Source organism: Trichosurus vulpecula, chromosome 3 (assembly GCF_011100635.1).
Source record: "Trichosurus vulpecula isolate mTriVul1 chromosome 3, mTriVul1.pri, whole genome shotgun sequence".
Taxonomy (NCBI): Eukaryota; Metazoa; Chordata; class Mammalia; order Diprotodontia; family Phalangeridae; genus Trichosurus; species Trichosurus vulpecula.
The window spans coordinates 315,825,350-315,969,528 of record NC_050575.1 but is presented as its reverse complement, the minus strand read 5'-3'; the positions used below and the strand labels follow the sequence as shown (position 1 = coordinate 315,969,528).

At 40.0% G+C, this 144,179-nt stretch overlaps 4 protein-coding genes across 6 annotated transcripts in view; 2 read left to right on the top strand and 2 right to left on the bottom strand.

Moving 5' to 3' along the window:
* The window catches only part of ARHGAP25 (Rho GTPase activating protein 25), a 97,477-nt gene extending 95,583 nt beyond the window's left edge, over positions 1-1,894 (bottom strand). The window contains exon 1 of the mRNA XM_036753055.1: positions 1,563-1,894. Coding sequence (XP_036608950.1) covers positions 1,563-1,623 — 61 coding nt within the window. The 5' untranslated portion in view covers positions 1,624-1,894. The remainder of the gene's footprint in view (positions 1-1,562) is intronic.
* A 25,947-nt stretch (positions 1,895-27,841) lies between these two features.
* CDS2 (CDP-diacylglycerol synthase 2) lies at positions 27,842-101,197 on the bottom strand. Of its 3 annotated transcripts, none has more exons than XM_036750354.1 (15): positions 101,115-101,197; positions 100,732-100,853; positions 72,536-72,589; positions 58,044-58,177; positions 55,554-55,650; positions 54,818-54,915; positions 52,083-52,222; positions 50,712-50,770; positions 49,351-49,433; positions 38,192-38,279; positions 36,130-36,198; positions 30,979-31,131; positions 30,257-30,376; positions 29,779-29,882; positions 27,842-29,464 (listed from the first exon to the last, which is right to left on the bottom strand). In XM_036750354.1, exons 2-15 carry the CDS (start codon positions 100,792-100,794, stop codon positions 29,323-29,325), a joined length of 1,404 nt encoding a protein of 467 aa, XP_036606249.1. In that variant the 5' UTR covers positions 100,795-100,853; positions 101,115-101,197; the 3' UTR covers positions 27,842-29,322. The 3 variants fall into 3 exon arrangements, with proteins under 3 accessions (XP_036606249.1, XP_036606251.1, XP_036606252.1); XM_036750356.1 differs by lacking the exon at positions 101,115-101,197 and having other exon boundaries at positions 27,842-28,021; positions 29,289-29,464; positions 100,732-100,973; XM_036750357.1 differs by lacking the exons at positions 72,536-72,589; positions 101,115-101,197 and having other exon boundaries at positions 100,732-100,973.
* Positions 101,198-109,151: 7,954 nt separating this feature from the next.
* PCNA (proliferating cell nuclear antigen) lies at positions 109,152-114,880 on the top strand. The gene is made up of 6 exons (XM_036748015.1): positions 109,152-109,585; positions 110,278-110,375; positions 110,465-110,532; positions 111,631-111,825; positions 114,061-114,184; positions 114,285-114,880. The coding sequence occupies exons 1-6, from the start codon at positions 109,365-109,367 to the stop codon at positions 114,362-114,364; spliced, it is 786 nt and encodes a 261-aa protein (XP_036603910.1). The 5' UTR covers positions 109,152-109,364; the 3' UTR covers positions 114,365-114,880.
* An 8,000-nt stretch (positions 114,881-122,880) lies between these two features.
* TMEM230 (transmembrane protein 230) lies at positions 122,881-140,449 on the top strand. The gene is made up of 4 exons (XM_036752585.1): positions 122,881-123,046; positions 131,469-131,596; positions 135,655-135,777; positions 138,631-140,449. Exons 2-4 carry the CDS (start codon positions 131,498-131,500, stop codon positions 138,769-138,771), a joined length of 363 nt encoding a protein of 120 aa, XP_036608480.1. The 5' UTR covers positions 122,881-123,046; positions 131,469-131,497; the 3' UTR covers positions 138,772-140,449.
* The last annotated feature ends 3,730 nt before the right edge of the window (positions 140,450-144,179 follow it).

Genomic DNA, 144,179 nt, shown 5'->3' with positions numbered 1-144,179 from the left:
TTTGGGGAAGAAGGCAGGATCAAAGATGACCCTAAGTTTTTAAGCCTGGGTAGCTGGAAAGATGCTGGTACCATCAACAAAAATAAAAAATAATTCAGAGGAAGAGCAAAAGGTGTTTTTGTTTTGTTTCATTTTGTTTTGGTGGGAGAGGATGAGTTTGATTTTGGACATTTGGGGCATGATATGCTTGTAGGACATCTAGGTGGAATTCTCCATCAGGCATTTGGAAATATGTGACTGGAGTATTGGGATGAATTCTGGGCTATAGGCCACCCTCATTTCTGTTAATTAGAAACCTTCAATTAAAGGCTTTCTGACATGGATTGGTAGACTCAGTATCCATTCCATCGAGCCTTCCTTAATCCTCCTAGCTAAAGGTTATCTGAGAAATCTGAGGAGGAAGAGTATGATTGCATTTCCACACATCACCTAAATAATAGCTAGCATTTACATGAAAGTTAATAACTTACAAAGTAAACATCTCACTTTTGTTTCACTAAACAAACCACAGCCTCCTTATTGGAGTATAGAATATATCTTATTTCATCATTTAATTTTTACAGTGCCTTGCACACAGTAGGCACTTAATAAATGGTTTGGCGAATTAAATTGAAAAAAGTAAAAAACTTTGAGGTCTAAAAAGTCATGAGACAAGACTATTAAGCAATCCTCTCTCTATATCAGCAGCTCTCTGTATATTTATTCAGTAGCCTTGAATCAAAACACAGGGTCCATGTGTGCTAGTAATGGGGTGAACATTTCTACTTATGAGATGACTAGATTTATTGCTGATCTACCTGAATTCAGGTTTGAGGAACCTTAGAACAGAGCATAGAGAATATCAGAGCTGGAAAAGAATACAGAACATGGGATATAAAATGTCTGAGTTGAAAATTACTTTACAACAGATTTTAGAATATCTACTGTGCAAAAGGATTTAGAATGTAAAACATAGAATGTCCGAGCTTAGAAGGAACCTTAGAATATAGAATAGCAGAGCTGAAAGGAATGTTAGCAATTATCCATCTTGTCTAAATGTTCTTAATTGGGGGTTTGTGAACTTTTTTTTAATACTTAGATAACTGCTTTTCAACATTATTGATTTCTTTTGTAATCCTGTATTATTTTATGTATTTAAAAATGCTATCCTGAGAAAGGGTCCATAGGTTTCACCAGATTGCCAAGGGGGTTCTTGCCACACACACACAAAAAAAATTAAGAACTCTCTTGTTTTAAAGTAAGGACTAGAGATGGTGATGGTCTCATGTGTTGTGTGAATGTATTTATTCAGTAACCCTTGCCTTACAAGGGCACTTCACTGACAATCAATTCCACTTTAGTCTTGGAAGTCCATATTACTTACTCTTTATTCAACCAGAGGCCTACAAGAAACAAGAAGCCTCAGTCCCATATCTGGATTTAATGCAAATTTCCTCCTAAGCCCAGCCTGACTCAATTTTTTTTTTTAAGGAAGCCACTCTCTCTCTGCTGACCCACATGCAAATGGTTGGGCGGCAAGTCATAACTTAAGCACATACAAGACACAGGAAGACCCACCATACCTATTTTCCCAGACTCGGCTCTCAGGTTGAACTCCCAATTCCTCGGTAACTTCAGAGACATTTTTCGTGCCTGGTCTGGGGTGGAAGCAGTTGGGTATATCTGAGGGGCTGTTGTTGTTCTCAGTCTTTTATCCAAGCTTTCTCTGGGCCTTGCCTTCCCTTCAGATTGCTTGAAGAAAGCCACCAGCCTTGGACCTGTGGAAGACTTGCCAGAAGGCTTCCTCCTTTTCAAGCATTTGGTAAGCACCTTATAAAAAGTACCTTTCTTTCGCTCTGGCCTGGCAGGAAGTCAGCTAGGCCCCAGCCTGGGTTCTAAAAATCCCTGCCCAAGGTGCTAGATTCTCTTTTAGATCTCACTGGCAGGTGCCCCACTGAGGACTTCACTGAAGCCTTGTGAGGCCGAGAGACTGGTGCTGAATCTCAGACCTCATTGAGAGGCGGTGATAAGCAACGTGTGACCTTGTTCTCTCTCTTTATTTTTTTTTCTTGAAGCCTCTGTTTCCGTGCATTTGAGGAAGTAGGAAGTCACTCTGGGTGGATGATGCATTATGAGAATACTTTTTTTTTTCTTCTTGAGAAAATGGCTTCTGGATATGCTTGAGAAAGCAAAACACCCACTCTTGTGACATACTGCTATGGTTCTGATTAAAAAAAAAAACTCTTGCGTTATTTCTTACTCCCACCTTACTCCCAAATCTGTCAGGTGGAAAAGCCTGTGTTGATAGGCATGCTCTTAACTAGAGCTACAGGTTCCCAAAGGAGCTACAAAAGCAGCCCAAGTCACTAAATCAATTTAGAAATCTCACCTCCCTGTTAGTATCCTGGTTTTCTAAAGCTCCTGTGGCTTGCAAAGGCCTATTAAATCAGGCCGATTTCTCCAGAAAACAAGGAGTTCTAGTGGAAAGAGCACTGGATTCTACAGTTTTAACTAAGGTGAGATGAATGGGGCTCTGATCCAGGGATTCAGAATCTAGAAAGCATTGACAGCACCTGCACTCCTCTTGTAGGCAGCAACAATTGAGCTTGACTTCTGGTTAGCAAGAATAAGTAGCTTAAATAGAAATCTACCAGCTGGCTGCTTCCTCCCCCGGGGAAGTTTTTCTCATGCCCAGCCTAGCTGTGCTCTCATCCCTAGTGACTCCCCGGTACTTGCCTCAGACTGTCCTATGCATCTTCCCCATAGGGCCTTGTCCCCTGATGTCCAAGGCCTTAGAACCTATCACCCTGACTCAGCTGAATTTGTCTTAAATGTTGATTCAGAGGCACCATTTGTTTTGATTGCTTGGGCTACATTTTGTGGTGTTTGCCTAGATAGGAAAACAGTGCTAGTTGTGACTTCAATTTAGAATCACAGAAAGTGAGTTCAAATCCTAATCCTACTGCCTGTGTAAGCTTTGTCAAGTCACTTCATTTCACTAGGTCTCCCTTTCCTTATCTATAAAATGCGGGGTTAGGCTCGGTCACTGTTGTTGTTCAGTGGTGTCTATCTCTTCTTGACCCCATGTACCATAGCACACCAGGCCCTTCAGTCCTCCACTGTTCTTCAAAGTCTGTTCGAGTTTATGTTCATTGTTTCTATGACCCTGTCTATTCATCTCATCCTGGGCCATCCCCTTTTCCTTTTACCTGAAATCTTTCCCAACATCAGAGGTTTTTTTCCGAGTCCTGTCTTTTCATTATGTGGCTAAAGTATTTAAACTTCAGCTTCATTATTTAAGCTTCTGGTGAATAGTCTGGATTAATTTCTTTAAGTATTGACTAACTTTATCTCCTTACTGTCCAAGAGACTCTCAAAAGACTCGATCAGAAGTTCTTAAACTTTTTTATGTGATTGCTTCCTTTGGCAGTCTGGTAGACCATGGACCTCTTTCAGAATACTGTTTTTAAATGCATACAGCAAAATACATGAGATTACAAAGGAAACCAATTATGTGAAATACGGTGATCAAACTTTTAAAAAGAAAAAACAAACTCAAGGATCTCAGGTTAAAAATACTTGACTTAGGGGCAGCTAGGTGGCACAGTGAGTAGAGCACTGACCCTGGAGTCAGGGGGATCCGAGTTCAAATGTGGCCTCAGACGCTTGACACACTTACTAGCTGTGTGACCTTGGGCAAGTCACTTAACCCCAATTGCCCTGCCTACCCCCCTCCAAAAAAAAGACCACCTGATTTATACAATCTCTAAGATTCTTTCCACCTCAAGGTCCTATGATCCACCTCTGTTCATTCTTTTTTTCCAACAATGTTTTTAAAATTCAGTTTTATTTTATTTTCAGTTCTGAATTCTCATCCTCTACTCTCCTTCTCCCCCATACATTGAAAAAGCAAAAAAAAAAAAAACACATATAATCAAGCAAACTAAATTCCTACATTAGCCATATCTACCAAAAAAGCAAAACAAAACTTTGATCTAGCCTGAATCCATAACTGCTCTATTTGGAAATAGATAGCATGTCTCATCAGAAGTCTTCTGGACTCCTGGTTGTTCACTGAAATTCCTAAGTCCTGTTTGTATTTATATTGTCATTATATAAATTGTGCTCCTGTTCTATGCCCTTCACTTTGCATCAGCGCATAAGTCTCCCCAGATTTCTCTGAAACCATTTCCCTCATCATTTCTTACAACACAATAGCATTTCATCACATTCATAATGTAATTTGTTCAGCCATTCCCCAGTTGACCAGCACTCCTTCAGTTTCCAATCCTTTGTCACCACCAAGAGCTGCTTTAATATTTTTATACTTATGGGTCCTTTTCTTCTCTCATTGATCTCTTTAGGGTATAGACACAGTAGCAGTATCATGGGTCAAAATACATGCTTAATATTATAAATATAAATAAATATAAAACATGCTTAATATAAAAAGTTTAATAACTTTTTGGGCAAATTGATTTCCAGAATGGTTGGATTAATTCACAGATCCAACAACAGTGCATTAATGTACTTGTTTACCCATAAAGCATTTGTCATTTTCATTTCTTTTGGTCCACTTTCAGCAAACATTTTTTAATCATCTCCTGTGAGCAAAGTGCTAGATATTAGGTATACAAAGGTGGGTACAACACATCTTGTCCTTCAAAGAGTTCAAAATCTAATAAGGAGGATTAGACATGAACACAAATAACTGAGACCCAAGAGAATGGCATGTGTACAAAAGAGACATATAGGTAAGTTACTTTGAGGAATGTGAGATGGGAGAGATCACTTTAGGCTAGGAGGACTCCCACAGGTTCACAGATGGCTCCATGGAGGAGGTAGCACCTGAATTTGGGCTTGAGGGAAAGGAGGGCCTTCATCAAATGGAAACATTCATAAAGAAAAGACCATTTCAGGAAGGGCAGACAGCATGATCAAGGGCACAGAGACAATAGCAGGCCAGAGGAAAGCCATGAACAGATTGGAATATAGTGTATGGAAAGGGGCCTAACGGGAGGAAGCATGGAAAGATAATTGGGACCAAGCTATAGAGGCCTTTGGATACTAGGAGCCAAGGTTTATACTTAATTTGGTGGGCAATGGGTAGCAACTTCAGGCTTTTGAATAGAAGGACAAGATCTGAGCAGTATATTAGAAAGATTTCTTGAGCAGTGATGTGAAAGAGGGACTGGAGAAGGGGTAAACTAAGGAAGGAAAAACAAATTAGGAGGCTATTTTTGCATGAATCTTCATTGCTCTGCATTTATCTGCATGTCAGTATTCTACTGTAGCAAGTCTGTTGTCTGTTTTTATGGATTTGTTGATGTTTTCTATTATGGTCTTCATATTGGTCATTTTAAAAATTATGTCCTGTTGATCTTTTCATTCTAGCTTACTTCTTCCTATGATTTTTTTTTTGGCCACAACTATCAGCATCTTCAAAAGGGCATGAGACAGCACTCACTGTGGCTTTGCTGGGTTCTCACCTGCAGATGCAGCAAGATGACTTCTTTGCTACAGGCTTTTGGTGAGAGAACTATGCTGTAGGGAAGGACCACAGGGCCTCTCCCTCCCCAATTGGACCATATGGTCCCCAAGAAAGAGGCTTGAGTCTTTCACTTTTGCATTCATTCTTTTTTTAGGTGCAGTAAGAAGGGTCTCTATTCTGGGTTGGGAGAAAGATCCATGGGGATCCAGGAATCTAGGAGTCTAGGAATTCAAGCTGGGTGTTACAGCCAGCCCAGCAAGCATCAGGTACCTTGAGGAACAAGGATCCAGGACTCCAGCCCAACAGAATCTAGCAGTGATAGAAGTACAGCATTAGTCACTGGTCCCCCAACAAATGGGACAACATGACCAGTGGGGACTTAAGCTGATGGCAGAGAAAAGAGACACCATAAACCCCTCAGGGCACTCCAGATCCCCAAGGAAGAGATGTAACATCCTTGGCCCTGAAAGGGAATGATGCCAGAATCAACCATATTACACCAATGTTTTTGGTTTGCTTTGAGGCTCTGAACTTAGCTTGGCTGCTCCTCAGTAAACATACAGTTTATATGGGTGGTTTGAGCCCCACCCTTACATAGGTGAGATCAAAACCACACTGACACAGTTCATCCTAATTATACAGTATTTGAAACCTTTCCAGTAGGACAGAACCTCCCAGAGCTTTTGCTCTGCTAGCAAAGCCTTTGAAAACCCAGGATCACCTCCACATAGTGTTAAGGACCTTAGTGGGGAAAAAACTGTTAATTCTGTTACCAAAAAAAATTAACCAAAATAGTCTGAATAATCTTATTAAATTTGGTTTATCTTGCCTTATTGCTCAGTCCAAAAAGCATTTATTAAGTGTAATTGTAATTGCAAGGCCATATCCTAATTACTGAGGATACAAAGATAAAGTGAAGTCCAGGCTCTGCCTTCAAGGAGCTCTTTTGAGCAGAGGTTCTCAACTGGGATCTATAAACTCGTTTTAATTTTTTTCTCATCTTTTTTTTCTATCTTTCGATAACTGTATTTCAATAAAACTTATTTTCTTTGTAGCCTTATGTGTTTTGTTTCATGCATTTAATAACATTATCTTGACAAGGGACCCATAGGCTTCAACATACTACCACAGGGGTCCATGAACAAAAATGGTTAAGAACTCTTGTCCTAGAAGGATGCAAAAGTATATGCGAAATAAGTTGAGGACAGCAAGGGCTAATAACTATTAAGGGCATATGGAAAGTTTTTCTGAGCAGATCCAACTCTCCTGCTGAGAGAGTTTTTGCTGTCCTTTGCACTTTATAAAATAGAGGCTGAGGTTCTCAGAATCTCAGAAATGGCCACAATCATTTTCCTATCCTATCTATCCAGAGAGCTGGCTAGAAGGGAAAAGTGGAAAAAAATGGAGAGAGATGGAGCAAAGAGTTGAGACATAAACTTTGAATGGTGAATAGAACCCCAAAGCTACAGGAATGTGTGAAAAAAAATGTAGAACCCAATGTGTACTTTGATGCCCAGCATCTTCATCAGGTTAAATCAGTGGAACTGGATTGCACCTTACTCTCAGATCACAGAGCTCCCTAACTCTTGTGTAGAGGAGAGGTCCTCTAAACTAATCTCTGCAGCTTCCCCAATTACTGTCTTGCTTGCTTTGACAAGTTAGTTTGCTCTCTATCCTTGATTGTCTGTTGTGTAAAAAGTATATAGTAGAGAGGGGAAGATAGCCAAGATTAAGCCAACTGTTACCCTCCAGGTTTAGTATGACTACTTCCCTCCCCTCACCAAAAAGTGAATTTTATCTTGAACCCCAAAAGAATCAAAGCCTTATATTTCAAATATCTGAGGTGTAATAAATATAATACTAAGCCTAAAACTCTTCTTGGATATAAGAGGAGGATGTGGTTACCCAGCAATGGCCATCTTCCTCATCCCCACAATGGTTGATCTCTCATCTTCTAAGATTGTAATCCTATTGTAATCTTTGTCATCCTAAGTATTTTATTCCATGTACTTAAAACATTATTTTGACAAGGGATCCATAGGATTCAACATACTGTCAAATGGATCCATTGCATGAAAAAGGTTAAGAACCCCCACCCTAGAAGAATACAAGAGTATACAAGACATGGGGTGAGGCATTCTATGTCTATCAATAATTCCCTGTTACAAGTGGTCCATGGGTCTGTGCTGCATGATACACATGGTTACATAAAGAGTCAATACAAGTATATAAGAAAAAAGAGCTATTCCTCAATAGATAAGGGTTCAGAGGAGAGGAATCAGTAGTTCTCAAGAGAATAAATACAGCTTATCAACCCCTGTATTGAAAAAAAAATTTGCAATTAACTGATAAAAGTAAAGGACCTTAAAAACTTAATTCTGGGGGCAGCTAGGTGGCACAGTGAGTAGAGCACCGGCCCTGGAGTCAGGAGGACCTGAGTTCAAATCCAGCCTTGACACTCTTACTAGCTGTGTGATCTTGGGCAAGTCACTTAACTCCAATTATCCTGCCTCCCTCACTCCAAAAAAAAATTAAAAATGCAAGCTTAAGGAGCCACCATATACCCATAAATTGGCAAAAATGGCGAAAGAAGAAAAAAGACATTGTCAAAAGGTTTGTCAAAGACCAGGCAAACTAGTTCATAATTGGTGGAGCTCTGAATTGGTTCAAACTATTTTGGAAAAGAGTTTGGAATTTTACCCCAAAAGTCATTGAAGTTCAAAGCTGTAAGAAGACTTTTAGAAACACCCTGTATTTCTGTTTAAATGACTGTACATGGTAGAAATTTATATATGGTCCCTTGTACATTTCTCTTCCCTGTTTCTTTCTGTGTTTTGGAATGTTTATTAATCTTGATGACTGTTGAATACAAATTTTTGAAAGAAAAACAGGAAATGAAAAGAAAATACTATTACACCAAAATGGCAAATAAGTGAGCTCTTGGAGTGATTATCAAGGGATATCCTCTCTGAAAAGAAACGTCTCCTTGCAGTAGTTAGGGAAACACTAGAAAAAGGAAAAGCAATTCCCTCTTAGGGAAAGGAGTGGAACCCTAAAATGAAATCTAAATTATCATGAACCAACAGGCCAAGCCAGGTCACTACTAGGGTTTCTTTGTAGAGTGGAGATCTCAAGAAACCTGGTTGTAGGAATGAAAATTCAAACCTCAATATTAGTACTAAATACCATTTGCAAGATAAGGATCTATCAGAAGAGCTGAACTTAATCTGTGTCTTCAAAGAATGTGTTTTATAAATGGTAGCTGCTCTCCTTCCCTGCTCTTGTCCCTGCACTGGGCTGGCCAAGTACACCAACATTCCCCTTCTTATTCAGCCAGGCTATTTTTAGTGTATGAGCTCATGCGAAACTGGGTGCAGGATTTCTTGAGGATTCCATACCGCTGGAGACTTAAAATGACACAATTTTGTCCCAGATTTTTTTTAAGGTCTCAATGCAACAGAAAGAGACTCGAAGCTATTAGGAACAAGTCTAGGTTTTGACATTTCCTAGCAGTGTGACCTTGGGTAAGTCACAGTGTGAGACTCAGTTCCCTTATCTGTAAAATGGGTAATAATAATATACTGCCTACCACACAGAGCTATGACTAAAACATTTTGTAAGCTTCTACGAGTGCAGTATTTGTTATATAGGTTTTCTAGAAATGGAAATTTATTGCTCTATATTGAATCCTCTCATGTTCTGCTGTGTACATGGTGACTTTTTTCTTTTCTTATTTTGTATTTAAGTTTAAAATAAATTTAAAAGAAATTTTTAAAAGAGCTTCAATGAACTAGAATTGTTAATTATTGTAATTGTCTGGATTAAAATTTATAGTCAAGGTTTGTATGGACCGTGGATGCATAGTGAGGGACATGGATCAGATCGTGTCAATGATATCAGGGGGCTGTGTCCAGGGCCTGAGACTAGTCCCAAGAAAATGGCAGCGGAGACATAAAGGAAGCAAGGGACAGGGGTGTTTGGATTTCTCTCGGGCACCCCCTGGTCTGTCCAGAAGAACCCCTGCCTCCAGACATTGAGTGAGCCTTGTCTTAGGCCCTGACGGTGTCCTGTAGACTTCCCAAATACTACCTCAACCCCTCAAACTACGGACCGAGCCTTTTTGCCCCTCGCTTCCCAGTGACCGCCCCAGTATGACCCACCAAGCTACTGCTTTCTATTTAGTTGGGGGAGGAGGGGTTCCAGTTCAGTGATGATAACGCTAGCAGTTACATAGCACTTGAAGTTCGTGAGGCACTTTATTGATGTCATCTCGTTCAGCCCTGACAATCTTGTGAGGCAGATTCTCTTATTATCCCAACTTTTATAGATAAGGCTAAAAAAGATTAAGTGACTAGACTGATGTCACACAGTTAGTGTCTGAGACAGGATTCGAACAGTCCAGCGCTATGCACTGTAATACCTAGCGGCCTCAAATTCAATCAGTCAATAAGCATTTAAGCGCTCGGTGGTGCAATGGTTAGAATGCTAGGCCCAGAGTCAGGAAGACCTGAGTTCAAATATGACCTCAGATACTTACTAGCTGTGTGAACCTGGACAAGTCACTCAATGCTCTGTTTGCCTCAGTTTCCTCATCTGTAAAATGACCTGGAGAAGGAAATGGCAAACCGCTCCAGTATCTCTGCTAAGAAAACCCTAAATGAGATCATGAAGAGTCAGACACAAAGGAACAACACATGTGCTAGGCACTTGTGCTAAGTGCTAGGGATACAAAAAAAAAAAGGTCCCTGCCCTCAAGGAGCTCCCAGTTTAATGTGAGAGACAACTTGCAAATAATTATGTACAATCTAAATAAATCTGAAATAATCAACAGAGAGAAGGAATAATTCAGCAGATGCTTATTAAGCATATACTGTGTACAAGACACTCACTGCCTTGCAGGAATCCCTAATCTATACCCCCAGGCCTGATCTCTCCTCTGAGCAGAAGGCTGTATCTGCAGCTGCCTATGAGACACTTCTACCTAAATGTCCCATCTCTAGACCTCAAACTCAACATATCAAGAATTGAATTTATTTTATTTCCACTAAGGGCCTCCTTCTCCTTCTAATTTCATGGAAGCTAAGCATGAGAGGACATACAAAGTTTAGTTTAAGGAGATAATAGAAAAGGCCACGGATTTGATGTCAGAGGCCCCGGCTTGGATTTCCAGCTGGGTCATTTACTACCTGTATGACCTTGGGCTAGTGACAGGTGGAGAACCTGCGGCCTTGAGATCGCATGTGGTCCTCTAGGTCCTCAAATGTGACCTTTGACTAAATCCAAACTTCACAGAACAAAATCTCTTAATAAAAGCATTTATTCTGTAAAACTTGGACTCAGTCAAAAGACCTCACTTGAGGACCTAGAGAGCCACATGTGGCCTTGAGTCCGCAGGTTCCCCACCTCTGATACTTAACTTCTGTAAGCCTCAGTTTCCTCATCTGTCAACAGAGAATCAGACTACATAATCTCTAAAGTCTTCCAACTCTTAATCTGGGATCCTTCAAAACTAGAAAAGATAGTCTCTGCCCTTATGGACCTTTAATCTAGTAGACAGTTATAACACATACAGAGATAATTATAATATAAAACAGAATGCCCTGTGAGGCCACAGGGAGAAAGAATCAGAAATGGAAGGTTCAGGCAAAGCCTCTTGAAGAAGGCAGTGGGAAGTCAACAGGTGTAAAGAAGATGCTGCGGACACAGATAATGACACTGGCAAGGGCACGAAATCACAAGGAGGAGTAGACAGCAATGAGGGCACTTGTGTTAAAACGCAGAGTTGGGCAGGGAGGAGTAGGAGATGAGACTAGAAAGGTAGGGTGACACCAGATTGTGAGGGGCCTTGAATATCAAGGTAAGTCTACTTGGTAGGCAACAGGCACACGTCATGACCAGGTCTGCACTTATGGAAGATGAAGGAGGGACCTTGGGGGACAAAGGGTAGAAATGAGGAGCATTTATTAGGAGGTTATTCCAACAGCACCGGAAGGAGGCAAGGAGAGTCTGTGTAGATGCAGCCTTCTGCTCAGAGGAGACAACAGGCCTGGAAATATTGATTAGGGATTCCTGCAAGGCAGTGACCACTGAAGCCACTATCGTGAAGAAGACTGGCAGATGAGGGAGCAGAGAGAAAAGAGGACTCAGAGAGAAACCTTGAGGGGCTGGAAAATGAAGGTGATAGAATGGGAGTAGTTAGAGAACTAGGAGGGCAGCCAGGAGCTTGTTCTGGCTCTGAAGCCAAGGGAGGAGGGAGTCATCCCAAGGAGAGTCGCCAACAATACCAATGCTACGGAAAGGTCAAGGAGGATGAGGCCTGAAGAAAAGGTCATAGAATGTGGAAATTAGAAGGTGACTGGTGACTTTGAGAATGCAGCCATAACAGTTTAGTCTGATGCTGGCCGTGGCTTTGAATGCCATCTCAGCTTGAGAGCCATGGAAACAGGGTAGTGAATTCCCCCTCCTTCCCTCACAACTTATCTTGGGGGCTTCTAATTCAATTACACTGGAACTATTTTTAAAGTAATATGTGGAAGCTTTTTTTTTCCCTTTTTAGAGTTGTTTCCTTTTAGTCCTGGAAAACCCCATGACTGGATGGGGAAGTAAGAAGAGAATGCAAGGATGATCTATAAGGAAATAGCATGCCTGAAAAGGGATGTAGTCTTAAATTACTGTGTCAGATGAACTTTGATTCATTTGACTGGACTGTACATCTAGGCAGCTAGGTGGCGCCATTGTGGATAGAGTGACAGGCCTGCAGTCAGGAAGACTCATCTTCCTGAGTTCAAATCTGGCCTCAGTCATTTATTAGCTGTCTGACCCCAGGCAAGTCACTTAACCCTGTTTGCCTCATCTATAAAATGACCTGTAAAAAGAAGAAAATGGCAAACACAATGGCGGTATCTTTGACAAGAAGAGTCCACAGGATCACCAAGAGTTGGGCATGACTGAACAATGGAACAAGAACCACCACCACTGAAAGATAAAGTCCACGTGGTGAGGGGTCACCACACGGCTAGAAGCAGCCAAGGATTTCATCGGCTCCAATAACCTCATGCTCCCAAATGCTCAGCTGGAAACAAGAGCAACTCAGATTGCGGCCTTCATTGTACCGTGGTGCATGATGGGAGAAAGAGATGAATGCAAAGGAGAAGTCTGGGGAGAAAAGAAAATTTGAGGGAAACATGACTTTCCTGGCTGGGGTGAGGGTGGAAGGGAATGGAAGCTGTGGTCAGAGAAGCCTTCGTGGAGAAGGGAGAAATTGCGCTGGGCCTTAAAGGAAGTGAGAAGCTCACAAGTAAAATGAGAGGAGCTAATTACAGCTTATCCCTTTGTGAGGGTGAGCTCAAAGCCAGGACGGACTTTGTAGGCATACTGACGTAAAAAAAGCCAGGGCTGTGGCTGGACACATAGAAGACATGATTTAAATCTACTAGATAAGATGATCAGTAGGAATCACCTATCTATCTAGACCAACGGACGAGCATTTATTAAGCTCCTACTGCCAGGAATTGTGCTAGGCCTTGGGGACATAAAAAAAAAATAGTCGGGTTATAGAGAGAAATATGGAAGATACAGGTATACACACATATGTATGCACATATATGATACATGCATATATAATATATAGTATATATAACGTTTTACATATATTTCTGTTAGTTTTGTGTGTATGTGAAGATGAAATTAGCATTTTTTAGTATCTTTTTTTTTTTTTTGCAGGGGGAAGGCAGGGCAATCAGGGTTTAAGTGACTTGCCCAAGGTCTCACAGCTAATAAGTGTGTCAAGTATCTGAGACTGGATTTGAACTCAGGTCCTCCTGACCCCATGAAATTAGCATTTTTAAAGATCCTATAGTGCATATTATTCATTAATACAGACTAGTCAAGCCTTCCTTAGTCTGGGTCTCCACCAAACTAGTCCAATGTCTGGATGGAAAGTGCAGTGTTGCTGTCTAGGCTTGTGGCTGAAAAGCTGTGGCGGTGGATGATGATCTGTGGCCCACAAACTGTTGGTGTGATTTGAAATATCCCTCCCACCAGCAAAGAGCAATGACACATTCACAGCTTTGAATTTGAAAGCCAAATTACAAACTGGGAGTGCAATACTTTGGGGAGAGGGCAATAGATTCCCATGCCCTGGGGGTTTCAGTTTGCTGTCAAGCTCGTCCTTCCCTGGAGTTTTGGCTGACAGGAAGCTTGGCCCCACAGACACATGGGAAGGAGAACCCAAGAACCCTCAGGGAAGGAAGCCAGGCCCCGCCCTGTGGAATGGGCCTGCTCCCACAGCTACTTAACACAAGTTTCTCAGTGTTACAGGAAATGTCAAAGGCAGCTGATTTCTGCCTGTGATATGAAAGGCCTCCGAGGCTCTTGTAGCTTTACACGTGAGACAGGGAGGGGTCAGGTGAGGAAGTGCCTCTCTATTAGTCATTTCAATAAAATAATAAACAGTACCAGGCATCCGTATATCACTTTTCACTGATCAAAGCAATTTCACGTAAATTTTTACATCTTCATAACAATCTTGTGAGAGAGGACAGAAATTTTTTTTTTACTGTGTAAAGTATTATTATACACTTTAATTTTTTTATTTATGGAATAAAACAAGTATTTCCATAACATAGTACAATAAAAAGATGATTGCACATAAAGCTGCAAATGTACTATTTACAAGTTGCTATTCCTTTTAAATATACAACAGAGTTATCATGTAAATTTCTTTTTTTCTCCCCCCCCACCCCCCCATAGCCACCATTAGACAAAAATTGGTGTGTGTGTGTGTGGGTGTGTGTGTGTGTGTGTGTGTGTGTGTAAAATTATTATACATACTTCTATTTGTTAGTTATCTGGATGCAGATAGTATCTTTCTTCATGTGTCCTTCATAGTTAATTTGGGTATTTATAATAGTCAAAATAACTTATCTGCTCAAAGTAGGTTAGGAATAATTACCCCATTTTATGGCTGAAGAAACTGAGGTACAGATGAGGGACGTGACCCGTTCCAAGTCAAAAAGGTCTGAAGGGTCCAATAGACAGTATGGATAAAGAGATTAGGGCTTTATCGGTTATCATGTCCTAGTCTGTGGCAGAGCTAAGCTCAAGGAGAGCAGACATGGCTTCAGGGGTTGCCCTTGTAACCCCAGCATTTGGCGCCGTGCTTGGTACAAGGTAGGCACTTAATAAATGCTAGTCGCTTGACTAGAACTCAGGCTTCCAACTTCATAATCCAATATTTCCCCCATGATCTGCTGACACCACTGCCGTTCAGGGCCCTGAATGGTCTTTGCTTGCCTCCCATTTTCTGTCTCCTATGAGCAGACAATAGAGGGGCATGGTAGCTAACAACCCGGCCTCAAAATGCATTGAACCTGGGTTCAAATCCTACCGCTGACACATGCTGGCTATGGAACCTTGAACAAATCACTTCATCCTTCAGTGCTCTAGACTACCCCCTAATACTGTAAGCCTCAGGGAAAGTGCCAATCCGTAAAGGTATAAAGTGTTTCTTTTTGCCTGGGAGTTCCCTATACCACTGAAATCAGAGGTTCAGTCTCTCTACATATGAGCAGGCAGTGACTGCTTTAGTGACCTTCCTTGGACTTAAATGAGTTGTTCACTTTATCAAGAGACCACAGTAAGATGGAAGCTTGAAGTTCTGCAACCTGGGCCATTCATTCATTCACTTACCCATCTATCCAGTCACTTAATCATTCTACAAATATTGATACCTACCATGTGCATTGCACTGTCTTCATTGCTTGGAAGAAGTACACAATTTAGACAAAAATATGGTTCCGGCCCTCTTTCTTGACTCCAAGTCCAGTGTGTTTTCTATTATGCCACAGGGAGCTCTGCAAAGTGTACAATTATGGGCAAAACTTGGAACATCTCAAATTCCTTTTTCCATTCAGCACAGTGAACTCAAGGGATGACTATAATATACTAGAACTTAAAGACGTTCAAATGGGTGTTGTCCTCCACCAAAGCAGTCCCCTTGGATGTCTGTACACTTATCCCAACAACGGTTTCCCCTGCTCAGAAGTATTTATGAATGAGCTTTTCTTTGGGAACTGTCTTCACGGCCTGTATGTCACACTTTATTTTGACTGTCCTCAATTGTGACAAATATTTATCCTTTCAAATTGGATGTGTCTTTTGCAAACAGCCAGAAGTTATTCAGAGTAAAATCTTAAGAGTAGAGTGAGTGCCCAAGTTGGAGAATACCTTTTGGTTAAAAAAAAAAAAAGTTACGATTATTAAACGAGATGGGTTTTCTTATCTCTCTCATGGATCTGTTCTAAAGGCAAGTCTAAAAAAAATGTTTTGAGTAGCATTAGAATAAATAGGCTCCCTCACTGACTACTTCCAAGGAAAATACTCAAGCAGATATACAAGTTCAAGGACTATGATAATAGTGGTTATTTATATATCACTATAAGGTGTTGTCATGTGCTTTACACACATTATCTTATTTGATATGCCTGCCTTTCCCTTCTTTTTCCTTCCCCCCTTCCCTTTCCTTCCTTTCTCCTCTCCTCTCTTTCCTTCCCCTCCTCTGCCTTCCTCTTTTTTCCCCTTCCCCTCCTCTCTTTCCCCTCCCTTCCCCTTCTCTCTATTTTCCCTTCCCCTCCTTTCCATTCCTTTCTCCTTCCTCCCTCTGTTTCTCTCCCTTCCCCTCCTCTCTTTCCCCTCCCTTCCCTTCTATTTTCCCTTCCCCCCCTTTCCATTCCTTTCTCCTTCCTCCCTCTGTTTCGCTCCCTTCCCTTCTCTCTATTTTCCCTTTCCCTCCTTTCCATTCCTTGTGAGAGGAAGGCTCTATAGGACATTATCTCCATTTAACAGATGAGGACACCAAGCTCAGGGCATTACTCTTGCCCAGAATCACTAGACACCAGAGTCAAATCTAGATCATCCTGACTACGGTTCCAGTTCTCTACTCACTGCACCTCACAATATACATCACTTTCAGTTTCCTTCACCTGTAAAAAGACAGGGAGGGGGCAGGGTTGTGCTAGTTAGGCTGCTAAGGGGCACAGTGGATAGAATACTGGACTTGAGTTGGGAAATCCTGAGTTCAAATCCTGCCTCAGATACTTACCAGCTGTGTGACTCTGGGTAAGTCACTTATATTCCTTATGCCTCAGTTTCCTCATCCGTAAAGTGAGGATAACAACAGCTCTACTTCCCAGGATTGTTGTGGGTATAAAAGGAGATAATATTTGTAAAATGCTTCGCAAATGTTAGAGCACTATAAAAATGCTAGCAATTATTATGGGATCTCTAAGGGCCTCTCCCTTCTCTAAATCCTATAAACCTATCTCCAGCAAGTAGTCTTATGCCTCTTTGTAATCTGAAGCCTGACTATATTGCACTTCAAGTAATTAATCAATAAACATTTATTAAGCACTTGCTTATTAGTAAGCATCATGCCAGGTGGGCAGCCAGGTGGCTCAGTGGATAGGGTGCCAGGAGTCAAGAAGGCTCATGTTCTTGAGTTCAAATCCAGCCTCAGACACACTTATTAGCTGTGCAACCCTGGGCAAGTCATTTAACCCTGTTTGCCTCAGTTTCCTCATCTGTAAAATGACCTGGAGAAGGAAATGGCAAAGCACTCCAGTTCTCTGCCAAGAAAACCCCAAGTGTGGTCATGGAGAGCTGAACTGGACTAAAATGAATGAACAAGAACAATCAAAAAAAGTGCTAGAGAAACGTGAGTTATTAACATCTTCAAATGGGATTGGACCACATCTCCTGATTCCCTGCCCAAGGCTCTTCTCCACCCACACCAGGCTGTCTCCATCTCAACTTCCTTCCCTCTCCACCCCCATCCCCATCCCTTCCCTGTGAAGAGGCAGAGAATATTTTCATTACCTTATAATCAATCCATAACCATTCTTAGGTGCCTACTATGTGCCTGTAATAGAGGGGCAGATTGAGGTCTGGAGAGAATGGATTAATTGAAATCATTTATTAGGTGCCTACCACATGCCAGGAGCTATGCTAGACACTGGGGATACAAAGATAGTCCTTGACTTTAAGAAGCCAACATTCCCATAGGAGGATACAACACATTAGGGAGTGGGGCCCAGGGAAGGGAGTTCTGATCTACAAGGCAAGGGGACCCTTTCCAAGAGTAATTTATAATACTGATTCCCATTTCCAGAGCAAGGGCGAAGTGGGAAGTCCAAGTAGGGAAGAGGGGAGGATATGAGATGTTTCATGAATGGCAGTAGGACAGATAGCAACATGCCCACAATCATCAGGTTTCCCAATAAACAGCCGGATGGGATGAGAAGCTTGCCTAAAATGACACTTCTAATGGATCCCTCAAAAGAATCAATAACAGAACAGAATTCAGTATGTCTGGCCTAGCATATATTGTCCTTTGCCCTGCTCCTCACTCCTACCACATAAAGGACAGAACCCAAAATGTAATAGATAGAGATATTTATTTATATAATAGTAACATACAGGTACATAAATAGGGTAAGTACTTTAAAATATACAATATATCACATTCTGACACTGTTAAAAAAAAATTACAAGTGACTCTTTACAGGGCTTGTTAAACATTGATCAAACAGTGCACAGAGAAAGATAAGCTGGGGTACCAAACGCATCAGTCTGGAGGAATGACAAGTTAGATAACCAAATAGCAGCATCTACAAGGGATGGCTCCAAAGCCATTTGGTCTTCACGGGAACACAAGAGCCGCTGCAGAGTTATACAAGGGGCAGGCCTAGATGAAACCTAACATTTTCATGCAGAGGAAAGTATAATTCAGGAGACTACTAAATTAAATCTCACACCACCATGCTGAGGAAGGACAGGCCCCCACATGAAAAAGGCAGAAACGGCAGTCTTCAGATTGGAGGTCATCTGCCCACACCAGGAAGAGAGAGGCAAGAGCAGAAGAGCTAAAGCATGGACCCCAGAGGCCCCACAGAGTGCCTTTTGTTCCCCATGGCCAAATTTAATGACTGTGAGATCATTCATGATTTCAGGGTCCTACTTTTCACAAAACCTCTTTCACTGAAAAGCTGTCATCCCAGGGAAGCAAAATGATATCCACAGCACTGGGTGGCACCTTCCAGTTACGCTCTTGTTACCAAGGCTGAAAGTAGGTTATACCAGGGATTGTCTGCCCAGTTTAAGTATGTTTCAAAATAGTATAGGTTCATTTCTTGTTCCATACTTGCTTTAGAATGGGCTAGGAGATAATCAGCATTAAACAAAGGTTTAGTATCTGCCTTGATTCTTGGAAGAGATAATCTATAGCGTTTCAATCCATCTCTCTGAAATAAGGCCAGTTAATCAGGAGCCTATTTTCAGCTACAGCTCCCAACATTCTCTTACTGACAAATGGTATCCACTTTCCACACACTTGCTGGCCTGGTCCCTGAGACAACTTCCTACCCCAACAGGAAGGCCCTTCAAACAATGAGTAAACAGCCTGGAATCAGAGCCAGCAAGGTCATGTTCTTTCTACCACACTCGACTGCCTGGCTTCCTCATTATTCTGGTCCCATTTGGGATTTACCTCTACCCATTCCCAGCTATGACAAATCAGCATTACATAAAGTTTACCAAAGCAATCTGGTTCTTTTTCATATGATGTTTGAGAACCATCCCACAAAACACATAACATCAAAGGAATAAGTGTAAACCAGATTTGGGATATTTACCCGTCTGCTAGCCCTCTAATTTGCCCTCTCTGCAAAAACCAAAGGGGCCTGGCTTAAACTACTCTTTTTGAAAGGTGCCAGAGAAAGGAAAGCGGGGGGGGGGGGGGGGGGGGGGGGGGGGGGAGGAAGCGCACGACTAAAGTACAAAACTGCCCCAAGGTCCATCTCAAAAAAACAAAAATTTTAAGTCTGGCAAATGACCTGCTGAGTGAGCGTAGCTTATTGTTTGGAGCAGGGAAGCTGACCTCAATCCTCTGGATGTTGTTAAGGTGATAATATTTCCCATTTAGAGTATCTTCTTGGGAAGATGAAGGCTAAGGAGTTTCAGTATAATCTCCCTTCAAGGCCACTGTAGAAACATTTCCCAGGCACAGGGCTCAGAACCACCCGGATCAGGGGTCTTTAAATTAAGATATTTCTAAAACAAGACTTCTAAAGTGTTTTTCCTCTAATCAGATGGAATACACAAAGAATTTGTGCAATCTTGGCAAAAGTCCTTGGCATTCAGCTCCAACTCCCCAAATCCTAGTCTTACTAACCACTTCTTTGAAAAGAGATCCTCATTCACATTTTCTTCTCCTCATTCACTCTAAAATCATCACACTCTTCTATGTAATAATGAAGATGAAGTCTGGTTGGGTTCCTACCTAGCAATCGCCACTGATTGCCAGATTACCATTCATTCCTGGAGGGTGATTTGGATACTTTGGCTTGCTTGGGGACTTGATAGAGCCTCTTGTCCAACAGCTGCTCCAAAATCCAGGACTTTTATCAGGTGCTGTTCAGAGGGCTGCTGAGAACACCAAGTGAAAAGCCATCTTCCTCACTAATCTCCCCATGCACTCTTCTCCCACCCCTCATTGAGGAGTCACCCAGCTGCTTCGTTTTGTCCTCTAAAGTCAAAGAGCAACCTCTTCTCTGCCCCAGGATTAACCATCTGCTCCTCTTGACAAGAATCAAATCAAAGGGTACAAAGTCAAAATCCCCATAATGTTTTTCTTAGGCAAGATATCTACTGGAAAAAGAAACCTACTTCCCTCACCCCTATTGATGGGAAGAAAGCACTTCATAAAATCAAACAGTGCTACAGAAATGAGAGTTACTCTCTTAAAGATAAGGTTTCAAGAAGCTGAAATACTTAGTTTTTATTTTTAAAAATACATACATGTATACTTCACAGGGCCAGATCCCCTACAGAAGATTGAGCCATCTCCGCCCCCCCCTTCTCCCCACCACACCCGTTAAAAACGGACAAAAATATCTTATACTGGATCCTAAGTTTAGAATTGGAAGGGATATTAGAGGTCATGAATCCAATCCCCTCATTTTATAAATGAGGAAACTAAGGCTATAGAGGTTGCTCATGGTCACCGAGCTAGTGAATGTCTAAGGTGGGATTTGAACCCGTCTTTCTGACTCTTTAAGTCCAACATTATACATTACACTATACTGGCAAAGACAGTCCCAATACTGAAAGGGTTGTGGCTCCATTGAAGTACTGAAGGAAAGAAATGGTTGGGGGAGGAGGTTCTTGCTGGAGGGGGGTTTGGTGGAGATAAGGAAAGAAGGCCTTTTTGGGGGACAAAGGAGCTTTTTCCTTTTGGTTCAAAGCCCATTATTCAGATCAAGTCCTGCTGCCTCTACCCCACGATGCTCCAAAATGCCAAAATGCAATTAAAAGACCAAAAAACAGGAATTGCCGGTGCTATATTGCTGGAACATCTTAGAACAGCATGGAGAGGGTATTTTTGGCCAGAGCCTGAATAAAATATACTACCTTGCTAGAGTCTATCTGGTCAGAATTTTATGTTCCCAATTTGATCTAGTTTATACAAGGGTCTGTTGGGGCAAGCATTCCTTGGGCCCTTCTTGCACTAAGCTACTGAAATTTAATATTAAAACTCAAGGTAAAGCCCAACTTTGTCAGCTCCCTCTTCTGTCTTCAAAGAAAAAGGTTTGCCCAATTGTGCATTCAGACCCCACCCTCTTGTAAAAACTAAAGCTGTCTCCTTAGAACAGGGTGATTTGGTATAAGTCGAATGAAAAGAAAGGTTGGGTTAAACACAGAGAACACTACTTCAGCAAAGCTAAGTCTAAATCTGATCAGAGGATAGAAACAGAAAATGGTTAAGCTTCTGTCCAAACTTTACACCAAGATTAACCTGGAGGAGTTAATTGCTGAAGAAAGTCTTCTTCCTTTCCACTTTACTGAGCTGGCATTTCAGCCGAGACACAAAGCATCAGACTTGACACTAAAGAGCACAGGGCACTGTAATGATAAGAAGACTGGAATGCAAGTCAGACTTGGCTCTGACACTCATGTCTTGGGCAATCTTAATCGAATCATTCCCCTGCTTGGGTTCTCAACTTCCTCTTCTACCAAATGAAGAGGTTGGACTAAATGACCAAGTTCCCTTCCCCTTCTCTGAATCTGTGAGGAGGTCAATGACTCGACTCTTCACCCTTAAAGAGACTGTTGGATAGAGTAGGCTAGTAAAAAACATGGTATTCAATAAATAAGTGTCCATAAAAGTACTATTGGCTTCATATCTTCTTGGGAATCAAAGGAAAAGGGGAAGTCAAACAGGATGGAGAGGGGCAAAGGGCTGATCTCATTCATCTGTCGAGGCCTCAAAACTCCAAGGAATGAAGGTCTTGTAGCACCAAGCTCCATTTTAAGAATGGGGTGATTAAGAATGGATGAACAGCTCAGGCACCATCTCCACCTCCCCTCAACTCTCCATCTGAAAGGGTTCTTCCCATAGCCAGATTTCCTCAAAGTACTTTGTCTAGAGTTCAGCACTTCTTAAACTGTTGGTTGCAACCCTGGAGTTTAAGCACTGAAGGGGTAGCGAATGGAGAAAGTTTAAGAAGTCCTGGTCTAGACCTCTCACCCTGGCAGCATTTGTTTTATGCTTGTTTGCTAACTTGTCATATCCCTTTTTCTCTGGTAGAATATAAGCTCTTTGAAGGCAAGAACCATTTTCTGTCCTTGTGTCATCTCCAGATCCTAGCACTTAGTAGATACTTAATGTCCATTGCATTGAACTGAGATAAGACTGTACCATTCCTGGTAGTGGACAAAGTGGCAACTAAAGACTAGTGAGTTAACCAGTGCATTCATTGGTGGTTGGTGAGTTCCAAGTACTAAGGGTGGGGAAAAGGTGAAAGAACCCTTAATTAGGAAATATGGAAATGGCCATAGGAAACTCATCAATTATATTGGAGATATACAATTGTGTCTCAAACCCTGTAGTTGAAAATGTATGTCTGCCCGGGGTTCCCTATTAGCAGGTGAAACCTGGATATTTCTGGGAGTTGACGATGTTAGATCATAAGAATGGATCACCACCATGTCTTATTTGCATAAGAGAAGGTTTGCTTGCCCCAAGAAAAGTTCCCCAAAACAAAGACAAATCCAAACATCAGACCTCTTGCCTAATGGCAACCAAGAACACATTTCCCAGCCTTTTCTCACTAATTAATCTGATAAGATTAATTCATCTGATAAGAAATCCAGTGAAATTCTGCCCTGTTATTTTGCCACGTAGCTCTTCAAGCTTCTACACTAACTACCGACATTTCCCTCCCCCCCCAATTTTTTTTTTTGGTCTTGACTCCTTTTGCCTGGTGGTAAAAATGAAAATAATTCTGAAGACTTGTCAGTAGCTCAAGAGGGAAGCTGACGAATGGCTGTGACTAAAAAGATGTTAATAACTCTGGCCAAGCGTTCAGAAGTATCACTACAGGAGGGAATTACAGCAAGAGCTTCAGAACAGTGGCCTGGCTTCATACTGTCAGAAGCTGTTCCCAGGGTCAATTTCCTAACCAACACAGGCAGCAACGGTGTAGTGACAAAAGCCCTATTCTTTGAGTCAGGAAGACCCGGGCTCAAATTCTGCCTCAAACACTTCCTAGCTGAACTTCTCAGCCTGTTATCCCATCCGGAGATAATAACAATAAAAAGCACCTGCCTCACAAGGTTGTAGTGAGGATCAAATAAGATAATTATGTCGAGGGCTCTGCTAACTTTAAAGCACAATATAAATGTTTGTTACAGATTTCCTTTCCCTGCCAACTATCTAAATTGTAGAAGGTGGGAATAAGAGGAAGGTGATTTAGAACCCCTAACAGAGTGGGGCACAAGGATTATTTTTTACTGCCAGAGAACAATGTTTCCTCAAAGACATTTTGTAATGGTCCCAAGATGCACGTGTGACTGTGAAAGCTCAGGGTTTCTAGTGGATGACGCAAGAGCGGCAAAATTTTCAAACAGACAGCAAGTACACTCCACTGAAGTCCTCCTCACTACAGTGTAGAAGTGGCTCTGGGTACCTTGAGACCATGTCAGCACAGTACAAGCTTTGCTCGGCAGGTCTGGCTAAGTCGGATGGTCTCAGCAATGGATCAGATGCCTGTTGTCTGAACGCCAGTCTGTCTGGGCCCCACAATGCTTATCACCAGAAGCTTGGCCCTAGGACAATGACCTGGTCACAGCAGTTGATGACGAGTACTCTGCTAAGGTGCAGAAGGGGCATGACCGGAATTGGGGGAGAAACTCTCTATGCTGAGGATAATATATATCTTTTACAGCTCAAAAAATGTCACAACAGGTCAGACCAATATCATGGTCCTAATTCTGAGAAAATGCTAAGGAATAGGATGAATACAAATCTAACCACTGGCAGATTTGTAAAGTGCCTGGCACCTCTAGTCACTTTACAAATGTTTTTTTTTTTAAAATGGCTCAGATTCAAGTTTTAGGCTAATAAGGGAATTGACTAAGGATCTCTAAAGGCACAAATATTCTGTTTGCGTGTGACAACACTTTAATTCTTCTGTAAATGAATCCTTTTAATTAAAATTGTCAAATAATTTCTTTCCTTCATAGAACCCTGTAGTTTTCAAATCAGCTTTTTCATCTTTTAGATTACTAAAACCTATGAAATATATAGGGCAGGTATTACCACTTTACAAAGGAAGAAGCTATATCAAGTTAAGTGCCTTACCCAAGGCCACAGCGTCTACAGCAGAGCCTGGACAAGAATGTCTCTTGCCTACCAGGCTGGGACTTTTCTCCATCCGATTGCACATGTATATGTCTAAGTGTGCTGTAACAGCAGGTAGGGATGGGAGCAGTGAACTCCATGGTATAGGAAACGCCAGGGTAAGAAAACTCCCTCTACCAATAGGAATTGATACTTTGCCTGCAATTTACAGAGCTGTCCAGGGCAATGAGAGGTGACATGAACGGTCTAGGGCTCACACAACTAGATGTGAATGCAGGGCATCCTATCTTGAAGTCCACTCTATCCACTCCCAGCTTGACCACCCTGATGTTTGAAATTGATTTTGCTGAGCAGAGAGAATCAGTTAAGCATTCCCCTCATTTCTCACACAATGAGGAACTTCAGCTTCCAAAGAGGATCGCTGAGTACACTACCCTTGATGTGGAACCAACAGGCTACGGAACTGCTGCTGTATTCCTACAAGTGACCAAGTTATTTGTATCTGCAGTTAACAGTATCTCAAAAGTATATATATATATATATATATATATATATATATATATATATATATATATATATATAAAATCAAGCTGTTTGAGGAACAAAATCAGCATGCTATTTATGCAAATTTCAATGCGCAAAGCTCTTTACTAACACCTAGAAGCCTCCCCCCTTTCTTTTTCTGCCTGCCCGAGCCAGACCAACTCGTCTCTTCTTTCCAAACCTCCATTTGTAGTCCTTTCTGCTTTGATTAGGTATGAACTCTACTTCTGTTTTTATCTAACCAAAAACAAGTCACTTCACCCCTGAGCATCAGTCTCTTTATATATAAAATGAGGGTAATAATACTGGTACTACTCACCCCGTGGGGTTAACATGAGGAAAGCATTCTGTAAACCTGAAAGTGTTGTAGAAATGTGGTCTTGTCATCATTATAAGATAATATTGTCTGTATGCCCTCGATAGAGCAAATACATGTGGATTAGTTTTAAAGTAGTGACGATGGGTTTGGACAGGTTCCTCTACAACTTCTTGCCTGCTGTAAACAAAAGCTATGATTAGGCAGGGTGTGTGGCCTTGATCCAATGGTACTCTAGCCAACAAAGCTAGAACAACCTCAGAATTGTAACCCCACCTCACAGTTTCACAAACTTTTATCTTAACACATTTTAGATGCTTTCAGTTGGTGGGTTTTTTTTTCTCTTGCTCAACTAAAGTCAATTACAGAATGAAGGACAGAAAGGTGAAAAAAAAAAAGTAGGTGGATACCAATGAGAAGGGTACAATAAATATACTTCTTTGGTGTGGAAACTCCCTCCACTGATGCAAATTACCACCTCTCTTCACACCATAGTAAATGGTCCTCCTAAGACACTGTGATTGAAAAGTTCATCATTCTGTGGCCAACCTTAGACTTAAGTTTGTTCTAAGGTGAACAGACAAGTCTGTCACAAAGCTAAAAATGCTCTTTAAAAGTATCTATGAATCAAGATGCAGTATGAGACATACACTTCTTAGATACAGACAACGTGGGGGTTTGTTTCGTTTGACTACACATATCTGCGGCAAGAGTTTTGTTTTTCATCTTTGCAATGAGGGAGGAGGGAGAACAAGAGAAAATAAATGCTTATTCAAAATAAATTTTTAAAAATAAAAGATCCACTTTTTATTTTAAGAAAACCTGTAAGATATACTGTATTAATACCAGAAATAGACACATTTAAATATGGCCACACTATTAATAATAGATAGCAATTTTATAGCACTTTAAGGTTTGCAAAGCACTTTACAAATATCATCTCATTTGATTTTCACAACAACCCTGTGAGGTAGGTACTATTATTATCCCCATGTTACAGATGGAAGCTGAGACTCAGAGATGTGAAGTGACTTGGCCAGAGTCACACAGCTAGGAAGTGTCGGAGGCAGGGTTTAAACTCGGGTCTTCCTGGCTCGTTCAACCTCCACCCACAGTCCCCCTCAGTAGCCTCTGAAAATGCCTGAAATCTGTAGACAAGCAAAAAATAACTCCTATAAATATGCCTTGGTATTATTTTTCTTAAAGCAATATTTACTGTCTTGAAATGGAAATGTGCCTTTCCCAGACCTTTTAGATATCTGCAGTCAGGAAGAAGGAATGGAAATGGCAGAGTTATGTACACAGAATGTGATATTAGGTTAGAAAGTCACACTTAGCGAGAGAAATTTATAGATGTTAATATGCTGTCAAACATTACTTATGGCTTCAGGAGGGATGTGCCCAGCCCATGTTTTTAATGCTAAGCTCCTTGGTTTGTAATAACCCATTCATAGGGCTCTCCAGCACTATGCCAGTGCATTGTAAACTCCGGTAGGTCCTACATAAGGCTGAAAAATCTTTGAATAAAGATCTAGCCATGCAATACACATCAATCATCCCAAGACCAATTAAGTTCAAGACTACCTAAATTCAGTGAGACTCCACCCAAGGTTGGCCAAGAAGGGAGGTGCTTTATGAGTTGCCTTGGCTGAAAATATTCACCTTCTAAGATGAAGATTGTCCAGGGCAATGAGAGAATCTCAAACCAAGCTGCTTGCTAGTAACTCTGATAGAAGGGGTGAGAACAGAAGGAAAAACCAAAATGTCTGTACAGAAAATCTATAAGTTTCATTTTGGTCAGAAGTTTATTACCTATGCTTTTGCAATCCTCAAAAGCTATGCCATGACCTTAATTTTCATCCAAGAGGTGGCACTTCCCATACCAAACCCTATGATGATTCCTAAGAACAGTCAAAATGGCCTCCTCGTTCAAGCTAGACTGTGATTTTACTGACAAAGGAAAAACTCACTTAACTGTGCCAGCATCACTTAGGTTGTTGATTCCCTTCTCTTATTCCAGTTTCCTTCTCTGAATTGTAAATGAGTCTCCATCAGGGAAGGAAAGCCAGCCAATACACCAAATCTGGAATGACTTAAATCTTAATCTCTGACTAGACATATAGTTCTATCATTTTAATGTGAAAGCCAAACATTCATTGTTGATTTTCCCTTAGGGTTTTAGGCTCCGAATCAGTTTATTTGGGGTTGCCAGGAAATAACTCAATAACAAAAGTGACCTTTGGTATTTTATCCCTGCCCAGCCCAAATCAGAGCATTTTAGAGCTAGAAGGAACCTTAGAAATCACCTCCTCCAGGCCTCTCATTTTACAGGTAAAGAAACTGAATCACAGGCAAGCTAAATTATTTTCTACAAATTAGACCACTAGTAAGTGGTAAAGTTAGGACTAGAACACAGATCTTCAGACTCCAAAACCCCCCTTCCACTCCACTAGGCTACCCTCACAAGGAGGTCTTGGTCCTAAAGAAAAAAGAAAAGAGGCAAATGGAACCACCACCAAAATGTACTGATGCGTGTTCTCTCTCTCTCTCTCTCTCTCTCTCTCTCTCTCTCTCTCTCTCTCTCTCACACACACACACACACACACACACACACACACACACACACACACACCCCCAACAAATTTGCTTCTATTCACATACATGAAGGGGTTAAGGCTGTAACTAAGCTCTACTTTCCCCCAGCCAACTTGTCCTTCAGTAAGAGGTTTGGCCTGTACCAAGGCCCAGAGGTTTTGGCCTATTAAGTACAGAAAAGTAACAAAGCTAGTAAAAGAAACAGCTAAACAGAGCAAGGTGCTGAGGAAATTACATCATATTAGATTACACATTTCCATTTTCAACAGAGAAAGCAGATTGCACTGGCACAGTGTGATCTAAACAATCTCCATCAGGCTACCAAGTTCTCTCTCTTCAGAATCACCCCTGGATGTATCTCCAGAGAGGTGGAGAGTTTGTCTCCTCTGTCAATTTCATCCTATACTCGGGGAGAAAAAAAAATGTCACAACTTTTTTTTCCTTTTTTTCCAAAGACCCCTGGGAAAAGACAAAGTAGGTTGACATTAGCAATGTCAGAGACTGATTATGCATTTAACCATCAAGGTATTTAGAACTATACAAAGGTTCTGAAGGACTCAGACTGGGTTTGCAGCAGGATTGCATTTAGATGAGAAACGTAGTAGTTAACAAATAGGTGAATATTCATAGACACCACCAGTGCAACAAGTACAATTTAAGTTAACCAAGTAAAAGATAGAGCAAAGAGCCCATAGGCTAGAAGCCAATCTCCCTACTCTTTGCTCAAAAAAAAAAATTAACAGAAATGATTCAGCAGCATCAAGTCTCCAGCTTAAATACAGCAGACAGACATGAGTGACATGATCCCTGAAGAGTGATAGAACCAGCTATGCTATTCCAGCAAGGGCTTGTGACTAATAATGTGAGAACTCTGTCTAACAGGCCAGGGATGCTCTCCTGTAGACAGGTGAAATACTACTGTGGGGGCATTGCCCCCTACCCCTGGCCTTTTTTTTAAATCACTTTTCATGCTTCATGGTTTCTTGTTTGCTTTTAATTAAAACCAAAAGACATCTTCTAAGGTGAAAATCAAATTATGGTAATGCTCACTCAAAACGGAATTTCTTACATGAAACGTCATCTCGTTAAGATGCTTTTTCAATAAATAAGTATTTGTCAGACACCATGTTTTCCTTCCATAGTAAAAAACAGCTTTGCTTTCCTTCCAGAGTTGGATGCTGGAAATTGTTTGTGGTAAAAAGCTTTCTGTGACTACGAAGTAATTTGGGTTGTGCACAACTTTTAGGCTAGCTAAAAAGGCTGTAGGCAGTGTGCAAAGTTTACTCTCTGGCCTGGCCACCAGCCCATACTTGGCAGCTCTGCTCTCCAAATAGACAGCACAGAGGGCCTGTTAAATTTTAAGGGCTTGGATCCACCAGAATAGCCCTTGGAACAGATGCCCCCGGTGTTATGAGTGTTGTGTTTTATTTTGTTTAAACCCACATAGGTTTAATTCCTGTGATTTCTTTCCAACTCAAAGCTCTGATTTATGCACTTGGTCACATCATATAAGTACACATATACAGTATATGTGTACATATAGATAGATATTTGTTCTTTAAAACCCACAGCACAAGAAAAAAATCTACAAAAAAAGGAAAACAGTGAAATGAGGTCTTATAATGGTCTTAAAAATCACACAAGCTGGGATTGACTTGAAGACTTGCCCTAGAGCTCAGTTCTGATCCCACTGTCCTCTTTCTAGGTTGCCCCTTGGTCTTCAGCGCTGGCGGTCAACATCCCCTTGTCAATAAGGTGAGCCTTTAATGTGTTGAAGATGTGAAGCTGCTGGTCTGGACGCAAAGTCAAAAACTGCTGAATCAGCTTGCTTGGGTTAGGCCCCCTGAAAGAAAAATAGAAAAAAAAGAAATTAAATCAGGGTCAAAGGTACTTTTGTAAGCTGATTATGCCCAATAGCTTATTGTTTCTTGCACCAAATATGCCTTGCAATAAATTCAATACTCATCACACAAATAGCATGGGAGCACAATAGCATGGTGAATCCCAAAATTCATTATATTTGGCTACAGGACATGTTTTTGTGTTTACAGTTGAATGAGGAAATATCTGACCTCCTAAAAACTCAATGCTGCAAGAGCAGACGAGACAACCAAATTCAAAGAACTTTGATTGGATGCAGGAGGAAAGCTGTGTTACCTGATAAAACTGGCAATGTAGACATTAACAAAAGTAGCCATCAGGTACTGGCAGTCGAAGCGGTCCATAATACCTCCATGGCCAGGGATGGTGTTGGCAAAATCCTACCAGAGTTAAGGAGAGAATCTGTCAATCTAAACTCAACACAGTAATCACAGACCCATCTAAAAGTCCTAATCATATGCCCAACTAGTCCCCAATACGGAAAAAACTAAGCATTTGTCCTCATCCCTAGCAGACAGCAAATATAAACGACAGATGGACAGAATGTGGCTTGTGGAAAAGGAACTTTTAAAAATACAGAGAAATTAGGTGGCCAGCCACAAAACTCTATTTTCTGAACAATGGTAAGCTTACTTTGAATGATCTCAGTTAAATTCAACATACGTAATATGAGGGCCAAATGAATTCAGAAAGCCTGACTGGCCTCATCTTTGGGGAGAGGAAAGATGGAAAAAGTAAGGGGAGATTTTCCTACCTTGATTTTAAAGGCCCGTTTGAATCCACTTGCAAAAAAACCTCCAAAGGGGCCAATGAGGGAGGCAAAGGTGGAGAGAGCAATGCTGTGGATCTGGAAAGGATACATCCGGACTGTTTTCTGCAAAGGACAGAGCAAAAAATAAAAGTTGAGGTTGCCTTCCATTTTATTTCTTTGATAACATTCCTAAAAGAAATTAACTTTGTCAGGTCTGCAGTTTCTCTCAATGTGTAAAGTTCACAAACAAACAAAAAACACACAATACAACAAAAATAAAATCCTGAAACTGTTTCTTGGAATTTTTTTCTTTTGTAAGAGAAATAAACATACTTGGCCTAGTTTTGCTTCAAACATTAAAGACCTAGAGCAAGGAGTAACCATTAATTGGGAATTACTAAAAGATTATTTCTTGACATAAACTGACAAATAGTCCCAAGGTGACTTTTTATTCCTCAGCTACCGGACTTCCAAAATTTGATTCAAAAACTATCTTAAGTGCCTACTGCATGTAAGACACTTCCATATCACTTTAAATAATTAGAGTGGGAATAGTAGAGAGAGAAATTTACCCTCACTTTGAACCTGCCCTGACTCTATAGCTAGTTTGGTTTGGCATCTTCATACCTTTTGGAAAATTTTTGTGGAGAAGACCCTTACTTTTAGTCTGAACAAATACATGACCTTAGCTGGGCCTGATTCATGCCAAGTTACAAGGTACACACCCAGCCAATGATGGACTGAATCACCAAAGGGATGTTGTATTCCTGAAGTCTGAAGAGATCTGAGGGCTCACAATCCACAGTGAAGCTGTTGGTGTCACTGTTGAACTCCACAGGGCAGATGAAGCATCTGTATCCAGACATTAAATAGGAGAGCTATTTGGAGAGAAAAAGAACACCAGGTTAATGACAGATATAACAATTTTTCTTTCCTCTAGGCTTCCAAAGTCACTCCCCAAAATACGCACACACCTCCACACTCTCCTCGTAGCACAGCTGTTCTCACTCATCCATCTAGTCAAGTCTGTGTACAAGAAGGGCCTCCCCGCCTCCTCTCCACATCCAACCAGTCCTTTAGGGACTACCTCAAGTTTTTCCTCCTCTGGAAAACATCCCTGGTGACTTCAGTTTATACTGACCTTGTAAGACACTCACTACCCACGACACACATCTTGTCATCTCAAACAGACAGAAGCTACGTCCTCATCTTCGGTAACCTCCCTAACACTGCCGCTGCTGGGTATAGCACAGGGGTGGCACTAAGTGCTTGTTGAAAAGGGCATCCAGCCCCCAAATGAAAACAAAAGGTCACAGAGTTAGAGCTCAAAGGAAGCTCAGAGACCCTCTAGTCTAAAAATCTCACTTCGCAAATAGGAAACTGAGGCACAGAAAAGTTAAGTGATGTCCTGAGTTCCCACAGAGAGTAAAGGGCAGAGGTGGAATCTAAACTAGTTCCTCCAATTTCCAATCCGTTAATCTGTCCACCAGACCAGGACACCTCTCATGACCAGGACCTAAAAGAATTCAACAACAGTGGCAACAACAGGTCTTGTTTTCACACAGAATCCTTCATCCCAATAAACATGGTGTTCACACACGCTGAACAAAGGGAAGGGGGGAAGGAGAGAGAAGAAGGAAGGAAGGAGAGTAGGAAAAAGGAAGGAGATGGGTAAGGAAAAGGAGAAGGGAGGGAAAGAAAGGGGAAGAGAAAGGAGCAAAGGTAGGTTCTGTTATTATCCCTGTTTTACAGTTGAGGAAACTGAGGCAGACAGAGGTTAAATGATCTGCCCAGAGTTACACAGCTAAAAGTGTCTGAGGTTGAATAAGAATTTAGGTCAAGTCGTCCTGCCCCAGGCCAGCGCTCTATCACTGTGCCACCCCATGCTTTAGGATCAAAGCTTCCCTTCTGTATCTCTCAGAGGATACTCTCAGATTATATACAACAGAATGTTTCTTGATCTTAAGGGCTGCTTTAAGACTCTATAACGTCATCAGTATAGATACTCCCTCCAGGAATGCAGATGGTCACTCTGCTTTGTCTTGAGAGATGGCCTTCCTGAATTGCTTCAGCAAAAAGAATTCATCACCTGGAGGCCAACCATTTGGGATAACCTCGTTATACTTTGTGAAGTTGATTCTTTAAGCTAGTGGTCTCCAAACTTTTTTCAACTGAACACCTTTACAAACAAAAATTGTTTTGAGTACACATCCCATATACGTGCATTTTTACTTATTATAAGATATATGTACTACTTTACTCATAATTATGGCCATAAACACACATAAAACAGACATTAAACAGATGAAATCATCATGAAGCAAATAGGGAACCAATGGAGTTTTAACAGGGGAGTGACAGTCAGACTTGCACTTTAGGAAAATAACTTTGGCATCTGTGTGGATGATGAACTGAGAAGGAGAAGAGACCTGAGGCAGGAAGACCAATTAGGAGACCACTGCAATAATCCATGTGAGAAATAACAGGGGCCTGAACTAAGGTGGTAACTGTGTGAGTAGCGAGGAGACAGATGCAAGGGATACTGGCTATAGGTAGAAATGACAAGACCTGCTTGGATAGATGTGAAAGTCAGAAGTCCAGGATGACAGGCTGTGAACCTGGGTGACTAGAAGGACTTTGGTGTCCTTAACAGAAATAAGGAAGTCTGGAGGAAAGACAGGTTTGGAGGGAAAGCTAATGTAATGAAATCTGTAGATCATAACCTAAGCATCCCTGTTCATCCCACACAAAATGGAAGGGGTAAGGAGAATGATCTTATTCTCTAACATGCAAGGTCACCTCCACAACATGATAAAGTACTGAAGGAGGCTTTAATAGAGGGGCAGGCCACTTAAGTTCCCTCCAAAACACTTACTATCTGGACAAGAAAGCTACCTGCTAAGCCTATGTTCTGAGAAATGCTGTCTGTAGACAGTGATCCAGTGAACCTGATTAACCCCTGGTCTACCTGAAGGAGTGTCATGAGGCAGGTAATACTTCGCTGCCCATAAGGACATGATCTCAGAAACTTGAAAAAATTCTTCTCTCTCTAAAAAAATCAGGAGAAAAACCAGTTCTAAAAATCAAACGTGTTAGTCAGTCAGTAAACGTTCATCAAGCACATACTATGTGCTAGGCATGGTGCTAGAGATACAATGCAAAGCAAAAGATAGTGACAGTTCTCATTCTCAAGGAGCTCACATTCTAATGGGGAATATAACATGTAAACAAATAAGTATAAACTAGCTATATAAATTGGGAATAATCAACAGAGAGAAGGTACTAAAATTAAGTAGGATCAGGAAAGGTTTCCTGTATAAGGTGAGACTTTAGCAGGGACTTGAAGGCAGCCATGGGAGCACGAGAAGGGAGAGCATTCCAGGCATGTGGAAGAACCAGTGAGAATGTCCACGGTAGGAGAAAGAAGATCTTTTTTAAAGAACAGCAAGGATGCCAGCCTCACTGGATAGCAGGACACAGAACGGCAAGGAAGGTGGAAAAGAAAGGTAGGATGGGGCTAAGTTGTAAAGAGTTCTGAATGCCAAACAGATGATTTTACATCTGATCTTAGAAAATGATGCAGAACCACTGGTGCTTACTGAATTGTGTATGTGTGTGTGTGTTGTGTGTATGTGTGTATATGTGTGTTGATATGTTGTGTGTATGTGTGTTGTATGTGTCTTGTATGTGTGTTGTGCGTGGTGTAACATGATCAGACCTGTACTTTAGGAAGATTACTTTAACAGCTGAGGATGGACTGGAATGGGGAGAGTACTTGTGGCAAGCACATAAGGGGATGAGTCAGCACCAGAGTGGTGGCAATGTCAGAGGAGAGAAGAGGGCATATTTGAGAGATGTTGCTTAGATAAAACTGACAGGCCTTAATAACAGATTGGACATGGTGAGTAAGAGAGAGGAGTTAAGGATGATACCTAGGCTGTGAGCCTGGGGGACTGAGAGCATAGTGTAACCCTCTGAAATAACAGGAAAATCAAGAAGGGAGAGCTTGGGGGTGGGAGGGAATAACGAATTCTGTTTTGGACACGTCAAGTTTAAGATGTATAGGGGATATCCAGTTCAAGATGTCCAATAGGAAGTTGGAGATATAAGACTAGAGGTCAGGGCTGGATAAGTAGATTTGACATTCATTAGCACCAAGATGAGAACTGCATCCATGGGAGCTGATGAGATCTAAGGTCTAGGCAACAAGATGAACTAGAAGTCTTAACACAAAGTGGCAAATTGAACCTCACAGTTGCCACTGAGATCGGGATGCTATCCATACCCTGAATGTGGCTTTTAAGGGGACATGGTGGATAAAGCAATGGGCAAGCAGTCAAGCAGACCAGAGTTCAGATCTTGCCTCACATACTGACTAGTTTTATGGCCCCGGGCAGATCAGCTCGCCTCCCTCTGCTTCGGTTTCCTCTTATTTAAATGGGAATAATAATAGTTATTATCTGTTTCTTTCCCTGCCTTGAAATGTGTCAGTGCCCCTAGGAGTTCACAGGCTGACAGGCTGGTGGGCTTAAACCGAGCAGGGAGGAGCGGGGGCTTCTCGGTAACAAAGCACCAGGTGCTGCTTCACGCTTGACTTTGTCTCAGTTACTGAAATGTCTACTAAGGTCCTCATCTAATACCACATGAACTCACATACAACTTCTGGTCTGAAAGAGTAGATGACCTACAGCTCTGGATAGAACGTCTATACCAGGAGTTCCCTACACTGATGAAATTTCTCTCTCTCTCTCTGACACACACACACACACACACACACACACACACACACACACGCTCGTGTATGCACACAAACAAGGTAATACTATTGTGTGTGTGGGTTCATCATAATTACTGACTTAAGAGGGGGATTTAGAGTTGCCCCTAACAGATGGAATCTTCCCTACTTGGGGACATTTTGGGGGTACACTCCTCCCAACCGTGGGAGTTTGGTCAAGGTATTTCTGAGAAGTGGAACCTTGCTCATTAAGAGGTTAAATACAGAAATACAGGCTATGGAATGCATTTTTACATAGGGCCAGCAGAGGGCAACATTGGGATACTCCCACCTACCTATGCCACAATCTCCCCATCCACTCCTTTTTAATAACTCAGCACACCCACATATTCCTCCCCCAAATCCTCCTCCCTTTCAAAAAGCTGACTACCTAAGGATGTAGATTGCTTTGCCTGGTCACAAGAAGGTTGGGGCAAAGAATTTAAGGAGGTAAGGAAATATGCCACACTCAGGAGCAGGAAAGTAGAACACAAAAGAAAATGCTCAGTGCCTACGCTATGAGTCATTAGGAGTTGGTGACTGTAGGAGCTCTTTCAATGTCTTAAAGTACTGACATTGTGGCAATGGGATGTGACAACTGTCACCTTAAAAGAAAACTCGAATGGATCCCCAGGTCCTCTCGTTCTTTAGCCAACTGCTTCCCAGCTGGTCCCTGCTAATTCAATGACACAGACTCAGGCAGCTACAAAGTTGAGAAATGTTTCATAAATCGATTTGCCTGCAAAATGTAAAATTGAAAGACAGACAAAGGATTCATATTTATACAATGTCTTAGGGTTTGCAAATTACTTTGAATACTTTATCTCATTTGATCTTTACAACAACCCTATCAAATGAATGCTGTAATTATCTCCATTTTAGAGATGGATAGGTAAGCAAACATCAGAGGGAAGAATCAAACATTTTGGCCTTCCTGACTCTCAGTCCATCTCTCTCTCCGCCACACACCTCTGAACCTGGAGGTGAACACTCACTACCTCTCCCACTTCACTGACACTCACACGCTCATGGATCACCAACCACGTAACTGGCAATAATTTAACAACAAACATTTTCACACTTGGGATTGTCAACAACCTACCAGAAGCCCAAACACCACAGTGGCAAAGAATCCTCCAATGAAGCCTTCCCATGTCTTCTTTGGAGAAAGCTGTGGGAAGGAAAAAAAAAAAAACAAGAGTGTAGAATTTGATTGACATCATTATTTGTTATCCTGCATGTATCCTACCATAAGCTTGATTTCTTCTACACCTTTAATTAATCCTTTTCCAAAGGCTGCTTCCTCTTCATTTAAACATGTGCTCAGAAATCCCTTGTTCCTACTAGCCTCTTAACCTACCATCTGGTTTCTTTACTCCCTCCCGTCCTCCCCCCCTCGCCCCCACTTTAATGTCAAATTTCTACAAAGAAAAGTGCTTACATTTTGTTATTGCCCACTCAAACTGCCGTAATCTGGCTTCTGTCCCCCTCACACTAGAGAAACTGCTTCGAGGGCACTAACTCCTAATTAACCAACCCAATGGTCTTTTCTCAGTCCCATATCACCTAACGCTGTGGGCTTCCCTTGGCACATTCTCTTTTCCCTTGGTTTCTATAACACTGTTTTCATAGCTCCCCCACCTCTGTGACCATCCAGCTCTTCACTAGCTCCTTAACCCTTGCTATTTTTAAATGGAAATGTGTTCAACTAGGGCTCTGTCCTCGGCCCTCCTCTCCTTTCTCTATATACCACCTCCCTGGACAATTTCATCCACTGAAGGATGAAAGCACCTCTGCAGATAACTCAGAAAGCTTTCTCTAGTTCTCATGAAATCTCTTCTGAGCTCCAAACAGATACATAACATAGATTAAAAATGTCACATCATGAATTAGAGTGACAAGGAAATACCTTTCACAACTACGAACAGAGGAAGAATTCATGACCAAAAAAAGGATAAAGAAGATATCAAAAGATAAAATGGACAATTTTGATTACACAAAATTAAAACATTTTTACACAAACACAACTAATGCAGTTTAAATTAGAAAAGAAACAGTTAACTAGGAAAAATTCTTTATATAACTTCTGTAATAAAAGTCTGATACTAATACATGTGTGTATATGTGTATACATTTAATATTCACGGCAGTATTTTAATTTAAGAATGAGAGCTGTTCCCCTTTAGATAAACGGCCAAATGGTATGAGTTCTCAAAGGAGGAAATCTAAGCTATTGACCACCATATGAAAAAATGCTCCTAAACCATTAATAATTAGAGAGACATGAAATGAAAACAATTCTAAGGTTCTACCTCATGCCTGTAAAATTGGCAAAGATGACAAAAAAGGAAAGAGAGGCGAGAGAGCTGCCTGAAAAAAATATACACTAATGCACAATGGAGAAGCTATGGATTGGTCCAACTACTCTGGAAAACAATTTGGAACTATGCCCCTAAAGCTATCCTTCAGCACCAATCCTAGATCTATACCCTAAAGGGATCAAAGAAGACAAGGACTCATATGTACAAAAACATTCATATAAGCATTTTTCATGGTAAAAAAAACCCCTGCAAACTAAGGCCATACCCATCAACTGGGGAATAGATTAAAAAAATCTATGGTATGTGAATGGAAGAGAATATTGTAATGTCGTAGAAAAAAAATTATAAAAGGGAAGATTTCCAAGAAGCTTGGGAAAATTTGTATGAGTGAAACAAACAGAACCAAAAGAACAATTTATACAATAACAGCAATTTTTTAAATTAAAGGATTGGAATAAATGTGATTTTATAATGCCCCTTTCAGCTTAGGAAAAAAAGTGAAAGAGGATCACACTGAAATATTTTTTTAAACACAAAGGAGAGAACAGAAGGAAACAAAGACAAGCAAGTAACATGCAAAAGTTACATGTTAAATTTATTATATTTTTAACAGGAAAAAGGAGGTTGTATATAATATAGATTCACAGTTTCATGCACAATTCTCTTTTTCCATTCTACTTTGTACTTTATATGGAAATGCTAATGTTATTTAGTCTTTGCTAAGTTCAGAATAAAAAAACAGATTTTAAAAAATCAATTAGGTTTCTCTCTGTCTCCCAACACAACTTTTTCCCACTGAAAGAACTGCCCTGTGATATTTCATGTCAAGGAAAATTCTCTCACCTTGATGAGTGGGGTCCGACCAAAGAAAAAGCCAAACATATAGGCCATGATGTCATTACAGATCACACATGAAATGGGGACAATAAACCTAGGAGGAATTAAAAAAGGAGGGAAGCCAGAAGCATTATTAACAAGCTGTCAAGACTATTTAAGTATATACAACTCTAACATTTGTTTTTAAAGAATATCTTTAAAGGTGGCCCTGGCCATCTCAGTTCTGATGCTCTCTCCTCCCATCTGTCCCACCCAGCAACAAGTGTCATCTCTGATGTCTGCAGCATCCCCTCATGAGCATCACCAGTGTGACCATAATGGAACAACACTAACCTGAGACACCTTCACACTGTAAGAATCTATAAATTCACAGCTATGTATACTCTTTCCATTAACACAGATCAAAACTATTCTGTAACTTATCAAACAGTCTGTGAGGTCTGCTGTGATTAGAAAAAAATCCGTCATCTTGGGCCAGGAATAAGCCTCTCCAAACTAACCTGGGTCTCAGATGAAAAGCCATGATGGCACTTGAACTCTGAGCCTCTCTGACTTGAAAGGAACTCCTTCAGTTTGTGTTGCTAACATGAACAAGGTCCTCCTCCATGACATGAGGCGGCCTTTTGGGGACTGAAACATACACACCTTTTAAAAGCTCAATTGCCAAGGCACTAGCTCAGAAGTGGGACAAACGTTCAGAAAAGTATTCTTGTTCCTTATTCTAAAACTCTCATTAATTTTTCCAAACCTTGGTGATCATGCCTTGTCAAGCCCAACTCTGGATTATTCCTACCATCTGCCTCTTCCATTAATATCGACATGATGCTGAACTGAGCTAGAAGAAATCATGAAACTGTGCTGACTGGTCTGATTACAAATTATGGCAGCTAATCTCCACTGGACCCTCAGTGCAGCAGGGCAAACATTCTATTCCTCTCTAATTGATTCTTTACCTCACTCTTCTCAGCAGATGTCTCAAACCTTCTGTTCTCCCCTTAAGCCTGTCCCTACCCAACTTCTCAGCTGAGAACCTCGACTCACACTTTGAGCCCATTCCCCAAGAGCTCCCCTTCTCCCCTCCTTACCTCACATCCTTCAGATGCTTTTCTCCACCAAAGTACACTTCTCCACACATAGCCTTGAACCCATTCCCTCTCCTCACTTCTTCAGCAAATTGCAACTACCATCATCCCAAAGCTCTAAACTTATCTTTAATCTCTCCCTAGCTACTGTCTCCTCTGCTGCCTAAAAATATGCTTCTATCCTTTAAAAATGTCTCCTCGGTCCCTTAAAAACCCTCATTGATCCCACCATCCTTGCTAGCTACTGTCTTCTACTTTTCCTCACCTCTACAGCTAAACTACTTGGGAAAGCTATCTACAACTGCTACCTCACCTTCCTCTCCCCTCACTCTGGCTTCAAACTTCATTATTCAACTGAAACTGCCATCTCCACAACTGCCAATGATCTCTTAATTGCCAAATTTGTTAGCCTTTCTTCAGTCCTCATTCTTTTTGACCTCTCTGCAGTCTTTGACACTATTTACCATCCTCTGCTCCTGGACACCCTCTCCTCTCTGGGTTTTTAATGATACTATTCTCTCTTGTTTCTCCTCTTAACGCAAGGCCTCCTTCTCTTTTCACTCCATCCTAACTCATTTGGGGATCTCATCAGCTCCCCATGAGCTCAATTAGCATCTCTAAATCGATAATTCCCAGCTTCTGCTGATCTACAGTCACACATTTCCAACCACCTCTTGGACATCTCAAACTTAACATGTCCAAAAGGAAACTTACTATCTTTCCCCCAAAACCCTCCCTCCTTCTCAACTTCCCTATTATTGTTAAGAACATCATCATCATCCACCCAGTCTATCAGGCCTGCAATCTTCATGTCATCCACGTCTCCTTACCCTCACCCCACATATCCATTGCAAAATTTTGTTTCTATCTTTATACCATCTCTCATATGTCTTCTTCTCTCTAATCATACAACCATAATCCATCACTTTTCAACTGGCCTAACGCAATAAACTTCTTTTAAAACAAGTTTTTATTGATATCTTTTGTTTCTTACATCATCATAGTTATCCCAAGTATCTCTATCCCCACCCCCGTCCAGCGTCATCTCATATGACAAAGAGTATTTTTTAGAAAGGAAAACAAATCAGCACAACTAATCAATACATTGAAAAAGTCAAAAAACATGTGAGATGTATAACACCTATGGACCTCTCACCTTCACCACGTGGCAAACTGGTGGTGTCCTCTCACATCTCTTTATTTAAGTCCCATTTGATGTTTGTAATTTTGTTACATTTGCTTTTGATTTTTTGGTGTACAATTGTTCTTTCCGTTTACATTGCGGTAGTTGCTTTGTATATTGTTTTTATTTCAGTCTTCACCCAGATCTGCCCATGTTTCTCTGCAGTCATCACACATCATTTCTTAGAACATAATATTATATTACACTTATATACCATAATTTGTCCCCAGTTGATGGGCACCTACTCTGTTTACAATTCTTGTTGCTGTTCAGTCATCTCAGTCATGTCCAACTCTCCATGACCCCATTTAGGGTCTTCTTGGCAAATATACTTAAATGGTTTGCCATTCCCTTCTCCAGCTCATTTTACAGATGAGGAAACTGAGGCAAACAGGTTAAGTGACTTGCCCAGGGTCACACAGCTAGTAAGTGTCTGAGGCCAGATTTGAACTCAGGAAGATAAGTCTTCCTGACTTCAGGGTCAGCACTCTATCCACTATACCACCTAGTTGCCCTTACAATTTTCAGCTATTACAAAAAGTGCTGCTGTAAATACTTTGGAGTATATGAGGATTTTTTTTTTTAAATTAGATTTATTTTTAGTTTACAACACTTAGTTTTACATGTTCTTCAGTTTCAAATTTTTTTCCCTTCCCTCTCCTCCCCTCCCCAAGACGGCATGCAGTCTGATATAGATTCTACATAAACCTTCACATTAAACTTATTTACACAACAGTCAAGTTGCAAAGAAGAATTATGACCAATGGAATGAATCATGAGAGAGAAGAAACAAAACCAAAAATAAGAGGAAAGGAAAAAAAAAGAGAGAGCAAATAGTTTGCCTCAATCTGCATTCAGACTCCACAGTTCTCTCTCTGGATGTGGACAGCTTTTTCCATCATGAGTCCTTTGGAGCTGTCTTTGAGTCTCGTATTGCTGAGGAGAGCCAAGTCTATCAAAGTTAGTCATCACAGAATCAGTATGTCTGTGGTTGTGTATAATGTTTTCCTGGTTCTGCTCCTCTCATTCAGCATCAGATCATACAGGTCTTTCCAGGTTATTATGAAGTCCATATCTTCCCCATTTCTTATAGCACAATAGTATTCCATTACCTTCATATACCACAACTTGTTCAGCCATTCCCCAATTGATGGGCATCCCCTTGATTTCCAATTCTTTGCCACCACAAAAAGAGCTGCTATAAATGTTTTTGTTCATACAGGTCCCTTTCCCACTTGTGTGATCTCTTTGGGATATAGCCCTAGGAGTAGTATTGCTGGGTCAAAGGGTATGCACATTTTTATAGCCCTTTGGACATAGATCCAAATTGCTCTACAAAATGGCTGGATCTGTTCACACCTCCACCAACAATGTATTAATGCTCCAATTTTCCCAGGGGACTTTTTATTGAGGGCTGCCTTGGAATATAAGCCCAGTAATGAAGTCTCTGGTTCAAAGAGTATGGATATTTTAGTTACTTTATTTGCTTTACAGATCCAACAAGTTATTTGGTGTCTATTATTCCACAACCCCTCCAATATTGACTGCTGTCATTTTTGCCAATTTGCAGGGTGAAAGGTGGAAGTTCAAGAGAGTTCTGATTTGCATCTCTTACTATTAGTGATTTAGAGCAGGGCTTCTTAAACTTTTCCCACTCAGGACCCCTTCAGCACTTCTTAAACTATGGGTCATGATCCCATAAGGGTCTAAGTAAGAAGTGCTGAATTTTAGAGCATTCTTTCATGTGGCTGTATATACTTTGCAATTCTTCTTTTAAGAATTGTTTTCATTTCCAATGACCACTTATCTATTGGGGAATGGCTATGAGAGAGAACACAGATGTTGTATATATGTGCATATATATATATACATATATACATGCATATGTTGTTTATATATCTTAGATACCAAACCTTTATCAAAGAAATTTGATACAAACATTTTTTCCCATTTGATCACTACATTTCTTATCCTTGGCACATTAATTTTGTCTGTGAAGAAGCTTTTTTAATTTCAAGTAATCAAAGCCATCTATTTTATCTTTTATTTGGTTAAGAATACATCTACTCATAGCTGTGAAGATGTATGATCTGTTTCTCTTCCAATTTTTTATAGTATAATCTTTAATATTAAGGACACATATCTAATTATAATGTATTGTAGACTTTGGTATAAGGTATTGGTCTAAGTCTAATTTCTGCCAGATTATTTTCCAGTTTTTCTAGTAGTTTTTTTTAATCAAATAATGAGTTTTGTCCTAGGTCATTTATGTTTTCCACTTTATCAAACAAAAGGTTATTGAGTTCTGTTGTTTCTAAATCTCCTTTTTCAAGTCCATATCACTAATCTATTTTTTAACCAATACCAAATGGTTTGGTGAGTACTGCTTTATAATATAGTCTGAGGTCTGGAAATGCTATTTTCCCTTCCTTTTTACTTCTTTTCATCATTTCCCTTGATGTTCTAGCTATTTGTTTCTCCAAACGAATTTTATTATTGTTTTGTCAAGTTCTATAAAGTATCCCCTTGGTAATTTGATTAGTATAACATTAAAAAGTTTAAATTAATTTGGTAGTATTGTCATTTTTATTGCACTGGCACAGTCTAGCCATGAGCACCGAATATTCCTCTTGCCATTTAAGTTGTTCTTTATTTAAGGAGCACTTTTTCAGTGAATCTATACAAGTTTTTTGTTTGCTTTGGGAGGTTGATCCTCAGATATTTTACACATTTTGTAGTTATTTAGAAGGGTATTTCCCTTTCTGTTGCTGTTCTTTTTGTGTTTTGTTATCATTATATAGAAATACTGTGGGTTTTTGAGGATTTATTTTACAGCCTGAAACTTTGCTGAAGCTATTAACTGTCCTAATTAGTATTTTTGCTGATTCCCTGGGACTTTCCAAATCAACAACCATATCATCAGCCAAAAGGAATTGTTTTATCACCTCTTTACCGATCTACATTGCCTTTAATTTCTTTCTTTTGTCCTACTTCTTGGCCAACATTTCCACTATATTAAATAGTGGAAAGAGACGGCATCCTTGCTTCACTTCCATATTTACTGCAAAAGGTTCTAGTGTATCTCTATTACATATGATGCTTGCTTTTGGCTCTAAATCTTTTTTTGTGATATTTTTAAAAAGCCTCTCTATATCTATACTTTGTCAGGTTTTTAGCATAAAGGAATGTTGTACTTTGTCAAAGGCCTTTTCTGTATCTACTGAGATGACCATTTGTTTTTGGGTATTTTGACTTTTAATACGATAATATTGTTTTCTCAATGCTGAACCATCCTTGAATCCCTTATATAAATCCTACTTGGTCATAATGAATGATTTTTTTATTATTATAGTCTATTTGACAGGATTTTGTTTAAAACTTTGAGTCAACATTTACAAACGATACTAGCCTATAGTTTTTTTCTGTGTTTTATATTTCCCTGGTTTACATATTAGAATTACAATTTTCTCATAAAATTAATTTGGTAAGGTGCTTTCTCAATTTTTAAATTTGTTTAGTATGGGTACTAAGTGATCTTTAGAAAGTTTGACAGAATTCTATGAACCCATAAGGATAGTTATTTTTTTTTCTTTGCTAGTTCCTTTACAGCTAGATCTATTTCGTTTTCTAAGACTGGGTTATTTCAGAGCTCTATCTGGTCTTCTGATAGTTTGGGTATTTTATATTTTTGAAGAAATTCCCCTGTTTCTTTTGTATTCTGTTTTGTTAGCATGTTTCTATAACGTGTTCTGATTATTCTTTTTATTTCTTCTGGTTTTGCTGTCATTTCATCTTGCTTATTTGCTATCTTATTAAATTGATTTTCTGCTCTCTTGTTTTTAATCAGATTAATTCACAGTATCTTTGTGACCTAGTACACAGACAATTTCTGCAAAAATTCCACACGTTGCTAAGAAATATGCATGCTCTTTTTGTGTCCCATTTAGGAGAATCAAATAGATTTTTTACCTTAAGTTACTCAGTTCACTTTCTTAACTTAAACTTAACCAAAACTGAAAAGCGGATATTGAAATCTCCTGTCACTATTATGTTACTCTCTATATCGTCTTGTAGCTCAGATGCTTCCTTTTTGAATTTGGATGCTAAGACATTTGGAACACAAAGATTTAATATTGATATTGGTTTGTTGTCTGTGGTTCTATAGCTTCCTTGTTTATCCCTTCTTATTTTTTGAATACTTGGTTTTTGCTTTGTCAGATAGCATAATTGCAATTCCTACTTTTTTGGATTCACTTGATGCATGATAAAAAAAAATCCGTCCTCTCAGCTTCGCTTTGTGTATGTTTTTGTATTTTAAATGTGTTTCTTATAAGAAACTGTAGGGTTTTCTTTTCTAATTTGTCACTTTTTCATTTAATTGGCTTAATCCATTCACATTTAAGATTATGAGAGGTTTTTTTCCTTCCCTCTGTCTCTAATACTGTTGTTGTTTTTCCCCAAGTTAGGATATTTTCCCCTCTTCCGCCGCAAACACAGTACTATGTTCTTTCAGTTACCCTTAATATCTTCCAAGGTGACTCTGTTCTCACTGGCTCTCTTCTCCTCGACCCTGATCCCTTTATTTCTTATCCCTTTCCCTTTGCAGTTTTATTAGTTCCTTTTTCTCTTCTGCTTTTATCTAATTATGTAATTCTTTCCCCTTATATTTCCTCTCCATCAATAGATTCCTCCTTTCTCTCCCTCTCTTCAACTAGTCCTAGTCATTAGTTTCTTTAAATTTCATTTTTGCCCCCTTTTCCAAAAAGGATTCCTTTCACTTGTTCCATCTTCTCTGTCTACTCTAGACCCTCATTCTCTGATTTGCCCTTGTAATTATCTGTCTCACTCTTTTCTCTGTATTCCTCATACAACCAAGGTTTCTAAGACATTCATTCTAGGCTGTCTCTTCTAAGCACTTTCCTCCACTGCCTTTAGATTCTAGCCTATCAATTCCATTGTGCCCCACTCCCAGTATAATGCCAATTATTTCAGGGGTCAACCTTTCATGTACCCTCCCATGTTGTAATGTAGTCCCACAGAAAAAACTGATTCAACTGCAGGCAAGGAGTGGTCAGATTCTGTCCATAATGCCCCAGACCCACTTATTTACTATTACCTCCAACAAACTTCTACCTTTACTCCTGTCTCCTTATGTACATTTAGAGATAAGTTTCTTACTGGTCTCTTTGCTGTCACTCTGTTGCAGTTACTTTCCTTGCCTGCTGCATTTGTTCACTTCCCCAACATTTTTGTTATTTGAAGTAGTCAAGAAACAATCTCTTCCTTTCTGGTTTTCTTTCTAAAAATGTTTCAAATACCTCTTTATTGCTGAATGTTCATCTTTTGTTCATGAATGGTTAAACTTAGATTTGTAGGATAAGTCACTCTGGGCTGTATTCCAAATTCCATTGCTCTTCAACATACATTATTCCATCCTCTCCTATGTTTCCTGGTGGGTGTAGAATAGACTTGCATTGCTGAAATTTCCTTTACTTTGTAATTGAAGGTTATTCTCCTGACTGCTTGTAGAACTTGTTTCTGAATTGGATTGCTAAATTAGCCACTACATGTCTTAGAGTTTGCAGTCATGGATTTTTTCTGAAGGTGTTCTATGAATTCTTTCAATTGATATTTCATTTTCTATGTTCAAAAATTATGAGCAGTTCTCTTCTATTATTTCCTACATTAGGATGTTAAGGTTTTTTGTCCTGTCCTGTTCTTCTGAGAGACCTATGACCTTTAGGTTGTCTTTATACATCCTGTCTTCAAGATCAGTGTGTTTTGGAGGTACCACATCACACCTATCAGATTGGCTAACATGACAAAAAAGGAAAACGATAAATGTTGGAGATATGGGAAAATTGTAACACTAATGCATTGTTGGTGGAGTTGTGAAGAGATCCAACTATTCTAGAGAGCAATTTGGAACTATACCCAAAGGGCTATAAAAATGTGCAAGCCCTTTGATCCAGCAATACCATCACTAGGTCTGTAGCCTACAAAGATCATAAAAAAGGGAAAAGGACCCACATATACAAAAATATTTATAACAGCTCTTTTTGTGGTGGCAAAGAATTGAAAGTTGAGGGGATGCCCATCAATTGGGGAATGGCTGAACAAGTTATGGCATATGAATGGAATGTAACACTATTGTTCCATAATAAATGAGGAGCAGGCAGATTTCAGAAAAACGTGCAGACTTGCATGAACTGATATTGAGTGAAGTGAGCAGAACTAGGAGAACCTGATACACAGTAGCAGCAACATTGTGTGATGACTGACTTTGTTAGACTTAGCTCTTCTCAGCAATGCAATGATCTAACACAACTGAAAAAAACTCATGATAGAAAATATTACCCATATCCAGACAAAGAATTATGGAGTCTGAATGCAGATCAAAGCATACTATTTTCTTTTTTTTGTTTTTTCTTTCTCATGGTTTTTCCCTTTTGTTCCGATTCTTTCACAATAGCCTATATCAGACTGCGTGCTGTCTTGGGGAGCAGGGAAAAGTGGGAGAAGGGAAAAGTTTAGAACTCAAAATCTTATAAAAGTGAATGATGTAAACTAAAAATTAATTTTTAAAAGATCAGTGTGTTTTGCTTGCAAAGTGAGCACATTTTCTTTTAATATTATTTTTTCTTCCCTCTTCTGGATTGTCCTTCACTTCTATATATATACATTCCCAATCTATTGTCCTTTCTTTTGTTTCTTTGGTGAGACTTGCCATTGCAGATTCTAATTTTTCTATTCTGCTCATCATTTTTGCTGTGCAGGTCATAAATTTTGCTCTCATAATTCTTATTTCTCTTTTGAACCACTCAGGAACAGCATGTTGTGGTTTCATGTTCTCACATTCCACAAGGTCCTTCCTCTGGCTCATCAAGGGTTGGATCATTTTCCTTTATTTTGCAGTATTTATTCATAGATGCCTGAACTCATTTACTAGATCTGAAGGCCATATTTCCTTCTGTTTTTATTGTTTTCTTTGTTGATTTATCTGCTTATGCTCAAGGTCTTTGGGTTTTCTTCTTCCTGAAATCTTCAGTAATTTCAGTCATCTTCTCACTCTATGAATTCCTCCCCCATGATGATGGTGACTTCCTTGTGGGCTGAATCTCAAAGCATCTCAGACTTCTCCAATGCTGGGCAATCCATGTTCACCAGCCTATGTCTCTGCCCCAAGTAAATTTTGGGCAGTCAGAACTGGCCCCAGCTGACTGCTGTGCTTTCTCCCTTAAGCTGGGTGTAGTGCTGCACCCCCACCATGCCCTGCCTCCTGGCTGCCCCACACAGTTTACACATAGTGTCATGTCCTGGTGACCTGTCTCTGTTCCCGAATTCTCTGGCCCAGAACAAGCAGTTCAGAGATTTGCTGTGCTGCTCACCCCAGCACCAGCAATTCAGAGCTACAGGGTTGTGGTTCCCAGTAGTCTTTTTGCTCCTGAAGGGCTATGGCAAGCATGGCTCTTGTTGCCCAAGCAAATTTCCATAGCCTGGAGCTGGAGGGTCTCTACAGCCCTGGAAATATGGAGCAGAGATCAGAGTTTTGTGGTCAGCCTGTTCTGGGTCCTTGAATCTGCTACTGTAGTCTCACTACTGGTAGCATGGGAGGTGGAGGTGGAAGAGGTAGTGTTGAGTGAGCTCGGGGTCAGTGAACAACAATTCTTGGGTTTCAGGGTTTTTTTTTAACCTTCTTTTGGATCCTGGGTGTCTTAGACAAGCATTGCTTTAACTGTGGGTCTTGATCCCACATGGGGTCACAAAAAATTTGACAACAGTAAAAGGTTTCTGAACATGCAATGGCTAAAAACTAATTAAAAATCAAACACCTAATGAATTCCAGTTGTTTCTGGGCTTGCTGGTATTGCATTGCACAACTTCACTGCAGCCTTGGTTGTGAAAACAAAGTAATCACACTTTGCACTGAGCATGCCCTCAGGCCACGCAGTGCCAACTATCAGGTGGCAAGTGGAAAAAGTTTAAGACGACCTGTCCTAGACTATGGAGACAGTTGAAGATTCTTTATCTTTGGCTCATAATTTCGGTGTTGGAGAAGTGTGAGACGTCACAGGAGTCAGAGAAAATGTCTAGTCCTCTAACTTGTTGCTCATGTGACCCTGAAACCTTCTGCAATGAACTTTTGTATCCTGCCCTCAATTTTCTCCCTTAGCTGAGGAAGTGATTTCTAAGCCCAGTCACGTCCACCTCATCCTCCTATCCCAATGCACTTTAATGGCTCCTTGTTAACTCCAGGATCAAACATAAAGTCCTGTGTTTGTTATTTACAGATCTGTTTTTCCAGTCTATGATCCAGCTACACTGGCTTATATGCAGCTCCCCACACACAACTCTTCATCTCTCATCCTCTGGGCCTTTGCACTGGCTGTCTCCCACACCCAGGATGCTCTGTCTACTCCCCTCCATCTCTTAGCTTCCTTGGCTTCATTCATATCAAATCCCACCTTCCACAGGTCTTTCCCAGTTCCCCAGCTACTAGTGCCCTGCCCTCTTAAATTACTTTCCATCTGCTCTGTATATATTTGTGTATGTACCTAGTTATTCACATGTTGTCTCCCCCATCAGAATGTGAACTCCCTGACAGGCAGGGCTATCTGGGGGAAAGGGAGGATTCTTTTTGTAACTAAAGTGTTTAGCAGAGTACCTGGTGATTGACTTTGAATCTGGATTCCTGCAGGGAGATAAAATGATCTGAAACCTAATCCAAATATTCAAGACATCCCACATAAGCTATCTTTCTTCAGTTGAGGTCTCATATCACATGGTAAAGAGTAAGGCTTGTCCCTCCCTCCACTCCCATGACCAACCAACTGACCCACCTACACACACACACACACACACACACACACACACACACAATCTACCTTGCTCCAACTCACCAGATCATTCCTTCAAACAAGTTGTGGATAATAAGATGGGATTGGGTCACAACAATAAGCAGAGTCACATGTGTCCAACCAAACTGTAGGAAAGAGGAAAAAAAAAGCATCCTAGGCTCTAGTCCATCTCTAAATCAAAGAACAGCGTTTCGTACAAAGCTGTGGTGAATTACAAATAGGAGAAATGCCTCGTCCTGCCCCTTTCTATGCCCTTTGGGAGACAGGTTACATAATCTGTACCTCTGAGCTCTTATGCATGACGCTGCTCCCCTTCCACACTTCTCTCATCTTAATTTCGTTTCAAGACAACTGAGATTAGCAACATGGCCAAACAAGGGAACACCTGTGCTCTGTGGGCTCCCTAAAAGAGGGATTTATTTTTGTTTTTCTTTGTATCAGCAGCACTTAGCACAGTGCCTGGCACATAGGATGTGCTTTAAAAAATTCTTGTCCGCTGATGGCTGATTTTATACACCTCGCCTCATCAGAAAATTTACAGCTAGATTTGAGTTCCCTAGGTTTTAGCCAGGGAACAAAAGCTCAGTTTCTTAGTGGCAGGGCCAAAACTAGAGCACAGGTTTCCTGCTTTCCAGTCCAGTGTTCTTTCAACCATATTATGCCAGCATACTAATACTAAGAGTTCACAAATCATTATCCTACAATTATAGGATCCAAAAGCAGAAAGGGACTTCAAAATCACCTAATCCAGCTCCTTAACCTAAGGTCCTGTGACGGACTGTTTTAAAAAAAGCATAAGACATTGTCCCTGGTCTTTAGGGACTAAAAGTCTGGGTAGAGATTAATCATAATAATTCATACTTGAATTGTGCTTTATTCAAAATTTACAAAAATATTTTCCTAAAAAAAAACCACAATTGAAAAAAAGTACAAGGATTACAATAGGGAAACAATTTCCCCAATGTCACACAATTATTAAGTAGCAGAACCAGAATCCACAAAAAAGTTGTATTTCCAAAAAAAGGCCTAACACTTCCTGAATTTACCAAGTTGTCAATCTACAAGAATAGGAGGGGAAAGATTCTTGTAATGAAATGACTTGCTCAAATCACTCAGAAAGGCATCAAGAGATATGCCCTATTTACTATACTAAGTAATGGCATCTGATTGAAGAGACTAAGTGGCTCTAAATATTCTAGATTTATAAGATACTGTCCCATCATGCATCTGCTCCAAATACCCTGGGAATGAAGAAGTCCATATGGGTACTATGTTACAGCCTACAGTGAAAGACAAGAAAAACTGGCTGAATTTCCAAACTGGAATCTCATTTAAGCTAAGAGCACTAAAGCTGCCTCTTCCCACTTGCCCCCTCCCCCCTGCAATCCACCATTTCCTCTTACCATATAGAACTGGAGTCGATAATGCTTCTTAACAAGACTCAGTACAAACATGCAGAACCCTAGATGGAAAGAAGGAAAACAGACAAAGATAGGAATGAGTCACTTCCTAGACTCATCTCTTTTTTTAATTATTTCCATTATCTGTGCTTAGTGGCTCTTTGGCTAAACTGCTGGCAACATTTCAAGGCCTTAGTTACAAAGACCAGAGAAACAAACAAAAAAAAATAGCATTACCACTAATGTTTCTAGCAGGCTCAGTCACATGACTGCTCTTTTCAGCAGCTTTCCCCTTAGAAAGATGTTTATGAGAACCAGGAAATCATTATACACGATTACAGACACACAGTCTCTGTAAGGACTAACTGATAGACTTGACTCCTCTCATCAATGCAAGGTTCAAAGACAGCTCCAAAGGCTCATGACGGGACAAGCTATGCACATGCAGAGAAAGAACTGCAGAGTTTGAATGCAGATCGAGCAAACTATTTGCTCCTTTTTTTTTCCTTCTTTTTTGATTTTGCTTCTCCTCTCTCAAGATTCATTCCATTGGTTATAATTCTTCTTTACAACTGCACTATTATGTAAATAAGCTCAATGTGAAGGTAAATGTAGAACCCACACTAGATTACATGCCATCTTGGGGGGAAGAGGGGAGGAGAGGGAGAAAAAATTTGGAACTCAAAAACCTGTGGAACTGAATGTTGTAAACTAAAAATTAAAAAAAAATTTAAAAAAAAAGATGTTTATGCTGCAACATAAGACTAAGCTGTTGTTACTAGTGTTATAGAAGCAGGCCTGATTCTCTCTTCTGGACAAGTAGCTGAGGTAAGATTCCATGGTCAAGCTTCATCAAATATGTGCATGCTCACATATATGTACATACTCTCTCTATATATGTAGAAATGTATCTATCCACTTATTGGGTATTTATACACTCACTCACACCTTTATAGTTAGAAGGAAATTTTGAGTTCAACCACTTTAGTTGATGCATGAAGAAACAGGTCCAAACTTTCAAAAAAATTATATTATATGAAATAATTCCTGTTAATAATTTTAAAATAACTCATTTGTAAAGCACTATTAAGGTTTACAAAGTACTTCCTCACAATGAATCTTTCAGAAAAATAGTATAAATATAATCCTATTTTAGACATAGGGAAACTGAAATTAAGAAAGGTTATATGATTTGTTCATGGTCACTAAACTACTGAATTTCAAAAGTCAAATCAAAACCCAGATTTCCTGAATTCTAATACCAAACTTTTTCTACTCACTATGCTGCCTCTGACCAGACTGCCTCATTTCTATTCAACAGGCCCTGCAAATGACAAAACACAACAACTAGTGAAGTGACTAATAGTTAATTACCTGTTAGGTAAAGAGCAAAGGAAATGAAGCGATGATATTTACTGAGAATCCTCAAAGGCTCCTCTCTCTGGACCAGAGTGAAGAAGTAATCAGTCACTGTTTCACCATAGAAAAAATAATTCACACACAGTAGAAAGTACCTGAAACAAAGAAAATTTGCTTTCCATGAAAAAGAAGGACCCACAACATGCTCCTTGCACTTAAGCAATCAGATAATGCTGCAAGAAGGTGTTCACAGATGTCCCATCCTTCCTGTTCTCTGGCTTCCTGCACATGGGGGACAGGGAAAACTGTGCCTTCCAGCTTCCTAGACTCATCCTAGGCTTCTCAGTTGGGAACATTCCTTAGCAATTCTATTCACTCCAGAATCTTCAATGATAACCTCTATGCAAATAAATACTAATTATTATGACTTCCAAATCTAGCTCTTCAGTCCTGCCTGACCTCCCTTCTAAACTCTAGAACTACAGCTCCAATTGCCTCCAAGAAATCACCAACCACTCAAACTCAACAGACCCCAAATTTTAATTACTTTTCCTTCAAAAACTTCTCTTAAGATTTCAGTATTTCTGATTATGACACCACTATTCATCCAGTTGCTTATATCCAGAACTCCTTCCTTTCCCTCATCTTTCTTATCCATCAAATATCCTGTCAACCCTTCCCCAAATCCATACATTTCCTCCTTTCTCTTTTCACTACTATCACTGTGGTATAGGCCCTCATCACCACTCACCTAGATTATTGCAATAAATCTCCTCATGAGTCTTCTTGTCCCTATCCTTTCCTCCAATCCATCCTTCATATCACTGTTAAACTAATCTTCTTTAAGAATATGTCTAGTCATCTAACTCTGCCCAAAATTCTTCAGTGGACATTTCCTGCCGGCTGAGCATTATTTAAACTCCTGCCTGGCATTCAATGCCCTTCAAAATCTGGTGTCTCCCTACTTTTTCAGCCTTCTATATTCTAATTCACTTCACATACTTTGTGGTCCAACCAAAAGAGACTTACTGTCTTGTCCCCAAAACACTCACATGTTCTTTTACCCATTTTGGCCAACCCTGTGACTGTGCTCTTCTCCCTTCTCTTGTACCTATTCTTGGCCCAATGAATTCCTTTCCATTTTTTAAAGCCCTACTCAAATGCCACTTCCTGTATGAAATATTCCCTAGTCCTGATAATAATATACAATTCTGACAGACCAACTTTTTCCCTTAGTACTCACACAGCGCTGTTTTATACCTAACTATAATACATGATAAATATTACTTCTGTGTGATAAGTTACATCATAGTTTGTGTGACATATGTGTGACAATCCCTGTATCAAACCACAAGGCCCAAGACTGCAAGGACCTTATCATAGCTAAACTTTATCCCCTGGCACTTCACACAGGACTCTGCATATATTAAGTACTTAATATTCACTTCATTAGGATTCATTTAATATTCAAATAAAATTCAGTGAACTGAAGTCAGATCCCACAAATTACATTTGCAGCTCTTAATCTTTTTTTGTGAAGCTTCCAATCTTAACCAGAAATGCAAAAATCAGAACACTAATATAAACCACTGAGGCTAGCATTCCAGACTCTCCACATTCTGGCTCCAACCTACCTTGCAAGCCTTATCTCCCACTGCCTCTCTATGGGGAACTTCTACCTTAACTGGTCAACTCACTATCCAACTGCCCAAGCTTTCTGGCTGCCTCTATACTTTGAGTCACTGCACTACACCATGTATGTATGTATGTATGTATGCATGCGTATGTGTATGTGTATACACCTGCACACAGCTAGAAGAAATCATCTAATATTAATTTTACAAATGACAAAACTGAGACCTTTGTCCATACAACTAATCCCAGTCCTTCAAGGCACTACCCCCTCTCCTGTTGGCCACTCTTCTGTCATAGGCCCCCTGAGCTTATTGACCAGATCCAGGGAATGGCCCTAGTGAGTCAGTCACAAAGGAGATGCTAGTTCTCTGTAGGAAGAACTTTTGGAATCCTCCCAGTGGTCTACCACTGCCCACTATGCCTTGTATAGATTTTCTTCCTTAGTCCTATTATCTTATTGTATACAGTTCAGTAACTTTGTGAAAAGATAAATTCTGGCTCAATGGAAGGAGCCAGACCAGTGTCTAAAGAAAATCGATAGCAAACTCAACATTAAAAGGAATCAAAAAACAGAATAGCACTTAAAATGGCTTAGCTAAAAATCTCAGAGTCTTGAACTGGAAATGACTTCAGTCTAGTTATATCAATGACTTCATTTTACAAAAGAGAAAACTGAGACTGGCAGGAAGGGGAAAAGTAGGAATGGAGAAACAGCACCCAGGAGGAAGTCATTTGCTCCTATTCACAAATCTGGTTAGTAGCTGAGCTGGAAATAGAACTCAGATTTCCTGACTCCCAGTTCAATATGAGTCTTCTAAACTTTGGTGGACAAATTATGGTAGAACAGAAAATATAGGCTTTTTAAGCAGAAGCCATAAAGCCCAAACATACTCCATGGCATAGATATGACCAGTTAGGTTCCTTCCAAGTTAAAATGGAAGTTTTTAGTAGCTGCTTAATGGCTCCTTGGTTCCCATAGGACAGAAGCACACCTCCCTACCAAGAGATGGGTCCTGTACAACTTTGTAGCTGTTGGTGAAACATCTGGAAATGAACAAAGCTGATGATTTATCATTCAGGTTTCTTACAGGCCCTGAGGGGCCCAGGGTGCTTACCAACTAAGGGTCCTGAACCAAGGTAGGTCATACGAGTGGTAGACATTATAGCCAATAGTGATGATCTCATGGAAACACTTAATCTGAACACACATCACCTGCAAAACAAGAATTGAGCCATTTACTAGAGTTGTTTATATTTTGAGCTACTCCCTCCCCTCCACCTTATCCTTATAATTTGAGAGAGCAAGATGTATCGGGGTGGGGGGACCAGTGGGGGGATCAAGACTTGAAATCAGTGGCCTTGTCACACAAACTATTGGTCAAACAGCAAGCAAGACATAACGACGATGTAGCCAGCTTGGACCTACAGATGATACCCCATCAACATTATCCTGATTTCCATTAACATTTCATTTTCCTTCCCCTATAAATCCTGGAAAAGCATCGTCTTTTTTTAAAACTTGCTTCAAAGACTTGGGATTTCCTTGATGTAGGTGCTCTTTTTACTCGAGATGGCAACTTTATAATTCAAACCTAAACCTCTTTCCAGGAGCCCTGGAGCCCTTATTTAGATGTGAAACAAGGGCCCTGGGAAGTCAAAAAAGGCTCCAGCTGTGCTAATCTTATGCTTACCAACTGCACACAGGAAGCGCTTAATAAATGTTTATTGAATGTCTGTGACTGCATTCTGATAGCATGCTTACCTCCAGATCAAATCAGCCCCATAATTAATAAGATGACAGGCCCTATGGAATTTGAGGTCAGACTACGTTAACATGCAAATGCGACTTACAATCATCATTAAAACCATGGGTCCCAAATAGATGATGATGAAGAAAAAGGCAATCATAGCCAAAGTCAGGATACCTCTCACCCACCAGTTTTTCCACCTAGTTGGGAGAAAATGCAGTTAGAAAGTGCACTGAAAGAGATCTAAATGTGCGTAAGTAGAACCTAGAACCAAAACCTTCTTGCATCACTCATCTTTGATGAACACCTATGATTAGGGGAAATTAAGCACTTTTTTAATAAGAAAATCTCTTTCCCCCATGCCAGGACCTCTGGCACACCTTCAGAGAAGTTAGGAACAAAGGACCGCAGCCAAATCAACATTTTGTCCCAAGCATTGAAGGAAACTAAGAATTGAGTTTATGGAGACATTCAGAGCCTCTTTGCCAGTGTTCAACTCCAGACACACTATATGGTACCAGACTCAAGCCCTCTGACCCAAAATCCTTGTCTCACTTGGCTTTTTTCCCACCATCTTTTTGTTTTGTTTTGTTTTTTAGTATCTCTCTCTCCCTCAGATCTTCCTTAGGAAAGGGAATTTAGATTTCTGCTTCTCCCCTAATCTTACAGGACTGGACCAATTAAAAAAAAAACCTGAGGGTTTTATTGGTGATAAACATGTGGAAACAGAAGTTTAAACTAACAAAAGGGTAAAGTTACAGAATTACAATAATTCTCAAAAATGTATTAATGACATGTTGGTTTTGGTAAAATATAAATGGAAATAAAATTGATCTTCTGGGGTATCTTTCAACTGATCCCCTGCTTAGTTTTTGTCCACCAGAGTCAGTATTAACCAAAACTCTTTTAAAGAGCTGGTACACCCAGATTTTCCCTGCCTCTTTGATAATGGAGCAGAAGTTCCAACACTGGTCACCACTCCTTCGATCTTACCAGAGGAAGGAAAGAGATATTAAGAACTAGCCTAATGGAACACAAGGTCCCCAGGAGAATTACTGTCCATCTCAGTATAAATTCCAGTCTCAGTGTCAGTGCCCACCCCCCACCCTGCAATGAAGTAAATTCTGAAGGGCTTACAAGAAGTGGGAAATACTCTATTTCTGTTCCCCTCTGGATATTTCAGGCATGAAAGTGATTTTTAAAACTAAGAAGTATTCAACAAGATAAATGAGGAGATGGTTAAAAAAAAATAAAAAACTTCTAGCAGTTCTCAACGAGTTCTAGTGACCAGACCCAAATATGCTATCTACCTCTTAGTTACTGAAATAACAAGAGACTATGACTGTTGAGCTGCTGCTAGGGATCTGAAAAATCTTGGAGAATGGGAAAGGTGATGTAGGATGAAAAAGAGACAAATGTACCAATTTTTAAAAATGAGAAGGTCAAGTCTTCAAACTATACACTTGAGAACTTGAATTTAATGCCTGGCAAAATTCTATAACAGGTTAGTAAATGGCTGGTTATGAGTACTTAGAAAAGGAAATAAATCATGATCAACAAGAGCCAGCATAAGTTCATTTAAAATAAGTCAAGTCAGACTAAGCTCCTTTTTTTTTTGACAGGGTTATTAGATTGGTGGATAAGGGGAAAACCAAACAAACGATACCTGAATTTCAAAATGGCATTTTATAGAGTGTTTCACAATAACTTAGAGTCAAGATTGAATAAATGTGCAGCAGAGGATAATATAATTAGGAAAATTTGGAATTTGTTGACCAACCATAACCAAAAAGAAAGTCATGATTCACAGATCCATGTCAACCTGGATCTCTCTAGTGGTGTGTGGCAGGGCCATAAATCCTATTCATAATTTGATCACCACAAAGCTTCTAAATTCAACTATAACAAATTACAATCCTTATTTGACTCAACTTAGTTTGTGCTGAAATTTCCAATTGGAAAGGAGAAACATTCTAAGTATAGGGCTATGGACAAGGAATAGCCAAACATCAGAACCTGATCGGGGCATGCTGGAGTGGTGGGAGGACACCCACCTGAGAACAAGGCAGAACAGTGTGCTTACCAGCTCTTTCTCATCACTGTTTTCTCAATAACAATAAACAAATGAATTCAAAAGGCACGTGCGAGTGCGTGTGTGTGTGTGTGTGTGTGTGTGTGTGTGTGTGTGTGTGTGCACGAGCACACACACACACACTCCCTACACTCATTCCTGCCCCTGTGCCTTTCCTCATGCTGTTCATCCCCACCCCCATACCTCCCTCCACACCCCAGCCATTTTCTTCACAAATCTCTTCCTAATGATACTGACCAACAATAATCTTTTCCATTATCTTTAGACCAAGTATAGCACTTATCATCCATTCCACACACTTTGGCAACTGAATGCCTACAAACATAATCCTTGATCACAAACTGTCCAGGATTATTCTTTAATTATCTTCTGTATGACTCTCCAAAAAGATAATCATCAACTTGAACAAATGGACCATTTCATATCTGTATCTCCTACAGGGGACAGTAAATTAGGTAGATAATAAATGATTCTCAAATACTTGATGATCTGAGTCGTCACCTTGAGGACAGTTTTGACAGCGCCCGGTTGAAGACCTCAGGAGTATCATCAGAGGTGGGTATCGGTGCAGGTTCAGCTCGGCTCTCACTGTCTGACGCAGTTTCTCCATCTGTCTTTGTTTCTACCTCAGACTCCTAAACACGGTGAAAATCCAGAATGTTAAAAGAAAGACTGTTGACCTAAGTAACTATAACCTAGATAGAGAGATAGATAGATAGATAGATAGATAAAATAAATAGATAGATAGATAAAATAGATAGATAGATAGATAAAATAGATAGATAGATAGATAGATAAAATAGATAAAATAGATAAATAGATAGATAGATAAAATAGATAGATAGATTAGATAGATAAAATAGATAGATAGATAGATAAAATAGATAGATAGATAGACAGATAAAATAGATAGATAGATAGACAGATAAAATAGATAGATAAAATAGATAGATAGATAAAATAGATAGATAAAATAGATAGATAGATAGATAAAATAGATAGACAGATAGATAGATAGATAGACAGATGCCCAACTCAGTGAGTAGCTGTGGACCTTGAACAAATCACTTCAACCATGCTGGGCCCCCCTCAGATTCCACATCAGAAAAACGAAGGATCATCTCTCCAACACACTGAGATCTTTTCCACTCAGTATATTTAATTACACAATTCTAAGCATAGCTAAAGAACACAAATAAAAAGGGGCAAATGACTACTTTGTTGGCAAGGTTGCCTATCCATCCCCGGATGCTGATCTGTGTCTACCCTGCCATACAAAGAGTTTGGTAAGACTAAGGGCACAGACAATCTGTGGGCTTTCTATAAAGCAGAGTGGGGGTTGGAAAGGTAAAGCACACCACTTCCTAATCTCATCCCCCTTTGACTGTCATACTTATCATAATCCAGGAAGGAACAGAGGAAACTAAAGCCAAAAGGAAGTCTACTCACAGCACAGTGAGTTCAGGAGGCATGAGATGCACAAAATGAAGCCGGCAGACAGGTGAGGAGAATGAGAGGGAGAGAGGTATCATAAGCTTAAAATGAAATCTGCCAGCTACTTAATTCCAGGTCTGAATTCTTATCATGGCTGAGTCACCCTGACTTTGGAAGGAATCCAAAGTTCTTTTTATAAAAGTTTTTTTTAATATCAGCATAGTTTAGGCTCCTCAATGAAATGCAGAGGAGACTAGTAAAAGGAAGCAAGAATGAGTAGAGTACAGCCCTGGAGTCAGGAGGACCTGAGTTCAAATCTGGCCGCAGACATGTGACACATTTACTAGCTGTGTGACCTTGGGCAAGTCACTTAACCCAATTGCCCTGCCTTCCCCCCTACAAAAAAGAAAAAAAAAGGAACAAGAGCAACAGATAACAGGTGTGAGAAAGGCTCCCTTCAATTGAAAGGAGACATTTTGGCCACTGGCTCCATCTCTACCAATACTGTTCACTTTGTAAACCTCGGAGTACTACGGAAACATGATCTATTATTAGTATTATCACCCAAAATAAAGTGCTCTCCTATAACCTATAGAAAAGAAGCATGGTATCGTAGAAAAGGCACTGGATTTAGAATCAAGAGACCTGGGTCTGAATCCTCATTCTGACAGTTTAGCTGCGCGAATTTTAACAATTCCCTTAAACACTCAGTTTCCACATCTGAGAATTGAGGATAATAACATTTTCACTAACTACCTTACAGGGTTATTTCGAGGAAGGTCCTCTGTAAACCTTAAAGCATGACTGAAATTGGAATTATTTCATCATTAAAACGCTTAATGCAAACAACTCAGAAAACTTAGCGTGTTTACTATGAGCACACAAGGAGTCAAACCTTCAAAAAGTTAAAAGACTATGCTACGCACAGTGTTCCAGCTGGGACTGGCTTCACTCTTTCTCCATTCTGCCAGAACATCTTCCCACAGTGAAGAAGCCAAGAAACCAAATAATTCTTGAGTAGTCTGAAGAAGGTTAGAAGGAAGCCAAAAAGGAAATGGAGAAGGAACAGATAACCGATGTAGTCCCTCCAAGATACAGAAACATAAAAAACAGCTTAGATGTAGAAAGAGAATGAAGAGACACCCAGAAGTTAATGAGACAATATCACAGAAAGGAACCATTAATAAAACCCATGGCCGCAGAGAAGTTATAGATAATAAACAAAATGAACTCTTCTTAAACTGTGGGTCATGATCCCATACAGGGTACTAGGAATATTTAAGAAGCGCTGAAGAGGTCGTGAGTGGAAGAAGTTTAAGAAGCCCCGAACTAGAGGGCCTAACACAAGAAGGCAAACTAGACTTCATAGACACCACAGAAACTTAGCAACGTGACTAGAATATGACTAGACTGATATAATTTATTCAAAAGAAACAGGGTAACTTTTTTGTTTTAAAGAGGGGTATAGAAGCCAAACTGAAAAACAATCTAGAATTATATCAATGATAAATTATTATTATATATTATGTATATTGTATATAAATGATACATATTATTATATATTGTATATTATATATAATATATAATAATTATATGATAAATATATTAATAATAATTTTTTAAAGTTACTAAACTTTTCATCTACTTGGTCTTCACAACTCCAAGGAGGTCAAAAAAAAGATAGGAAAGTGCCATATACACTAAAATATTGATAGTAGTTTCTGTAGTAGCAAAAAACTAGAAACAAAGAGGATATCCATCAACAGGGGAATAGCTAAACAACTTATGGTTAATGAATGCAATGGGATACTATTGTGCCATAAGAAAAGATGAAGGGGAAGGTTTCAGGGAAACCTAGGAAGACTTATATGAACTGATGCAAAGTGAGTAAGGAGAACAATTTATATAATAACAATAATGTGAAAACAAACAACATTGAAAGTTGTGAGAATTTTCTTTTAAATTTTCTTTTTCCCCAGTTACACGTAAAAACTATTTTTAACATTCATTTTTAAAACTTTGAGATCCAAATTCTCTCCCTTCCTCCATTCACACCCCACCCCCCATCACTGAGAAGGCAAGCATTTCAATAAAGGTTATACATGTGTAATCATGCAAAACAAATTTCCATTATTAGTCCTGTTGTGAAAGAAAACACAGACCAAAAAAAAAATGAAGAAAAATAAGGTAAGAGAAGTTTGCTTCAATATGTATTCAGATACCACCAGTTCTTTTTCTGGGGATAGAGACCATTTCTCATCCTAAGCCTTTCAGAGCTGTCTTGGATCATTGTACTGCTGGAATAGCTAAGTCATTCACAGCAATCATCGCACAATATTACTGTTATTTTGTACACAGTGCATTTCACTTTGCATCAACTCATGACAGTCTTTCAAGGTTTTTCTGAGAGCATGCTACTCATCATTTCTCATAATACAATGTATTCCATTATAATCGCATACCACAATTTGTTTAGCCACTCCCCAATTGATGGGCATCCCCCTCAATTTCCAATTCTTTACCACCAGAAAAAAGCTGCTGTACATATTTTTGTACATTAGGTCCTTTTCCTTTTTCTTAAACATCTTTGGGATACAGACCTAGAAGTGGTATTGTCGAGTCAAAGGATAGGCAAGGTTTTATAGCCCTTTGGACATAGTTCCAAATTGCTCTATAGAATGGTTGAATCAGTTTACAACTCCACTAACAGCATTAATGTCTCATTTTCCCCACATCCCCTCCAACATTTGTCATTTTCCTTTTATGTTCTATTAGCCAATCTGATAGGTATTACCTCAGAACTGTTTTAATTTGCTTTTCTCCAATCAATAGAGTTAGAGCACGTTTTTTCATATGGCTATAGATAAATTTGATTACTTCATCTGAAAAGTGTTCATATCTTTTAATCATTTATCAGTTGAGGAATGGCTGTTATTTTTTGACTCAGTTCTCTACATGTTTGAGAAATGAGGCCTCTATCAGAGAAATATGCTTCAAAATTTTTTCAGTTACGATTGCTAATGTATTTCCCTCCAACCTATTTTCTCCGGTTTGTTCAATTCTCTCTCTCCTTTCACCCTGTCCCTCCTCGAAAATGTTTTTCTTCTGACTACCCCCTTCCCTAATCTGCCCTCCCTTCTATCACCCCCTGCCTTCTCTTATCCCTTTCCCCTCCTACTTTCCTGTAGGGTAAGGCAGATTTCTATACCCAAATGAGTATGTATGTTATTCCCTCTTTGAGCCAATTCTGATAAGAGTAAGGCTGACTAACTCCCTCTCACCTTCCCCATCTTATCTTCCACTGGAAAATCTTTTTCTTGCCTCTTTTATGTGAGATAATTTATCTCATCCTACACCTCCCTTTCCCTTTCTTCCAGTACATTACTCTATCACCCCTTAATTTTATTTTTTAGATATCATCCCTTCATATTCAACTCCCATCTGCGCCCTCTAACTCATCTCTGTGTTCTTCTAACTGCCCTAATAATGAGAAAGTTCTGAGGAGCTACAAGTATCATCTTTCCATGTAGGAATGTAAACAGTTTTACCTTGTTAAGTCCCCTATGAGTTCCTTTTTCTGTTTACCTTTTTATGCTTCTCTAGAGTCTTGTATTTGAAAGTCAAATTTTCCATTCAGCTCTGGTCTTTTCATCAAGAATGCTTGAAAGTCCTCTATTTCATTGAATATACATTTTTCCCCTGAAGGATTATTCTCAGTTTTGGTGGGTAGGTGATTCTTGGTTGTAACTCTAGCTTCTTTGCTCTCTGGAATATCATATTCCAAGCCCTCTGAACCTTTAATGTAGAAGCTGCTAAATCTTGTGTTACCTGACAGTGGCTCCATGATACTTGAATTGTTTCTTCCGGGATGCTTGCAATATTTTTCTCCTTGACCTGAGAGCTCTAATATGGCTGTAATATTCCTGGGAGTTTTCATTCTGGGATCTCTTTTAGGAGGTGATCTGTGGATTCTTTCAATTTCTATTTTACTGTCTGGTTCTAGAATATTAGGACAGTTTTGCTTGATAATTTCTTGAAAGATGATATCTAGGATCTTTTTTTGATCATGGCTTTCAGGAAGTCCAATAATTTATCTCTCCTGGATCTATTTTCCAGATTGCTTGTTTTTCCAATGAGATGTTTCACGTTGTCTCCTATTTTTTTCATTCTCTTGTTTTCATTTTATTGTTTCTTGATTTCTCATAAAGTCATTAAGTTTCCATTTGCGCCATTCTAATGTTTAAGGAATTATTTTCTTCAGTGAGCTTTCGGACTTCCTTTAGCAGCCAATTCTGCTTTTTAAGGCATTCTTTTTCTCATTGGCTTTTTGTACCTCTTTTACTGTTTGGCCTGGTCTGGGGTTTTTTTTTGTCTGTTTTTAAGGTGTTATTTTCTTCAATTTTTTTGTGTCTCCTTTACCAAGCTATTGAAACATTTTTCATAATTTTCTTGCATTACTCTCATTTCTCTTCCCAATTTTTCCTCTACTTCTCTTACTTGATTTTTCAGAAGCCATTTTTAAGCTCTTCCATGACCTGAGAACAATTCATGTTTTTCTTGGAGGCCTGGATGTAGGAGCTTTGACTTTGTTATATTCTTCTGAGTGCTTTTTGATCTCCTTTGTCACCATAGTAACCTTCCATGGTCAGAATTTGTTTTTCTGTTGTTTGCTCATGTCCCCAGCCTATTACTTTACTTTTAACTCTTTATTAAAGTAGGACTTTGCTTCTCAAGTAGAGGGCACACTGTCCCAAGCTTCAGGGGTTTTGTATAGGTGTTTTCAAAGATATTTCTAGGGACATATAAGTTTTCAATTCTTTCAAGGTGCTATGATCTAAAGAGAGGTGTTTACTACACTCCTGGACTATGGTCTGGTCTGTAAGTGACCACAAGTACTCTTTTCTGCCCTGAAAGTGTGATGACAGTCCCTGCTCCACTGTGGCTACAAGCTCTGGTGTGCTAGTGCTCTTCCTTGCCCTGGGATTGCCACTCAGGACTGCAATCTAGGTCTGAATATGCACAAAGCAACAGAGTCCTGCTTCAGTGGTAGCAAAGAGAACCCTGCAATCTCCTTCTGACTAGCTGCTTGATCACACCCCTCCCCCCCCCCCCGCCCCCTGCCACCTACCCCTTACCATCTCTAGGCTGAGAGCTCCGGAAGCAGCCTCTGCCACTGCTGATTCAGTTGTTCCCAATGCCTGCTCCTGGTTTGCTAGGGCCAGGGCTGTGCTGGCGCATATTGTGCTCTTCTTTCACCCAGGTACAACAGACTTTCCTGTTGACCTTCTAAGTTGTCATTGACATCTGTGGGCTGAGAGGTTTGGAAACTGCCACTGCTGCCACTGATTCAGTTCCCCCAAGGCCTGTTCCTGGTTTGCTGAGGCCCAGTCTGTACTGACTCATCCTGCACTGGACTGTGCTCCTCTCAACCTGGTGCAACAGACCTTTTTTGCCAACCTTCTAAATTATCTTGGACTGGAAAATTGTTTCACTCCATCTTTTTCTGGGTTCTGCCACTCCAGAATTTGTTTAGAGTCATTATTTAAAAGTATTTGGAGGGGTTTGGGGAAGAGCTCAAGTGAGCTCTACCTTTACTCTGCTATATTGGCTCTGCCCCCAAACTGTGAGAATTTTGATCAATGTATTGTCTAGCCATGATTCCAGAGGACAAATAGTGATGCATGCTATCCATTTCCTGATAGAGAAGTGATGGACTCAGAATGCAAAATGAGATATATACTTTTTTGGATATAGCCAATGTGGGAATTTGTTTTATATATATGTTATATACGTTTATATATACGTTTTGTACATACGTTACGGGTGGCTTGGGGTTTTTTCGTTTTGTTTTTCCAATGGTGGGACGGGGGTAGGAAAGGAAAACCAATTTTATTAATTAAAAAAATTAATTGAAAAACTGGAAAGAGAAGCAATTATTAATAAAAAAATTAAGAGAAACATGGGAAGATTTGTATAAACTGATGCAGAGGAAGGAATCCAAAATCAGATCAACATACACAAGGACTACAACAATGTAAATAAAAATATTAAAAGGCAGCCACTTTAGTGAACGGATGATGAGATGCACTTGTCCTCTTCTTGGTGGAAGGATAGGGGAACTACAGATATAGGATGATGACTGGATATAGCTGTTCTGTAAATCAATTTTCTTTAACTATTTTTCTTTTACTGTTACAAAGGAAGGTGGACTGAGAAATGACTGTGGCATAGAAAACAAAAGATATCAGCAACACTTTTAAAAATCAGTGTTAAAAACAGGAAAATGACAAATGCTGGAGAGGATGTGGGAAAATTGGAACACTGTTACAGTGTTGGTGGAGTTATGAACTGATACAGCCATTCTGGAGAGCAATTAGGAACTATGCCCAAAGGGCTATTAAAATGTGCATACCCTTTGACCCAGCAATACCACTTCTAGGGTTGTATCCCAAAGAGATCACACAAGAAGGAAAAGGACCCATATGTACAAAAATATTTATAGCGGCTCTTTTTGTAGTAGCAAAGAATTGGAAATCAAGGGGATGCCCATCAATTGGGGAATGGCTGAACAAGTTGTGGTATATGAATGTAATGGAATACTATTGTGCTATAAGAAATGGGGAAGATATGGACTTCATAATAGCCTGGAAAAACCTACACGATGTAATGCTGAGTGAGTAGAGCAGAACTAGGAGAATATTACGCACAACCACAGATATATGGATTCTGAGATGACTAACCTTGATAGACCTCCCTCTTCTCAGCAATACAAGGTTTGAAGACAACTCCAAAGGACTCAATAAGGGAGAGAGCTATCTACATCCAGAGAAAGAACTATGGTGAGACTGAATGCAGACTGTCTGCTCTCCTTTTTTTTTCTTTTGTTTTATTTTCTCTTGTTTTTTTTTTTTGGTTTTGTGTCTTTTTTCTCATGATTCATTCCATTGGTCATAATTCTTCTTTACAACTTGACTCTTGTGTAAATAACTTCAATGTGAAATTATATGTAGAAGATATATTGGATTCCATGCCGTCTTGAGGAGGGAGCAGGGCAGCAGGGGAAGAAAATCTGGAAATCAAAATCATGTGGAACTGAATGTTGTAAACTAAAAATAAAAAATCTTAATTAAAAAAAAAAAAGAAATGAGGAGCAGGCAGACTTCATTATAGCCTGGAAAGACATATATGAATTGATGCTGAGTGAGGAGAGCAGAACCAGGAGATCATCATACATGATTACAGACACGCAGTCTCTGTAAGGACTAACTTTGACAGAACTGACTTCTCTCATCAATGCAACGTTTAAAGTCAGCTCCAAAAGACTCATGATGGAAAAAGCTACACACATCCAGAGAAAGAATAATGGAGTCTGAAGGCAGATTGAGGCAAACTATTTGCTCTCTTTTTTTTCCTTCTTTTTTGGTTTCGTTTCTTCTTTTCATGATTCGTTCCATCGGTTATAATTCTTCTTTACAACAGGACTATTATGTAAATAAGTTCAATGTGAAGGTATATGTAGAAACTACATTGGATTACATGCTGTCTTGGGGGGAAGAGGGAAGGAGAGAAAATCTGGAACCCAAAAACTTGTGGAATTGAATGTTGTAAACTAAAAATTAAAAATAAATTTATAATTAAAAAAAAAAAAACAAAAAAAAAGTGTTAAGGGCACTAAAGTTCAAAATGAGCTAAGAATAGTAAGGAAATATAAGGATAAGAAAAAGTTTACTTAGCTATTTTGGAGAAGAGAAAGATCAAAGAAGAGACAGGACAGAATATTGTACAAGGTGAAAAGAATTATACTTGACAACAGAAAAAGAGACAGAGTTGTGTAATGAATCTATTTCTGTTTTCTCAGCCATGGAGAATGATCTTTGCACTGGAAAGGAAAACAAAAACTAAAGGAAAGTTGATACTAACTTTTAAGAAGAGTGCAATTAATACTGCGATAAGAACTCACTATTCGACAAAAATTGCTGGGAAAACTGGAAAATAGTACGGCAGAAACTAGACACAAACAACATCTTAAACCATATACCAAGATAAGGTCAAAATGGGTACACGATTTAGATATAAAGGTTGATATTGTAAGCAAACTGGGAGAGCAAGGAATAGATTACCTGTCAGATCTATGGAGAGGGGAAGAATTTATGACCAAACAAGAGATAGAGAACATTATGAAAAGCAAAATGGATGATTTTGATTACATTAAATTAAAAAAGTTTTGCACAAAGCCAATGCAATCAAGACTAGAAGGAAAACAGAAAGCTAGGAAATAATCTTTACTGCCAGTGTCTCTGATAAAGGCCTCATTTCTTAAATATGTAGAGAACTGAGTCAAATTTATAAGAATACAAGTCATTCCTCAATTGATAAATGGTCAAAGGATATGAATAGGCAGTTTTCAGATGAAGAAATTAAAGCTTTCTATAGTCATATGACAAAATGCTCTCAATCACTACTGATTAGAGAAATGCAAATTAAAACAACTCTAAGGTACCACCTCACACTTGTTGGACTGGCTAACACGACAAAAAAGGAGAATTGTAAATGTTGGAGAAGATGTGGAAAAATTAGAACACTAATGCATTGTTGGTGGAGTTGTGAACTGATTCAACCATTCTGGTGAACATTTTGGAACTATGCCCAAAGGGCTATAAAACTGCTCATACCTTTTGATCCAGCAATACTACTACTGGGTCTGTAGCCCAAAGAAATCATAAAATAGGGAAAAGGACCCAACAACTCTATTTGTGGTAGCAAAGAATTGAAAATTGAGGAGATACACATCAACTGGGGAATGGCTGAACAAGTTGTGGTTAATGAATATATTGGAATACTATTATACTATAAGAAATGATGAGCAGGTGGATTTCAGAAAAAACTGCAGACTGAACATGAATTGATGCTAAGTGAAGTGAGCAGAACCAGGATAACATTGAACACAGTAACAACATTGTGCAACGATCAACTTTGATAGACTTAGCTTTTCTCATCAATATACCATATTTCCCCACGTATAAGATGCACCCTCTTTCAAAAAATTTGGGGTCTAAAAACTGGGTGCATCTTATACAGTGGGTGTAGTTTTTTTACTTGCATTTCCCACTTTTTCAAGCTTGTTGTCTTTGTGCTCACTGTTTCGCATTTGTTACCTGTATATTTGCCACACTCTGCCCAGAAATGGCTCAGAAAAGATTTTTGTACAATGCTGAATTCAAGTCAAAAGTGATTCAGTTTGCAAAAGTGAATGGAAACCATGCTGCTGAACATAAGTTTGGTCCTCCTCCAACTGAGAAAACAATCCGAGACTGGCTACAGGAAGAAGAAACCCTACTGAAAACGCCACGGCAGAAGGCAGCCACAAGAGGCAAGTCAGCAAAACGGCCTGATTTAGAGAGAGAATTGAAGATACGGATTGAAGAGCAAAGGGCAATTGGAATTCCTGTGTCCACAAAGGTGGTTCAGCATGAGGCAAGAATTGCTGATAAAAAAGAAGTTACTGACTTCAAAGGAGGGTACAATTGGTGCTTCAGGCTCATGAAACGGAATGGACTAAGCATGCGTACACGCACCAGACTTGCCCAAAAGATGCCTGACAGCTATGAGCAGATGAATAAAACTTGAGTTCAATAACTTTATGTAATACATTTTTTTTCAAATTTCAGGCCCCAAAATTAAGATGCATTTTATACATGGGAGCATCTTATAATGGGGAAAACAGTAATAATCTAAGACAATTCCAAAAGACTTATGAAAAAAATGCTATCCACGTCCAGAGAAAGAACTATGGAGTCTGAATGCAGATTGAAGCATGCCATTTTCTCTTTTTTGCTTGTTTTTTCCCTTCTTGTATTTTTTCCCTGTAATTCTGATTCTTCTTTCACAACATGAATAATGTGGAAATATGTTTAACATAAATGTACATGTATAGCCTACATCAGATTGCTTGCCATCTTGGGGAGAGGGAAGGGAAGAAGAAAAAAAATTGGAACTCAAAATCTTATAAATGTGAATGCTGAAAACTATCCTTACATACATTTGGAAAAAATAAGATACTGTTAAGTGGGGGAAAATATGAGTTGGAGAAGAAAAAGAAAAGTGCAATTAGATGCCTTTGATGAGTTTACCTGACCCAGATGACCTAGTAAACTGAAAGGCCTGGCAGATGTAATTGCTGAGCTGTCAGTGGTCCCTGAAAGAGATAAGAGAAGTACTACAGGATTGTGGAAGGGCAAATATCCCAATTTTTTTAAAAAGGAAAGTGAATAAAGTATGCAAACTATAGGCCAATGATCTAGTCTTCAATTCCTGGCAAAATTCTAGAATAAATTATTAATAGGATGGTTGAACAACTAGAAAAGAAAATTATAATCACAAAGTGCAGCATAACAGAACACCTTTATTTCACTTTTTGACAGAGGTTACTAAACTGACATATCAAGAGGACAGGAATGAAAAAGACAACTGGTAGGTGTAACCCAAAAGCTGGAGTTAAACACAGAAAGAATGATGGAGAAACTCAAAGGTAGAAAGTTCAGTGTTGAAATTAATGGCCTTAAGGTCACAGTGCTAACTAGTGGAAGACAAGCCAGAAAGGAGTAATGGACTGGGAGAAGAGGGAAAGAGCAAGGCCACAGAAAGGAGGACATGAACAGTTTCAGGAGGAGTTGGGGAGTAAGAAAGGTACAAGAACAGAATATTATGGCCGGAGAGTAGACCTTGGAGTTTTTCATTTAGACAACAGTAAGGTCTAACACGAGGCCATTCTGGTGAGCAGCTGAGTAGAGATGAAAGTGGAGGCAAGTATAAAACTATTAATCAATGCAAATACTAATGTCGATAAAGACGATAGTAGGAGATGGGAAAAGTGGGAAGATTATAAACTAGATGCTGAAGTCCATGAAGAAGGGGAAGAATCTGAGATATCAGTGCATAAAAAAAGTGAGGTGGCGAGGAATTTAAGAGAATAGAACCTACTAAATGATAATGATGGATCATCACATTAGGAGGGAGGGGAGGGAGACACCAGAGGGAAAGGGTAACTAATCCTGAGCTGAGCTGCAGGGGATATGGACCTAGGGACCAAGCCAAATTTCAGTTAACTCAAAGAGGCAGAAGGTGTCTAGGAGAAACTGGGGACTCAAGGGATCGTTTATAACAGAACAGGTCACTACCAGATAAGGTGAAAGAAGCTAATTATCCACAGAAGAGGATAAGAATCACAACGTCTGGCATTAATTAATAATAACGAAGGCAGAATGGAGTAGTCTTAAAGTCAGGAAAACCTACTTCACCTCTCACTGCTCTAGCCAACACTAGGCTATAAGAAAAGCAGGTGGTAAAAGGAGTTTCCTCAGCTGGGAGGGTCTTTATGTCAATGAAATCATAAGTCTAGTCTCTATCTTATCTTTAATAACAGTTGTAAGATGGGTGCTATTATTGTCAACATTTTGCAAATGAAGAAACTGAGGCTGAAAGAGATTAATACTTTCAGTGGCTTCCCCAGGGCCAAACAGCTATTAAGTGTCTAAGATTCAAACCTAGGTCTTCCAGACTCCGATCCAGCACACTTTTCTCTATGCAGTACTGCCCCTCGATAACTAACTTTAACAAGAGTTTTACATATACCACTTTATTTGAGTTTCAGAAGAATCCTGTGAGACAGAGACAGATATTGTTCCAGGTCTAGTATGGGAGGCAAGTACACAAAGCTAATAAAAATCAAAGAAAATAAAGCTTCTAATCATGCAATGTAGCACAATAACAATTCCCATTTTCACAGTATGCGGTCCTGGTACAAGCATAATGGGGAGGGCATCAGATTTGAAGTTAGAAAGAGCTGGGTTCATGTTCCACTTTGGCAAGTCACTTCTTCTGTATAGGTTTCAGTTTCTTCATCTGATCCCTAAGATTCCTTCCCTTCCAACTCAATAAAATTATGTTTCTATGTGTGCCCCTGGGCAAGTATGCTAATGTCTCTCAGCCTCATTTTCCTCACCTTTAAAAGGAGGGAAAAAGCATAGCTGACCTAGACAATCTCTAAGGTCACTTCCAGATGTAAAGCTATGATTCTATAATCTATTTTGCAGTTGATGGAACTGAAGCTCGTAGAGGTCAGAGCCTAGGGTCATACAAGTGGCAATCAGGATTTGAACCCAGGTCTCTCCTGACTCTAAGTCCAGTGCTAGGTCCACACTATACCATGGATAATACCTGCATTCACATTGTTTAGCAACTGTTTCATGTGTCTCTCTGGCCTCCACAACCAGATTCCAAGTTCCCAGAATCGACTCATATACTAGAATTCTTCCCTACCCACTATAATGCTTAGGACAGCAGGAACTCAATAAATACTTGATGAACTGAATGGACACAGATAACAGTAGGGATTGAGGAATAGTAGGTCAAATTCCTTATGCTAGATTACACAGCAAAGACTGTAACAGGAAAATCTATTGTTTGGTGCATTAACCAGGCCACAAATGAACCCTCTGTCACTGAAAACATTGCCTCAGCTCCAGAGTCCTGCTGTTTGGTGTTTGCCATTCCCTAGAACACCAGATAACCAGCAGATACAAATATACCATGACCCTGGGAAGTAAACAGAGGATGATTCCCAGTCCCCTAACCTCAACACATATTTATCAGCACTATACGCAAAAATTAAAAGAAGCTATTTTGCCCCGGTGTCCAATGTAAATTTTAGGTCGAGCATAGAAGCTCAAGAGCACTGCACCCAGTATGGTTTGCATCTCAGAAAGATTTGGAATAAGAAAGAGCTATAGCTCCTGCCCAAGCAGCCCTTGCAATAACAAGAGGGAGGGGCTAGGCTGGTGAAGGTGTTTTGAGACAGTTGACTAGAGGAGGGCTCCTCTGCAAAATTCTGCTTGGAAACCCAACCTGTATGCACACCACTAAAGAAACTTTTCACTTTGCAAATTGACTGTATCTACCCCTGGAAGTCAGAAAAAGAACGATAGGGCCTCAGTTGTTCCCAGAAAACAGAGAATAATTCCTTCACATACTTGCCTTTCACACTTTTATGATGTAAAGGGAATAGCCTTAGCCAGTAAAATCCTACGGAAAAGAACATGAGCTGGGAGTCAGAAAACCTAGATCCTAGTCCTGGCCCTGCCCCTAACTAGCTAATTGACCTTACTTGGCCTTGACTTCTCTGCATCCATAAAACTTGCAAAGCCAGCTTAATGTCACCGGACCTCTCTATTCCTGCATATCCGGAATGGGGATGGTAATGCCTTCCCTTACCCATCATCAGGGGATAGTTAGACTAGTGCCTTGAAGGTAAAAACAAAACAAAATGAAGCACAAAAACTGGGATCTGGGAGGGATTTTAGGACTCAGCTAGTCCATTTCATACTTGAACTGGAATCTCCCTCTACAAAACACCCCCAAAATTAGTCATCCAGGCTCTTCTTGAAGATCTCAAGTGGTGGATACCTTCTACCACTGAAGCGGGCCACTCCACTTCTGAAGAGTTCTAATTGTTGGGAAGTTTTTCTTTACATTGAGATGACAACACCTTCTCTTTAACTTACTAGCTGTGTGATCCTGGGCAAATCAGACAATGTCTCTGATCTGATGTCTTCACCCTATAAAATGAAGAAAATCATAATAATCAGAACAGATAATCAGTCTATGACCTAATTACTTTCACATCCATTACTGCAATTGATCTTCAAAACCCTGGGAAGAAGGGAGGAAAGATATTAAATTCACTTTACAGGATAAGGCGACTAACTCAGGGAACTTAGCTGCTTGCCCTGCATCACACAACTATTAAGTGAGAAAACTAGAATTTCTCCTTCTTGCTCCTAGCTCTCTCTGGAGCCAAGAACAACAAGCTTCATTCCTCTTCCACATGACAGTCCTTCCAACACTTGAATAAAGCTATGCTGTTCCCTCTCCTTCTCTCCAGATTAAACATTCCTAGGACCTTTAACTGCCCCGCATAGGGCACAGCTTCTATTCTCCCTGTTCTTGGCTGCCCTCCCTTTGAACAGGCTCCAATTTGTTGGGGTCCTTCGATGCTGTGGAAGACAGGTTAGCACATCTGAAAGAGATCTGGGGAATAGCTCCACTTCAAAGCTCAATGAGACAACAGTGATACAGCATCAAAAATGTGAATGCTCATTTAAAGGCTATCTTGAGGGGCACAGTGTCCAGGACTTAGGAGTACTCATTCCAGTGTACTCTGACCTTTCAGGCAACATCTAGAATTCTGAGTACCCCATTTTTAGGAAGAACATTGAAAATCTAGAGTAAGGGCCTCAAGTTCATGCCATATGAGAGCTAGCTGAAGAAACTGGGTAAGTTCAGCCTAAAAGAAAAAAGAAAAAAAGCACTTATAGATGGGAGGGGAAGAGACAGCATAGAGGTCTCCAAGCATTTAAAGGGCTATCACTTGGAAAAGTATTAGATTTAGTCTGGCTGCCCCAAGAATGAAGTTACAAAAAGATTTGGGTTCTCTGTAAGCAACAAACTTCCTAAGTATTAGAGCTGTCTAAATGTAGAATGGGCTGCCCCCAGAAATGTGTTTCCCCTCAGTGAAGGTCTTCTGGTCAGTTGCCAGCTGAAGGACATGGGACATTGGAGAGGGAATTCTTATCCGGGTATGAGTTGGACTACATGGTTTCCAAGAGTCTTTCAAAGTCTGACATTTTGTGACATCAAGTGGTAAAATGCCAGGAGCACTAGCTCTGAAGCCAGGCCTGGGTTCAAATCCCACCTCCGAGGTTAGTAAACAAGGCATTTCACTTCCTGCACCCCAGTTGAGGTGGATAGCTAGAAGAGTTTCTCAAGTCCCTTCTGGCTCTAAATGTATCATCCTATGATCCCATAATGCTCAGATATCCAATACTCCAGATGTAGTCTTGACCAGGGCAGAAGGCAATTCAAATCAGGCACTCATTAATTTCCCACTACATACCCAACTTGTGCTAAACTCTGTGCAGAATATGAAAGTGGTACATGACCCAGTTTCTTTCCACAATAGCCTCACTAATCTAATCAGGGAAAGACTAAAATATGAACAAAGACACAGGGTGAGACAGCATGAACTGTGCTGGCACCAGGAGGAAAACAGTAACTATAATGAGTAAAGTTCTATGGAACGTCTCAAAAGTCTCAGTCAGTTTTAAGTGTTAAACTTAAAGACTTTGTATATGTATATGAACTAGAGCTAAAGGTAGGGGCAGATTTTGTAGGGCCTAGAAAGTCAAACTAAGGAACCTGGACTCCTAAGCTGTAAATTCTTTAATAGCAAAGACGACAACGCCTCATTTGTGTTTATGCCTCCTCCTTTAAGATTTCGCATCAGTGCTTTGAACAGAGAAGACATTTAAATGTTTGCTAAATTGAAGTGACTCGATCTGGTAGACAACGATGATACTACTTCACCTTTGTAGAGCACTTTACACTTCACAAATGCTTTCACACACATTCTCCCCTTTGGTCCTCACAGCAAGAACAGTCACAGTGCACTGGAGAGAGAGCCCTGGGCTGATTCTGAATCCTACCTCGGATACTTAGTAGCTGCGTCACCTTAGGCAAGTCATTTTAATCTCCCTCAGCCTCAGTTTCCTCATTTGTAAAATGATGATAACAGCACCTGCTTCCAAGGGTGTTTAAGCTTAAATTAAATGTCAGTTATTATTATGACCGTTACCTTCATTTTACAGAAGAAACAGACTGCAAGGTGAAGTGATTTGTCATAAAACTTAAGTGAGCAGCCAAACTCCAAATCCAGTGTTCTTTTAGAGCCACTATCAATGCTTAAGATTGGAAATAAAAACAGGCAGTTCTGTGTTTCAGGAAGACTAAACTGATTTTATGTGTTGCAAAAGCAAGATCACCTAAAATGCAAACACAGGGACAAAGATAAAGGGAGTGGGAGTGAGCAAGTATTGAATCCAGAGGATGAAGTACTGCAAAGTGCCAAATCTAGAGAACCTCTCTCAATACCGGTGATAACAGTAAATAGAAATGGGGAAGTTTGAGAGTGGAGGAAGCTATTTGGAAGATCTGTGCCTTTGTTCAACCTTCGTTCAAACATGGAGTTTTCAGTAACAGTAGGCCTTTCAAATGGCAATCAGGGTGACTGGAAACGGGACTGAAGGGGGAAATCACAAAAGATGACAGAAAGAATACTAGGTCTTGGGGGCAGCTAGGTGGTGCAGTAAGTAGAGCACCGGCCCTGGAGTCAGGAGGACCTCGGTTCAAATATGGCCTCAGACACTTGACACACTTACTAGCTGTGTGACCTTGGGCAAGTCACTTAACACCAATTGCCCTGCCTTCCCCCCTCCAAAAAAAGAAAAAGAAAAAAAAATACTAGATCTGGAATCACAGGACTTGGGTTCAAATTTTAGCTCTGCCACTTACTACCCTAAATGACCTTGAGGGCAAGCCATTTCACTTCTGTGGGTTTCAGTTTTCTTATATGTAAATTGGATGAATTGAATCTCTCCATATGCCAGGCTCCAAATGGATAAATGCCTTAAATATAAAAAGTCACATTATAAACAAATTAGGAGCAAAGAAAGAAATGCCTTTCCCAACTACGGATAGGGCAAGAGTTCATGACCACACAATGAATAAAGAGTATCACAGAAGATAAAATGGACACTTTTAAATATATAAGATTTAAAAGTTTTTGCAGAAGCAAAACTAACATAGTTAAAATTAAAAGTGCAACAGCTAAATGATAAAAATGTTTGCAGGAAATTTCTTTGATAAAGGTCTCATATCCTCCATATAAGGAACAGATTCAAATTTATAAGATCAACAGTCATTCCCCAATATAGTCAAAAAGATATGAAGAGACATTCTCAAAGGAAAAATTCTAAGCTAACAACAGCCACATAAAGACAACTCTAATGTTCCATTTCACACCATATCCATCAGACAATAATAAAAAAGAAAATGACAATTGTTGAAGGCGTTAGGAGAAAGTCGGTACGCTAACATTAGCAGAGGTATGAACTGGTTCAAACCATTCCAGAAAGTAATTTGGAACTATGCCCAAAAAGTCACTAAACTATCTTTAACCCAATGATACCACTACTAAGCATATACTCCCGAAAATCAAACAAAAAGGGAAAAGACCCATACATACAAAAATATTTATAGTAGCTCTATTTGTTGTATCAAAGAACTACAAACCAAGGGAATGTCCATCAGTTGGGGAAGGGTTGAACAAACTGTGGTATATGAATGCAATGGAATATCATTATGCCCTAAGAAGTGAAGAATGAGATAGTGAGTGTCAGAGAAAGTTGGGAACACCTGTATGAACTAATGCAGAGTAAAGTGAGCAGAACCACAATTTATACAATAACAATTTTTTTTCTGAAAAAATGAAAGGGTTTGGAATTGATTGTTTCTAGGGTCCCTTCTAGCTCCAAACCTATGATCTTATGGAGATTTGCATTGAGATGATAGTTATAGTCATAAGAATGGATGGCTGTCAAGAGGGTGAGTATGGAAGAAGAGCATCAGGCCACGTGTCAGCAAGGGAAATGAAAAAGTTCAAGCAGTCACAAGTGCTATTGCTTCTTCATTAGAACCCAACATACTAGCAAAGCTGGAAAGGTGCTATACTTTCTGCCTTATTAAGGACAACTAATATTGACTCATTATTCTCAAAGATACGACTCAGGGCCACACACTTTATATACAGCGGGGAGAGCAGACTCTTCTACGTCGTGAAATACATATTTTATTCTCCTGAAAAAAAGATGAACTGGTTTTCTGAGAGTCTCAGGAAATAACCTTTTTTGTTTAAACCCACGTAGTTAGCAAATGTCAGTAATATATTGTAACTATGCCAATTAACCATTCAGAATAGATATCTAAATCTCATAGAGCTTTGGAGACAAAGAAACAAACATTGCCCTTGTCAGTCTGGCATGAGTTGGGTTCATCATAGCAAAACTTCTCAATACTCTAGCAAAGAGGTTATGTCAAAATATTGCCGAGCTGGGTAAGCTCCATCTATTCCTTCCCCTTGGAGTAATAATAAAAGCAGCTGACATTTAGAATATCACCTAATCAACAAGCATTATTAAGCACCTATGCTAGGTGATGGGGATACAAAGACTAAAATGAAATGATTCCTACCATTAAGTAGTTTGAATAGCACTTTTTATGGTTTACAAAACGATATTCGATTCTCATAACCCCACGAGGCAGATGGTATTAATATTAGGGTTCCCATTTTACAGATGAAGAAACTGAGGACCAGAAAGGGTAAGTATCAGAACTGAGACTTGAGTCCAGGCCTCCCAGTACCAACTTCAATGCTCTTTTTCCACTGAGGCATCCTGCCTCTCAAAGTGAGGCTTCCTTACAGCGGCATCCTTGTTCCCCACCAGAAATTGTAGAAGTTGCACACACAGAAAGACGAACTAGCACAATTATTTTTAACTTCCCATCCTGTTGTCAAAGAAACTCACTCATGCTGTTTCCAAAAGAGGACGAAAGACCAGGGAGTAACGATGCAGGATTAAAGGTCACACCATACTTCTGGAAGGCTGCCCGATGATTCAGTATTTACTCGGGATTCTCTCCTTGTGTCTCTGGATGTTCTAACAGCCGCCCTCTTCTAAATTTCAAAAGTTCATATTGTTCAGCATAAACCCTGGCCACTATGCCTCTACCACCAATATTTTCCTGCCTCAACTGTAACCAAATGCCTCTTCCCTTTCTCCTTCTTCCTGCAGGTGAGGAAGGCGTTGAGAGCAGTGGGATGATTTCCGACAGAAAAAGATATGGCTTTATTTTATATTAAACAAAAGCACAGTCTCCAGAACAAGAATGTAAGACCCATATCTGGAATATTTTGTTCACAACTGGACAACTTATTTTAGAAAGGCCACTAATAGTTTGCCAGGTATGAGAGTGGGATTGTGAGGGGACTTAAAATGATGCTAGAGATGAATCAGCTAAAAGAAATAGGGATGCTTACCTTTGAGAAAACAGGGGGAAGCAGGGAAAAGATTATAATCATTTTCAAATATCTCAAGGACTGTCCTGAGAAAAAGGCAATATGTTTATTTTGCTTGGTCCCAAAGGACACAACTAGGAGCAACTGGGAAGTTACAGGAAGGCAAACTGCCACTCCATGCAAAGGAAAACTACAAGAACTATTCAAATGGGATGGGCTGCCTCAGGAGATAAGCAGAAGCATGAAGCTCACTTTCCAGGGGATACTATAACTGGATTTCCAGCTCAAGGCTACAGGCTGGATAGACTGCGTCTAATAATCATGGCACCTAACCTTCCTCACGAGGAAACTGAAGACCAAAGCAAGTAACTCAGCACAGCAGACTAAAATATACCTCTTGCCTCCCAGTCTAGTATTTCTTCACTATATCATGCTGTCATCAACAGAAGCAGTAGTGACACAAAGAGAGACCACAGAAAAAAGCCTGATTCCAAGCAAGGCATGAAAACAGGTCATAGTACTTTGCAGTTTTGTTGAGTACACTGTTCAATGGACAAAATTTGAGCTACCTTGACACAAAGGCTATCAGTAAAGTAGAGGTGTAGTTGGTTTTGCTGAACTGCTTTTTGTTCCTCTTTAATTTTAATTCTTTACTACAAGGAATGGCTTACTTGGTAAGGAAAGTAGAGGTATATATTTGAAAATGAGAGAATATGAATATAAAAGATATCTATTTTTTTAAAAAACTTTAACTACTGATATGTAATCCATATGTTCTGTTCTCTGTACCTCTTTCCATTCTCGTTCCTTACAATTTATTAAAGGGTTGTGTTATAGAAGTTTTTATTTCAGTTGTTTGAAATCTGGAACACATTTTCTCAAAGGAATAATGTCACTTACATAGACTCATGCTGAGTGAAGTGAGCAGAACCAGGAGAGCTATATTGTACGATGATTGACTTTGAAAGACTTAGCTCTTCTCAGCAAATACAATAATCCAAGATGATTCCAAAAGACTCATGATGGAAAATGTTATCCACATCCAAAGAAAGAATTATGGAGTCTGAATGCAGATCAAAGCATACTATTTTCACTTGTTTTTGTTTTTTCTTTCTTGCGGTTTTTCCTTTTTGTTCTGATTATTCTTTCACAACATGACTAATGTGGAAATACGTTTGACATGATTGTACATGTATAACCTATATCAGACTGCTTGCTGCCTTGAGGAGGAGGGGAAGGAGGGAGGGAGGTAAAAAAATTTGGAACTCAAAATCTTATAAAAATGACTGGTGAAAACTATCTTTACATGTAATTGGAAAAAATAAAATATTATTAAGTGGAAGGAAAAAAAAAAGAGAGTAACTGATAAAGTTTAATTAGGACTTGTATTCAAATCCCAGGTAGGTCACTTGTGACCTGTGTGCTGATGGACATGTTTCTCAACCTGTAAAACTCTGTCTCTCATTCATAAAATGAGGAGGTTTGACTAGATGACTGATAAGGCCCTTTCCAGCTCTAAAACTATGAGCCAGTTATTCATCTTTGCCATAAAGCTCCATGTTCTTCATCTCCCTCAACATACAGTGTTCCACTGAGTTCCCCATTCTTCATCCTTCATGCCTATGTACTTAATACAACCATAGTTAGTTTTCCCATTAGATTATGAATTCCTGGAGGACCTGTGTTACATCTATCTTAGTAATGACATGTGTCGCACATAAGTAAGCACTTGTTTACTAACTTGTATGTGATAAAGCCAGTATTTGACAACCTGCCTGCTTAAATATAGTCAAATGCCTCTCTAGGAATAGCCCCAGTACATAAATGGGGAGATCTTTCAGAAATACCAAGGTATTCAAGTATACCCTGTTATGAACTTTCATTAAGTGCTATGTTTTCCACCCAGCAGTTCTCCCAGGCAGAACTGAAAGAGTTAAAAAAGGACTAAGCTGGATACAAATACATGGAAATCACACCCCAACACCACCCCTCCCTCCCTCAGTCCCCACCAAATCCTCCCTCTGGGATGAATGCTTCCTAATGTGTTGAGTGGTACAGAGCATTTCCAATAAACCAGAAGCAACTGCAATTAACTTTGGGGGGAAACTTTTAAGGGAATGCTGATCTCATCATCTTGGATGCTCCCTCCCTTTCCTTCTGTACTCTCTCAAACCATAAATCCTCCACTAAAAATTTAACCAAAGCAGAAGAGTCCCTCCTCTGCTTTTGAAAAGTATCTAGGGTATAACAACGTCAATCCATATTCTCTCGTCCAGTAGCCCTCTCCTCCTTACTGCACAGCCAGCCCGCCTCTTCCAGTCACTGAGACCTTGATAATGCCTTTCCTTTTTTAGCATCAAAAGTAAACAAGATGGCACAATTAAATTCAAGGGAGAGAGATGAAGTTCAGAGTTCAATTACCTCAGCCCACTCACAGCTTGGGAACCACTCTGCCCACTTAACTTGCAATCTGAGAGCAGCACACGGTACAAGAACCCACAAGCAGCGCCACCTTCTCAGCTTGGCCCTTTCCTAGGCTGTTTAGGGTAAAAACACATCTGCGCTCTAGGGGAAAGAAGAAGTTTGAACATTTCCTGTTTATACTCATGGAAATGAAATGACTCTCAGAATCAAGAGCGTCAGGAGCAGAGGGAGGCTGTTTGGAGTAGGAGAAAGAGCACATTGGTTTTGAGTTCAAATCCCAATTCTGCTACTGTGAGACACTGGGAAAGTAAAAAGCAAAAGGAGAGGGATGGAAAGATTAATGGAACAATCTAGACAAGGAAAAATTGGAAATAACTGGATTTATTAATCCAATGTCTGATAAATCTGAAAACAAATTACAGAGCAAAGAGCTTTCTATTTGCTAACTGCTGAGAAAACTGGAAAGGAGACTGGTAAAAACTAGGCTTAGACAAAGATCTTATAGCATATTCCACAATAAATTCAGAATAGACACATGACCTAAGAACTAAAAATCATACCATTTCATAGCTTTCAGTGGAGAGTAGATATTTAAATAAACAAGAGATAGAGGAAATTACAAAAGCTAAAACAAATCATTTTGATTCCTTGAAATTGAAAAGCTTCTGCATGAATAAAAATAAAGTAAAAAGGATACGAAATTAATGGTGTGTTGGCTGGTTTTGCTGAAGGGCTCCTCCATCCCCATCCTTTTCCTCCTCCCCCTCCCCCACCAGTTTTCTTTTAACACCTTTGCTCCAAAAAATAAACAGCTTACTGAAAGGAGACATAGAAAGGGATGCATTAAAAAATAAGTGGTATAAGAACAAAAGGTACATTGCCAACTGTCAGCTGAACATGTCACGAGGGTACCTTGTAGATATCTTAAATCCAACATGTTCAAAACTGATTTCGTTACTTTTCCTCTTCCTTGTTGTTTGTCCTTTGTTCTCAAAGAGGACCACGACATCAGGGAGGTGATTCCATGACTTGCAAGTGAATTGGATTTAAGTGAGGGAGGGCTGCGCAAAGTCACCAGCCTCACTTTCCCCTCCGGAGCCATCTGGGTCCAGTGTTCCTAACTTCTCTATCACTGTTCAAAGAACCACCATCTTCCATCATCCAAGTTTCCAACCTAGGTGTTTCCTCCCTTATCTCCTCAATCTCTCCCATGCCCAACCCCACAGCCAATCTGTTGATAGTCCTGTCATTTCTACCTTCAGAACATCTCTTAGTCCCCTTCTCTGTTCTGACCCTGCTACTACCCTGGTGCAGGTCTTCATCACCTCATGAAGGGATTATTGCAACAGTCTGCTGGTGGGCCTGCATGCCTCAAGTCTTCTCTCCTGTTCATCCTCAACTTAGCAGCGAAATTGTTCTTCCTAAAGCATAGGTCTGACCATGTTATAACCCTATTCAATCAACTCCGGTGGCTCCTTATTACTTCCTAGATAAAAATCCTGTTTGGCATTTAGAGCCTTTCATAACCTAGATCCTTCCTACCTTTCAAGTCTTTTTATATTCCTTATTCCTCTCCATGTGACACTGACCTCCTTGCTGAAGAGCAAGGACATTCATAAGATGCTCCCTCTTCAGACTCCAGGAATTTTCACTGGCTGTCCCCCAGGCCTGCACTCTCTCCCTCCTCATCTCCACCTCCTGGTTTCCTTCAAGTTTTAGCTAAAGTCCTATGTTCTGCAAGAAGGCTTTCCCTGCCCTCTTTAATCTTGGTTCATTCCCTCTGAGGTTATCACCAACTTATCTTGTTTACATCTTGTTTGTACACAGGTGTTTCCATGTTGTCTCCCTCATTAGACTGTGAGCTCCTTCTGAACAAAGCCTTTTATTTGTCTTTGTATCTCCAGTGGTTGGCATGGACCCTGGCACATAGCAGATGATTAATAAATGCTTGTTAACTATCAACAACAAAAAAAATTCTTTATGAAGAAAAATACATGGCAGAACTGCAATGACTCTCCAATAAAATAAGGCACTATATACAGGCATATCTCGTTTTATTGAGCTTTGCTTTATTGCATTTCAAAGATAATGCATTATTGCATTTTTTTAACAAACTAGAAGTTTGTGGCAATTGGTGCCATTTTTCCAACAGCACTTGCTCACATCATGTCACTGTGTCCCATTTTGCCAATTCTCACAATATTTCAAACTTTTTCATTATTATTATATCAGTGGTCTGTGATCAGCAATCTTTGATGTTACTACTGTAATTGTTTTGGGGTAACAAGAACAGTGCTCAGACAGGATGGTAAACTTAACTGATAAATGCTGTGTTCCAACTGCTTCACTGACCAGTCAGTCATCCCCTATCTCAAACACTCTTCTTGGGCCTCCCTATTCCCTGAAACACAACAATACTGAAACTAAGCTAATTAATAACCCAAACTGGCCAGGAAGTGTTCAAGTGAAAGGGAGAGTCAATCAATGCAGCAAACTTCAGTGTTGTCTTATTTTAAGAAATTGTCACAGCCACCCCAACCTTCAGCAACTACTGAGCAGTCAGCAGCCTTCAACAATGAGGCAAGACCCTCCACCAGCAAAAAGATTATGACACACTGCAGGCTAGACAATGGTCAGCATTTTTTTTGGAATAAAATATTTTAACTAATACACTGATTTTTTTATACATAATACTACTGCACACAATAGACTATAGTATTACATAAACATAACTTTTATATCCACTGGGAAACCAAAAAATGTGGATTTTATTTCTATATTCACTATATTTCAGTGGTCTGAAGCTGAACCTGCAATATCTCTAAGGTATGCCTTTATCATCACTGTGTCTGTTTCCTAGTTTATATACTTCTGAATGGATGAGAGATGCTGAAAACCAATTAATCTTTTTTTAAAAAACAGATAATGACCAAAGAGTTTTATCCCTTTCTTCCCTACAGATTCAGTCACTAATTGATCTGGAATTCTGGGCATCCTTGGCTTCCATAGTGTTATCATAAAAACAAATGCCAAACAGGCAACAACATTCTCCTTCTTTCAATCAGTCAAAAAGCATTTATTAAGCTTTTACCATGTGCCAAACACAACACAAAGCATCAAGGATACAAAGAAAGGCAAAACAATCCATGCCTTCAAAGAGTTCACCTTCTAATAGGGGAAACAACAAGTAACTTAGTACATTCTGCACGTGGTACAGAATAAATCAAAGGTAATCACAGAGGAAAAGAGGTTGGGGAGAGAGGGGGACCAGAGAACCCTTCTATAGAAGGTGGGATCTGAACTGAATCTTGACGGGAGCCACACTAAGAGGCAGAGAATTCCAGGCATGAGAGATGGAAGATGGTGTGGCCTATTTAAGGAACTCTTAAGAAGGTCAGGATAACCAGAACATAGTGTATGGAGAAGAGTAATATGTAAGACTCGAAAGGTAGGAAGGGGCCAGGTTGTAAACAATTTTAAAATGCCAAAGAGAGGACTTTATATTTAATAAATGTTTGTTGAATGACTGTAGGATGTAGTCCCAGAGATGAGCCTTGAAGCTTGGAATACTAAGAGAATAAGGTAAGGAATAACATAGGGGATATTCTTGTGCAAAGGTATGAAGAGGGATTGTGTTAAATGTCTAGAAAGGCCGGTGGGAGATGCACCATGAAAGGCTTTAAATGCCAGGCTGAGGAGCTTGTAATATTATGTTTTATTTCTCTCCCTCAATATGTGTCATACTCTCCAAACTCCCTCTTACCAGGAGGGCAGAGACTATATTTTATCTAAACTTTATGTCTCCTCCACCCCTTAGCACAACACTCTGCAGGGATCAAGTGCTCAATAAAATTTGTAATGAATGACTAGGCCATTATCTGAAAGGCATCTTCTACTTCTTTTGCCTCTCTCAGAGAACTTAACACAGCCAGGGGTAGGCATACAGGAAGGAGGCCTCAGAAAATGCTTGAGTTGAACCTAATGGGTCAGATGAACTATGGCAGCCCTTTAATACCTTAATAATAATAATAATAATCCTTTGCCTTTGCCTACTGCTTTTACGTACATACCCTCATTTGATCCTCACAATAACTCTGTATGCAGAACACTAAAGTACAAAAAACAGTGATGGCTTTGGGGTGAAGGGGTTAATGGAAAAGAAGCCTACTTAAAGCCATTAAGTAGGTATAATTGCCCATTCACAGATAGTGGTTCCTTTTAGCTGGGTAGGACCCAAAGGCCTAAGTCCACTCAAAATCATTAAGACCTTTAGATCCAACTTTATCCTGCTTGGCGAACAAACCTCTGAGTGGGAGGGAGTCAGTCCTTCCTCTCTAGGCTTTGGAAAGCCATTAAAGTAAAAACTCTTTAAAAGCCCAAAAGTCTCAATTACTGCTCACTGTTTTGTCTTAAGAAAACTTTTTCATTTGCTACTCTAAAAACTTCTTTCACATTCAAATGGTATTTTGGTTTGTGAATAGGGGCCATTTCCCAGGTGGATATAGACAGGTAGGTTGGTTGGTTGTGAAGGGGACCAAAATGACACCACTATGCTAGAGCCAAGTTTCAGTATGTCCAACTGTGGCTGATCAGACCGGTAGGTTACTGAGAGTCAGAAGAACTGGGTTTTTCTCTGCTCAGTGCAGTGACCAATCTTGACTTCAAAGGACTAGTGAGGGATGAAACATCTCTCTTTTCTCTCAGCAGAGGGGTAGAAGGCTACAGATGAAAAATGAGCCATGCATTGTCAGATATGGTCAATATGTGGATTTGTTTTGCTTAACTATATTTGACTGTTACTGACACCACCATGGTGCAGGTCCTCCTCACCTCACCTCGGGACTTGTGCCATAGCTCGCTAGTTGGTCTCCCTGCCTCAAAGTCTGGTCCCACCTCAGTCCAATCCTCCACTCAACTGTGAAGGTGTTCTTCCTAAAGTGCAGATCTAATCATGTCATGCCCCTATTGAATCAACTTCAGGGGTTCCCTATTACCACCAGGAACAAATATAAAATCCTCTGTTTGACTTTTAAAGCCTTTCACGGCCTGGTCCCTTCCCATCTTTCCAGTCTTCTTACACTTTACTCCTTCTTCCATGCACTCAGCCTCTTTGCTGTTCCTCAAACAAGACTCTCCATTTCTCAGTTCCAGTCACCTTCAGGAGTAGTAGCAGCAGCAGCAGCAGTTGTAGTAACTAGCATTTATATATTGCTTACTATGTGCCAGACACTGCGCTAAGCCCTTTACAAACATTATCTCACTCGATGCTCACAACAACCCCGGGAAGTAGATGCTATTATTATTCCTATTTGACAGTTGAGAAAACTGAAGCAAATGATGCAAAGTGTCTTGCCCATGGCCACAGAGCTAGAACATGTCTGCAGTGGGATTTGCACTTAGTTCTTCCTGACTCCAGGCCCAGGGCTCTATCCGTTGAACCACCTAACTGCCTCCAACCAGGGATAGTTGGATGCCCTCCATCCTTAGCACTCTCCTCATCCTTGTCTCCTGACTTCAAGTTCTCAGCTAAAATCCCATCTTTTGCAAGAAATCTTTTCCAATTCTCCTTAATCTCAGCGCATTACCCAAAATTATTTCTAATTTATATTGCATACATCTGATTTATACATACTTATTTGCATAATGTCTCCCTCATTAGATTGAGAATTCCTTAAGAGCAGGAAGTGATTTTTGCCCTTCTTTCAATCCTTAGCACAGGGCACATGTTGTTGTTGTTAATGAGTCATTTTCAGTTACGTCCAGTTCTTCATGACCCCAATTTCAGGTTTTCTTAGCAGATGCTGGAGTGGTTTATCATTTCTTTCTCCAGCTCATTTTACAGGTGAGGCAAACAAAATTAAGTGACTTGCCTAGGGTCACAAAGCTAGTAAGTGTCTGAGGCCACATGTGAACTCAGGAAGATGAGTTTTCCTGACTTCAGGCCCAGCATTGTATCCCCTTCACCACCCAATTGCTGTACAGCGCATGTGTAGGTACTTAATAAATGCTTGTTGACTTGACAAGAGAACATGGGGGTAGAGAGTGGAGAGAGGGAGTCACTAAGAAATTATAGCGATTTTTAAAAGATGCATTAAATATTTAACCAAGTTTCTCCTGTCTATAAGTTGGCAAGTTTCAATATATATCATCTTATACTTGCATTGTGCTTTTTAACATTTCAAAGTGCTTTTATTAAATCTGTTTAATTCAATCATTTCATTATCACAACAAGCCTGAATAAGAAGTCACACAGAATGAGAAAGAATGGAGAGGAAAATGTGACTGGCATTGACAGGCAGAGTACCCATACCACAGAGCTCACAGATCCATCAACATATCAAAGTACTGAGCAGCTAGTGTTTCCAACAAGCTCTCACAACAGCACAGGGACAGCCTCACCAGGCCTGGGAAGGGTTGTTCCCCACACTGACCCTAACCCAAAGTTTCAGCAAGAATGGATCAGCCTCAGAAGCGCAGCAATTCAAAGGGGCATTTAACTTGCTGCACCTGGTATCATCATCTCTTCTGCTACTGCCTAGGAGAAATGACATTTGAATTTAAAAGTAAGTGAATAAACATCAATTAGACACAGATCCAATGAAGCCTGAAGTCTGCCAAGACTGACTCCAGAGCTCCAACATGGCAACCAAAAAAACTACTATGCCCTTTTAGGCTTTGTAAAGACGGGCACTGTGCCCACAACAAGGAAGGTGATAGTTCTATTATCCTTTGTCCTGGTCAGACAGATGTGAAATGCTGTGTTCATTTTGGGAAATCAGACTAGAGACACTGACAAGTTGGAAAATGTATAATGACAATGTTAAAGGAAACAGATTATTCTAAACAAGGAGAAGTTACAGGGAATGGAAATATTTGACCTGGAAAAGAGGAAATTTAGGGAGGGAGGCAAACTGATGGCCTTTCAAATACCTCAAGACAGATAGTGTCACCACTAAGGAGACTTAGACTTATTCTATATGGCCTCAGAGAGAAAAAGTAGGAAGCTGCAGGGAGGCAGACTCTGGCTCAATATAAAACAAATTCTATCGATCAGAATCATTTCATCTTTACTATTACCTCCCTTAAGACCCAGATGGACATAGCCCAGGATGCTGCCCCGCAACAGCTCTAATGGCTTTCCAGACCACTGACCTTGCTTTGTGCCTGACTATAAGTGTAAGCAAAGTGGATTTTTGTTATTATTTCTTGGAGTTTAGTTTTCCAGGATCCATGGCCATAACAATCTCTTGTTCCCAGGTATTTTGCCTTACCAATCAGGTGCTGAGTCACATAGGCTTTGGCTCACTCATGGGAAGGACCTTTTGATTTCCCAGAATGGGACTCTGGGTAGCTGTTGTTAAGGGGCCTCCCTCCCCACCCCCCATGGGAACCCAGATATCCATGCTCTGGTGATGTATGTAAATGTGAGTGTGTAACAAGATTACTAGGCAACAGGGCAGCTAGGTGGCGCATGAGTAGAGCACTGACCCTGAAGTCAGGAGGACCTGAGTTCAAATTCAGCCTCAGACACTTGACACACTTACTAGCTGTGTGACCTTGGGCAAGTCACTCAACCCCTGCCTTCCCCCCTCAAAACAAAAAAAGATTACTAGGCAGATGGAGCCCTGTCTATTGGATCACTCATTAACCTCTGTCATATATAACCTTATACCTTGTTTCTAACCTCTCTGTGTTTTAGGCTGCTTGTTAGTAACTGGTTTTCTCCACTTTCAGGGTGATGACCCTATCCCCTGAATTAGTGGATAATGTTAATCTTTCTTGGGTACTCACTTCTTTACCTTTACCTTCTACTTATATATCTTTCTGCATTGTTTACAGTAAGATTACTAACCCCTATGAACCTGTCTTTCCTTTATAAAAGCAGATCAAGAACCCATGCTAGCAGCCCACCTTGTGCCAGTGTGGTTGCTAATACACTGACCCTTTCATCAAAGAAGAACCCTTGTAGAGAAGAAGCTTGACACTCCCACCACCACAAACACCAACCAGTGACCATCCACCAACTATGGGCAAAGCAAATAAGCCTCAAGAGCCCCATATCCAGTGGCACCCCCCATATCCAGCACCCACAGCCATCACAGAAGGGTACAACCCTTATGGAGATACCACCTGGCAACTGCCTTTGGCAGGTGCTACAGCTCCCACCTTCTTATCAGCCATGTCTACTGAAAACCCAGAAAAGAAATTTCTCAACTACCAAAGTCCTTGGCACAGTCAAATGCACCAGAAATTGATGTGGTTTTATTAATGGAAATGATACTAAAAAAAATACATTGCCATCTGTACTGCTGCAGCACCCCAAGGCCACACTAGGCCTTTTTATCTGACTTTCAGCTGAAATCTCTCATATGCTCTGTCTCCTTATTAAGAAGCACCTTGAAAGCAGGTCCTATCTGATTTTTCTACTTGTATCCTCACAGTAAATTAAAACTGTCCTTTGCACACAGAAATCATTCAATAATGTTTTTTCATCCACTTATTCATGCATTCTGGGAGGCCTCCATACAGAACCAATCGAATGCTTCTTTGTGACAGTCTTCATTCCTGCAACCTGTGCATCCCCCTATATAGAGCAACATTTTGGCCCAAGAGAAAGAGCAGTGGCTCCAGGGTCTTTTACCTTGATCTGAATCCAAGGGCTACCACTTAGTGGTTGTATAACAATGAGCCAGCCATTTCCCTTGCTCGGGTCTCCATCTCCTCCTCTCTAAAATGAGGGGGCTAATTACAATCTCTGTCTAGATCACCAAAATCCCTTAGACCTCTTCATCTTCTGACTTCCTAGTCACATAGCAGGTCCTAGCACAGTACCAAGGTCTTCCAGCAGGGTTTCTTCCTATAGGTGCTGACTGGTGAAAGTGAACTGTTCCTCCTGCTGCCAAAGCCAGTGAATGCACACAAGAAGAAAATTGAGGATGCAATCTCGGAATGCTTGGCCCAATAACAAATGTAAAATGTTAATTACCGAAGGAAAAATCAGTAAATATCTGTGACCAGAATGGCCTTTGTTTTCTTTGGGTGGCTCAGTTTATCTCATTGGGTGCTGGGCCTGGTGCTCCTCTTCGGGGGCAGGAAGCCCAGAGACCATGCCTGGGAACAGAGAACTTCCTGTGTGATGAGTCATGGGGCTGGCTGAGGGGAGGTATTGACTTCAGGGCCATGCCCTATTGGGTGTTAACCTAGTCTATGCTAGGGGGAGGGGCCAACTCAAGAACCAATCGGCCCTGGTCATTCAGGCTGCGCTTGATGATGTCAAAAACTCTATAAGAGGGGAGAGGACAGCTCTCTTTCCTTTTCCAGTTGGCCTGGGGGCAGTGGCAAGCGTGACTCTGGGCCAGCCCTCGGGTTGAGTCCAGATGTTGGTAACTATGAATTGTATTGGGTCTGTCTGTTGATATTTGTAATTTGTTTGTATTTTGTTTTGAAGTTCAGGGTGCTGGTTCCTTTCAGTTGGACATCACTCCTAAAGCTGATGCACTGCTACAGTTGAATGATTTTCCCCCCACCAAGTGATTCTGAGGGCCAGTGTTCTGAATTTTGCTGTGTCATTCCCAAAGGGTCTTGGGAGCCATAAACAGCACCAAGCATTACTGGTGAATCATGAGGATCCCCTGGTTAGTTGCACACATAAAAAACGTATGCAATAAATTTACTGACACCCTCTGCACTTAGCCACCTCACAGGTTTAAAACATATAATGAATGTACAATATCAGATTTAATCTATTAGTTGCTCAAACAGAAAAGAAGGTTGGCTCAGTTATCCAAATATTATCTACATAGTGGGCAGGCCTTACTTAAGATAAACCATACCATAGAATAGGATAAAATTTTGCCTCTAGAAGAGACCTTGGAGATCACTTAGTATATACAATTCTCTCATTTTACAGAAGAGGAAACCAAAGAGAGAATGGCTCAAAGCTGGATGGAATTTCAAAAGATACCTAGTTCAATGTCTTTAATTTATAACAAGGAAAATCCAGGCTAAGAGAAGTAACGCAGGTAGTAAAAGGCAGAGCAGATTTTTACTCCTTGGTCCTAGGATTCCAAATTTAGCATTCTTTCTGCTACAAGGCAACCTGCCCACAGAAAGTTTAAACAGAAAAACTAGAGGTGAACACTTACATTGCAGAAATAACACCAAAAGATAAAAACAGTATGCGGCCAAAATTACTCTTAAAAATCCTTTACAAAAAGTTTTTATACAGTTGTAGCTAAAAAAAAGACTAAGGCCCCTTTAAAAGTGGGAAGTTTATATCCAAAAGCAGAGAGATTTCAGGTAGTGGCTTTGAAAAATGAATAGAAGGTAAAAAATAGGACATCTATTCAAGTAAAAGAACAGGTAAAGTTTAAAAAAAAACAGGTAAAGACAGCTAGCAAGAACAATGAAGATTAGGGGAAAAATAAACTTGAAGGGCCTTGGCACATAAGAGTCATTACAAGATAAGACACAAGGAAGTCAAAGGGAACAAAGAAGGGGCCTTCTTCATGACCCAAAATGCTAGGAAAGCCAACTAAAGGTGGCCTACGAGACTGAGCAGAATGAATAATAGACTGCTTGTGAGTATGATAAAGACGAGATTGTAGAATCCCACAAAGCCTGGCAAGAAAATGAAAGGCCTGAGGAATGGAGACCAAATTAGGGGTACAGCAGATGCATGTGTTCCAAGTCATGTTCACTGCAGCACATAAGCTAAAGGAGTGGAGCGGCAGGCAGAATCTCAATCTCTCTCTCTCTCTCTCTCTCTCTCTCTCTCTCTTTCTCTCTCCCTCCCTCCCTCCCCTTCCTTCCTCCCTCCCTCCTCTTCTCTCCCCTCCTCTCCTCTCTTCTCCCTCCCTCCTTCCTTCCCTGTCCCCCCCCCTTTCAAACTTGGAAAGAAAGGAAGGTTTGGGGGTGATATTTTCCCATTCTTCCTTAATTTAAAATGAATAAAATGTGCTTGCTACTTCTAACAGCTGAATTAAATTGTTTCAATACAGTCTAATGAAACAGACATTCAAAAGAATTCCTTTCATTTGTCTTCATCAAAAGGCTGTGGGCAAGCCTATTTATTAAATGCTTTTATCTAAAATTAACTGTCACTGATATAATAATATGAAAGCTGGACTGCTGGAGAAGGCATGACCATAACTTCTGCAGAAGTTGAGGACTGACTAGTATTAGTACTGAGAATTTCAATAAAAACAAAACAAAAAGTAGAGACCAATTCACAGCACATTATTCATAAAACTTAAAAGGTCATACAAATAGACTGTCTTACTAAAGAGACAGCTTGTGGAGTACTTAAAAGAGCACTTATCTTGAAATAAAATTACTTGAGTTGGAGTCCTGGTTCCCACCCTTTATGTGGGATGTAAGATGACATAATCAGCTATATGACCTTGGTAAAGTCACTTCCCTCCTGCTAGGACTGGGCTAAATAATCTCTAAAGTCTTTTCAGCCTGTGGGACCCTTAGAAAAAGGTCAACCCCTCTGAACTACACAATGGAAGTAATACTTAGCATTGCTACCTCCCAGTGTTATTGTGAGGGATATATTTGGCAAGCCTAAAAGCCCATCATAGATTTAGACCTGGAAGAGAACGTAAGAAATCATCTAGTCCAACCCATTCATTTTACAGATAGAGAAACTTAAGATGAGAGAAGGGAAGTTACTTATCTAAGATCATACAGCTAGGACGGAACAGAGGAAGAATTCAACCTCAGTTCTTTCAAATTCAAATCCCATGCTTCTACCACTATACTACAACTGTATCTTATGCAACAAAAATATGGCTTATTATTAAATTCGCCATAAGAATTTCTCTCTCCATGGCTATTATACAGTGGTTTGTATATATATCCTTTCCCATACTATGAGTTCCCTTCAACCAGCAATCATGTCTTATACATTTTGTATCATGAACAGAATCTGGGTAGGCATACCACTTTGCACATAGTAAACCTCAATTTTAGAAAATTGAATAGAATGCCTATTATATCTTTGGGCTTAAATACATCTTCATAAAGACTTTCCTACAGTTCATTTAGAATTTAATCTACTTTTTTTAATTAAAAAAAAAACACAGCTTTCTACTTATTCTGGTTTTTACCAATTTAGAAAGACTGATTTTTTAAAAAAGGACTTTCTAAAAAGTTAAATAGCAAACAAGAGTAAAGAAGTATACCTGTTTTGAAACCATGAGATTGACCAATAAGATGACATAACCAACTATATGATCTTGGTAAAGTCACTTCCCTTCATTGGCCTGCTAGGACTGGGCTACATAATCTCTAAAGTCTTTTCAGCCTCTACTATTCTGTGCACCTGAGTCTGGCGGCAGGAATTTAGAAACTTTTTATTACAAAAGTCCTTAGGCTGTATTAATAAACTAAATGTTAAAAAAAACTAAAATAAAAAAATTAAAGAGCAAGTCAATTAGTTATCGAAGTAGACAATCCCAAGAGTCCTCCTTCTAGCTACCAATAACAAGTCTGATAAAATGACAATCCAGTTTATAAAGGCTGAAGATAATCCAGCCTTTTTAAGTATGTATTTTCATCTTTCTATTTCCTTATTGTTACTGATGAAGCAGTTGTGTTTTCGTTTGGTTTGGCAAGTGCTATGAGCACTGGGATGTTGAGATCATAAGTCTTATTCCTAGGAAAACAATTCCTTTATTAGAAACTGGCTTTAGAAAAAAAAAAGAAAAGAAAAGTAAAAGCAGACCTTAAAAGCTTAGCCCTAAGATTCTGCATACTATAAATGTCTCTCACTTGCATAAGTACAAACACATATTCCAGATTATTTTCAAATAAATAATGACTGGCTTATTTGGAAGAAATGTTTGGCAGAGAAGTTAAACAGCTATATCGAGAGGAATCTTTCAAAAATTTTCCAGCTTTTATATAGAGCTGATGTGAAATGGTTCTCTGAATTCCTCAGTTATTTTTTTTTAATCAGCAATTACTCAGAAATGAATTTTGGCATTAATAAGCTAGGAATCAAGACAGACTAGGGTTCAAAAATTGTTTCCAACGCTTCTTAACTATGCAACCATGGGCAAGCTACTCCATCTCTAAGCTTCAGTTTCTATAGCATCATCTGTAAAATAGGAATATTTCCCCTACTTACATAATTAGTTTTTTTTCAGAACCCCAAGCTACTCCCTAAAAGAGAGGCTCCTCCTTTTTAACTGCAATAATAATTCAGTAATTTCAAATGGCTATGAGTCATAGAATACTACAGCCTCTATAGACTTAAAGCTGATGATTACCCAAAGAGTAGTCAAGAGCTGCATGGTAGGCATAAGCAGGTTGCAACAAAGAACAAAAGGAGAAAGCAGGCAGGAAAAGTCCTATAAAGCATACTATCAGAGAACCAATGACCCCAAAAAACAAAGGGCCAGTCAAAGAGCAAAGGTGAGGGATAACCCAATGACAGTCTATACACTCCCTTGTTAGCCAAAGCAAACCAAGAAAGAGAATTTTTGAGGCAACAGCCAGATGAAAAAATACTTCAAATCACTAATAATTAGAGAAATGCAAATTAAAGCAAATCTGAGGTTCCACATCATGCCCGTTAGATTGACTAAGATGACAAAAAAGGAAAATGACAAATGTTGGAGGGGATACGGAAAAATAGGCTCATTAATGCACTACGGGGAGCCTCAGGAATTGGTGCAAAAGTCTTAGAAGACATTTTGGAACTATCCCCGAAAAAGTCACTAACACCTTTGACCTGGAGACACCATTACAAGACCTATATCCCAAAAGTAATCAAATTAGGAGGAAAAGAATCCATATATACAAAAATATAGGAGCTTTTTGTTGTAGCAAAGAACTGGAAAGGAGTGCTCATCAACTGGGGAACGGTTGAATATGGTATAAGGACATAATGGAATATTATTGTTCTAAAAGAAATGATAAGGGGGCATCTAGGTGGCGAAGTAAGTAGAAGACCAGCCCTGGAGTCCGGAGGACCTGAGTTTAAATCCAGCCTCAGATACTTGACACACTTACTAGCTGTGTGACCTTGGGCAAGTCACTTAACCCCAATTGCCCTGCCTTCCCCCCTCTTAAAAAAAATGATAAAAGGGATAATTTCAGAGAAACTTAGGAAAACTTTTATGAACTGATGCAGAAATAAAGATAGCACACTCCGAACAGTTTATACATTAACAGCACTGAAAAGACAAGTAAGTTGAAAAGATGTAAGTACTCCAACAGTACAATGATCAATCATGATTTTGGAGGGCAGATGATGAAGCAGGTTATGCATCTCCTGACAGAGAAGTGATGGGCTCAAGATGGAGAAAGAGACATACATTTTTGCATGCAGCAAATACGGGGATTTGTGTTGCTTGATTATTCATCCTTGTTTACAAGGGTTTATTTTTCCCCACTCCAACGGGATGGGAGAGATGGGAGAGTAGGGAAAAAAAGACTAAGCTGAAAAAAAAGTCGGGGGGGGGAGAGGTAGAGGGAGGGAGAACTTGAGGAAGGCCCCCCAGCATACTAGCAGGGCAGCCCTCCACTACAGCAGATTTACAACAAAATATAGACAAGTGTCTCACAGGATGGGCAAAGGATAAATTGGCTGTAACCTGAAACACTGGAAACAGTATAAACATTAATAAGATCATTAATTCATTGATTTATTAGAGTACCAACCTCACAAGGTTCTTGCAAAGAAAGTACTCTGTAAACCTTAAATACTATAAGCTATACAAGTCAATTTCTCCTTAAAAGCCTTCTCCTTCTTTTATAATAAAATTTATTTCTTTGGACTTGCCTAAGATAGCAGGAAAAGCCAATACTCCGGATGGAAATTTGAACAAATTATGAAATAGGTAAGGTTGGGGAAGGGGGGGAGATTTCTCCTCTAGCTTTACAACAAAATAACAAAAATGAACACATTTTTTAACTACTTAAAATACTAGCTTATGCTTAACCCTCTGCCCCCTTCCCCACTCCCTACTCTGACCAATGATTCAGAAGCCAAGAAAAATTAACATCCATGGTATAGTTGATATTAGATCAAGCTTTTGCTGGATACAGCTGTTATGCTTCAGGAGGCATGATTTGATTAGAAGTATATCTATGTAACAACGAGCTATGCTATAACATTTTTGCACTGTAATACAAACAGTTTTACATGTGTGTGTTTGTTACTTACAATTAGCTGGACAGCGCCTATTACATTCTCTCTACAACAAAATGGAATAAGGAGGCCTTCTTATCACAACCAGGTGTGGAATTGACCCCGGATTCTCAAAAACAATGATAGTAGACCCATAAGCTCTCACTGGTTTCAACATGCTGAAAAAGCCTTGAGTACAGTCAGGCCATAGACTGAATCTGCTATCTAAGGAACAAGCACAGCTAAGAGACAGAGAAGGCCACCAGTGGGCTGGCTACTATAAGATGAACTGTTTGGCCATGGTAGCCCTTAAACAAGGAAAAACTCAAAATGACCTGTACAGCCCCCTTCTTTAGTGATGGTACTGGAGATGTGGGAAAAGGGGCTAAGGTGTAAAAAGAACCACAAGATGTTTAGACTATCTATAAGCATTAAATTAACTATAAATATTCTAAATGTGATAAGTGAAACAAGAAAACAAAAGAAAGCTGCAATTAAATGAAGAATGGCATTCAAGTTCTGCTTGGAGAAGCAAAAGATAGGGTAGTACTGGTTTTTTATTAAGTACCCACAATAGAAGCAAGCTGAGTAGCACAGTGGAGAGAGCCCTAGGCCTGGAGTCAGGAAAATCTGAGTTCAAATATGGCCCCAGGCCCTTACTAGCTGGATGACCCTGGGCCACTTAACTTCGGTCTGCTGGTTTCCTCAACTCTAAAATGGGAATTATAATAGTACCTACCTCCTAGGGTTGTAGTGGGGATCAAATGAGAATATTTGTAAAGTGCTCAAAATAGTACCAGGGTCATAACAGGCACTTAACAAATGTTTGTTCCCCAATAGCAACAAGAAATGTCCTTTCATGGGAGACCCGGTCTTTTTGTTTTGCAGTGCTCATAATGAAAAAGACTACCATGAAAGTAACTACAGCTTATGGGCCAGTACCTATTTCAAAGAATGAGGAGGTAGAGAAACTACAAAGAATCTAACAAACTCAAACTAAGGCAACATATACTCTGATGCTCAGTTATTTTAAAGGTGGTGGGGGAGGTGTGAGAGACTGGAAAGGGAAAAAAAAAAAAGTACTAGAAAACATGGCTCAGGTGTGAGAAACCAAAGAGATCACAAAAATGTATAACCTGTTTCAGAAGCTATATATTCATGAATACATTTTTTCCAGAAAAGAGATAGAAGGTAAATGTGAATATCATAACAAAAAAAACCAAACCTGACTATATCTTTAAAGATTGAAAACAAACTGGCTACTAATATTGAAGTTTTCTCAAAATAGCTTTCCATGTGCACTCAGACCATAGACTGTATATTGTTGTTGCTGTTCAGTCATATTCTATTTTCCCTGACTCCACTGGGAGTTTTCTTGGCAAAGATACTGGAGTGGTTTTCCATTACTGTCTCCAGCTCATTTTACAGATGAGGAACTGAGGCAAACAGGGTTAAGTGACTTGCCCAGGGTCGCACAGCTAATAAGTGTCTGAGGCCACATTTGACCTCAGGAAGATGAGTCTCCCTGACTCCAGGCCCAGCACTGCACCACCTAGCTACCCCTAGGAATAGCAAAAGTAAAAATCATTACTAAATCAGGCAGATAAAGAGGAAATGACATTAAGAACAATCTACAACAACCTACAACAATCAACCTGACTTATTTAAATAAGCTGTTGATGCTGGAAAAAGAGAACTTAAAAACACAAGGATCTTTGAATTTGATTATTCCCATTTCTTACAAAAGCTTCACTGATATAAAAAGCAGTGGCCACGAGGAGGCTTAAAAGAGTTCAGAAATCACCTTAGCCAGCAAATACCTCCTACGGAAGAAAACCACGACAACCAAGAGCAATACTGATTTCAACTAAAAACTCATATGTAAAATACTATGTATTATAAGGGCTGAAACCTACAAACAGTAGTAACACTTCGCGAAAGAAAACAAGCAATGGAAACAAAAACATTTCTACAGAAAACACTTGGTATGAGAACCAAATGAACCACACCATCCAAGAAGCTCTCATTAATTAAACTTGCAGAATGACAACAAACAGATCTAATATGGAATAGATTATAGAAACTTTAACCTATCTTTATTAGTAAAACCACTACGTGTACCCTAATATCACAGTTACCAATGGTTGAATCTTCCAGATGGTTGAAAAAAATGGTTGAATCTGCCCAAATATACAACAAGGAAATCTGTGCAGGAGAGAATATATCTTAAAAGCACAGAGGCACCTTATTTGATATCTTAAGAAAGGGAAACTACCAAAAGAATGGAGGACAAAAACATATGTACACAATTTATATTACTGTTAATAATAAGAGCTAACATTTATATAGAGCTTACTCTGTGCCAGACATTGTGCTAAGTGCCTTAAAATGTTTCATTTGGTTCTCATAACAACCCTGCAGGAGGTATAATTGTTATCCCCATTTCACAGATAAAGAAACTAAGGCAAACAGTGATTAAGTGACTTCCCCAGAATCACACAGCTAGTAAGTGTCTGAGGCCAGAGTTGAACTCAAGTCTTCTAACTCCAGGCCCAGTATCCTATCCACTCTATAACTTAGCTGCCTAAAGAGGTTATCAAGAGATTAATCATTAACTACTGACCTATATGCCAACTTTCTCATCTTTATGATAATGATCTTACACATGTAATGAGGGTTCCCCTTAATTAAAAAAATACGAGAAGGGAACTTGAGGCAGATTTTAGCAAACTGTCTTCTACTGCAGACCATATATGTACAGTAACATAACTGACTGACAGGTACGGAGAAGACAAGATTCCACTGCGATTACTGAACATAAAATCTTGCCCTGACTAGACCCCACCTGGATTTTAGTATTTTGTCATTCTAAGGGTCTCATTTTAAAATAGACACTGAAGAACACAAAATATTTCAGAGAAATGGACAACTAGCACTTGAAATTACATCATACAAGTAATTGGTTGACTGAACTAGGGTTGTTTAGCCAGGGACAAAAGAAGATAACTGAGGAGAGAAAGGAAGCAGTCATCAAAGGGAACTAGATTTGTTCTGTGTTTCCCCCACAGGCCTAGGCCACACATGCAGCTTACTAACAATTACTGCTATCTAACAAGGAAAGACGCTGCCTCACAAAATAGAAAAGAAGTGTTAAAACAGATATCTAACAAGCAGAAATACATAAAGACTACTTGAATTACACTAACACTATGTGTGACGTCTCTCTTCCACCTTTAGGAATCTCTGATTCCAACTCCAATCCTTCCCAATTATCAGACTATCTGATACTGCTGCCAAACCCCTCTCCTTTTCTTGAAACTCTTCTGTTTCTATGTAACACACTCTTTCTCTCTAGCTATCCCTTCTTTATTTCTGCTTCCTCCTCTGCCCCCATACTCATTTTCTCTTTTATTTTCATTCTCTCTCTCATCTCATCATCCACTTTTGGGGCTTCAATTACACAGATGACTCCCAAATCTCTAGGTCCAGTTCTCATTTCTCTCCAAAAGACCTAGTTCCATATATCTCCACTTGGATGTCCCGCTTTCATGAACAGTATGCTATCATGTTTAAAACCAAGCTTGCCATCATCTTTCCTCCAAACCAGCAGTCACTCTGGAATTTCCTATTTCTATCATTGGTATTGCCATGCCCCAGAATCACTCAGGTTCAAAATGTAGGCATCATTTTCTCCTTCCCACATCCAAGCCATCCTAAGTCTAGCTGATCCAACTTTTCACTAATGTATATTAAACCCTTTCTCTTTTTTCCACTCCTAATGCTATCAACCTACTCAAGATGCCTATGTCATTGTTCTTCCTCACCAAACCATCCTACACCCCACTGCCAAATTACCTTCTTAAAACCCAGCTTTATACATCACCAATCTGCTCAGAACTTACAAAGGCAGTACCATACTGCCTACATAAGACCCTCCACTATCTGGACCCTATCTCCTTCTCCAAGTTTATCTCCCATTCCTCCTATTACAACCTTCCACTTAACTCAAATTGGCCTAATCATTATCCCTCAAAATAGTGAACATTCTTACCCACACACCTGGCTGCTGTCACCTACCTGAAATTTCATGCCTTCCCATCTAAGTCTTCTACTTCCTCTAAGCCTATAAGAGTCCCACCTTACCTAAAAAGCCTTCCCTAACCACAATAACCCACAATATTTATTTCTCTCCATTGAATTCCTATAGCACTTATACACTACCACCAGATACAACCTATGCCGTCACACCTCTCAATTTCTCTCTTTACTTAGACTGAAAATGCCTTCTCTTTCCAATTCCCTTACGGGAATTTATCTGGTATATAAATTTGTATCCCAAGTACACAGAGTCTTGTACTCAAAAGAGGACAATGTTTAATGGACAGCAACAAAAGGAACTTGTGCTGAAGATACCATATAGGGCATTTAAACGGCTTCAGATTGGGCAGCTCTTACTGAAGTTGCCACGAGTCTCAGCTTACCCAAAAAATAGAACCAGATTCTCGATTTCGTCAATATATAGCTCCTACGCTGAAAGGCTTGCTGTCAGATCTGTCTTGATTAGGGTGCTTAGGGAACTTCTAGTTTATCTCCACATGGTTGGTTTTATGCTTTGGGGAGGAGGAGGTGATGGACAAAGCGGACGGTTCCTCTATCACCGGTAAGCGTTACTATAAAGCCACGTCTGCCAGGAGATTTCAGAAGAGACACCTGCTGACATGTTCATTTCAGGGAGGCGACCACAGGTCTCCCTCCTGGTTACTGTTACAGAGATCACTCCTGCCCATCCCTTCCTTGAAAGCTGCCATATGAGGATGACTCTTTCGTCTGGGAGCTCACATCCCTAAAGTAGAGCTGGAGGGGCCCTCGGGGTTCATCCAAATCCAAGCCCTTCGTTTAGGGTAGAAGGAAACCGAGGCCCCGGAGAAGGGGCCGAGCGGGGGCTGGAATGCAGGCCCCCTGCCCTCGCGGGCAGCGCTCTCCGGCCCAGCACGCCGCCCACCTCGCCCGGCCAAGCGTGGACAGCGTGGCTTCCTCTCCCGCGGGGCTCATGAACGTCCTCACCTTCCAATGCAGACACGCTCCGAGGCAGCCCCGGTCCCCCTCCCCCCGCACCACGGAGAGCAGCCGGAGGCGGGGGGAGCATCCCTCCAGCTCTGCACTGCTCCCTCCCTTCCGCAAAGGGCGGAAAGGGCACCCGCCGGCCCCTCTCGCTGCTTTACCTTGTCCTCCGCCTCCGGCCGCCCGTCTGGCTCGTGGGCCAGCCTCTGCCTCAGCTCCGTCATTCTGGGGAAGCAAGCCTCACTCTGGTCCCCGCCTTATCCTCTCCAAAAACGCTCTCTTCCTGCAGCGAAGCAGGAGGTTCAGGGCCTCCGCCTTCTCACAGCCCGCTCCCCGGCGGGCTCAGCCCCCGGGGAGAAGCAAAGAGCGGGTGGACCTACCCCACCGCCCGCCCGGGCCTCGGCCGAGCCCCTCCCCGCCGCAGCCCCCAGCCGAGCTTCCTCCAGCGGGGCTCGGATCCGCTCGGCAGCCCCCTCCCCGGTGCAAAAGAAAAGCGAGGCGAAGCAAAGCGATGGAGACGAAAGGAGAAGCTACGCAACCGGACCTCACGCGAAAACAGCCCCCTCGAACAGAGAGCCGCCCTCCCGGGGTCCCTCGGAGTAGCTTTTGTACGGGCTCCGCCCAGATCCAGGACGCGAGACACCCGCCCCCTCCACCTCCCCCTGGTGGGCCCCGCCCCGGGCCGCACCCCCTCCTTTAACCCTGGCCGGGCGCGAGCCCGCTACTTCCCTTCCTGCCCTCTAGAGGGAGCCCGCAGGCGCAGGGCGGGGGAGCGCGCAAGCCCGCGCGGGCCCGCCGACTGCCAATCACTTGCGTCACGCCACTTCGAGTGGGCCGAGAGCGGGGAGACGCGCTCTCATTGGACGCCCGGCTGCTAGCGGAGCGCGCTCAGCGGCCCTTCTTAACCTTGTTTGCGTCATGGACTGCTCTCCTTTAACGGGCTGAGGAAGCCCGTGGGGCCCTTCTCAGAATTATGTTTTTAAAGGCATGATTTCAAAGGAAACTACTTCTATTGAAAGAATAATTGACGTATTGAAGGCAAAAAAAAAAAGGAAGTTTACAGACCCCAGGTTAAGAACCCCTGAGTCACCGAGAGAACAGTGGAATGTAAACTCCTTGAGGGCAAGCATGGCTGTATCCCTAGCACAGTGCTTCACGCATTGTTCAATAAATAAACGTTCCCTGAATTGAGGGGGGTCGGCGGCTTGGGGAGCAGAAGGAAGAGGAATAGAGAAAAGGGAGGGAGGGGTCGGGAGGATAAATAATGGAGGGGGCGGGGCCGCAGCGCTTACATAAAAGGACCGTTCGCCAACGGCCTGGGGAGTCTCGCGGGGTGGGCGGGGCGAGAGGACGCCCGCGGCGGGGCTGGACGACTGGGATCCGCGGGGAAGCTGACCCTCTCCGCCCCGGGACTGGCTGCGGGTAGAGTGGGCCATGCCGTATCCCGGCGGCGGGGGGTCTGTGCTCTCTCTGGGGAGGGAAGGAGGGCTGGCTGACCAAAGGGCTCGGGTCCTGACAGTTAGGCGAGGTTTTCCCGCGCCGCTTCTGGAGGCGGGTATTGACGATAGTGCGGCCGCCCCTCCCCCAACCAGCTTTTGCGTCTTCCCCTCCCCCATAGTTTTCCCTCCCTCATCCAGCCACCCCTAACTGGGGCGCCCGGGAGCCCCATCCGGGAGCTGTTTGCAAAAGCCCGGGGCGCTTCAAGATGTGCGTTGTGACTGTCGGTGATGATCGTTACCTAACTAAGCCTAGGTCGTGGCCGGAAATGAGAGACCCCCTCCCTCCCGCCCCCAGCTCTGGGGCTCTAGTAACAAGTGTCCAAGCCCGAAATTGGAAAGGGAGCAAAGAAGAGTGTAACTTACTCCGCCTTTCTAAGGCAACCTGCCCTCTCCTCTGTGAAGGAGAAAGTGAGCAGACTGTACCAGTCATCTGAAATTTCAGTTCTATGCACCTTAAGCTTCTTGTTTCTGTGTGTGCTGGTGAATGTTTAACAACCAGCTCCCAGGGGTTAACTATTAAAAATGCCTCCATCACTTTCTCAAGCCTAGACAATAAAACAATTTGTAGCATGATTTTTTTTTTTTGCAGATATCAAGACAATGACAGAATCTCCAAGTTAAAAAGGAACCTCACCTAAGTCCAGTCCATACTTGGACAAGAATTCCCTTTATAATAATTCTCTATTTAAAAATCACTGAACTAGCTGTTAAACATTAGAGTTCCTGTGCTCAAAGTGTAGGTTTATACTGGAGGGGAGAAGATACAAAATAACCACAGTATGAAAGTATGCAAGAATGGTAGGGAATGATGAAGGCAAAGGACAGACAAAATGCTCTAGGAGGAAAAACAATTACAGGTTGAAGGATCGAGAAGGATTCACTTCACAGAGATCATTGAACTGGGATTTGAAAGGAAGAAAAGGCTTCCTAAATAGGAAAGAAAGAAGTCAATGCATTCCAGGAATGAATGGGTCTGAATGCTACAGCACGACCCTGGGGATGGGAGAGGGAGAGACCTGAGTCATCTGCACAGAGATAATTGTTAAACCCAGGGCAGCTGAAGGGATTGCAGAGAAGGAAGTAGAAGCAAAACTAAACCATGCTACCAATAATAAATCCTTGTTCATATCAATCAACAAGCTTTTATAGTGCTTCCAATATATCAAGAACAGTGCTAAAGATTGATGAGACAGGAAAAGAGAGGAAAAGTCTCTGCTCTCAGGGAGTTTACATTCTATGAAGGAAACAAACGTAATATAGAGAGAGTCAAAATACATGCAAGGTAGTTTCTGGCGAAAGGGTCCTATTATCTTGCTAGTGGGGGGTTGGTTATGGCCATACTTAGGAAGTGGTAGCAGCTAGGTGGATGAGTGGATAGAACACTGGGCCTGGAGTCAGCAAAGTAGGAGTTCAAATCTGGCTTCAGACACTAGTTGTGAGACCCTGGGCTAGTCATTTAACTGTTTGCTGTAGTTTTCTCATCTGTAAAATGACCTGGAGAAAGAAATGGCAAACCACTCTGGTATCTTTGCCAAGAAGTGATACAAGAGCTGAGTTCTGAGGGAAGCTAATGATTCCAAAAAGCAAAGCTAAGGAGGAATTAATTACCTTTTTACCTATGTAGGACAACCTGTGCAAAGGTGCAGAGACATGAGCTAGAATGTCATGTGAGGAACATATGTTATTCCTCAGATACTGTTCATGGTTCTAAATTCTAGATATTTGACACCACTGCTCATTCTGCCTTATAGTGTTAGCATTTCTACAATTTAGAGGTCAATTCCTCTGGTTCCTCCTAGGCCATGACCCTAAGTCCATAAGGACTTGGGAAGAGGAAAATTTTAGGAAGAAGTCCACATACAAGTCTTTATTATCTTAGTACTCTGCTAGGATCAGGAGATACAAAATGCAAAGAATGAAACAATCCCTTCTCCCAAGAAGCTTACATGGGGAGGTCAACAAAAGCATACTGGCTTTGAAGATGGAATCAATATGTACTGATCAAAAGAAGTAAATATGGAGTAGTTACATATAAGGTATTTGGGGACAGAGGGCAGAACTAGTAGTGATGAGGTGAGATGAGGAAGGCCTTCACATAGAACACGGTGCTTGAGCTTAAAGAAGAGAGGGACCCTGAGGTAGAGCTAAGGAGGGAATGCAAAGGCCTAGAAATGAGAGGTGGGCTGTCTCTCAGTAAAGAATAAAGAGGCCAGTTTGGCAGAAGTCCAATGAGACTGGAAAGATAGGTTGGAGCCAGGTTGTGAAGGGCTTTACAAGCTAAACAAAGCAGCAGTAGGAAGCCATAGTAGCTGATTAACCCAGTCACATGGTCAGATCGATACTTTGAAAAAATTTCTTTAGCAGCAGCGGCTGTGGTTCTGGTCTGTGACCATAAAGGAGATTTTTTTGATTGGCTGTGGATCCATAACCAGAAGTGGAGAACATTCAAAGGGTAGTAGTTGATCTTCTCTAGTATGGACTAGAGCATGGACATGAGGCAGGGAGACCAATCAAGAGGCTGATACAATGATCTGGGCAGGAGAGGGGAGAATAAGTATTTGTATAAGTCCTACTATATATGTCAGGCACTGTGCTAATTAGCCCTACTAGGCAGATGCTATTATTATCTCCATTTTAGAGATGAGAAAATTAAGGCACTTAAGTGCCTTGCTCAGAGATCATATAGCTAATAATAATAATAGGTAACATTTATATAGTGCTTATTATGTGCCAGGTGCTTTACAAATATCCCCTTTGATCCTCAAAATAATCCTAGGAAATAAATGCTATTATTATCATCTTCATTTCACAGATGAGGAAACTAAGGCAAATGCAGTACCCAGGATTACACAGCTAGTAGTTGTCTATGGTCAGATTGGAACTCGGGTCTTCCTGATTCCAGGCCCTGCATTCTATCCACTGCATCACCAGCTGCCTCTAGGTTGATAAGGTAGTAGCCGTGTGAGTGGAGAATAGTTTCATGAGGAATGTTGTAGAGGTAGAAATGGCAAGGTTTGGGAACTGATTGGGTAGATCAATGTAATGGAGAATGTGGGGTCAAGAATAACCTTGAATTTATAAACCTCTGCTTTCAGCAGATAGTGAGGTTTGGAAGAGGGAAGGATTTGGGGAGAAAGATGAGTGAATTCAGTTTCAGACATGTTGAGGTTGATGTATCTTGGAATGAATCAGTTTGAAAGGCTCCATTAGCCACTGGTGATGAACGCCTGAAGCTCAGGGAGAGTACTGGGGCTAGATATTCTTAGGTGTCAATAATCTGTATGGAGATGGTAATTAAACTTATGAGAGATGATGAAGTTCCCTAGAGAGCTTAGAGAGAGAATAGCACCCCACTACTCATTACCTTCAGAGGCTGTGGCCTTCCAAATACACTCAGTTGTATGTGCTAAGAGTTGGAGATATATAGACAAAAGTAAAAATAGTCTCTGAATTCAAAGAGCTTACATTCTACCATTGGGAAACAGATCCTCTGTTTTGCATTGTTCACTAATTGTAGGCAATTAGAGCTACAAGAAATACTAGGAATCATTTTTCGAGATCAGTGCCTTTCTTTTCTAATACTTTGTAATGGGGTACTGGCCAGTGAGTCCCAATCCCTACGAGCATATGCAAGGTGCCTCTGATGCAACTCTCCACAAGGACTTTGGAGAAGAAGAAATCTGTAACTGGTTCTGGTCCGCTTACCACAGAAGCGTTTTTAACTGGCTGTGGCTTCATAGTTCAGAGTGAGGTGCACTGAAAAAGCATTAATTAACCAGAATGTGCCCTTCCCTTTGGCTGACTTCCTCCTGCTGGGTGGCCTTCTGGTGAGAAGGGAAAGACTGGGCTATGAAGGGAGAGGCCTCAGCCTTTCACTATCCCAGTTGGACATATAGGTGGAAGAAGTAGAAGTTAGAAAGCTTGGAAAAAATTATCATACTAAGCAATCTGATCTTATAAAATGCAAAACACATCTTCCAGACTCCTCAGGAATGTTTAGATGAATTAGTCTTTTAACTCATATCTTTAGTTATACTATTCTTAGTTTTTAAGTTTCATTATTACAATCTGTACTTCATTTTCATTTTCACCTCTCCTTGTCATTTTTAAAATTTATTTTTAACATTCATTTAAAAAAAAATTTGAGTTCCAAATTGTCTCCCTCCCCCCTGCCCCTCCTACCCATTAAGAGGGCAAGCAATCCATATCAATTATGGATATGAAATCATGCAAAACATATTTCCATATTTCGCATGTTGGGGGAAAAAAGCAAGAAAAATAAGGTGAAAAAAATATACTTCAATCTACACTCAGAGTTCATCAGTTCTCAGTCTGAAGGTGGATAGCATTTTTCATCACGTGCCCTTCAGAACTGTCTTGGATCATTATAACAATCAGAGTAGTCTTTTGCAGTCGATCATTGTTATTTTTTTGCTGTTATGTACAATGTTTTACCAGTTCTGCTCACTTCATTTTGAATCAGTTCATATAAGTCTTCCCAGGCTTTTTTGAAACTACCTCCCTTGTCATTTCTATAGCACAAAAGTGTTCCATCACAATCATATACCACAACTTGTTATATACCATTCCCCAGTTGATGGGCATCTCCTCACTTTCCATTCCTCTGCCACCACAAAAAGAGCTGCTATAAATATTTTTGTACATGTTGGTCCTTTTCCTTTGATCTCTTTGAGATACAGATCTAGCAGTGGTATTGATGGTTCAAAGGGTATGCACAGTTTTATAGCCCTTTAGGCATGGCTCTAAATTATTCTCCAGAATGGTTGGTTCAGTTCACAACTCCACCAACAATCCATTAGTGTCCTAATTTTTGTGTTGGAATTCATCCAACTCAATAGCAATACACTAAGGAACAGTAAAAGAGAAATAAGATATAGGCATGGTAGATTCAGGGAGAGATTCGCTATAAACAAAACAAACCCTAAGTTTGCAGGGGGGTCATGAATAGGGGGTTAAAGGAAAGAAAGCATAAAAATCTCTAATAAAGTGAGTTTGAGGAATAAAGAGAAGAAAAAAGAAGAAAACAGGATGGAGGGAAATATAGAATTATCTTGAATATGACTGTGCTTGACTGTGCTTTTTATGATACAGGGTTCTATATTTCTTTTTTTCAGTAGGTGGGGAGGTGAGGAGAAAAAAAATAAATGCTTCATTATTGAAAAAAAAATTTCCACATAGCCTTGGTAGTTATGTGAAAGATGGATTGTAGACATGAAGGGGGCAATATAGTCCAAGTGAAAGGTGACAAGGGCCAGAATTAGCAGGATGATAGAGAGAACTAATGGAGAATGGAGAGAAGGGGGTTGATGTAAGTGTGGAGGTAGAAGTGAAAAGACTTGGCTACTGAATGAATATGGGGTCATGGTGAATGAGGAATGGAGGATGATTCCAAGGTTGAAAACTTGAGAAACTAGAAGGATAATGGTGCCCCCACAAAAATAGGGAAGTTTGGAAGAGGGGTGGGTTTTAAGGTAAAGATAATCAGATCTGTTTTAGAAATGTTGAGTTTGAGATGTCTATAGGACATCCAGATTGAAAAGTCCAATAGCAGTTGATGCAGGGCTCGAGTTTGGAATACATATCTGGGAGTCATCGAGGTAGAGACAAAAATCTAATCCATGAGAGTTAGTGAAGTCACTAAGGAACTATAAAGCAAGGATGCCCAACCTCTTTCCGGCCCCATATCTGCCTTTCAATAAATTCCCCTGTGCCTCCTATTCAATATGAAAGGAAATAAATCCTAAAGTTTGCTATGCATATGTACATAAAAATAAAATGAGTTTAATTATCATAATGAAAATTTTATCCCATGGATGTCATTTTTAGTATTATAGTTATACTCTCTCCAATAATAACACTATGCCTTTGGGAATATTTCAAGAGGATAATAGTTATTTACCAAATAATCCCCTTACCCTGTAGTCAAGCTCCTAGTGTCTCTCAAGAGTAAACATACCCCAAGTTGAGAGCTTGTAGTGTGGAGAAAAGCCTCGGGGTAGAAGGCATTGAGAACCCTGAAAAGAGACTTCGGTATTCTATCTATGCCTCTGTACTGAGTCCCTCAGTGACTCTGAGCCAGTCATTTAATCTCTCTTGGCTTCAGTTTCTTTATGTCAAAAGGAGATGGAAAATGAAATTTAGCTATGTACTCCCTCTTCCATCTACCGAAACACAGATCAACTTGATTTAATTAAACAAACCACCCACTAAAGCGATACAAAAAGAAAGTCCATGCACTCAAGGGGTTAGTTATTGGTGCCTAACGGGTTTAAAAGAACCTTCCTCACTTAATCCCACATTTTCCTTTGACAGATGAGAACAACGCTAAAAAATGAGCATGGGCAAAACATCACCCGTCCGAAAATTAGCCAAAGCACATACTTAGTTATTGAAAATTAAAACAGTTGTTGGTGCCGGCTTAGATATACTGCTTCTAACTGAATGAATGAAGGCGATATCTTTCTGTTCTTTGATATATTCAGGAACCTGCCAACAAAAAAAAAAAGTTCTGGGAAACATTATTGAGAATTACCCTAGAAAGAAGGAAAATGCATTTATTAAGTGCTTACTATGTGCCATGCACTGTGCTAAAACCACAGGAACTTCTGTTCCATATTTTTTTTCTAATTAAAAAAAAAAAACGTGTGATGAAAAATGCGTGCCGAAGAGGAAAACAACAAAAAAATCTGTGCATTTAGAGCCAAAGGACCTGGATTTGAATGCATTTTGCCATTTACTACCTATGTGACCACCTTGGGCAGGTCATTTCAACTCTAGGAGGCCTCAATTTCCCCATCTGTAAATTTAAAGGATAAAATAAAATGACCGCTAAGGTCGCTTCCAGCTCTGTATCTCACTCTCCAAGGAAAAAAGACATCTTCATCGAATTAGGTTCAAAATCCCAAACACCCCCAGACCCAATCAAAAAAGATTGAGGTTAGGTGAACCTGAACAAGCCCGGGCAATTATGAAAGGCGGGGTAAACCCGCTCCCTCTGATTGGCTCAGGGGATTTAGGTGAGGCCTTCGTGATGGGATTGGCCGACGGAGCACCAGTAGCGTAATCGAGGAGGCGGGCGGTTACGCCGTGACGTCACAGCGACTTGCCGGCGAGAGCGCGAGCTGGAGAAGCGGAGCCTCATTTGGTTAGAGGCGGCTGTTGCGTGTGCTGCTCTGCGCCCGCGTCTCCGACCTCGCTTCGGTGGCTGAGCCCAGCTCTCTGTCGTCCCCGCTTTGCTTTTCCTCGCTTCTGCTCTGGTATTCTCGTTCGCCACCATGTTCGAGGCAAGGCTAGTGCAGGGCTCCATCCTCAAGAAGGTGCTGGAGGCGCTGAAAGACTTCATCAATGAGGCCTGCTGGGACATCAGCTCGGGCGGGGTGAACCTGCAGAGCATGGACTCGTCCCACATCTCCCTGGTGCAGCTCACCCTCCGCTCGGAGGGCTTCGATACCTACCGCTGCGACCGCAACCTGGCCATGGGCGTTAATCTCACCAGGTAAGGACGACCCTGTCCACTAACTGGGGCTTTCGGTGGAGTAAACAAAGTATTCCTTCCCCCTCCCCCAGGCTTCCCCCGAGATTCTTGGCGGGAGCGCGGTGGAGCGGGGTAGTTCTAGCTGCCCCGGCCGGGGGAGTGGGGGGGGCGGTGGGGAGGATGGATGGACGCACCTCATTGGTCTGGTAGCAGCGGGGGGGGCGGGGCCAGGCCGAAGCGCGCGGTTTGGGGAAGGGGAAGCGCGCCCCGGCCGCCTCCCGCCCAACGTCATTTCGGCGCCAAGCTCACAATGCGGTCTGAGGGGCTGTGGCGGGAAGGCTCCCAGAAGCGACCCCGAAGACCTCGAATTTAAAGTAAAAAGCATGCACCCTCCACAAGAGGCTTTGTGGCCCGAGCGAGAGAGGAGGAGGCAGCAGCGGGCCTGTTATGGAGGGGCCCGGCTGTCTTTGCTGCTTAACAGCCCCCCCCACCCCGCCCCCGAAAAGAATCGGTATTAGGAAGGAAGCTAGGCTATGCCTCCTGCCACCAAAATGTGCCACACTACACTTGAGGCCCTGTTTACAGCCCACTGATACGTCTCAGTGTCCATTGGGTGAAGATAGCCAGTTATAATAACAGCATTAACCCCTCTGGGACTTTTCTGGACTTCATAGATGAATCTATTTATTTACTCCTTGTTCTCCATTATCCAGCATGTCCAAAATATTAAAATGTGCCAGCAATGAAGATATTATTACCCTAAGGGCCGAAGACAATGCAGATACACTTGCGTTGATATTTGAGGCACCAAGTAAGTTGTCTTGTATAAATGCACACCTCACTTTTAAATTATTCCACTAATACTGAAATATAAAATGGCATATTATGTTTTATTTGTAGATCAGGAAAAGGTATCAGACTATGAGATGAAATTAATGGATTTAGATGTTGAACAGCTTGGAATTCCAGTAAGTATCAAGGTTTCTTGCTACGTGTCTAATTATATTAACTACATAAAATTAAATAATATGACTAAAGCCAATTTCTAACACTTAAATATTGAGGTTCTAATATGTAAAGAAAATTTTTGGCAAGAAAAAAAAATCACTTAATGCTGCATTCATTTTAACCTAATATGTACCACTTTGTTCATCTATTGTTAAATAATAGTCTAAAATCAGCACTTAGATCTTACTTCTCCTTGTGTTTGAATTATTAAGAACGAATAACAACAGAAAATAATACAGTTAGGATTTAGATCTGGAAGCCATTTTGAGTGTATTACCTAAGATAAAGCTAGACAAATTAAATGTTGCCTGAGGTAGTAACTAACAGAGTGAAGACTTGAGCCTCAGCTCTTTAGTCTCCAAAACATTAATTTCTACCACACTAGGCAGCCTCTGCCCTCTTAACTTCCCTTCTTTAGATCTCTTCTATAGTATTTGTATCTTAATTTTTAAGCTCATTAGTTATGCTGTATTTTAATTAATGACAGTTTATAAGTAGCTTTTAATAGATTTTAATCCTTTCCAGGGAAAGGTAAATTTTTATTATCTGCATCGAAGTAGAAAAGTGATTGGATATTGAATTTTCTAATATAAAATAATTGATTTGTTTTTGGAAGACAAGTTTTGGTAAATTATATAGCCACCATATACCCTTTCTATGGCCTGTCTTTATGTATCTATCCAGACTGTTGACATTGATAGAAAATCTAGTAACTAGGAGGGTGACTGGTATGGAAGCTCTGTGTCATTCCTGAATACATTACAGAAAAATAGATGTGGCTACTCATAGCTATTAAATATTTTAAATATGGTTAAATGTGCTTTTTGACTTCCTTTTATATCAAACATTCCTTGAAAAAAAAAAACAGTTCTACTCTTAAGGTCTGAACCATTTGCTAAATAAATTATTTAATTGTCATGACTTAATTATCTTTTTGGACTAAGTGTTCAAAAGAATACAATTTCATAGCTTTTTTTTTTTTCTTCAGCAAATCAGATTGATGACAAATCTAAACATTTAAAGTCCTAAATATGTTCAAAGCTGTTTTTGTATTACAGGAACAAGAATATAGTTGTGTGGTAAAAATGCCTTCTGGTGAATTTGCACGAATCTGTCGGGATCTCAGTCATATTGGAGATGCTGTTGTAATTTCCTGTGCAAAAGATGGTGTAAAATTTTCTGCCAGTGGAGAACTAGGAAGTGGAAATGTAAAACTATCACAGACAAGTAATGTTGACAAAGAGGAGGAAGCTGTAAGTCAAATTTAGATCTTGAGAAAATTTAAATGCAGTGAATTTTGATATTGGTAAAAACAAACTAGACTAGAATAATAGGTTGAAATTCTAAATATTAAATGGGTATAATTTGATATTCAAATGAAAGTCATTAGTACAGATCTATTTTGTTTTGGGTGTATTTTCCAATTTTACCTTAGATAATGAAATTTGTAAAGGTGGGAAATGACATACTTTTTACCTGTAGCAGATATGTTCATAGATTTACAATTGGAAAGGACTTTACAGATCATTGAGGCTAACCTTGTTCTTTACAGATGAGAAAACAAGCCCAGCTTAAGAGATTTGTCCAAAGTCAGACAGGAAGATTAGCATGTTTGCTATTTTGGAAACCCCGAATTAACTGCACCTGGTTTTGAGACTCATCCTGAAATGAATTAGAGGCAGGATTGCCTTTCTACAACAATGCATCCTAACCCCCACCTGTATCATTTTCTGAAAGGGTTTGTAGAAAGGTCAGATAATGGGAAATTGGTTGTTGTCCCTATTGTTTTTAAAGCTTATTGTGGAATCCAGGTAATGTTAAGTTACATAGAGCCACAATGTTAAGAGTTAGTTTGAACCAGCACCCTCATATATAAATGAAGAGACTAAACCCTGGAGGTTAAGTGATTTGTGTGAGGTCACATCAAGTGGTTTAGTTAGTCTAAGAACCAGGTCATCTGACTTAATTTCAGCATATTTTCAGTTACACTCTACTTGTCTTGAATTTGATGTAGCTTTTGATCATGAGATATTTCACTTTGTATTGAAATATATGTGTTATATCTCTCATGTATGAGATTTTAAGCTCCTTGAGCACAAAAACTGTGTCTTGTATATCTTGTATTACCATAAGCATCTAGCACATGTCCATCATGTAGGTGCTCAGTAAGTGTTTCAATTAGATATTTAATTATACTTTATACTCTAGATATTAAAGTAGACAATAGATTTCCCAAAATATTTCAACAAGAAGTATGATCCTAAATTAATGACAGAATTAACCAGGATCCCCAGATCTTTCAGATCAGTGTACAGTTGTGATAAGTAGTACCACTGTATTATAAAACACTTAGAACTTTGGCTTCTTTTATACTGCATATTATCTTTTTTAAATGAATTTTAATAATATCTTGTTTTTGCATCAGCATGTCCCAGTACAATATATCTCTTTTTACTAAGCCATCCCTTATAACAACAAATAAGAGAAAAAAGTTGAACAAACTTAAACTAACCATACCACTTTAACCAAGCTTGATATTACATCTATAGTATAGTTCTTCCCAACTCTGCAAAGAAGGGGGGAGGTAGGTGCCTTCCTATATTTTTTCTGTGAAGTCAAGTCTGATTTCACAGCCTTCACTCTTAATTTTTCTGTTGTCTCTTCTGTATACATTGTTGTAGTCTGTGGATATTGTTTTTTCTGGTTCTGCTTAATTCACTTTGCATCAACAGAGTTCTTGTCCAAACAAGGGATTAAGGGCAATTAAAAACATAAAATATAATTTTGTTTACATAAAAGTTGAAGAACTTTTGCTTGAACAAAATTAATACAACTGAAAGTTATGGAGAAACACAGTTGAGTAGGGGATAATATCTTTTATCACATCTCTGATAGTGGCTGATATTCCCGGGTACATAGGTAACTAACAAGTATAAGAAACCAAAAGCCATTCTCCAGGTGATAGGTAGTTAAAGGATATAAGCAAGTGGTTCTAAAAAATTATAACTATTAGAACCACATGAAAGATTATCCAAATATCTAACAAATATAAATTTAAAAAAAAATTATCAGGTTCAAGCTCTATACCCAGCAAATTGGAAAGGATTACAAAGAATGGGAATAGTGGTGGAGGGATTGTGGGAAAATAGGCATACTAAGAGCATGTGTTTTCCAAGAATTGTAAAAGAATCATTATTTCTTTTTCTTCCTTTTACCACAAAAACTCAGCCCCACCTTAAAACTGGAAATGAAAGTGAAATTTTTAAGAAATTGCTCAAAGAAGAATAGCTAGTCAGAAATCTATTTCTGGTTAAATGGCCTTATGAGAACTGCTAGCTGATTAAGTTTGTACTAAGGCAACATACCTACATTTCAGTTGCTTTGAGGGAGGAGGTATTCTGTAGTGTTTAAATTTTTAATCAAGTTTCTAATTGAATTTATTGTAAGATCAGAACACATCTGTTTCTAAGACTTCTCTATTCTTTTAGGTTACAATAGAGATGAATGAGCCAGTTCAGTTGACCTTTGCACTTCGATACCTGAATTTCTTTACCAAAGCCACTCCACTGTCTCCTACAGTAACACTCAGTATGTCTGCAGATGTACCACTTGGTAAGATAAATTACTTCATCTTCAATCAATGGCCTTAAAATCTTCCTTTCATAATGCTACCAAATGATTAACCATCTCTTTTTTTTTTTGTCTATTTTAGTTGTAGAGTATAAGATTGCAGATATGGGACACTTAAAATATTACCTGGCTCCCAAGATTGAGGATGAAGGAGGATCTTAGACATACTTCATTTCTAAGAAGATAAAGGGAAAAAAGCTCTTGAAAAGAGAACCGCTTTTGAGATTTTCAACAATATGTTTAACTGTTAAGTCTCTTCAGTCTTAACTTTCAATTTGTACCTCTAGGTACACATATGTAGATAACTTTCTGTAAATATAGTGCTTCTCTCCACATAATTTGTTTTAAAAAATCCAAAGTTGGATCTTAATACTATTATCCTAGACCATGCCTTATTTAGAAATTCTATTTTAGATGTTTTTATACCAACAAACTCCTTTTGTAATTCTAACAGAAAAGGGGGGTGTTTTCAATTTAAATAAAGTTATATACAAATTGAGCTCTTAACAGAGTAGTGCTTTGACACAGGACCCTGTTCTGCTGCAAAAATTTTCATGGATTCTCAGCTATAGCTATTATTAATGTAAAAATTACTGTCCAGTATTTTTATTTTTCACCCTGGAGCTGTTGAATATAAAGCATTGTGGAAATAGGAATAAAAGGATATTATTTCGAATATTAGTGAGTATGTGATTTCTTTACATAAATATGTGTTCATATAGAGTGGTAGAGATTGATAAGCTGTTCAAGGGCATGTGCATATCTAAGGTGTGTAGACTTAGGTGAGGAGGGAGTGAATCCTGCGTGCTTTTGTTCATACCTAAATTGAAGAACATGAAACATTTCTGTAGCATACGGTGACATTTAGCTTTGGCCATAAGAATCAAGGAATTTGAACTTAAATCATGGAGTAGTGAGGTGAAATAAAGAGTTGAAATTCTGAGATTAGTTAGACTCTGAGTTCCATTTCCTGTATTTTCTAGACTTTAACAAAAGACTTAACTAACCTCTGGGTTTCTTTCTTCATCCATAAAGGTAAGGAGTTGGGCACTTAGTGTTTTGTGTCCTTTATGTGTTTCCTTAGTTGTTCCCAGGTAAGAATACTTGTTTTTTTATTTTTAGTTTTCAGCATTGATTTTCACAAGAGTTTGAATTACAAATTTTCTCTCCATTTCGACCCTCCACCCCACTCCCCTACCAATCCCCTTTTCCCTTACTTTCTTGTAGGGCAAGATAGATTCCTATGCCCCATTGCCTGTATATCTTATTTCCCAGTTGCATGCAAAAACTTTTTTTTTTTTTTGAACATCTGCTTTTAAAATTTGAGTTCCAAATTTTCTTCCCTTCCCACCCACCCTCCCTAAGAAGGCAAGCAATTCAACATAGGCCACATGTATATCATGCAAAACCCTTCCACAATACTCGTGATGTGAAAGACTATATTTTGCTCCTTCCTATCCCCCTTTATTCAATTTTCTCCCTTGACCCTGTCCCTTCTATCGTCCCCCCTTTTTTATCTCCTTCCTCCTTTCCTGTGAGGTAAGATACCCAATTGAGTGTGTATGTTATTCCCTCAGGTCAAATCCAAAGAGAGCAAGATTCACTCATTCCCGCTCACCTGTCCCCTCTTCCCTTCCTACAGAACTGCTTTTTCTTGCCACTTTTATGCGAGATAATTTACCCCATTCTCTCTCTCCCTTTCTCAATATATTCCTCTCTCATCCTTTTATTTTTTTAGATATCATCCCTTCATATTCAACTCACCCTGTGCCCTGTCTATATGTGTGTGTGTGTGTGTGTGTGTATGTATACATACATATGTATATGTATTTGTATGTTTGTATATTCCCTTCAGCTACCCTAATACTGAGGTCTCCTGAATCATACACATCATCTTTCCATGTAGGAATGTAAACAAAACAGTTCAGCTTTAGTAAGTCCCTTATGATTTCTCTCGTTTACCTTTTCATGCTTCTCTTGATTCTTGTGTTTGAAAGTCAAATTTTCTATTCAGCTCTGGACTTTTCAGAAAGCTTGAAAATCCATATTTTGCCTTGGAGCATGACACTCAGTTTTGCTGGTTAGGTGATTCTTGGTTTTATTCCTAGCTCCATTGACCTCCAGAATATCATATTCCAAGCCCTTCAATCCCTTAATGTAGAAGCTGCTAGATCTTTTGTTATCTTCATTGTGTTTCCATGATACTCAAATTGTTTTTTTTTTCTGGCTGCTTGCAGTATTTTCTCCTTGATCTGGGAGCTCTGGGATTTGGCAACAATATTCCTAGGAGTTTTCTTTTTGGGATCTTTTTCAGGAGGTGATCATTGGATTCTTTCAATTTCTATTTTACCCTGTGGCTCTAGAATATCGGGTCAGTTCTTGATAATTTCTTGAAAGATGATGTTGAGGCTCTTCTTTTGATCATGGCTTTCAGGTAGTCCAATAATTTTTAAATTATCTCTTCCTGGATCTATTTTCCAGATCAGTGTTTTTTCCAATGAGATATTTCACATTGTCTTCCATTTTTTCATTCCTTTGGTTCTGTTTTATAACATCCTGATTTCTCAACAAGTCACTAGCTTCTACTTGCTCCGATCTAATTTCTAAGGTGGTATTTTCTTCAGTGGTCTTTTGGATCTCCTTTCCCATTTGGCTAATTCTGCCTTTCAAGGCATTCTTCTCCTCATTGGTTTTTTGGAGCCGTTTTGCCATTTGAGTGAGTCTTATTTTTTAAGGTGTTATTTTCTTCAGTATTTTTTTGAGTCTCCTTTAGCCAGTCATTGTCTTGTTTTTCATGATTTTCTTGCATCCTTCTCATTTCTCTTTCCAATTTTTCCTCTACTTCTCTAACTTGCTTTTCCAAATCCTTTTTGAGCTTTTCCATGGCCTGAGACCAGTTCATGTTTTCCTTGGAGGCTTTTGTTGTAGACTCTTTGACTTTGTTGACTTCTTCTGGCTGTATGTTTTGGTCTTCTTTATCACCAAAGAAAGATTCCAGAGTCTGAGTCTGAATCTGAGTCCATTTTCACTGCCTGGCCATGTTCCTAGCCAACTATTTGACCCTTGAGTTTTTTGTCGTGGTATGACTGCTGGTAGAGTAGAGTACTTCTTCCTAAGCTTGAGGGGCTGCACTGTTGTTTTCAGAGCTTTTTCTACCCAGCAAGCTCTGCCACACCAATGCTCCTTCTCCCCCAAGAACCGCTAACCTGGATCATGACTCAGATCTTAAGCAGGCTCTGCAATCTTGCTCATATCCGCCACTTAATTCCTCCCACCAGGTGGGCCTGGGGCCTGAGGCAACTGCAGCTATAGTAATGTAGCTGCACCACTGCCCTGCCACTGCTCTGGGCCGGGGGTGAGGGGGGTGGCCAAACGGAACTCCTTTCACTCCATCCCAGTAGTTTTTCCCACTAACCTCTGTTGTCTTTGGTGTTTGTGGGTTGAGAAATCTGGTAACTGCCACAGCTCATTGATTCAGGGCCCTAGGGCCTGTTCCGCCTGGCTCCCAGTCTGTTTGGTCTGGGCGCAGCCCACACTGGGCTCTGCTCTGCTCCCAGCTCCATGTGATAGACCCTTCCCAGTAACCCTCCAGGCTGTCCTGGGCTGGAGCCCTGCTTCCTTTTGCTATTTCGTGGGTTCTGCAGTTCTAGAATTTGTTCAGAGCCATTTTTATAGGTGTTTGGAGGGTCCTGGAGGAGAGCTTTAGGCCAGTTCCTGCTTTCCAGCTGCCATCTTGGCTCCACCCCCTCCCAGATAAGAATTCTAACTCAAATTGCATGGGTTGACACCAATGTATTCATTTTTATGCCTATTTTCTGTTTGAGGTCTTAATATAATTCTGTGACCTTTGATATATAGTATAGGTTTAAAATTACCTTGATAATCTCAGTAAGCATCTTGACCAGGGGTGGGGAACCTGCAGCCTTTAGGCCACATGGTCTTCTAGGTCCTTAAGTGCAGCCTTTTGACTGAGTCCAGTTTTACAGAACAAATCCTTTTAAGGGGATTTGTTCTGTGAAGTTTGGATTCAAAGGGTCGCACTTGAGGTGGCAAATTCTCCACCCCTGATCTTGACCATCCTAAATAATGCGATCACTGACGAGAAACTCATTTTTAAAATACTTTTATAATAGAATACCTATTATATCTTTGGATTGATATTAATCAATGGTAATGTAACCAAAAAGATAATGTTTTTTTTTGTAGCTTATATACTTAAGTACTTGTTTAATGAGTTTACTATTTCAAAGGATCCTGGAATCTTTATAGAACTGCACTCTAGATAAATTATAGAGAACTGAAAAGCAGAGGCCTTGTCAGGTAAAAATCTAGGTCAATAACTAATGAATTTCAAGACACTTTGAAAGTCTCACAAATGTTAACATTAAATCTCTCACTGCAAGTATATGTCTTGTATTATCCCAGGCTATATAAAGTTACATTACAGTTCAAGAATAAATTTAGTTAGCTCTTTAAAAAAATAGAATTAGCTTGCATTTGTGTTGGCTGTTTGAAGACAAAGACAAGTATTCTATCTCAGTATGGTCTGAGTGGGTAGGCAATATGATTGAGAAAAGATGAAGTGTAAATTGGGTGTAGTTCTTCCAACAGTGTTTTACTTTGGGTGTCATGGAGAAAGCTGCTTAAAGAGTTGGCCTGTGTATATGGTGGTTCCTAAGAAAAAACAAAGCAGCTGAAGGGGCTTCAGGCACTAAGATAATAAAAAGCTTTGAAGCACTGTAGTATAGGCAGGAGAAAATTAGACTCAGAATTGGGACCTGGGTTCAGATCCCAGTTCTGCCATTTTTGGAGTAATCTAATTTCTGTGATCTTGTAATTCTATGAGTCAGTCAAACTGAGGTGCTTACAATGTGCCTGGGGACACAAGCAATGGGGATACAAATGTGAAAATTGACAGTCCCTGCTCTCAAGGAGCTTATGGTGTAATAGAGGAAGACAACTCACAAAAGAAAGCTGAAAAGTAGGAGGGAGCAAGGAAGGTTCCTGAGGTAGGGAGATGGTGGAGAATCACAGGAAGTCCCAAAGTAATACAGCCAGTTAAGAAATGAGAGGTTCTGAGCTCCTTAAATGAATCTATCCTCCAACTGAAGGGATAAAGGGCGGTGATGAGATGGAGTCCTGAGGCTGATGGGTGCAGGATGAGGTTTTCCCAATGAGCTCCTTGAGATGTGGTAGAGAAGTCCCAAAGTATACAGCCAGCTGGGAGATGACTGACCTAGCTTCAAAACATGGTCTGCCTGGGACATTAGCAAAACTAATCTCCCTTTTCCCTCTATTAGCTTCTCCAGTCATCTTATCACACTATCAACTGAACTGTTATCAGTGCCATATATTTTTCAGACAAGTTACTATCTAGTCACATATCCTCCATCTTGTGCTCATGAAGTGAATTTTTTAAAACCCAGTATTTACAAGATCACATTTAACCCTATTGAATTTCACTTTACTAAGATTCAACTTTGCATTCCAACCTGTCAAGATCCTGTTAGATCCTTAACCTGTCACCCAGTATGTTAGCTATCCTCAGCTTTGTTTCATCTGAAAATATTTAATTTGTTGATTAAACTAACAGCATAGGACCTACCACAAATTCCTAGGGTACTCTATACTAGAGACCCAACTCAACTTCATGATCACTTCCAAAATAAGCCGTTACTCCAGTTCTACTTAATGGTATACTGTGCTCATCTCTTCATGTTTTTTTATGAGGATAGGATGAGAGACTGTCAAGTGCTTGTCTAACTAAAGTCAATGTAGGTACACTATATAACAGGAGTTCCTAACCTGGGAGTCTGCCCCATTCTCTCCCCTTTATGTAGTCTTCCTTGATCTGCCAGTCTAGTGAACACTAGCAAAAAAAATTCTTTAAATTATGACCATTTGATAAGCAGGACTGAATTGGTTAGTGTTTTGTAGTTATAAATGTGTATAAATGTGTTAGTGAGGAAGGGGTGTGAACCTGGCTTGTCTCCATCAAGATTTCAGCAATCTAATTCCTAGAGTTTTATCACAACCTCCTACATCTAACTCTCCAAAGTATAATATGGATTATCTGGCCTTAAGGTGGGTGGTTCAAGTCAAAAGGGACAGATGTAAGGAAATGTGGAGGTAGAACTAACTGCCAACTGATTGTCGTGTGGGGATAGGTAAGAGAGAATCAACAAGCATTAATCACCTACCATGGGTTAGGTGCTGGGGATGCAAAACTGCCCTCCAGGAGCATATGTACTATGATGGGGAAAAACAAAATGTACACATAGTGCAAATATACAAAGTAGTAATGAAAGTTTATTTTGGTAGCAGGAAACATAAAAAGATGTTATTTGAATAAAGTTTTGACAGAAACTTAGGTTTCTAAAAAGTGAAGGGAAGATCACAGATTACTCCAGGCTTTCATACTTAGTACTGTTTCAGTGAGGTCCTACTACTTACTGGTCTTGATACAAAAAGACACTTCCTAAATAAAATCCACACAAATGCACTTACAAAATACATTGCCTGAAATTTGCTGTTCAGTTGTTTTTCAATCATGTCAAACTCTTTGTGACCTAGTTTAGGGTTTTCTTGGCAAAGATATTAGAGTCGTTTGCCATTTCCTTCTCCAGATCATTTTACAGATGAGGAAACTGAGGCACATGGGGTTAAGTGATTTGCCCAGGGTTATACAGCTAGCAAAAATCTGAGGCCAGAGTTGAACTCAGGAAGAGGAGTCTTTCTGACTCCAGCACTCTATCCACTTTGCCTTTTAACTATTCCCACATTCCCCGAAAACAATTTATAAAACATTAATAGGAAAAATTTTAGAAAGTACAGTATGGTGGATAGAGCTAGATCTGGAATTATGAACACATGGATTCAAATCCTACCTATGACACTTAGCTAGCTTTGTGACATTGACAAGTCACTTTTAACCTTTCTGACCTTTGACTTCCTCTTTTGTAAAATGGAGAAATTATGTAATATCTATTGTGAGGCTCAAACAACAATGTATTAAAGCAGTTTGCAAACCTTATACTGTCTTGTCAAAGTCAAACATAATTATGCATCCTTTAATATTGATAGTATGATACAATAAGTATTTATCATGATTCTTTCCCTCACTGAACTTAACAGTCTAGTAAAGGGGTGGGCAACCTGTGGCCTCCAGGACACATGTGGCCCTCTAGGTTCTCAAGTTTGGCCCTTTGACTGAATCCAAACTTTGCAGAACAAATCCCCTTAATAAAAGGATTTGTTCTGTAAAACTTGGCCTCAGTCAGAAGGCTGCACCCAAGCACCTAGAAGGCCACATGTGTCCTCGAGGCTGCAGGTTCCCTACCCCTGGTCTAGAAGAAAAATGACAAGCCATACAGATAACTATAATACATAATATTGTGTGATAACTGCTTTGGAGAGATGCAGAACAAAATACTATTATTAGCCCTAAATGGTCACAAATCTTTCAATCACTGGATTTGAATAAGTAGCTTAATTACCTAATATCAACCAAGTATAATCATCATGGATTCTTCCCTCCCCAAACTCCCCACCAAACAGTCTTCAAAATCTACTACAATTATTCTCATAACTCATCATGCCACTGAGAAACTTCTTAACTTTATGATCACCTTGGGAAACAGACTTAATAGTGGTATTGCTGGTTCAAAGGGTATACACAATTTCATCATTCTTTGGGCATAATTCCAGATTGCTCTCCAAGATGGATGGATCAGTTCACAGTTCTATCAAAAGCGTACGTGTCCTAATTTTTCATACACCCTCCAACATTTGACATTTTCTCCTTCTATCACTGTAGCGAATCTGATAGGTGTGGGATGGTATCTCAAAATTGTTTTGATTTGTATAATGATTTAGAGTATCTTTTTCATATGACTATATATAGCTTTGATTTCTTCTTCCAAAAACTATCTTCATATCGTTTGACCATTTATCAATTGGGGAAAGGCTCATACTCTTATAAATTTTACAAAGTTCTCTATATAGTTGAGATGAGGCCTTTAACCAAGACACTGTCTATAAAAATTTTCCCCCAATTTTCTATTTTCCTTCTAATATTGACTACATTGGTTTTATTTTGTTCTATTTTCTAGGGACTGCACAGTGCTGATGTTACATGTTCTAAAGTCTTTCAGCTCTTAGTCTTTGTTTTAAGGTCCCTTCTACCTCTGGCATTCTATATTCTACGTTCTAAGGTCTCTCTCCAGCTTTGATATTATGTTTTAAGGTCCCTCCCCGCTACGTTTTAAAATCACTTCCGGATCTGGCATTCCGTGTTCTAAGTTCTGTTCCAGAGCTGACATTCTGTGTTCTAAGATCTTTTCCAGATCTGACATGTCATGTTCTATGGTTCCTTTCCAGCTCTGATATTTTGTGTTCTAAGGTCCCTTCCCATTCTGACAGTCTGTTTTAAGGTCCTTCCGAGCTCTGACATTCCAGCTTCAAAGTTCTAGAGCCCCGGCCCGCTTTTACAGTCAAGATCCACTCCCCCTCCTCCCGCTTCTCAAACCCTCCTCTCCCCACCCCCCACCCCCAATCCTGAGGCTGTGCATCTCCCATGCCCTCTAAAAGATAAACAAACCTACGGGCCAATCAGACGCGTCCCTTCCCCTCTTGCTGACCAATCAGGAGACGCTTTATATGGAGGCGAAGGCCCAGAAGCCCCGGCGAGCCGGGGGAGAGGAAGGCAGGCTCTGAGCGAGACAGTCCAGTACGCTTCCTGCCGGCCGTCGGTCGTTCATTCGTTCTCCGAGGGGCGTAGCGTTCGCCGGTAGCACGGACTTGTTCTGCTGGGCCTGAGGAAAGAGAGATGGGCCTGGGCCGGAGGTAGGGCCAGGGCCGGGCACACCCCGCGCTGTCAGGATTCGTGCCCTACGGGGTCCTTGTTCTGGCGGAGGACTTCCAGGCTGGGGTTCGGGCGTGCAAGAGGCGGGGTCCCGGGCATAAGCCGGGGCGGGAAGCGTGGGGACTTGGACGAGCCCGGGGGTGCCGGTAGAGAAGCCGCGACAGGGGCTTGCAGTGGCGGCGGGATCCGGACCGGGTGGAGGGGTCCGGCGCCTGGACCGGACAGGGGCGGAAGGACGAGGCCGAAGTGTTGATCGTGGGCGAGCTGCGAGCGGGACCTCCAGGAGGAGGACGTTATCCGCGCCCCCTGGCGCTACGCTTCCCACCTCCTCCGACGCCCCCTGTTCCAGGCCCCGGGAAGCCGGGCGGGGGAAGCGGAGGGCCGTGGTCCCGGGCCTTACCTGGCTACGCCCCAGGGGGTCTTCCTGGACTGTTGGCTGCAGCCTCGACGTCCTCAGCCGCCTCTGCTCTCCAGGACCCGACCGACCGACGTCAGCAGGGGAGGCCCACCCCGAATAAGCCCCAGGCCCTTAAAAAGGGAAGACCCCAGAGGGCAACCAGCCTTTCCCTGATTTTACAGATAAGGAAACTGAGGTTAACTTGCCCAAAGTTGTCACACTGGCAGTTTAGGGTTTAGAGGTGAGAATTGAACTAAATCATCAGACCCTGACTTCATCTTTCTACAAGAGATAAAACCCTTTAGGATCTTTCGACTCTAAATTCTGTATATCTATAACTGTGTCATAAGATGAGGACAGCTGATTTGGCTAACAGTTGTATGACTAAGAGTAAAACTTCAGTCATATCATGATGTGCTTTGATTCAAGGTCTGTCATAAGATAATGTAACTTGGCACATTTGTATATCAAGGAGTTGTGATTGGTGTGGCAACCACCCACCCATTTATAATGTAGGCTTTAGGACCGCAAAGGACCTAGGGATAATCCAGTCCATTCTTGTCATTTTACTGAGGCCCAGAGAGATAGAATGATTTTTCCAAGGGCATGGAGTAGCAGAGGCAGCTATCAAACCTAGTACATCTGACTTGAAGTCCAGTACTCTCTCCATCACACTATGCTCAGAATTGTCATTTTCATCACCTCCAAATGGATTTTTTTTCCATATTAGAAAAAAAAGGGGCAAAAGCTTTTCCAGAATCACGTTAAAAATGGATGGATCAATGTTGTAAACCGATCCTTCTCCCTAATTGATTTTTTTATCTCATAAATAGCGCTGTCCCAAAACTTCTTTAGGCCTTAAGCTTCCCTCATTCAGCTGAGGAATTTTCCTCATAGCTCACTGAAAAATCAAGAGCTCCCTCTTTTGTCCTTAAATCATATAACCTCGATATGATCTCCCACTGTTCCCTTTGCTCCATCCAGTATGCTGAAGAGATGACATTTAAAAAAACAAAAGTATTCTTCATCCTTTGTTGTTGTTGTTCAGTCCTTTCCAACTCTGTGAGGCCATTTTGGTGTTTTCTTGACAAAGATACTCGCCATCTCCTTCTCCAGTTCATTTTTCAGATGAGAACCGGAACCAAAGAGGATTAAATGACTTGCCCAGAATCCCATAGCTAGTAAGTGTCTGAGGTTGGATTTAAACTCAAGAAGATGAGTCTTCCTGACTCTAGGCTTGGCCCCTCTACTGAGCCACCTAGCAGCCTGTGCCCTTGATCCTATCTTCTCCCATTTTCTCTATCAGATTATTCTCAATATCACTTTTTCTCTTTCTCATCTTCAGTTTCACATTAGGTTCTGATTCCTTCAACACTGCATGATAAATAGGCCCCGGTCTCCCCCATCCACTCTGTCTTACTATCCATCTACCATCCTTACTGGGCATTGTCCTTTATCACCCCTCCTTCCCTTCAACTTCTTGAAAAAGCTGCCTATACTTTTTCTCCTCTTGACGTCTTCTAAACACTCTGTAGGATGGTTTTTGACCTCATTGAAGTGAAGCTGCTCTCTCCAAGGTTGCCACTGATCTCTTTATTACCAGATCTAATTTTTTTCATCTACATCCTCTATTTCTCTGCAGCATTTGCTACTGCTGATGATTCTCTTCTCTGGGTTTTCAGGACGCTGCTCTCTTTCTTTCTTGGTTTTCCTACCTGTCTGACTGTGCATTCTCAATCTCCTTTACTGGTTCTTCATCCATAGTATGCCCACTAACTGTAAGTGTACCCCAGCGCTCTTGCTTGGGCCCTGTTCTCAGAAAAAGAGACTGCTCCCAGGATAAGCTGATCACTAGAAATATCCATCACCATGCTGCTAACTCAGCGTTGGATTCTCAGTACCTTCCAGCACCCTCAGCATCCTCTCCCCTCTGATTGGAGGACTGGAGGGTGGAGCATTCAGTTCTAAAGCTTTCCTTTATAGAGAGCAGGATTTGGACCTTGCAGCTCACTCTCCATTTTCCATGTGCTTGGTTTGCCCTTCATGGAACAACATGCCCGTTGGTGTTCACCCTCACCTTCTTCTAGTTTTCTTTTATGTTTTCTCTTTACTAGGTTGTAACCTTAAAGGGCAGGGACTGTCTTTGTCTTATTTGTATCCCCTGTGCTTAGCACGGTGCCTTGCACCCAGTAAGCACGTAAGGAGTGTTTATTGAATTGAATTGCTACACATGACTGTCCCACCTCCTTTTGTGGTCTCATATATATGTGATTCTTTGTACATATGTGTGTGTGTATATATATCTATATCTCCATGATAGTATCATCTATGTTACTTCTTCCATGTAGCTAACCATTACTTTCTTCTCAGCATGAGGCTTTTTATTACCTCTTGGATCACTTGCAGTTTTGATTCTGAAATTGTGGTATCCCATTATGTCACTTGAGAGTTATAATGTTAAAAAGATAATTAATAGTAGCAGTAGAGTGCCTTCAGTTTTATAAAGTTCTTTACATGCATACATCATCACAACAACCCTGTAAAAAAGGTGTAGTTACTCTAGTGCTGGGAATTCACTCCCTTCTCACCTCTGCCTCTTCGAATCCCAGGTTTCCTTGGAGGCTCAGGTGAAGTATTTTAGAGCTGTGCCGTTTGGAATTCTGTTTCCTAAAGGAAACTACTTACATAATGTCTTTAATGAAACTTTAGTTTGTTCCTGTTCTTCCAGTAGTATTTGGGGGATATACACCAGAGTTGGGGAGGGGTGTCTTTTGCCAGTATAACCTTTCTTTATCACTGATTCACAATCTACAGTCCCCAAAACGCATTGTCACTAGCACAGGCACCTCTTAGAACTGCCACTCAGAGGTATGTGTCCAAGATATCATTAATGGTAGAATTACTGGTATAAAGGACCTGTCAGTATCGTAGGAGTATATATTCAGTTTAATATATAATAACAGGAATAATTGTGAACATACCTGTGTTCTCTACTCAGCTTACTTCACTTTTGTTTCCTAGAGTATGGAAAGTAAAAAAAAAATCACATTAAGCCCATTAGTTTCATGTTTGCTTTAAAACAAGAGGTGAGAGTGCAATGAGCTAGCACCTGAGCACAGGAATTCTGGTGTCAGGCATAAAACTCTGATTAAAACCTTGGAATACTTTGTATTCTTTATGCTGATGGCTCATTGTCTTTATCTTTAAACAGAAATGATACTTTTCCAAGAAGTTCCACTGAATAAATGTTTGTAGATGTTTGTGTGTGCCAGTGTTTAAAAAAAAAATCTGGCCTAGTATTACAGTAAAAAGCCCTGGCACCCAGAAGCCTGAGTTCTAGTCCTAGGTTCTCTCTCAGCCTGGAATGCCACTTGGCAAAATGACTTTGCACAACCATGAGATGTAGAGCTGTAAGGTACCTTAGAGACGGTTTAGTCTAGGGGTAGGAAACCTGCAGCCTCCAGGCCACATGTGGCCCTCTAGGTCCTTCGGTGCGGCCTTTTGACTGAGTCCAAGTTTTATAGAACAGATCCTTTTATCAAGGGGATTTGTTCTGTGAAGCTTGGATTGATTCAAAGGGCCGCATCTGAAGACCTAGAGGACCACATGTGGCCTGGAGGCCACAGGTTCCCCACTCTGGTTAGTCTGGCCTGTCATTTTGTTGATGATGAAGTGGAGACCCAGAGAGGTGGAGTAAGACTCACCCAGAGTTACACAGGTAGGAAGTGACAGAGGGGTTGGAATTTCAGTCTGTGTCCTGACCCCAAAGCCAGAGCCCTTTCCACTGTACCAGGCTGCCTTCTTATCTGTGTGATGAAGGGGATGTCCTAGCTGGGTTTACTGTTTCAGCCCTAACTTTGTGTGATTCTGTAAATGTGATGTCTGATGTCTCCATATTGATTGCTTAGATATTGTCATGTAAATCAGTTTTGGCTTTTTTTAATGTGTAGAGAACGTAGCAGTCAATTCTCTTAATACATTTCCTCCAGCTAATGTAACTTAACCTTTCTGGATAACAACAGGGCTTTTGACAAAATCTCTCGCGATATCCATTTGGCCGAGATTTAACGGGAATGTGTTAACTCTTTTCAAATAGCTGAAGGGCTCTCATAGGAAATAAGATGAGATTTATTCTGCTCCGCCTTAAAGGGCAGAACATATGCAAATGAATTGAAATTACAAAAATTCAGTATAAAGGAAAACTTCCTAACGACTTGGCTGACTTGGGAAGCTTTTAGTTACCTGGGCTTGGAGTAAAGAGTCAGGAAGAAAAGATCACCTGTTGGAGAAGATTCTGGGAAGATGGCAGAGTAGGCCAGAAAACTTTTGCCTCTCCAAATTTTCTCCACAAAAAAAGACAGAACTTTGCCTCAGAGGGAATGTAGAACAGAAGAAATAAACAAAAGTCGAGGTACATTTAAGACAACTTGAGAAGACCCCAGGCAGAGGGCTAGTGTGAAGTGCAGACACCTCTAGGCCAATTCTTTGGAATCAACAAATGACAAGCCCTCGGAGCAGTGGGGTGCTAGGGCCATGGGGGTTCTGTGGCTAAATAGGAGAAGATTGAAGGACCTTCCATGGGTAGGGAGGGGGAGGGGATGCCAAATACATCCCTGCTGACCATACTCCTCTGTGACTTTGAGGGTGAGAAGGAGCTAGCATACATCTGGTGAATGCGGCAGTAGACGAACAGCAACCCTGCTGCATGTGGCCCCTTGCAGGAGAACAGAGTCCCTGGTTTCAGTTCCAGGGCAGAGAGGACAGCTGTAGTTTGCATCTATTTGAGGGATTGTGGGGAGCAAGATCATTTGCAGGATAGTGTGGCTGGGGACCCTAGCTGTGGCTTAGGAGTGGAGAAGAGAGCCCAAAGTTGGGCCCCGGGAACAGACCTCAGCAAATACCAGTAAGAAGGACCTGGGCCTTGAGGCATCATTCCCCATACCTCAGGACTAGAACTCGATTACACATAAAATAAAACAAAAATAAATAAATATGAGTAAGCAAAGGAGAAAGAACCCAACCTTAGATAGCGACTATGGGGCTAGAGAAGATCTGGGTTCATATTCAGAGAAAGATAATAGAGCTAAAAAGCCACTAATTTTTCAATGAGAAATGTCAAATGGTCCCAAGTACAAAAGGAGTTCCTGGAAGAACTTAAAAAGGACTTTAAAAATCAAATAAGAGAGATCGAGGAAAAAATAGGGAAAAAAATAAAAGTCTAAGAAAATCAAGAAACTTAAAGTCAACCAACGGGAAATAGAGAATCAGAAACTTAAGGAAGAAAATAATTCCTTGAAAACTAGAAGAAATAACAAAACAGTCAAAAGAATGAAAAAATAGAACATGAAACATTTCATCAGAAAAACAACTGATCTGATGAACAGATTGAGGAGAAATAATGTAAGAATAGTTGGACTACCTGAAAATTACAATGAAAAAAAGACTCTTGATACTCTATTGCAAGATATTATCAGAGGAAATTGCCCTGAAATTCTAGAACAAGAAGGCAAAGCAGATATAGAAGAAAAAAAATCCCCGATCACCACCTAAAAGAGAAAACAGGAGGAAAACTTACAGGAATATCATAGCTAAGTTTCAGAGCTCTTAGGTTAATGGGAAAATATTGCAAGCAACAAGAAAAAAAAATTTAATATTGTGGTACTACAAGAAGGATTACACAAGAGCAAGCAGCTACCATATTGGAACGTAGGTCTTGGAATACTGTATTTGTAGAGCAAAAGAGCTGGAGTTATGACCAAGGGTAACTTACCCAGCAAAGTTAGTATAATCCTGAAAGGGAAAAAAAAAAGGGCATTCAGGTATTTGTGTCAAAAACAGCAGAACTTAAGGGAAAATTCAACATAAAACATCAAGGTAAACATTAAAGACCAATTTTAAGAGACTCAAAAAGGTCAAATTGTTTACCTCTCACATGTAAAAATATCAATATTTTTATGACTCGTAATTATTTGGGTAGTTTGAAAGAAAGGCTTGGGCTGAGCTGAGTGTGATGAGGTGATTCTAGAAAAATGACACTACATAGGGAAAGATAAAAAGGAGTAATTGTCATACGAATGAGGCATAAAAGGAAAAATTGATTCAAAAAAGTGAGGTGAGGGTGGGTAGTGTTGGCACCTGACTCATCAGGAATGGGTTAAAGAGAGAGCTATGTATATCTTGAAAGGCATAAAAGTCTTCTAAATTCAGAAAGAAGAAGGTTAAGAGATAGGATTGGAGGAAAGGATAAGGGTAGGACTCCTAGAGGAGTAAGTAAGTTAAAGAATAGGAGGGCAAAGTAGCAGGTAGAAGTAAAGCAGAAAAGTGAGGAGGGATAGGGTGAGAAGGCTAGTGAGGAAAAATAGGAAGGAGGAAAATACACAAGTAATTATAGTTTAGAATGTAAATGGGATGAATTTATGCATAAAACAGAAATGGATAGGAGATAAAAATTTGAATTCAGCAATATGTTGCTTTTAGGAAACAATAAAAATGAGAGATACACACAAAAATAAAGGGCAGGAGTAGAATTTATTGTATAAAAAAAAACCCAGGGGTAGTAATCATGATCTCAGTTAAAACAAATATATATAATCAAAAGAGGGGCAGCTAGGTGGCACAGTGAGTAGAGCATCGACCCTGGAGTCAGGAGGACCTAAGTTCAAATTTGGCCTCAGACACCTGACACACTGACTAGCTGTGTGACCTTGGGCAAGTCATTTAACCCCAATTGCCCTGCCTTTCCCCCCATCCCCCCCCCAAAAAAGATTTAATCAAAAGAGAAAAACAGGGAAACTACACTGTCAGCAATATTGTTCTATGTTGTTTCAGACCATTTAAAATAACTAGACAGCATAAAATATCTGAGAGTATACCTGCCAAAACAAACAGAGGAATTATATGAATGTAAACATAAAGTACTTTATACAAATAAAGTCAGATCTAAATAATTGAAATAATATTTATTGTGCATGGGTAGATAAAACCAATATAATTTTTAAAATGACAATTTACCTAATTTTTTCAATACCATCCCAACTAAATTAGTAAAAAAGTACTGAATTAGAAAAAATAATAACAGAGTTCATTTGGAAGAACAAAAGGTTAGGAACTTAAAAGAAACCAGGGGAAAAAAATGTAGAGGAAGCAGATTCAGCAGTGTCAGACCTTAAACTATATTATAAGGTGAGAGCATTGTTGAAGTATAAAATGAATAATTTTGATTATTTAAAATTTTCTTGTTATAAATAAAACCCATGTAGCCAAGAATAGAAGGAATGCAAAAAATTTAGGGACAACTTTCCTAGACAGTCTCTCAGATAGCATGTGATTGGGTTGAAATATTGCTGTGGTGTAGGAAGTAATGAGCTGGTTGATTTAGAAAAACATGGAAAGACTTGGACTTATGAAGGAAGATGCTGTCCACCCTCAGACAGACAGAGGACAAGCAGAAGTAAGCAGAGTAGGGTTTTATGTACATGTGTATGAGTGTATGTGTTTAGAAGTGTATTTTGTAGATATCTTTGTGTATGTATGCATATTATGCTCGGAGATCTAGAGCTAGATCTCCGAGTTTACTTGTAGCTTTCCTTAGGGTAAGGGAGGAGGGAGGGAGGGAGGGGAAAAAGAAATAAAGTAAAAAGTGCACAGCAGAGAATAAAAGAAGGCCTGGAAGGAGGCAGGAAAAGCTGGGCAGCTTTGAAAATAGTGAAGTATTATATAAGTTTTCTTGAAATGGAAATATATTGTTTTGTATTGAATCCTCTCCTGTGTTCTGCTGTGTACAGAGCAATGTTTATTTTTTCTTTTCTTGTTCTGTATTTAAAATAAATTTAAAATTTTACCACCACCACCACCACCACTCCCCCACAAAAGGTCACTTGTTGGGGATATTGTAGAGGGAATTCATGTTTTGGGTAAAAATGACCTCCTAGGTTATCCACCAACTCTAAAATTCTGTGATTCATTACTTTGTCTGTGCAGTCATCAAAGATTCTCTCTATTTTCAGATTCTAGCTGAGGAAACAGTCTCTTTGTTATGATGCCATCCCGTAACAATGTAACTACTGGGATCCCCAGTAGTAAAGTGAAGTACTCCAAGCTTTCTAGCACAGATGATGGCTACATTGACCTTCAGGTGAGTAAACAGGGAAAAGGTACTTGATGTTAGTTGGCTGTATTTCTGTTCAGATAACTGAAAAATCTTCTGGAATTAGACTCTGCAACAGTCCTTTAAAGACGGTTTCTAGAGAATTTAATCACCTAGGAAAGCAATATGCTGGAGTATATGAGGCACTGGATTTGGAATCCAGTAGACCTGGGTTGAAATCCAGCCTCACAAACACTTAGAAGCTTTGTGACCTCTGCGGGTCTTTTAACTTCTCTAAGACCTTAACTCCACATCTATAATATGAGGGGGTTGGAATTAATAAATAGCCTTTAAAGGTCCCTTCCAGCTCTGTTTCAACAATCTGGCTAACAGCTGTTGTGGGGGTGAAAGACCAACACAAACCCAACAACAAGCACGCCACCAGCACCCTGCAAAAGCCCAGGTTCTTTTGATCTGCTTTACTAAGGAAAGCAACATTAAGGGGTTGACAAGTTTACTTTAATCCAGCATACAAATATCATTCACTTAGTTCAGGGGAAAAAGCCAGTACCCTGAACTTCGGAGCAAAATACAAACAAATTACAAACATCGACAGACAGACCAAATACAATTCATAGTTACCAACATCTAAGTTCAGCTCGGGAGCTCATAACAAGGGCTGGCCCAGAGTCATGCACGCCACCACAGCTGTGGGTAAGAGCTCCGAAAAAGAGAAAGCCCACTCCTGGTTTTATATCTCTTTCAGGGTCAAGGGTGAGTCACACATGTGACTCACCCACGTGACCTAGAATCGTGACAAAGAGGCAACTTAAACCCACGCGGTCTAAAAGCCTCTGATGTCCCAAACATGTCGCTCAAACTCATGTGTAAACTAGGCCCTCTCCTGAGGCAAGGAGGTCACCAAGGACTCCCAAATCTAATCAAGGAAACAAAGGCCAAACTCTTCCAGGGCACTTGGTTGAACTGAGTTCCAAGAGCACATTTTGTTTACCAACACAAGCTCTAAATCTGTTATTCTATGGCAAGATCTATAGTTTGATCTGCAGGATCTTAGATCTTAGGATTTATACTTGGAACCTTTAAACTATAGATAGACTAAGGGGGACTGGGTCAAACCAGCACAACATAGATCTTGTCAATTTCTCCTCTGGCTTCCCAGAGGTACGTCTAGAATATTCACCACAGTCAGACAGTGTAGTTGAACAAATTGGAAATTTTAAAATTCAGCAGGGAAATTATGTTGAATTTTACTGAGGCTGTAATCCTTTTAAAGCACTTTGTTAGCTGTGTATGTGAATTTAAATTAAAACCAACTTAATTCTACTTTGTAAAGAGGGAGAAGCCAGCTTTGAATAGAAAGAAATAGCAGGAGGAACTATTTTCATTCTTGTTGTCATCAATAAGCATTCACCTTTCTTCTCTGGTATATTTTTTAATGGACAGTTTTCTTTTTCTTGGGAAATAGTAAGAAAGACACAGAAAATAGTTATTAAATCTGTGCCCCACATTGGTTATAGTTATTAGAGATAATATTACTGCCTCTTTTGTCTTTCCCCTTAGTATAAAACGTTCTAAACTGAATTGATGGGAGCTGGTTCTGTAAAGATACATATTACCTCAAACCTATATAAGTTTGAGTTATTCTTGCAGCTTTGGCATTTGAAATAAAAATTGAAAAGGACCAAGGAGACTTCTAAAAAAGTCTATTCAGAAACATTGACCTAAAACTTGAGAAGCCACTTCAAAGTCTTATCACAAATTGAGGTCATTATGAGGGCATTTGCCTTGTGGTACAGTGAAAATGTTAGGTAGATATAATAGTCCATCTCCCAACATATAAGGGTGTTAGGCAGCTTCAAATGTCAGAAACTGCCTCTTTTGTATATGTGTTCCTGTCTTTCTGTAATGCATAGTACTGTATTCTTCACCTAGTAAGTGATCAGTAAATGTCAATTGGCAGTTGCCAAGAAAACAAATTGCATTTGGAGATGGGATCATTCGTCTTTTCACCTTTCATTAATATCCAAAATTGTTGGCCACACAAATATCTCCTTGATCTTAAGGACCCTCTTTTTGGAGAATACTGAAGGTCTCTGACCATGTATGTAGTGATTTATGAGATCTTGGTTATTTTAGCATAAGAGGGTTTTTTCTTTTGGAAGAAATTAGATTTTCATGGCATTAACTTTCTGAGGAATAATACCAATACAAGCCTTGTCAAAGCACTTCAGGAATCTTGTACTCAGTTCTGTATTTTTAGTAAACACATTGACAAATTGGACTGTGACTAGAGGAAGGTAAGCAAGATAGTGAAAGAACCTGAAGTCAAGCCATATTAGGATCGGTTGAAGGAAGTAGCAGTGTTTGGCTAAGAAGAACAGAGGCTTTAGGGAGGAGTATGGTAGCTGCTGTCAGATATTCAAAGGGATGTAAAGTGGAAAAGAGTAAGACTTTTTATTTCATCCAAGAGAACTAGACACAGTGGATGGAAGTTAAAGAATAACCAATTTGGGCTTGATGTGAAGAAGATTTACCTCATAATTTAAAACTTCAAAGATGGGGAAGGGATTCCCTAGAGGGTTAGTGAGTTTCATATCACTGGAAGTCCTCAAGAAAAAGCTGGATGACTGTTTATTGGTCTTCTTGTAGCCAGTGTCCTATTACTCTTGACACTGTCATCCTCCCAGATGTTCAGGCTTATAACTTTGGTGTCATCTCCTACATGAAGCTTTTCCCTAATCCTACCAGCTGCTAGAGCCTTCCCCAAAAATTTACCTCATATTTTGTATAGATCTTATTACACTTACATGTACATATTGTCCCCCCGATAGAATGTAAGCTCCTCAAGGGTAGGGAATGTTTCATTTTTGTCTTTATGTCCCTAGCACTTAGTATAGTGTCTGGTGTATGGTAGGCATTTAATAAATATTTGTCGATTGATCAAACACTTCCATTCAGCTCCTATATCCTGTTGATCCTGAAATATCTCTCACTTTAGTTCCGTCCTTTTCACTCCCTTTGCAACTACTATAGCTCAGACCCTTTTCATTTAGATTATGTAAGAGCTTCCTGACTGGTTTTTCTTTGCCCACTCTGTGCCTACTCTGTAATGCACAATTCTCATCATTCCCTCTGCTTAAAAACCTTCAGTAGCTTCTTATCTTTTATGGAATCAAGTAGAAAGTCTAGATCCTGGCGTTCAGCTCCTTCCTCCCCCACAATCTAGCTTCAGCTTACCTTTCCAGACTTCTCTCAGATTGCTCCCCTCTCAGATTGCTCAGATTGTATTCCAGGCAAACTGACCTACTTCCTGTCTCTTCATTTTTTTTTCAGTCTTGATGCCTTTGCTCACAATATACTCCAACAACATGCTTGGAGTAGAGTATTCTTCCTTCCATTTATTCCCTGTCCTAATTTCTATAAGTTAAGAGCCCTTACTTCAAGGAGTAACTCAGATACTACCTCTTCCATGAAGCCTTTCCTGACCTCAGCAAGCCAAAGAGAATCTCCCCTTCAAATCCTCTTAGCATTTTTCTTCACCTTTTTGTAATCCTCATTATCTTACTGATATAATAGTTGTGGACATAATCTCTCCACCTTCTATTATAAACTTGCTGAGAGCAGCATATGTTGTGTCTGTTTTTCTATTCCCAGTGTTTGGTGTAGTATCTCAATGCATTGTAAAAAAATAATTCATATATAATGGAACATTTAAGGTAGAGGTTGGACTAGATGAACTCTGGGAGTCTGTGAAAGAAATAAAGAACTAGAAAGAAGAATTTGCCAGGACTCCCTTGAAATATTTGGTATAATAGTTGAGGTTTTAAGGAGTTTCCCCCATTGCCTTGAGAATGAAGGATTATTTTCTTGAAGTCCTTCCCCTTTTTCTTTTCCGAAAACACTTTTCCTTTTTCTTCTTCCCTAAAGTTGGATTGAAGAGAAGGGGACAAGTATGTTGTTACTGCCTTACTGGTACACCAGGATTAATGGGAGGGTGGAGAGAAGGTATTATTTTCTTTCTGTGTTTTTTCCACCTCGAGTCCTGATGCTTCTGTCATGTCTTTTTTTCCCTCTCCACCTTCTAGTTTAAGAAGAGCCCTCCCAAAATCCCTTACAAGGCTATAGCACTCGCCGTAGTGCTATTTATGATTGGCACCTTTCTCATTGTCATAGGTGCTCTGCTGTTAGCTGGATACATCAGCAAAGGGGTAAGTCGTTGGAAGGATCAGTCGTAGCTGACCCTTCACTGTATTTAGGAAGTGCTGTGAAACTATTAAATTATCTGTGAATTTTTTAAAGCTTTATTTTTGTTGGACATTCATTGATTGAGGAATGGCTAAATAAGTTGTAGTATATGTAAGAAATAAGGAAAAATAGATTATTTCAAAAAGACGTGAAAACGAAAAGACTTGTATGAACTGATGCCAAGTGAGCAGAAACAGAAAGTTTATACTAGGACATCAGTATTATAAAAATGATAGAGTAAACATTAAAATTATAAACTATTGAAGAACGAAATGAGTAGTACTAGGACTAGTACTAGTACAGTCAAAAAACAACTTTGAAAGCTGTAAGAACTAGGATCAGTGCAGTGACGACCATTCGTGATTCCAGAAGACCAGTGATGAAACATGCTCTCCATGACAAGTGGTAGCTTTAGGGAGCATAATGAAAAATATATATAATATATACATATACACACGCACACACAATATATTTGTGTATAGTTATTGGGGAGTTTGTTCTGCTTATTTGTTAGAAGAAATTGGTTTTTTTTTTTCCTTTTTTCCCCCTCCCCAGCAAGGTAGTAGGTAGAAGGAGGTAAAGATAGATTTCTGTTAAGTTTTTTAAAATAGTAAAATGAAAGAATGCTATAGCTGTGAAATGTTGCATAAATTTTCAGGCAAGACCACTGTATTATTAATTTTGCTTAACTGTTTCGTTTTGTTACAAGAGGCTTCTCATGAAGCAGGAATGATATGTAAATGTTTGTAATGTAAACACAATATCAATAAAATTGAAAATGTAAAAAAACTTTTAATTTCTTTTTGGCAAGTAAAGCATATGCAAATAAACTCAAATGTTTTGTCTAGAAGCAAAGAAAGAAAATTTAATTTTCTTCCATTGAACTCACAAAACTTCTCACATATCTTCACACAATTCCTGTGAGTTAGGTGGTAGGTGTTATTTTCCTTGTTTTACATGTGGTAAAACCGAAGTTCAGAGAAGCTAATCAGTTTACCTAAAGTCAGACAGTTGATAAGTGGCAGAGTTGGCTCCTGACTCCCATTTTAGTTCTGTACCCATCCTGAGCCTTGGACCTCAATTTTGTGGGTGACTATAGACTGAAGGAAAAGCAGTGAACCACTACATTGTATAGGTTTGAGGCCTGGAGATGTAAAAAGCCACTGACTAGACTTCTGTAGTACCTCAGAAATAGAAAAACAGAGGAGACTGGAAGTGGCCATCTTTATCTTTCAGAACACCCTTTGGATTCACAGTGGACACTAAGGGAAAAGAATTATTTTTATTTTTAAGGAAATCTTCAAATTTAGGGAACTGGGACTTTATGAAGTAGTATTTGGAGCATTAGTAGGTTATATAGGATACACACACACACACACACACATATGCTATTTCTTTAGGTCACTCAGCTAAGTTAGGCAACAAACATTTATTAAATGCAATGTGCTAAGTGCTGGGGATACAGAGAAGTACAGGAACAGATTTTGTCCATAAGAAGCATATATCCTAATGTGGGAGAAAGCCTGCAAATAACTGTCTATAAACATGCAAGATACATGCAGAGTTGATAAAAGTAATCTGAAAGTAGAGAGCATGAAGAGCTAAGGGGACCTGGAAGAGCCTCCTGCTGAAGATGAGATTTGAGCTGTCTTGAAGGAAACTAAGAAGCAGAAGAGAGGGAGCAAAGCACTCTGTGAGTGGTGATGAGGGTGGGGACAGGGATAGTCAAGGTTAGAGGCACGGAGATATGGGAGATGGCATATCCTGTGTGAAGAATAGCAAGGAGGAGATTGTGGTCAGATCATAGAGTGTGTGAAGAGGAATAAGGTATAAGAATACTAGAAAGGTGGTAAGTGTCCAGATTATGAGGGGCTTTAAATTCCAGAGTTCATATTGGATTTTGGAGGTAATAGAAAACCAAAAGCTGGCTACTCATTGAGCAGGGGGTTGACATAGTCAGATCTACACTTTAGGAAAATTACATGGCAGCAGAGTGGAGGATGGATTGAAATGGGGAGAGGCTTGAGGCAGGGAGAACAGTTAGAACTGGGGAGAGAGATGATAAAAGCCTGAATTTGAATTGTGGCTAAATGAGTGAAGAGAACATGTATATGAGGGATGCTGTGAAAGTTGGAAGGACAAGGTTTTTTGTTTTAACATAGTTGATATTGGAATTGTTCAGAAGCAGTTATGGAAATAGTAATAGAATCACTCCAAAAAAATTTTTTTGTAAGACATGTCCTTTTTAGTCTGAAGTTCTGATTTGGTAGCATGGTGATGAATTTTTCTACTGCAGCAGTTTTCAAAGACCCATCTACAGAATCATAGAGAAGCCACTATCAATGTCATTGGAAGGAGAACTTTTCACTGAAAAAAAAATGACAAATCCTTGAAGTAGTTTCTGTTGTTGGCCTTAAGAAAACCTAAGTTTGAGTCCTGTCTCTTTCCCTCTGAACGTAGTTTCCTTATCTGTCAAATAGAGATAGTTATATTTGAATTACCTATATCTTGGGGTTATTATGAAGACAGACTTCATAAACTTATCAAATGTTATAAAGATGAACTCTTACCTGTTAGCTGTTTAAAACTCTATTGTAGCAAATGGCCTTCACTGGAAGTGATCACTTCTGTTGCTGCCCTAAATCACAACACCTAAATTTGAAGATTACCTTATAAAGAAAAATAATTCTTTTCCTTTAGTGTCCTCTGTGTTTTTAAAAGATCTTTAAAAAGATTTTTAAAAATATCCTTTTATCTTGCTACTGTTAAGTTTTTGGTGACATTGTGTGATAATGTTTTCCTTCTTCCACCACCAGGGGGCAGACCGAGCCATTCCTGTCCTGATAATTGGGATTCTGGTATTCCTGCCAGGATTCTACCACTTGCGCATTGCTTACTATGCTTCCAAAGGCTACAGGGGCTACTCTTACGATGACATTCCGGATTTTGATGACTAGAATCTACTTTGGTCCAGAAGAAAACAGTTGCTGTTGGGAATAAGCTTAGCACCGAAAAACTGAACCCATGGAAATTTAAATACCACTGGGTCAGAGAACTCTAGCACTGCAGTTATTTTAGCAAGGTCATTGCTAGGCTGTGTGGGGTCATCCCAAAGATGTTAACTGAGCTTGCAATTAGAGAAATAAGACATCTTTTTCTTTACCTCCTGTTCTGAGCTAAGGTTTTTGAAGAGGCAGCTTTGCCATACACACACATATATTCCAAAGCAGTTATGGAAATTCTATAATTACAGAATCACTAAAAAATATTTTTTGTAAGATACATCCTTTTTAGTCTGAGGTTCATGACCAGGTCGGCTTCATGGTGATGAATTTTTCTACTGCTGCTGCTTTTAGAGACCATCTACAGAGTTAGAGAAGTAACTAGATCTCTCTATCTATCTGAATATATGTGTGTGTATATGAATAGGTGAATATATACATATGTGTGTATATGTATGTATATATACACACACACAAACTTACACAGTAATAGGAATTTGCTGAAGAAGTGGCCAAATAATGGTTTGGTTGAAAAGAGACCAAGTCTCCCAACCTTAAGTTGAACACTTTTATGTTTTAGCCTTTATTTTTGGAAGTAGTCTGGTGTTAACAACATGGTTTGTGTCAAATACAGAATGCAGCATGTCTAATTTTACTTTGTTAAATAATTACTTGAGAAACTCCAGATGACTCATTTATCCAATCAACCTATTCTACTGTCCCAGTAGAACATCTCTTGGTAAAACTAAGCATAATCAAATTAGAGAGAATCCATGATGATTCTAATTTGCCTTTTGAAGTGACACAAAAATTAGGAATTTTGAACATCTTAGAACAGATTTTGCAGTTTTTCATGTTACTGATATTTTTGTCAGGCCTTTTCTGTTTCATAGATTTGATGTCTATTCTATACCATGGGGCATTCTGTCCTCTGAAGATCAGGATGTTGCATGCTTTTATCTTTCTTTTAAGGGCTGGATTTTTTTGTTTTTACCAGTTGTCAGGATTGCTTATTTCCTATGAAAGTGAGGTTTGGTTAGTCATAGTTTAGTTGTTTTTTTAATTGCTTTATTAGTATCTTTTATTGTTGTTTTCTTACTGTGAAGAAATATAGACTCAGTCACTTGAAGTCTAAGCTTGGCTAATATAGGCTGATTATTTAATTGTTGCAGGGAATGAGTACATTTAAGAGAAATTAAAATGTCAAAATCAGAGCTCTAGATTTAATATTTGTAACAGTTGTGCCTTATATTGGACATTGTAATAGACTTGATTGATTATCATGTTGGATTTAAGTCACATATAGAATATATCTTCTTTCCTTTTGACTTTTGGTCATACCAAGTCATTTATTAGACTAAGACCCTGCTGTATAACCATACTTTAACTCATACCCACAATGAATCATATTTTTACATTTAACCATTAAGTATCTAAGACCTAGTCAGTAACATCTCATTGAGTCTAAGTTAAAAGCACTCCATTAGGTACTATTCCAATTTATAGCAAAAGCAGGTGGCACCATTTCTGTCCTCAGGGAGCTTACCTATTAATGGAAGAAACAAATGAAAAATATGAGCAGACAAGCAAAACCACAGAAGTATATTAAAATGTATTTTCTTACACATAGAAATGTGGCTCTTTTGATTTTGTATAAGTAAAATAGCTGCTCAGGGAAGGTGGTTGAAGTAATGGAAGAAACATAAACCAGATTGTGTTAAATGAAGGCTTCGCAGAGAAAAGAGGGACAGGGTTTGGCAGAAAGGAAGTATTCAAAGCAGAGAGGAGTGGCATGAATGAGAGACGGTGGAAGGGAAAGGTCACCAGATGGGGAGTTGAGTCACTTATTCCCTCCTCAGTTTCTTCATCTATAAAATTGGGGTAATAATAGTTGTACTACCTACCTCACAGGGTTGTTGTGAGGAAAATGATTTGTAAACCTTGAAACCTGTGTGTGTGTATGTGTGTGTGTGTGTGTGTGTGTGTACCTGTGTTATTTTAATAATAATGGTTAGTGTAATGGATTAGGACTTCGAACAAGTCACTTAGCCTCTTTGAACCTCAGTTTCTTCATCTGTAAGATGGGGATACCCTGAATTCTTCATAAGATCTTTGTGAGGATCCGATGAGAGCATACATGTAAGAATGTTTATAAAGGGCTATACTGGAGCAAGGAACACTTATTGCAAAGGAAGACAAAATAGGTGAATAAAGGATTCAGAGAATGATACAGAAAGACTTCAGAAACTATCTTTTGCAGGGATTCTTAACCTGAGGTCTGAATTTTTTTTTAGTATTTTGATAACTATTTTAATGTAATTAGTTGTCTTTGCAATCCTATATATATATAATGTATTTGACAACATTATTCTGAAAAAGGGTCCATACATTTCACCAGACTGCCAAAGGATTCTAAGACATGAATAAGATTAATCCCTGGTCTAGTCCAACCTCACCATTTCACAGACTAGTAAACCAAGGCCCAGAGAGGTTAAGTGACAATCATAAACAAGTTTATCTAGCTGAGGTGGGTTGTTTATGCTATCCACTGTGGATATATTAGAAAATCAGAACAGTTAGCTAGTGAGACAGAAAAGGCCAATTGATTAAGGTGATAATTTGAGTCAAGAATTAATGGAGAGAAACTAGGCCTTGCTTTTCATATCTTTTCTAGCCCTAATGTAATAGACTTGGTGACCAATAAAAGCTTTTTGGATGACTAAGGCTTCTCAAGAAGAGGGACTAATAAAAATTGGTCAAAATGGAACTGGCCTGTGGTACTGAGAATTTCCATTTCTTAGTTTAGGGTAACCTTTTGGTAACCTAGTTTTGAGAAGTGACTGAATTGGGGTGAAGGAGGACAAAGAATCAGAGGAATGTTGCAAAAGAAGAATAGGTAGGACATATAGACAGAGGGAAAGAGAGCAATTGATGACTAAAAAGTTATGGGCTTGAGGTATTGGAAGATCCTATTTAGGCAACAAAACAATTTGTTAGGACATTCTTCCTTACGTGGAGCCAAAATGTGCTGCTCTGTAACTTCTGCCAGTTCTACCTAGTTTTTCCCCTCTGAAGCTACACAAAATAAGTGTGATCCTTCTTTTACATTCTGATATCCTTGAGATATTTTAAACAAGCTTTCATGTTGTATTCTACAAGTCATTCTTCCAAGCTAAACATTTCTTTCTTGGATGATTTCTAGACCTTCCCATTCTTGTTCTGTTTGTACTCCATTTTGTCAGTATTCCTCTTAAAATATGATGCTCATGCCTAAACACGGTGTTCCAGATTTCTGACAACTACAGAATACAGTTGTATTATTCCCTTATTCTTAATACTATATTTCTGTTAATATAGCCTAAGGTTATATAACCTTTTCTTCCCAGCGTTGTCACACCATTGTATCATTCTGAGCTTAAAGTCAACTAAAATCAATAAGGCAGTAGATTTGGACTCGGGAAAGACTGAATTGACATCCCACCTCAGATACTTATTAGCTGTGGGATCATGGGCAAATTATTTGACTTCTCTGTGCCTCGGTTTTCTTATCTATAAAATAGAGATATTAGACTTGAATGTTTCTAAGGTCTTATTCAGTTCTAAATATATGGGAAAAAATCTTTTTTTTCCTACGTATGACTAATAAGGTAGATCTCACCCATCCTGTTGTGATTTCATCTTGGTATAGGTTTATTACTATTAATTTCATCTTGATAATTTAGACTCATGATTCCAGTCTGTTGGAGTCTTTGGGAGCTTCTGGGAAAGGTTGTGTTAGCTTTCCCCCTCAATGCTATCAGTCATTCAAATCATTGATCAAAATGTTGAATGAGATAGAACCAAATACAAATCTGCCACTGACCATTCTAGACTTCTTTCCAGGTTTACATTGATCTATGCAATCTTTGGGTGTTCTGGTAGGATTTCATTTAGAATCAGTCACAAAGTCAAGGGTTGGACAGGACCTGAGAAGTTATCTCTTCTAACCCTTACCAGAAATGTGCATCTCCTCTGCAACATAGTGTGTCTAGCCTCTACTTGAAGACAATGTTTGGAAGCTTCCCACTGCCTACTCCCTATCCTACAACATAGCCTCTTCTGTTTTATTAGGAAGATTTTCGTTATTTTGAGCTGAAATGTGCTTCCCCTGCAGCTTCCACCCATTGTTCTGCCTGCTCAGTCCAAAGTTTCTTCCATCTTTCTCGTTACCAATATTCAGTATTTAACTTCAACTAAGTAAGCTAAACATCATTCGTTCCTTCAGCCATTCCTTATATAGTACCAGGTTTCTTCACCTTCACTTCACTGAAAATATTGAGGACATCTTACAGTAGCTCCTTCAACTTATCCTCTATAGACATGCCAGTTTGTCAGTGACTCTTCTAAAATATGGTACCCAGAACCTGACGCAATAATCTAGATGAGACCTAACCAGAATAAGTACAGTGGACTCAATGCTTCTCTTGCGTTCAAAGTGATAATGCTGTTAACAGAGTCTAAGATCAAATTAACCCTTTTGGCTACTGCATCGGATCACTGACTTGTCATTGAATGTACAGTCAGCTAAAATGCTAGTTCTTTTCCATGTGAGCTGTCCTGGGTGAGTACTCATTCTGTACTTAGTTGATTTTTTCAACTCAAGTACATTATATTTGTCTCTTTTTTTTTACTTTCATCCTCACTTCTAACCTATTAACAGCCTTTTTGGATGCTGATTCAGTCATCTAGCATATTAGTCATGCCTTCTAGTTTCCTTTCTAAAAATGTGATAAATATAACATTTCTATCCTTTCATCAAAGTAATTGATAAAAGCCAAATTTTGATAGTGTCCAAGGGCAGAGACGATGATGCTTCATTAGGGACTTCATCCAACTTGACATCACCACTCTGGACCTAGTTGGACAACCAGTTCTAAACACACAGGATCAATCCCTGCCTCTTCATTTTTGTCTCAGAACATCAGGAAAATCTTTATCAAATGCCCTGTTGGAGGAATCTAGATGAACTATGTCTATGGAATTCCCAGGATCTATTAGTCTGATTACCCTGTCAAAAAAAATGAGGGTATATTGACATGATGTTCTGAATAAACATATGGTTGATATGTGATTGCCTCCTCCCTTTCTAATTTATCAAGAACCATTTCTTTTATAACCCATCATAGTTTTGCAAAGAATCAACTGTAGTTGTAGTTGTGCAATTTTTCTGAAAATCAGGGTGTTAGCTGGTGAAAAGTAATATCCTGTTTACTCTAATTTTTTTTTAATTTAATTTTTTTTATTTTTAGTTTATTACACTCGGTTCTACATAATTTTGAGTTCCAGATTTTCTTCCTTCCCTCCTCCCTTCCCCCCACAAGACA

Coding starts and splice junctions, on each gene's coding strand:
- CDS2 (XM_036750354.1), bottom strand. CDS start 100,794: ATGACGGAGCTGAGGCAGAGGCTGGCCCACGAGCCAGACGGGCGGCCG. Junction 36,199..38,191: donor GTCGGACCCCACTCATCAAG/GTGAGAGAATTT, acceptor TCCTTCCCACAG/CTTTCTCCAAAGAAGACATG. Junction 29,465..29,778: donor TACATTGCCAGTTTTATCAG/GTAACACAGCTT, acceptor TTTTTCTTTCAG/GGGGCCTAACCCAAGCAAGC.
- PCNA (XM_036748015.1), top strand. CDS start 109,365: ATGTTCGAGGCAAGGCTAGTGCAGGGCTCCATCCTCAAGAAGGTGCTG. Junction 109,586..110,277: donor ATGGGCGTTAATCTCACCAG/GTAAGGACGACC, acceptor TCCATTATCCAG/CATGTCCAAAATATTAAAAT. Junction 111,826..114,060: donor TTGACAAAGAGGAGGAAGCT/GTAAGTCAAATT, acceptor CTATTCTTTTAG/GTTACAATAGAGATGAATGA.
- TMEM230 (XM_036752585.1), top strand. CDS start 131,498: ATGATGCCATCCCGTAACAATGTAACTACTGGGATCCCCAGTAGTAAA. Junction 131,597..135,654: donor ATGGCTACATTGACCTTCAG/GTGAGTAAACAG, acceptor TCCACCTTCTAG/TTTAAGAAGAGCCCTCCCAA. Junction 135,778..138,630: donor CTGGATACATCAGCAAAGGG/GTAAGTCGTTGG, acceptor TTCCACCACCAG/GGGGCAGACCGAGCCATTCC.